We start from the raw sequence: 113,218 nt of genomic DNA on the forward strand, positions 1-113,218 counted from the left end.
AGAGTTTGGTCTGCTTTGATGGTGCTCTATGAGACATTTCTCCACTACACTAGACTGAATCAGCTTCTTCTGCCTTGGTTTGTGTGTCTGCTGGATTTAGCAGCTTGCTTATGTCAGCCTTGGCTGGGTTAGCTCATCTGTCTTCTGGGACCACCATTTGTCAGGGTGGGTTAATATCCCATCTCAAGCCATGTTGCCTATGATGACAAAGAGAGTTCTGAACAACATTCAATTATCTTTTTGTCCTGACTTTTGGGGTGCTTCAGTTCTTTATTGGTGAAAATTCTTGCAGAACACTGCAGCTTCATTATACCTGGAAAGAAACTTCCCCGGCAGCACCCCATTTCCCAAGAAGAGTCATGAAAGTGGGAGCAGGTGACAGCACTCCAGGTCACTTGTTTCAGGTTTCTAAGGCTTCTGTTCTGAACGAGCCCAAGGACAGAACCTTTCTCCAGAGACCTTTTCTGTGTGGTCACCAAAAATGGGTCTTTTCCATTAGTATCTTTTTCCATCCAACAGAGTTTTCTTTTGCACCTGAGAAACGTGCTAGGAAATAAAATCTGCAGCTTTTGTTCATGCACCTCTAGCAGAAGTCAACCTTCCCAGTCTGTGCTCAGGGGCTCTCTTCTGTCTGTCTCATTTTTAGTAATGCATGCTTCCTGTTTCTTCAAGCTCAGTTCATACATCTGATTTTATCTTCTGTTCAAGCTGTGTTGTTTTCAGAAATATCAGTATAAGGTGAGATTTCTTCCCTGGACTTTTCGTAACAGGCCAAAATTGTCAGAGCTTTACTTCTCCAAGAAAAGGAGGAAAATCCTGTTACTGTTTTTGTTTAATAACAAACCTGATACTTATAAGCCTAAAAACACTTGTGACAGATGCTGATGCACAGGCACTGCCGAGCGGTTCCTTTTGTTCCCACAAACAGCTGGCTCACTGTTACACCTGAAGAAGTAATTAGAAAGATAAGTTGGAACACTAATTTGCAACATTCAGACCTTCCCTGGGAAGGTATTGCCATGACAAAGGGAAATAAAGGGACTTGCAGTCAAGAACAGGGGCATTACCCACCATTTTTCATTCCTACTGGCAGCTCTAGGTAACCTTTAACCTCTTCCCACCAGCTCCTCAAAGAAGCTACAAGATGCAGGAGAGTGAAGGAAAAGGGCCTGGTCTCCTCATACAAAATGCCCCTCACATCTAGACTTCGAACAAGCGTCTTTTATTCCAGTTCCCTCGGGCTCTGTTTCTCTCAGGTACTCAAAAAGGAAAACAATAGAAGGAAAAAAACCTAAAAATACCACACATTCAAAGAGTGGGTTGCTTTATAATAACATGATTAGGCATCTGAAATCAGTTTTGTAGATTTCTAGTAGCTGGGATGATTTTGTTTGTTTATCTAACCACCTTGGATAGAACAGTGTTTGAATTTGAACCCACTTTGTGCAGATGAATTAATGAACTTTGCAGCACTGGCTATGGATGCAGTATGGCTTGCAGGGAGAGCTGCAGCACTGTGACGCCCACACAGAGCCGTGACAAGTTCCACGCTCAGCTTTAGAGCTGAAATCTCATCCTGTTAGGGAGCGGGGCTCCTCTGCTACTCATTTAATTCTGGGATCAAAGAAAGCTCGCCTTGTGCGCTCTCTGAGACCCCGTAGCGCTTTCACTGAAGCCGATTATTTCAGTGAGCAGAAGACGAGACCTTAGAAAAGGAAGCTCTATCAATAACCTGGAATCAACCAGTAGAAAATTTCTCCTTATCTGGAACTCTATTCTTGGGAGAAATGCTATCAGCAGCTGGGTGTTAGTTGGCAGGAAATTGTCTGCTCTGGGCTGCCTTAGCAGAGGCCTCCCACCTCTCCCTTCCCCATGCTGTACTGCCATCCATCCGACAGCGCTGACGGCAGAGATGAATTCCACGAACAGCAAAAACACAACTTTCTGCTCTGTCGCAAGGAGCCGGATGGCGGATACTATTTTCAAAGACTTCTTTGTCCATAAGATGGCGTTTGAATTAGGAACTTGTTTAGCCAGATTCTCTTGTTACAATTTACTGATTCATTGGGTGGAGAATGGGAGGACAGAATGACAGAGCCAGACAGATTCAATTAATGATTTTTTTTAAAAGATCTTTTTCAAGTACAAATGCATCTTAAAATACATCCAGAATTAGACAGCAGGAAGAATTATGAATTTTAATCTGCTTGTGCCTTTAAATGGCCTTCTGAGAGGAAATAAGCTATTTTATCAGTATTTTTCAGAGAAAAACCGCTAAGCTGTATCAGATGAAATCTGTGGCATTTTTTCTGAGAGAGCAGAGATGGAGGAGAAAGGCCTTTCTGAGAAGAAAAATCTCTAAATCCCTCCCGGTCTCTCAGTGCAACCAGAGTAAAAGTTAAGAGTCAGGATTAGTAACATGGAAATGAATTCATGTTTCAGCAATAAAAGAAGCAAAGAGAGGAATCAGATTCAGTTCTCACACCTGTTCTGTACAGATGCAGATCTTCTGACTTCTCTGAAGTTTTATCTCTGCATCACGTCAGCATGGATAAGTCTGGAACCAGATCCAAGGAGATTCTTCCAAGTTATAACCCAGCCTACTGCTTTCTGCAGCCTGACCCACACCACTCTGCAGCAGGGCCCATCTGTGCAGGGATACCCCAGGACCCACAGTGCCAACACTGCCCCACGTCTTTCTCTGTGCTTCTTTAGCCAGACCTGAGCAGTTTGTACCTGGCCCCGTGCACTCCTGGCTTCCTCTCTGAGATGCTGAATGCTGGTGGTTTTTGCAGCTTCTACTTTAATTTCTAAAGTTTCTTGGAAACATCTACATTTGTCTTATCTTTCCCTAGGGTGAAGGGGAAAGGTCTGGGCTGGTCTTGTGTGACCTCAGCTATTTAATTTGTCTATCATTACTTCATGGGTATAGGTTACCAGGAATGTAATTCTCAACTTTCTTGCTCACAAAAAGGGCAGCTGTCTAAGTTTTTGTTCATTTCTTTCTTTGACAAAAGAAAATTTAATATCTTTGGGGGCTTTTTCTCCTTGGGTCTTTCTTCTTTTGCATGCATACAGATATGATCATTAGAAACATCACACACATTAACACTGTTTTGTCTAGAATTTAAGTAGGAAGAATTACTTAATTCAGAATAGTGATATAAATAACATACACTTTTATTAAGTCCATTTTCACGTCAAAGGTTTATTTAGAAAATTTTTCAACTTTCAAATTCCCTTTTTTCCCCCATTTGCCCCTCTCAAGACAGCATTAGGAACAGGTAGCTGAGTGCAGGGAAGGGAGACTACTTCTGAATGAACTTTAGTCAGTTTAATAAAACTAGAACAAATCAATGAGCCACCCAGGTTTCTAATGCTCTCAGTATTCCCACTGATGGTTCCACAACATCAAACAGTATGGAAAACATTTTCAAAGTAAGTCCTCCGTATTCTGAAACACGTCCCTACAGGCAGAGAGATGGAGGTTTTCTTGGCCTACCTGCTTAAAATAGGTCGTGTTCTGCATTCACAATTGACTCAGAGTCAGACATACTTCTTCAAAGCCAAGCCCCAGCAAAGGCTACTGTGTGAGGGAGGCATGCACCACAGCCCAGCTCAGGGAAGTGGCCCGATAGGCACAGAGCCCTCCTCTTCTTGGACCTGTACAGAAGGGCTCAGCTCTCCCTTAGCCTTGGCTGGCACAGTGACACCACCTGCTCCTGACTCCATGCAAAGTCTACTCATGCTCCATGCCGTCCTGAGCCTAACCTCAACACTCAGGTTTCAGCAGCCACAGCTTTTTGATATAGCTGTGATACACAGCTATATGCAGCTTGTAGGAGACAGCCAAACTGAGCAGCATCTGCAGAGCTACTGTATAAACACCTGGACATGAGGCAATGCCTCCACCCCAACATGCTGCCAATGCAGCAGGGAGTCATCTCGCCATCTGCTTTGTCTGCACCACCAGAGCGGTTTTGCTGCCCCAGCAGTGGGAATGAGTCTCCTTGAGGTAGTGGATGTCCTGTGCCAAAGTGGCACGTTTCTGTTCCCAGGGAGCAAGAATTACACAAGTGAAACTGCTTCAGTCAGTACAGCTACCTCATGGTTCTGCCTCTGTAAAAGTGCTAACCCAGAATGTTTCCACTGGCAAAAGGTTCTGACTGAGCCTCATTTCAATAGAAGGATATTGCAATAACGCAGGGCCTTTAGGGCAGGGACAGCTCTGTGGGTGAGACAAGTAATTTCTCCCTTCTGTCTCTCTTTCCCTTCCTCCCACCCCCAGGTGAAGCTGGCTGTACCAATCCATTTAATGGCATTTACACATCTATCAAACAGTGAGGCTGTTCTGGGATCGCAGACATGCAGGCCTGGTGTGCCCCATGTTCTGCCAGCAGGGCAAAGCCAGTTCTCCAAGTGTAGCCCTTTTTGCCTTCTGTGACAGCTGGGTCATTCAAGGACCACCTGCTCTACTTTTTTTGGCCCATCAGAGCTCTTGTCCTATGGAGGTAGGAAGAAAAGCTGGAAGTTGAGGTGATGCTGTTAGCATCCAGCTGTGGTCAAAAGAACATACAGCTGTAGGCCGTTTGTGGTTAGCTCAGATCAATTTATTCAGCTGCATGAGCTCACTTGGCTCATTTTGTCTGGGAAGTGTAGGATGTTCCTGTGCACACTGTTGTGACTGGATTCTGTGGCTGTGGTTGCTGAAGTCTGGTTGTGCCAGGATGCTTTGTTTCACTCAGCGCAGAAGAAGATGTCAAGCAGTAATTTTTGTGGATGTCCCCACAGCTACTTTGGTTCTACCTTGCTATTAGAGGGGTATGAGCACAAAGATAGATTTACTGTTCCAGGTGAGTGCTGCAGCTCTTGAGGCTGCTTGTCTCTAAGGAATTAACAAATAACAGTTGGCTTTGCCAAATGAGTTTCTGTGTCCTTTGTTTATCCTTTTAGGAGAGGTTTTGGACATTAGCTATAATTGGCAGAAATCTGCCGTAGATACAGATGACAAGGTAGATGCTAGAAGGATGGAGGAAGTCAAAGGATGGGGGGGGGGAACGAACCATACTCTGTGCTTTTGAAAGCCAGAGTCACCCTGGCTTAGCAGCTGCATACAAAAAACTTTTCCTCAGTCATGCTTTTTTGATATGGCATCTTTAAGCTGGTATGAAATCACTGACTTCAGCTGCATTACCCCTTAATTTCTTAGTTTGAGTGCGAAGGAAGCAGTCTGCTTCTCATTGTGTCCCAGTGAATAGCAGCAGCATTTCCCACTGGCAAGGGAGTGTTAGCTGTGACTCTACGAACCAACCAAACAGGGAAATACATTCAATTGTGTTAGTGGTAGAGGGGATTTATAGCACATTGGGAGCTCTCCACTTAGGCCAGAATTTAATTGAGGGCAGGGGTGGGGGTAGAGAGCTGAGGAAAACACAGTTCCCTTGTTAAAATGAAATAATGAGTTTAATGTATACAGGCAGAAAGAGGAGGGAAGTCCTTTCCCTGTTAAATATTTACCATTTGAGCTCTGTTTAGGCTCCTCGTGTTCTGTATCTCTAAAGGTGGTGGCAATGGTGACAGTAGGATATGTTTCTTAATATATTCCTCCCTCTCAACCCACCTTGCATGGGAAACGGTGGCGGTAACAAAAAGCAGACTGTTCTCTCTTCATGAATATTAATCAGTAAACTCCCCCTGCTATTTTAAATCGAAGGCTGGTGCTAAAGCCCTTTTTTCCCCAACTCAAGCATCCCCCGAGGAAAACCCTGAAAGTCCTGGGAACGCAGTGCACAGAGGCTGCCGTGACTGGAGGCCTTCTCGGCAGTGACATATAAAACTCTGAGGTCAGAGGGCACAGTGAGAGGAGGAATCAGCTTTGTTTCCGCTATGCGTTGCTGAAAGCTAAACCTTTATGGAACTTTTCTAGCTGCATTTTTGGCTATTTAGCTTAGAAAACAAAAGATTTATTTATTTTTTCCTATTCATCGCAGTTTTTGTCCTAAGCTGACAGCAGTGACATAAGAAGGACCCTCCCTGCTCTGAACTGGAGCTGTGCGTGCTCCATCAACCATCACTGCTTTAGAACAAATATTATAAGATCTTTAAGGGGAAGGAGAAGAACAGAAAAATGATCGCTGAGAGCCAATGTAAACACTTGTGACATACATTCATTCTTCTAAATAAGAAAAGTAAAAGTCTCCCTGGCAAGTAAAATACATTGATCTGAACATACACATTACTAGATGATGTCCAGAAATCCAGCTGTGTGTCTTCACAATCCACTCAGCTTCAGATCAAACCACAGGAATATTCCCAAGGACATGGGGTGATACAGCCGGAGGTTGGCTTGCCTCCTAGATAACCCTGGGCAGTGCTGAATAATTCTTTGAACTCAAAGCAATTTGCGACTGTGTTCAGAAATAACACACAAACTTGCCAAAATCCAGGAGTGTATCAGCAACCAAAGTGTATTTTTCCAGTGCCTGTAATGATAAGCTGATGCAGAGTTCTGTTTTCTCTTTAGAGCAGAGCTAGCATTTGTGATGTGCTAGAGGATTTCCCATGCCAAAGATGCAATTCATGTCCTAAAGAGTGTGTAGTCAAGAATAATGTTTTAAAATCTTTGTCCTTTATCAAAGGATCTGGATAGACTTCAAAGAGTGTTTTAATCCATATCTTACAGCTGGAAAAGCTCAGGCAAGGAGGAATGACATGGCTTCCCCAAGGTGATCTGTTGAGTTGGTGTCAGATCGGGAGGAGGATCCGGTGTTTCCTGCCTGCTGTGTGGATGCTGTGTCTCATCGTGCTGGTAAGGTCAGTGCCGTGTACTGTGCAGAACAGACTGATATGCTGGTTGCAGACTTTAGGTCTGTGAGAGATGCTGAATACTGTTAACAAATGTGGGACTTGTTGTGGGACACAGGACACATTCAAGCTCAAGAGCCCAAACAGTCTTATTGTTGCTGCAAGCCTATGCAATTCTTCAAACATTTTAGAGTTTGAAAAGTGCCACCGCGTGAGATCAGCATCTTATGTCAGGCGGCTTATTTTGGTCTAGAGCCCTAAAACTAAATGTAGTTCCATGTACTGGAAGTAATTCTGAGATACACAGCTAACTGTGCACAAAGGAAAAGTTCTTCAGATAGAACCTGTCCTTGTACTTGTAAGATCTAGTATGTGTATTTCTGCAGCAAGGTCTCAAGTAAAAATCTTGGTAGATCACAGAAGGTTTAATAGGTTTCATCAAGCTGCGGTTGTCTTGTTCAGCCCTTCTCAGAGGAGATGGCAGCAGTACAATTTTTCCAGGACACAAGAATGAGAAGCAGCTATAACTAATAACTGCAGGTATAGACATGTATCTGTAATTAGAGGTAGTTTACAGTTTCCTGGCTTTAAGTGCTTGCAAACTGATATTTATTCTTGCTTTTCAACCTCCTTTGGAGGAACTGGACTACTGATGACTGGTCTAGATGGGTGGTGAGCAAGATGAAAATAGCAAAAATCAATTTTAGTGGAGTTTCTTAAACATGCAGATTGTGAAAATACAGCTGTTTGCTAAAAATCAGGTTACTCATTTCAAATGGAAGTGTTTGGCTATGAATGTATTTTGAATACCATGTTGCATGATGACAACTCTAGAAGAGATCAGAATTACTGTGCATTTGAAAAAAAATTATTCAAACTGTGTGGAAATAATTCAGTAATTGTCTGTTCAGGCAATTGCTCTTGAGGCGGTGTTTTATGAATATGTAAAATAGTTATGTTTTTATTTAATAAATGGGAGGCCCAAGTGCAAACTGTGAAATGTGTTTTGAAATGGACTTGCAGCAGAAATTGGGAGAGATCAGAAGCACATCTTGAGAACTAGTCATTTTCTCTCAGCTGAACACTTTTCAGGAATCCTTTTACCTTCATGCTAACAGGCCATATTTATTCTGCTAACAGTTCACCACTGTGTTGCCTGTTGTATGTAACCAATGTAACCAATGAAGGGGAATTTTCAGCAGGTGCAGATAGCATGACAGAGATCAGGTGATGGTGATTCTTGATCTCAAATTTGTCTCTTTTTTTCCTGAGAGCATTACCTTGACATGTTTCGTGTGAGCCAGCTGTACTCATCCATTGTACTTCACCTCCCCAGTTCTTGGGAACAGAAGTGGTGCTGAGTCGAGCAGTGAATGCTGTGGATGCAGTGCTCCTTTGCTTGGCAGCAGTTAGCTGTGACTTTTGATGCCACAGCCAAGGCTGGTCGTGTTTTGGAGATGCTTATTGTCTGAGGACTTTCTTATGGTGCGTGTGAGAATCATTCCTACTTTTTTTCCCTGCTTGTTCTCCAAAGTGTCTTGTTGACTTCTGAGCTCCACAGATTTATCAGGTAACATCTCTTTCTCTGTGGTCCTTTCTTTTAATCTATCTAAGAATTTGAATACCTCCCAGTTAGTGATTCCTGGCAGAACAAGGTAGGCCACTGATAGCACACCTTACAGCCTGCCTGGCTTTTCATTTTCCTGTTCAACCTTTACAATTCTGTTGTTTCACAAATATTCTGTCTTGAAATTTTATGCTCTTGGGATTCTTAAAGAAAATTCTCTCCTGGTTCAGTTGTCTAAACAAGCTAGCCAAACCTTGAAAGAATATAATTTCCCTTGAAAGTGCATCCGCGCAGATAATTGATAGCGTAGCCATCTTTTCAGCCAGATGGTTTCCTTTTGGATGCTTACACAGAAGAAAGTCTGAGGAGCAAAGTAGCCCTTGTACCCCCAAAACAGAGCCTACCACTGCTTCTTAGATTAAAATCAACACTCCAGAAGGGTATAAGCTAATAAAGAGAGTCTATGCATTTCACCCGATGATAATTAGCTTCATAGAAAGAGAAAAGTAATTTCTATGCGTTTATTAGTTCTTTCTCTAATATTTATCATAGGAAGATATAAAATATGGATTTGTATGTATACGTATATGTGCAAAGAATTTAGTGCTACATAAGACATAATGTTATACTGCAATGTATATCTGCATTTATTTCACACTCTTCTTCATAGAGATTTGTAGAGGAGTAAATCTAAAGTCTTCCATGGAAATGAAGCCACTCTGGGGAATGAACATGGTGTTTATAGTACTTCATAATCATGTCTAATGGCTAAGGTTGAGCTAGTTTCCCTTTCACTTTTGGGACCATCATACAACTTGTAGTAGTATCTGACTTCTATGTTGAATATAGAATGTGGCAGAAGCCTCTTCCTCCCAGGTGGAGAAGCTCTAGGCACTGATTTGTTCACAGTACAGGAAACGCTGCCATTTACTGCTGCAGTGTTTGCTGTATGCTGCCTGAGCAGACGTTCACCCTCTCCTCTGGAAAGAACATGTGGGAGTGTCTTAAAGGATGGGTGGTCTATGGGGTGGGTTGTGCTGGCTAGTGTAGAAGTAGAAAAAGAGATCATTGGCTTAAGACAGGAGGATTTGGGGGAGGCAGAGAGGAATCCAACCACATGGGAGCTTGAGTGCAACAATACATTTTTACAGTTCTTGCAGAAAAAAACATAACTTGCTGAGATTATTTGTGTATTAAGAAGGCAAAATACCATGCCATGAACCAATGGAAGACTAACTGGAAATTGACTCAGATGTTGCTTGCTCATGCTTTGATGTGGGCAGCCACAGGACTGTGCTATCTCTAACTGATGGGAATAGGAGATAGTAACAGGAAAGAGAGGATATTGGTGCCAAATAGGAAGGAAAACATGTATCTTCTTAGGAAATAGTACTTGTGTATCCAACAGTGGGAATCATGGTGGCCATACAGTTCTGCTTATTGTCACTCTTTGATATGAGCCTAGAGAGTCACAGAATCATTTAGGTTGTATAAAACCTTGGAGGTCATCAGCTCTTTCAAGATCAGCATGTCTGACCATTTCTGGCAGAAGGGACTGCAAGACCAGCAGTACAGAGATGGTAGGAATAGAAAAGCTTAAAGTTTGTGAAAACTTAACCATGTAAGAGATTGATCTACTGCTGAGGCAAGACTGGTGTTAGTATTGAACTGGAGGTTAATATATGTAAGCATCATACTTCCCTGTGATTAAATTCTTCATGATTGTATTCTTTTAATTTATTTATTTATTTTAATATTGTTTTTGCTTCTAAGAAACTGCTTCATCAGAACTAAGCAGTTGGGTAGGTGATTCATGTAACACTCATCTCTATGTCCAGCCTGAGTAATATTATCTGATTCCTGGAAGCCTTATCCTTCCCATCTACTTTCTGTTCTGCCCTTCTCTCATGTTGTGTTCAGCCTGGAAGCAGGCAGGGGACCAAACCTTGCTGGATCACATTTTTTGCAGTTTGTGCAGGAAAGCCCCTTTGAGGAACAGCCTTTGGGGAACAGTGTCAGTCAAAGCAATTGTAACCTATGGCTTGCTGGTGGAGTCTGAGAAGTTTGCGCTTGGATGAAGAATGCAGGAACAGCGCAGGCTCTTTTATGGCACAGTGTTCATGCAGGGACTGTACTCGGCCCAGGGGACCTGGCTATGCTGGCATTTACCTCCCCAGTTCCTACCAGGAATTCCCAAAATGCCAGCTGTACTGGTGAGGCTGAGGCCTCACTGTACCTTTGAGAGGGAACAGCTGCCTCTCTGTGCACCCTTTTGGGTCTTGGTGTAGCCAGGCCTTGAGAAGGGCAGAGAGGAGAAGGTCAGGATATGAAAGGAGCTTTAGAGTAAGGGAGATGCAAGGAAGAATGACTTTGTCACTCAATTAGCCTGGACTTTCAAAGCGCGGAATGAAGTGTCTGGTGCCGCAATGCAGCCCTTGTAAGCACAGTGTGTGGGAGGTAGCAGCAGAGGGTTTGTTCAGCAGCTGGCACAGCAGCTGGCCCTGCCCAGCTGCTCATGTACAAGTTGCTCCGGGTCTGTCAGTGACCACATTCTCTAGCCATGGCACTTGGCACTCTGCTTTGTCTGTTCCTAGTTCTTCCCTGACATGAGGCATGTTGGCAGGCATGTGCCCTGGGAAAGATAAGAACCCAGGGCCAGCACACGGTTGCTTTATGCAGAGGATTTTAAGGCCTGCTTCTATTAACAGAGGAATTAGTGGCTTCAAAGCCGTCCCTACGTAGTGACAAAACTACTTTGAAAAGCAAAATAGCCTTAAATTATACAGTTAATTTCCTATTAACTACTATCTCCTTGTTAGACATTTTTGCTTGAAGATTGTTTCATTTCATGCACCCTTCTCTCCTGCTCAGTGAGCACTGGACAAACTCTGTGAAGCTCAGAACCAGGACAAATAGCTCTCTGGCTAGGTTCAAAGGCCTCCATAGCTGTGCAGAATGGATGTAAATAGTTGTGTGGATCTTCCAAGGCTTTTCTGTCCCAGGCTGCCCAGTCCTCTTGGCTCAAATATACTCAGGCATCTTCTGTATATGTAGCTAAGTTGTCCATATAACTTGCTCTTTTCAGTGCTATCTTAACAATGAACATTGGAGACATGCGTGTGATGGCTGAGATTTTTAAGGTCATGAGAATTAAAGCTCTTGTAATGAAGTTGGTGCCCAAGTCCCTGAGACTGCCTGGCAAGGGATGCACAGACAGTGTTATGAGCATCACAGTGAGAACACCTGGAGGAAGGAACTCAGTGTTGTCCTGATTGGAAGCTGAAAGATTGTAGAGACACAGGGCATCTGTTCACAACATATTTCTGAATCCTAGTGTCATTTAACAATCTCAGGATAACTCTATAAACCACTCCTTTTCACAGCTATGTCCAAAAAGCTGTTTTGGGCAGCCAGGAATGGTTGGGCTTTATAGAAGTGATACAGCCTTAATCCATTTATATAAGGTGTTCTTCTTTCTCCGTAAACCCATTGCACATCTTGCTTTACAGCAACTACTATAGTGCACTATCCTAAAGATTTCTCACCCCAAAAATGGAAATGTGACTATGTTCCCAACTCTGTTGAAGGGAAGCTGGAGTATGGCAGAGCATTGCAAGTACTGTTTGAACTCAGACTCTGGTAGCAGGCATTTCTCTTAGCCTGGAAATCAAAAAGAGTTCAGAGGTTCTACTCCTTCCAGGCAGCCATCACGACATTGCTATGTTGTGACGACCCCGACAGTTCCATGATGTGGTGAAGAATGAAGACTGAATGGCTGTCACCTAAGTGTCCAGGAAAGGATGCTCACAACCAACCAGTTCTGGTGGGATGACCCGATGATAACAACCATACTACTGTAACTAGTGTTGTGTGGCAAAGGGAGCTGCACCCACTGCAGCTTCCTTACTGCCTGAAGTCCTGAGTCTCAGCAACTCATTTGTGAGTAATCACTGTGCAAAGCAAAACTATCTTTTGTCAACTTTTCCCACAGATTGGTTGCCACCTAAATACAGCTATCATACCAGCATCCACCAGAAGTTAAGAATGTATGTTAAAAAAGAGCATCAGCTGCTTTCAGGAATGGAGAACTGATAGCAATTTACAGTTTCCTGTCAAGGAGCCTGACAAGCATCTTAGAGAAACTGATGGAACGACTGGCATGGATTGCATTGAGATCTGCTTCAGCATGAAACTGAGAGCACTTTGCAGCACCTAACGATGGCTCTTTAAGTCGCTGCCTGGGAAGCCTGAACTGCCTTCTTTCCAGCCCCATTCCATCCAGGTTGTCCTTCCTTTCTTTGTTCACTACATCTCTTGTTGACTAAATCTGTTGGGACAAACACATAACTGGTGGCTAAATCTTCAGACAAAAGCAAGTGGAGATGCCTTTCCTGCTTTGAAATATGAGGTCTTTCTCTGCATACCAAGAATCTGTGCCCTGAATGGACTCCAGGAGGGCAGAAAGAGGCTTGCTGTCTGCAAGGCCGGGTTAACATGCCCTCTCTGGCAGCTTTGTGCCTTCCCTTCAGCTCCTTGTGAATGAGAATGGTGGGCTGGCAGGAAGCCTGAGGGTTAGATATGGCTTGCTGTGAAAGGATGAGCTGGGAAACAGAACCAGGAATAAGAGAAGGGTATAGAAGGCAAAGGGAACCCTTCTCACTGATGAGCACTTGACTACTGAGACTGCATCTGTGAATAGTGTAGCATTCTCTCTTTTTTTTCTGTAGCAGATCCCTACAGCGTCAGTTCTCCTTCTAATTGTTTCTCACCTTTTTGAGGAGTTGCTCAGAGCAATGTCTGAGAGCCCATCTTGCTTTGCTGAATATTTTCTCAGCTCCCTCAGCACACAAGGCTGAACCACAAGCTCTGTACCTGAAGGCAAGAGTTTCACATGCCATGTGAGAGTGGCACTGATTCTATTCCTTTGCTGATGTATTTTCTAGTAGTTGTTTCATTTGCAATACATGCTGTAGGCAGACCTTTATGCCCTGTTATTTGCTGCTTGACTCTTTTTTTTTTCAGTAAAACATGGGGGTTTCTGTCCTTTGGTGGATCAGTGGAGTCTTGTTCTCCTCTTCTGGGGGGAGCTCAGGCCCTTCAAAAAGCGCCTATGTCCAGGCCCTACTGCTATTCTTCAGTCCTATATCTGTAGGAAAAGGGCTATGTGGGAAGGGTGGGAAAAGTTCTTGGTCCTTCTTGTGCATTGCCATGATTCTTAGTCTGGGGGGCAGTCTCAAGCATATAATTTACATTAAGCATTTCAAGGAGAATTGTTGGTACTAACTGACATGCTTTTTACTACCAGGGATGCAGGATTTAGTATTTCATGCACTTTAAAACTGGTGGAGGGTGACAGGGTTTTAAGGTTTAATCTCTAGCAAGTGTCTCTTTTGATGGGGGTAGGTGAAATGCTACTATCATCTGTTCAAAGGTGGAATGACAGTTTTCTACCACAACCCAACTAACTGCATCTCAGAAAAATGCTGATACAATCACACATGAGTACTGGATGAGATGAGACACTTTTCTCTGGGTTTCTGCAGTGCACAGTGGAAGCTGCTGGTGTTTGATGAACAGTAACAAGCTGCCCTACTGTGAAACTGCACCAGGGCCAATTGTTTATGCCAAATCTGCTGAGCAACCAACACGCTGAAGAGACAGAGAGTCATGTTTAGTACAGTGAGATCTAGGAACTGGGATATATTACGGTGTTAATTCCTGATTATTGTTGCTGGTGAGAATTTTTCCACAGTTTCATGGGTGCAGAAAAGTGCAAAAAGATGGGGGAAGAATGGAAAGCTGTTGTTTCTGTATGAGTTGGTCCCATCAGGTCAGATCTCCGTTGCTGGGTGTGCAGATCCAGGATGCTAGGTTAACCTAATGTCAGTGTTGAAACTGTAAATTACACTCAATTCCCCCTCAACCTCATTAGTTTTATTATAGAGGAGTGCTTGCAGAGAGCACCTTCAAGATGCATTACCTTAATTTATGGTTTGCCTTACCTCCCTCCACTTCTCCCTCCTGTGTGCTCTGAAGTTTCACTGTTCTCTGCTGTGCTCCAACCTTGCCTGGATGCAATGCAGTTCCTGGTCTCTAGCACTGCTCTACCTGGCCCTCCCTTAGCACTGGGGCACTGAAGGGTCACTTTAAAGACTGGGCTTTGACTTGGCCCAGCTTTGAACCTGGGCACTGCTTGCTTCTTGTACAGGTTGGATGTACCTGCCCAGAGGGGTACCACAAGGATTGCAAATGTCTGCAGGACTCCAGGCTCTCCTCTCCCAAAGCTTCATGTTTGGCCAGGACCTAGCTGAAACTGTGGAGCTAGAAAAGTGGGTACCAAGGCCTATTATCCCTGAAACTGCCACAAAACCATCTGTACAACTCTGTTTTCCTCCAACAAATCCAGGAGCCCTTCACTACAAGCCTTGAAAAAGCAAATTGACAAATAGCGAGCTAGAAAATGGACTTCTCCTGAAAGGAGTCTGGATACAGTGCTAGAGGGGAGAGAAATTTGGAGTCAGTAAATAGGAAAGAACAAACTCATCATGTGCCCTGTACTTTTTAAACAAACACAGCAGGAGAATAGTGCAACTGTGCCTCTCCTTCCCCCACAGAAATGGCTGGAGTCCTTATTTCAGCAAGTACTGCTCGGCACACAGCTATGTGACTCATTTTCATTTTACAAGGCTTCTTGGTTTTAACTGTGACAAAATTCAGTGCCTGTAAATCTCCTGAAGTTTTATTGTTACCTTGAGAAAATGGCACACCTTCATTTTGCTGTGGCCTCATACACCCCCTTCAGAGCTTTCTTTCCTAGGACATGTTGGAGGATGTAAGGGATGGTCAAACAATTTTCAGATTCTGCTGTCTATACAGTTTATGAATTTTAATGGTGTAGGTACAAGGAATATGTTTTGCCACATCAACTTTTTGTGTCCTAAACACAGTCAGAAAGACTCTAGTTTTATCCTGTGTGCTTCTGCAAAAACCAACCCTGCCCTCAAAATACTTTCTTGCCTTAGGCTTTCTCAAGGGGTAGAGGAATACTCCTCCTCTGTGTTTTTTTAAACCTTTTCTGACCAATGGTGCTTTGTCCTCCAGCTCTGATCTGGCTTTTACCTTTCCCTAAACTGCAGGTGACCTTGTTTTAGTGTTTACATAGAGGCCCTTCCCACTCCCCATTCATACCCTGGGGAATCTGGTTTTCTTCACAGAATCTCAAGCTCTTTGTGTGCATATGAGTTAGGCACTCTTGAAGCCCAGTCTTAGCAACTGAAGTCTGAACTGGTCCATCCGTGTGAGACTCCTTGTATCTCAACAGGATAAATACATATGTCAGCCCTAGAGAACTGAGGGCAGGAGTAGCTTGCAGGGCTGGGATGAAAGAGCTTCCAGTATGTCCCTGCTGCTCTCTTCTGTTCAGGGATTGTGCCAGGGCAGCTGCGGCATCCAGTGTGGCCCAGCATTGCACAATCTGCCTTGTTGTGTTCAGCAGCAAGGGATTTATCCAGCACTGCTGTCCTTACACCACCACAGCCCTGGGATCAGAGCACCAGCATGAAACTCCCAAAATACCTAATGGGACCATCAGCTTCCTCATGCTGTCCATCACACTTGCTGTGAGAGGCTGCAGAAGAGCAGTGTTGTCAGCCCTACCACTGCCAACCAGACCACGGCTCCTTTCTGAAGTGCCCAGGAGAGGGGCAGCTAGACATGGTCATGGCACAGCAACTTCTGGGGCAGAGCCTGTTTGCTGTGTGACCTCACCTGATGAGAAGTGCTCAGCTGGTGTAACACTTCTGAATAGCTGTCTGGAGCTACATGAATAGTTTGTACAACGAAAATCATCACCACTGGGGTAACAGTGAATTTGAGCTGCATATATTTTAAGGGGCTACTATTCAATTCATAATAGGTTTGGGTGTAAGCAGATGTTGGGATCAGCTATCCAAGGATGGAATCCAGCTCTGTGGTCCCTACCCATAGAAGACTCCTTGACTAAACGTTTTCTGTTGACCTACTTGGCTCGCCTACTTTCCAGACACAAGAACGTTCTCAAATAAGTCAGTGTATTATTTTTCTTTCAGCTTCGTATTGTGGCAAGCTAACAACAGTATAGGGAAACTGTATTATTCCTGTAGGAAAAAGTTTCTTTCATCTTCTAGTACACAGTTCATTGTGCAAAAATAACTCAAAAAAAAAAAAAAAGTTATTTTTTTGCCCAGATCATTCAGTGCCTGATTTGCATCATGGCTTATGAATTCTTCTCTTCAGGCACAACTGAGGAGGCAGTGAGAAGTGACATGGCCTGGGAAGATACAGCAAGGGAATGGGACAGGAACTTTTTTAACCCATGTAACTGCCAAACCAGTCTATTATGTGAGTGTGTATTCAATTCTCTGATTTGCTGTCCTCTTGGGATGTGTCTGATCATACTGTGTGACAGCACAGAGAGGCAGAAACTGGTTTCATGAGATTTTAAGCAAGAGGTGGAGAGGGAGTTTCTAAACTGTTTATTTCAGTGCATAGTCCCTAGGAGCACGATGATTTCAGCATACTGGCACTGCAGAGGTTTTATTCTGTTGAATAGAAGAGGTATATTTAGGTGGCAGAAGCATAGCTCTTATTCAGGTGTTCCCAGAGTGCTAAAGCCAAGCAAGCCGTGGATGGGACACAGGTGCTACTGTCAGTAACAGAAGTATTGGTCTTTACTTTTGCCAAAGAGAATCATTTTCTGCAGCAGAGTTAAAGAAAAAATGTAATCCAAAGAGCAGAGAGTGATTTATTTTTTTTTTTTTAATTGCTGTTGTCTGCTAGGATGCAGCAGAATAACTGGCTTCTGGCTGCCATTTTAGAGACAAAAAAAACCCTTAGCCTCATCACCCCAGCAGAAGCTGCTGCATGGTGCTATTAGTGCTGGAGCCCACAGTAAGCTGCCTAGCAGTGACATGCTGGTTGCTCTCTGCAGCAGCATTCTGTGCTCCAGGCACTGTCCCTGGGCCTTTCTAAGTATGGACAAGCTCTGGGGAAGGGAGAAAGAGGCTGTGGGGAAATGTGGGTGTATGTGCCACTGTTATTAAATTTACACTGTTACCTTCAATACAAGCCCTTTTTCCAGCATCAAAAACATCTGCTAGGGTTTTCTCCTCTCCTCCTCCCCTGCCATTCTGATTCACCATTTTCCATACGGAATCTGTATCTCCCTATTAATAAAGTAATAAAAGTTCATCACTGCAGCTGTCTCACTGCTGCTCTGCTGCTCCACGCTAAATATTCAAGCTGGAAAGCCAGCAATTTTAATTTGGAAACAGGAGAAATATGACTAATGCTGCAGATTTGGTGAAACTTCTCTGCTCAACCTACCTCCTTTCCTCCTGTGCTGTGTGAATAAGGTCTCATATTTCACAGTGGTCATTTCTGCTCCTGGTGTCAAATCCTCAGGGCTCAGCTCCTGGAGTTGTCACCAAATCATCAGACACCCGCTGGAGATCTTGCTGAGACTTAGTTGTGCGGGCGAGAGGGAAAGAGGGGAGAGTGGATATGATAAGTAAATAATGACCTGGATGTGTGGACCGAGGGAATTCTCATTTGCATCCCATCAAATACTATTCATCTTCCTTAGAGACCGTGTCTGGCGCTGTCTTGTTTTACTGTGTTTTTTGGTGCCCAGATGTCATTAAAACTGGGAACATAGGGCAGAAAATTTGCATTGAAATCTCATAATCACACCTTCATTCAGCCACATAAATACCTCCCACTTCTGTGGTTTTTTCTCTGCAGTAGCGGCAAGTCCCAAGCTAAACCAAGGGGCAGGACGATGGTATTGCGGCTGTGTCCACCTTGGGCTCTGGATCCTATCCCTAGGTCAGCCACAACCCAGTTACCTTCAAATAAGGATTATGTTCCCCTGTGTCCCTGTAATATTTTTTTTGTTGATAGTACAATTATTTTGGTTAGAAACTCCAAGGAGAGGAACCACTTAAGCTGTAGCATATTGTTGAATGTGCAAGTTGTCCCTTAGGTTGTTTAAGGAGCCAATGCTATCAGGTTCTGCTAGCACAGTGTTGTGACAATAGCTGCATTTGTTCTGTAGGACAGAAGGAACATGGCAGCTGTAGCACAGATTGCAAGTATCCCACTCTGGTGTCACTCGGCCAGGAGCAAGTGAAGCCTTGGTGATGAGGGCATCTTGTCTTTAAAAATAACAGCAAAAATGGTGAGCAGGGTTAAGTGAAGACCTATATTAGTCCTACTCTATGGTGCCCTGCAGCTTTTAATTAATCAAGTCCAATTATTCGGCCTATATCCATTTGAATAGTGGATAATACTGGAAGGAATTCACTTTCAATGGGATTTATGGCCCCCTTCCCTCAAGTCATTTTCAGATAAGAGATTATAAATGTTATAAAGTCTGCACAGATCGGTTTGATCCAAGCAGCAATAATTCTTTGCTGTTAATGCTGCAATGAGTTTATTTAGGGAACAAATTGGCAATCAGGAGAGGAGACAGTTAGTCTTTTAATATGCAGAAAAACAATTGTTTATAATTATTCTGCCTTTAATTCAGAGAACAAACACAGCTGTTGTTTGAGGCTCCTAATCTGATTACAAAAGTGCCACCCTTTCAGATCAGAGTAAGCCAAGGGGACAGGCGCTGCCCTGAGCCAGCAGACAGCAGTTTTCTTTCGCATGGGAGATTCAGGTGAAAAAAAGGACTGGATTTGTTTCCAGCTTTTGATTAGACCCACGTGCTTCAGCTTGTTTCAAACATCCTAAATTCCACCTTCCATTTCATGTATTCTCAGCTTGGCTCATGCACCCAGGGTGGACTGGGAATCAGTCAGCTGTGGCTTAGTGCTGCTGGGTGACTATTTCTGATGTGCTGGGAAAGTTTCCAGTGGTTTTTCTCACCTCGCCTCCACCTCCTGCCTCCTCTGTCAACTGCCAAAACATCACACTTGTGGTAACAGCAAGGAAGCTGAAGTAGCATCCCATCTTACACAGCTGATGGTGGTGTCTGGAAGCTACAGTGAAGCACAGGACACTGTCATAAAGAAGGCTATGAGAACCAACCCCACTCACTGAAAACCTTATGCTGTGAGGGATGAGGCGCGCTGCAAGGGAGCAAACATTGCCGCCCCACCTTGCTCCATGCCTCCTCTTCCATTCTTCTCTTCTTGTAGAGATGAGTATGTAAAATTCTTTGACACCCATGAAGGAATTTGGGGACTGGGGCAGGACGTTTTAGCTCTTACAAATACATGAGCTACTGAAGAATAGTTTAAAAACTGTTAACAGCCTCTCTGAAATGAGATGGTATTATATTCCTTTTTATTCTTGTAATGGAAACATTAGTGACTGATCGGTTCAAATGAACTTCAATCTATAATGTATTAATATAATTATATCCCATGACAGCTGTTGCTTTGGAGAGAATGGAAACAGTCAAACTGTCATTTGGCTATTTGAGAAAGTTTGATAGGATTCAGAATTTTTCTGCTACCTCCTCCCCGCCCCCCCATCCTCTGTAGTAAACAATGGGGAACAGATGTCCTTGAGTGCTGGCGATAACTTGCAAGGAGCAGAGGTGATGAGCAGAAAAAGGGTATAATGAAAAGAGACTATAGGGAATGAATAAGAGCATATGTCCTGTCTTGCTGCAAGGATCTTCTGTTTAAAGCAAATGCTGGATTTTGGATGTAGCATTGTTCTACCTATGTGACTGGTGTAATGTGTAACTGTTGGTTTTTTTTTTGTTTTTTTTTGTCTCCGTGCTCAGTTTTCAGCAGCAGAGATCTCTCAGGTTTCAGAGTCTCTTTGTAATTAGAAAGAACAGCTTAAATCCTGACTTCAAACGAGAAGCCACCAATCTGCTGTGTAAACAGGGAGCTTGAGAGAGCTCCCGGGAAGATCTTTAAAATCTGTTCTCCTAAATCCCTGGGGGGCAGGAGCCAGATCACAGAGGGGATGAAGCCTGTTGCTGCTACCAAGCAATCGCATGTGAATGTTGCTGGGGGGGAAGAAGGGGAAACTGCCTGGTGCAGCATCATGGTGTGTAGGTGCCCAGTTGAAAAGCATGGCTCATCCTTCCTTAATGCCAGTTCTCTGCTCTTCTGGGTCCCCAAGTTGCACAGCGTATGTCTGCATCAGGGGGAATCCGGTGATTTCATACCAGGTAGCTGAACGGTGCAGTGCATAGTGCTGAATTCTGTCAGCTGCAGGGAAGGAGGACATTCGGAAAACGCTGTGCTACCTGATCCAGCATTGAGTCTGCAAGGATTTAGTTACCTCTTTCACTCTTTTTTTTTTTATTCCCGTAAAGTTGAACTGGCAGGTGACTTCTCAGGTCTTTCAGATGTATAATGCTTCAAACAAGCGGCACAAGGCTCCTTGCAGCCAGGCCTCTCTTTCTGGGAGCCACAGCCCATGCAGATTGAGCATGATGTGTCTGGGACCAGAAACAACACAGCAACCTGCAGGGCCTTCCCACCATGCTACAAGCTGAGCAAGAACACGATGTGATGCCTTTCTGGGGTACTGAGAGCATGCTGAATTGTAGGGTGAGGTGTGAAAGTTCATCTGCAGGGGATAAAGAAAATCTAAGGGGCAGATCTCTATTCCTCACTGCCCCCCTTATCTGTGCTAATTGTCATTAAGGGGATTTAAATGTTGCTATAAACAGGAATCTGTGGAATTCCCTGGTATGTGCATGCTGCTGACTTGCCCTGGAAATGGCAGTAGAGCAAATATAGCTGGGATGCTGCTCAGTTTATGAGAGCTCGTGGAGACTTTAGCAGGCCAGGAATGAATGAGGCCAATCCCCAGTAGCCTCAGCTCTCAGCAGAGAACAAGAAAGCTCCTGACAGCTTAAGAACCGATCAGGGAGCATGTGACTCTGTAAAGGCACCTTTATTTCCCCTTATGCTGCCTTATTCTAGCTTAAATTCTTCCTGAAGTGCCAGTCTCAGTGTTACAAACTTATCTGTACAGACTTCTCTACTTGCTTTTAAACCTGGACATTATGAAAATACAAGAATAAACCTGGAGAAGGGCATTTTGCCTCCCATGGGCCTTTCATTGCAAAGCCATTTGACATTCTCCTCAAAATCTGCAAGCAGCGAATGTGGTACATGCGACCTTCATTTTTAAGAAGGAAGCCTGTGGGCAACCTGCCCCAGCTCTCAGATCTTCCCTGTCATCCTGAGGGATTCAGGTTCTTCTGATTTCTTTGTATGCCCCACACTCTCAGAGCCTACAGGCTTTGTTACATCCTACACGGATGCAACATTCTGGAGCTCTTGGGAACAGGATGTTGCTTTAGCGTGGGTGACTAAAGCACACCTTTGTCTATTGACACAGGCTAGGAAAGACTCTTTGCTTCTGGCCCCCTCTGCCATCCTCCCCCATCCTTCCATACTCAGCAGCTCTCCAGCTGATTATCGTGTTCTGAGGCTTGGAGGCCCTACCTAACAGTTCTCTGCAGCTATGAATACCAGATCTCCAGGGAGTGAGTAAAAGACCCTCTGGACATCTCATCCTTTTGTGGAATGAATGGTGACAAAGAGGCAGTCAGCAGCAAAATTAGATGGGTCCCCTGGCCTTGTGACCACTTCCCTGAAGCATCCCATTCCTGGTAGGGACATGTAGGCTAAAATCAGCCTTATTATCCTAGTCTAAATCCTGATAACTCTTGAGCAACATTTGGTGCAGATGGGAAAAGATATGTGCACTGTAGGAGCTAGTTCTGGAAGGGCTCTGTAGGAATTTGCTCTGCAATATGGGACTGTATGAAATCCAAAACCCGGAAAGCCATGATGCAGACAACCCCAGCTCACAGATCTCAGCACAGCACTCCTGGGCCCTGCCTGCCTACAAGGGCTGCTGCCACTGTAACTAGAAGTAGGGAAGTGGAAAATCAGGCACAGTGTTGATGGAACTTCACGTTTACAGTCATTCTGGAAAGGAATTATCATACCTGGCCTGCTGACTGGAACATGGCATGTGTATACCACGTACACACTGTTGGAAATGAAAGGCAGTATTCTAGGGAATAAAGTGACCGAATGGGCAGAGTACTCAGTCATTTCATAGACTGCTGCTGGGAATGAGCAAGTAACAACAGAAAAGGAGTTACAAAAATCCTTTCAGGCGAAAGTCCCCTGAAGCTGCAGAGATCAGCAATATGAGCAGGAAGTGACGTGAAATTTGACCTGGTGTAAAGAAGGTTGGTGGGCCTAAAAAGGAGGCATTCCAAAGAGAAAGACACATCTTTCACTGGTGCAAGTCAGTGTGCCTCGTTAGATCGGCGGGGTCATAACAGGTTATTGGAAGAGGGAGATGGAAAGTGGAAAGGGATGGGAGTGTGATCATAGGCAGCAAACTGCATACCATGTGAGACTACAGTGTGTTATTGTAGCAAGAGAAAGCAGGTAATGAGATTCTTATCTACATTTGGAAAGGCATCAGATCACAGCTGAGGGAGGCACCCGTTCCCCTCAGTGCCTCTGATGAGAACCCAAGCAAAATATGCTGCTTTCAGTCCTCAGCTGCATCACACAAGAAGGCTTTAGATAAATTAGGGAGTATTCAAGCAAAGACACCAAGATGTACAGTGGGACTGGAGAGTCTGATTGGCAAGGAAAGAAGAAAAATAAATAAATGTAACATAGATAGCAAGGAGCCTGAGAAAGTGAGATGTGTGTGTCCATGTGCATGCCAGGTGTGAGTTCCACAGGGGAGGGGAATGTTTTAAGTAGCTGTAAGAGACTATAACTGGGAATAATGAGATAAAAATTACAAAGGAGAATTGACACTAATATTAGGTCATTCCTCCCTAGAGTACCATGCAGAAAAGTCTCATCCAGGAAAAGGGGCAGGGAAGTGCTTTTGCACAGCATACCCAGCTGGAGAAAAGATGCTTGAAGCTGCTGCTTGGCCCTGATCCTGTCCAAGATAATGGTCCAAGTGGCTGCTGCAATAATATTTTGGGTTTCCTTAGTCTGATGGGGTTTTTTTTGTTTGTTTGTTTGTTTGTTTTTGTTTTTTAACATCTTTACTTGTATTATGATAGATATTGATAGATTTGCCCAAAGCACTTCCCTTCTCTTGACTCTACTTGGATCCTTAGTGCAAGAGCTGTGCAGAAAAGGGCCTTGCTTCAGCTGTTCTCTATTGAGAAGTGGCAGTGCTGGGGACAAGTAGCTTTGGAGGGAAGTCCTGGGTAGATGACTGCCTTAGTAGTCTGTTGGGAGAAAGTTGCCAGGAGTAGGGAAATAATGGTGTGTTGTGCATGTGATCCTTTGCCCTTTTGGCTGATGAAGGAGCCTCAATCAGGCCTGCCCCTCTGGGTAGGGGAAGGGAGTGCACACTGGGCCCTCTGTTAATAGCTGGGAAGAAATTCAAGCAGTCAGCACTACCTCCAGTACAGGCAGCCCCTCAGTCAGTGGAATAAGGCATGAGTTTCTCAACTGTAATGAGCTTGTTTTTCCATGAGACTGCTGTAATAAGCTGTAATGAACAGAGAGCTGCAGGATACAGAGTGAGTGGGTGATAGAATGGCAGATGAAATTCTATGTTGATAAATGTAGAAATAGCGTGGAGAAAAACAATGATAAGGGGATGTGTACGTACATTAGCAATTACCACCCAGAAAGGAGATTCTGAGCCATCCTGGGGAGGAAAACTGTGCAGCATCAGTCAAATTGAAGGTGGGGGAGGAAATGGTTAGGAACAGAGCCGGCAGCAAAACAGAAAACATCATTATACTGCTGTATAAATCTATGGTGCATATGTGTCTTGAATGCTGCATGCAGTCCTGATCCCCCAGAGAGGATAGAGTGGAATGAGAAAAAGTGTGGCAGTGCTGGCAGGCAGATGGCTGTGGTGGGGGCTCTGGCTGGCAAGAGTGGCTGGGCAGAGCTGGGAGCAACCTCAGGGTAAAACACTGAAGAGCTGCGAATCAGGAGTGGCAAGCACGGAGACAACAGTATGGAATGACTCTCTTAGGATGGGCGGTGAAAGAGGTGAGGACTCTTCAGCTCGGAAAGGTGACAGCAAAGGGGGTTATGCTAAAGATCCATCAAACCACAAAGTGCATAGAGATGTGAATAAGGAATTATCGTGCGCTATTACTCACAGTGGAGGGACTAGGAGGCACCAAAGTTTCTAGGCAAATTTTTAAGGGAAAATGAAAAGAATTGCTTTCTCATCAATATGTAGCCACACCTGGAAATTACTGCCAGAGGTCTCAGACAGCGGCCTGATTATGAATGAATTCATAGTTGATAGTAAAGGGCTGCTAAGATCAAGGATGTAGATACAACCTCCAGCTCCGGAAGCTGCTGCTCTCCATACTACAGGAAGGTGGGAGAATCTCTGTTCTGTTCCTCTCCTGTGTTTTGTACCACACTGGCTGTTGCCCGATGGGATGCAGAAAGATTTGAAGTCCACACCAGGTATTGGCAGATGCACTTACAGGTCTGGTTGTGGGTAGATGAGTGTAGACTCAGCTTCCTCCAGGAAACAAGTCCACTCTTAGCAATTAACGTACCCGTCCTTGTGACGGATGCTCTTTCATCACAGCCCTACTCCAGGGAAGGGTTAGCTGTTGAGGAGCATGTGAGATTAATTCCTAACAAAGAATTGTTCAACCATTTCCTTTCGGGGAGCAGTCACAAGAAGACAGACCTTTGTTCTGCATCACTGGACTGCTTTAGGTCATCCCCAGAGATGGATTTAAAGCAAAACCTCTTGAACCCTCTTGAACTTTAAGGAAACTCGTTCCTGGATTTTCCATCTGGCTCAAAGGCTCCGCAAGGGGCTGAAATTCAAACACCTCTGAACTGAGGGGAAGTCTGGAGCCAGATCCACAGCTGTAGCTTGAGGCCATTCTGAGCTTTTCATGTCAACTTGCTTTGAGAGCGCCGGCTCCATTCTGCACGGTGCAGCTGGGCCACGGGCAGTGCAGCAGCAGCGAGGAATTCCTCTCACACTGCTTGCACAGAAATTTACCTTCAGGTAAACTGCGCTAAGAAGGCTTCATTATATTGGACAGCTGTTTACTCTGCTGAAGACTGTGAGGAGGCCTTCTTTTCTGCTTTTCCAGGACTTTCATCTCCCTCTCTTTCAGGAGGAGTAGGTGTAGTAAGATTTAAAGCTCTGCCATGAGATTGTCATGAAGTTTGTATCCCATGATTCCTGTTTGTGAGCAGAAATAAATTAAGCACCTGGACCAGCACTCTCACACTCCCCTCTTCCAAGCACCGAATGCAATGAGAAAACTGCTGAGAAACAACCACAATTAACGATGGGGTCACATTTAGTTCAGCACCATCGGCTGGTTAATTGGCTGATTCCATTACAGTTCCCTTATCTGCGTGCCAGCATTGCTTCTAACAAGCTGCTTGCTGGGTAATTAATTCTGCCCAGGGCTTAGATCCTGAGGCTGGATCTGCTTCAGGGGGCTGGGCCATTACACAGTGCAGGGCTGGAAATGCTGCTCCACTCTGGGCACCTCACAGAGCCCGGGGCCTGTCCAGAGAGGGGACATGCAGGGACTTTGCTGTCCTGGAGGAAAGTTGGCCTGCAGTTTTGTGAAAAGAACCCAGACCCTGTATTCAGCTTCTTGTGCTTGATGCTGCTTGACAAATCAGCATCCTTGAGAAGTCAGCCCCCCAGTATGAAAATGCAGAACATTTTAATGAGGAAAGCATTAATTTAATTTAATGAGATACAACAATCTTTACTAAATACTGAGAATGATAACTTTAGAAAGTAATTAAACAGAGATCTGATCAAGAGAAAGGAAAAAACAAGATGGAAATGGAGAATCATTCTCAGGTGTGCAGGCTAGACAGTGGCATAGTGGGCCAGGCTGGAGAGCTCAAGCAGAGACAACAAGTGGGAAGCTGCTGGCCTGGGAGGTCTTCTGTCACTGCTATGCCTCCTCCAGTTGCCCAGCTGGCTTTTTAAGGTGGTGTGTACCCTCATTTCTGCTGGTGAATGGATGAGACAGAAGTGCCAATTTTATGTACTCTGATCTAAAAAAGTCCTTTCTGGGATCTCAGATAAGCTGTAACCAAGGAAGCATTCACCTCAGCCTTACTTGGGCTGTTCTGGGGTGCATGTTAAACAGCCAACAGGAAATACACACAAGGTGATAAAAGGAAGAAAATCCCCATCTGGAGAAGGTGAATTATTGAAAACATTAATTTGTGTAGCCTCCATCTAGTCATGTCTCACATCATTACTCCTAAAAACGAGTATGTGAGAAAGTAGGCCACTTTAGAATAATGTCCTTAGAGATGGCCATTGGAAGTGCCCATTTGTGTCTTGGCTGGAGCAGGAGCACTGCGATCCTCCTGAGCTCAGGGACCTCTGCACAAGTGCTCTTAGCTGAGATGGGGTTTGCTCCAGACCAGCGAGCCTGAGGATGACCCTGAGCAGTGTGCAGGGCACAGGGTGCTCAGTTCAAAGCAAACTTTGCAGCAGGAAGAGAAGCCATCTACCTACCAGTCAAACAAGGCATGAAAGTCTTCTTAGCTGGGTTACTTGGGCTACCAGGAGACAGTAGAGACCTAACACAGCTTCCTGACTGGAAGGAGGTCTGTGGTGGTGCACATCCTGCTTATCCTCAGTAAAGCAGGCACACAGAAATCCTCGTTAATCAATCACTTCATAAATCAAAGTTGGACATTGACCTGCAAACTAGTCTTCCCCTAATCAAGACAGGTGAAACAAACACACCAGAGGTGTGAGATAACAGAGATACTCATGATGAGAACGGATTGCTTCCAGAAGTGGTGCCCCTGGAGGAGGTGGGGAAGGCTTTGTGGCTCAAAAGTGAGGAGAGATCAGCATGATAAAGGCTGGGGGCTGAAAAGACACAAAGGGAGCTAGGGAGCAAGAAGGGGAAGGCTGAGCAGGGCATGGGGTCAGCAGATGAAGTCCTGAAGTGACAGAAGATGTGACCCTTGTAATGAAGTGGGGGAAGGCAATCACAGGAGAGAGGTTTTGGTGAGCTAGAAAGTGGGGACAGGTGAGATTATGTGGCAGATGGCAGTAGGAAAAGGACACGATGGTCATGCCTGTTCAGTTCATTCTGCCCACAGTCATTAGGTGAGACGTCAGCTTTGGCCACCCTCAATGAAGAGTTACAAAGCAAAGAGGATGCCCTCAGACGTTTCTGACCATGAGAAGTGTGCCCGGTGTGTCTCTTTCTTTGTCAGACAGGATATCTGAGCAATTAGATGACTTTGTTCTGTGACAACTGGTGTGAGTAGGGAAAGGACTTAGGAATTTCTAGCCCTCACTGTCACTGTAGGCTGTCATTTTGTTTCTTTCCTGACTAAAGAGTAGCAATGCTGGATGTGACTCACTGCCCACCCTTGAAAATTGTGCCAATTTGACAAGTTCCCTTTTCACCTAGAGAGCTCTTCTTTTTTCCTGTCCTGACACAGGGTACCCAACCACCACGCAGGGAGCAGAGCTCCCTGATGTGGCCCAGCCTTTAGGCATAGGGCTCCCAACCCCACAATATTCCTCAAGTTACTGCATGGATGTGAGGGAGGTTAGTTGCATTTCTGGCTGTTCAGCTGCGCCACTTCACAGCTTCAGTTATGCCTGCACTGGGATTATTCCCATTTCATACAACTTTGGAGCTCAGAATCAGTGAGAGCTGAACAGATTTGATGAAAATTATCTTCAGAAGGCAAGAGGCACTCCAATATGTCAAAGAACAGACTGGAACTGTTGATGTATTTGGTGCCCTGTTTTCAAACTGCTGCCTGCTGGAAACATATCCATCTGTCTTTTGTTTTTAATTCCTCCAGAAGTATGAGCTAAGTACTGCCAGATTTACTTAGAAATTAGGAAGCAACCACTGTTCAAGGGAAAATGTTAATGCAATTCAGGTCATCCTAACTTCAACACCTGATCTCTTTGATACCATTACTGAGAATACTAAAATTGATGAAGCTTTAAATACTGCATTTAGAGTCTCAGGAAGCTGTTCACTTTGACTGCTAATGGGGCTGATGCAAGAAAATCTCGAGAATGTCAAGACAAAAGCTAAGAGTTTGTTGCTGTTGTTGTTACTATTATGATTGTCTAATGCGTGCTGCCTGTACAAAAGTACCACTGAGAAATAACAATGGTTTTCCTCTGCAGCTGCACAGCCCACAATCATCTTTAATAACACAATCTATAGTCCTCATATTCTGACAGAAGGGAATATATGGATATCTTATAGAAAAAAAAAAAACCTTTCTGTTTATTTATTTTTATTTTTTTGGAAGCTCGGTGTTACTCAATGCAATTCTCATGGAGAGGCAAGAAATTTAAAGGGCCAGGCCCACATATTTCTATTACCATTGACGGAAATTCGCACTGCTAATGGCTCCATGCTCCAGTCTGTTACTACTACCTATGGGTGCATTGTGGCTTTCAATTAGTTGTTGTTTTGTTGCTCTGGTTTTCCAGTAAGCTCAGCTAAGGTGCGGTTTCTGTCCATTTGCTGATACTGCCGAAAACTGAATTCTGTTGATTTGCCCACACATTCTAAATGACGTGCACCCATTTTAACCAGATACCGTGCTGCCCTCTGAATGTAGTAGAAACCCCTTACTATCTCAGATGAAGTCATTTGTGTCCCGTGGAATGCAGCATGTAAATTCAGCCAGCAGGAAGATGCATCAGGCCTCTTTTGATGCATCCTTGCCTTTTCCCATAGGTTTGGTCTGTGCATCCCCTCTGAGGCCACCTGAGCTCACTTACAGATGTGATGTTTTGCTACCAAAACAGTAATGCTAGCACTAGCTCTGTTACATGTGGCGATAACAATATGACTCACATCAGCAAAAGCATATTTTCTTCCAAGAAGGAAGGATTTGTCTAAATAAATGTGCTTTGTAGCAGTGCTTGTGCAGGGAAGGGGGAAGGGATAGAGAGGGCAGAGATGTGATGCTTTAGCTACCTGGCCTAATAAAAGTAGCACCGTTTTTGTGTGTAGACAAGAGCTGAGGAAATGTGCAGGCCCTAGTCTAGGGGACGGGACTTTAAAGCAGTCACTGAAGCCTAGTGTCAGTTTTCAAGGCTGAAGAATATTATTTTATTTAGGCTTCCAGACCAGCCTTGCTTCAGGAATGCACTTAGGTTGTTTTTAAAGCAAACACACAATCAATAGCCTGGTGTTCTGCTCTGCTGTTTCTTGCCAGAGCCCGAGGACCACACATGGGCTTTCCCTCCTCTCCGTCACACTGCCAGCCATGCTGCCGGTAGCAGTGGGCAGGTCTGGGGGATGAACGCAGAGAGCTTCCAAATGGCCAAACAGGCGTCGGACATCTGGGCATTTTTTGCTGTAAAGTATTTTCCGTCAGGCTTCCCTCCAGGTACCGCTGTGAAAGGACCAACTCACACCGCCCCGTCACAAATGTTATTCAGCCTCTGGCTTCAGTGGGAGTTTTATCTGAGCAAAGCCCAGGCGGGAGCTGCCAGCTTACCTCACCATCAATAATATTCCTGGTGGGGCCGAACGCTGCGGTTTGCATCCTGTCCCCGGCAAATACCAGCGCTGGGAGCAATGGGGCACTGTGCCTCCTGCTCATCGCTGCGGAGATGGGCCCCGGCGCGCACTCGTACGCGCACTTCCTAGGTGCAAGAAAAAGCCCATTTACACCCCTCCCGTACCGGGCTGGGAACAAGGCCCTCAGTTATAGCAGCGGATTCTGAAAGCTCGGCTGGGACGGATCGCCTTGCGGCCGGTACTGACTGCGAGCAGCCACCTCGGGAGGTAGAAGAGCCCCCTGGCAGCTGCAGCTCCCCGCAGCACGCAGCCCCGCACAGACACCACGGGCTCTCGAGGACTCTGCCCGGGGCTTGAAGGCGGCGCTGCGGGGCCCTGGCGGCCTCCAGCTGCAAACGGAAACCCGCATTAGAGGAGAGGAGAGAAACAGGCTGAAATTGGAAGTGACCATTCCATGTTTGATGTTATTCAGAGGAGCCTGTTCTTCATTTAGGACATTAACAGTTGTAACAGAAGCTGTAATATTTCAACAACAGCGGTGATTAGGAGCAAAGAGGCAGCTAATCTCCATCTAAAAAGAGCTAACTAGCCCGTCCTTTAGCCCCTACCGCACCGCCACATTTAAATACCATGAATATTCACCGCTTGGCACCCAGCTGGCAGCTGAGCTGTTTTGACACAAAAACCTTCAAACTCAAAGAGTTTTTAATCAGTCTGCAAGAGAGAGAAGAAGAAAGTGAGAGAAAGAAATAGGAACAGAGAAAATGAATCAATGAGTTCAACGGAGGAGGGGGGTAACCCGAATCCGGTTAACCCCTTCCCTCCTCTATGTCCACGAGTGCTCTCTGTAGCTGCACAATCCTCCCCAGGGTATCAGGGATGGAAAAGGGGCACCCCATGCCCCTGGCACCCCCTGAGTGCCCCTTCCCCTGGCCCACCATCCCATCCCATTGACTCTCCATGCTTGGGATTAAGTGCCTCATGCTGCTTTTCCTTGTTTCCACGTGCAGGAAACATTTGAACTCTTAGGCTGGGTTGTGACTGGTTACCAGTCACTTTTATTGCAGGCAGTACAGTTTTACTCACAGTATGGGATGCGCTTTAGTGCAGATAATATTTGCCTGCAAGAGTGTTCATCTCAGAAGGATGGCTGGCAGTGCTATCTGCTGCCCTCTCTAATGCCCTTATGGGAGTCTTGGAGTTGCCTGCTGTCCATACAACACCTCTTGCTTCAGGTTTGATGAAATCTTTGCAGCAGAATTAACCACATAGCTGCAAACACAGACAATTTTGCTGTGTCCAAGAGGAAAGTGTTCTCCAGCTCTTTGAAGGCCCATGTTTCACCAGCAATGTGGGTCTGGGCACTAACAGAGCACCTGGCAGCCTCCATTTCACCTGGGTTGGTTGTGGACACACAACGGCATCTCTGTCAGAGCAGCTCGAGCACACAGTGTGTAGTGTGTGCTACACTGTGCTGTTACGTCAGCTCTGGACTAGTTGTGGTAGGCAGCCCGTACCTGAGCTGGCAGGAAGAGTGGGCTGCCATAGGCGGGTGTACATGGCCTGCTGCAGTGCCCTGCCTTGTGAAACTGTTTGGTCTGAATTTTTTAAGAGTATTCAGAATAATGTGTCTAGATATTCTAAATGTGTTTTCTAAATGCACTCAGCGGAGCAAGCTCAGGCTGGATCTATGTTCCATGTCATAAGGCTGTGGCATTTTTTATATAATGTGGGGAATCACTATGTTAGATTTATTTCATACTCAGACCCCAGCCTAAATGTCAAAGCTCTGTGGTCCAGACTGCATACCTATAAAGCATGTGGCTAATCCATGTTTGTACCTCAGCTGACAGTGTGTCCAGAGGACAGTGGGGCATCTCTCAAACCTGCTCCTGCTGTGTGCTCCTACACAGAACGTTGTCTCACCTGTTACACTGAGATGCTCCTCAGAAACCACTGTCCTTGTCCCTCCCAGAGAAAAACATGGAGATGTGAAGTACAGAGGCCAGGGACTGATTTGGGCAGAGTGTTATGTCCACTGCAAAGAGTGTTTGTACTGAGGAAGGGTCTAGCCAAGGCAGTACTGTTCAGAGCCTCACAGACAGGCCTGTTCTTAGGGGTGAAGAAAGCAAGAAGGTAGTTGTGGGGAATGTAAGCAAATGAGGCAAACAGGCAGCTAGCCTTGGAGGAGTGTACTACTGGCAGTGGAGAAAAAAAACCACAAGAGGTAAATAAGAAGAATTGGGATGACAGAGAAGCTTGAAAGCTGTGTGCCGTGGTGTGATGCACAGGGTGCTGCAGTGGAAGGATGTAGAGAGAGCAATGTCATGGCAATGCTGTGTGAGTCAGATCTGAGCCGCTCTGATCTATCTGGGCTGGAGGTGGAACATTTTGGCTGTCAAGAAATGACCACAAGGAGAAATTAATGTAACCAAGATGGGAGATGAGAGTCTGGGAGCAGGTTTTTCCTGTGTGGGATCCCCAAATCTTGAGCTTCTGTAATATTAATTAGGAGTTACTGAAGCTGTGGTGACTTTTCCCAAGTAGAGACTGGGACTCCTCTGAAAGGAAGAAGAAAAAATGATTTGGGTTCCACTTTTCATTAGTGCTCTCCAGATCCTCTGATGCTCTCCAGACTCGGATTCTCACCCAGCACTTTAAAATTTACAAGGATGCACACAATAGCCAAATGTGCTTTGTAATCTATTCCCAGGCAGCAGCCAAAGTGGCTTTTGCATAGATCGGTACTTATACTCTATTCAAGTTGATAATTATTTTGAATGGAATACTCCCCATGAAGCGCGCCTGGAACAGCATCAAACCCTGCGAGCTGCGGGAGGCACATACATCAGCTGTACTCCAGGATGTATTCTGGAAAGGCTCACAGCTGGGTAGGAGGATCCATTTTCCTATATACTTAAATGAAAAAATAGTACACGCTTTTCTTCACTTTCTGCTTGCCAACATCTGGCCATTACTTACAGTGAATGTGCGTGGTTGCTATGAACTGTACCTGGGCATGCTTCCTTTGCCTGTGGAAAAAATGCGGGAATCTAATCTTCCAGTACAAAACCAAAGTGTTCCAGCTAATGTGTGTCTTTGAGACCCTGAGGACACATATTTAGAATGTTTTGAAGGAGGTGGATCGCATTATTCTCTGCATTCACCTACAGAGTTTCCTGCTGCCTGTATTTACATGCAGTTACTGTGGTCTCTGTTGGTAGGGAAACCCAGGTGGAGCAGAAGCAGCACTGGGGGCACACTGCCCTGTCCCAGCATGTTGGGAGGGGACTGTGGTGGTGGTGTGGGGGTGACTTGGGGGTGGGGGCTCAGATAGACATAGAACAGAATGTGGCCATCTGTGGTCATTAAAATTCCATTACACCTTTTGGTACCACAGTGGTGGGTGCTAAAGCTAACCCATGTACAGCAGAGCAGCCCAGGCTACCTCCTGAGGTTTGCTGGGTGTGTTCTTAGCCCACAGTGGAGCATGGGGTGCAGACCTGCACTGCCAGTCTGGAAGTTGGCGTTGCTAGAGCCAGGATGTGGCCATAAGGGTGCTGCAACCCTGTGAACCTTACTGGTGTGGCATCCTGGCACTGAAAAACAACAGCAGCAGCACTTTATGTCCATCCAAGTTATCTTCCAGGGTCATTTATTTTCTGTCCTTCTCCTGCGGAAGAGGACGGAAATCCAGCATTTCTCTTTGCCTCTTCTTTGGCATATCCCATTTTCCCAGGAACTTGCCCGGCACCCCTCTGTAGCGCCCTCTGTTAGGAAGCTACTGTGTCTGCCCCCTGAGGGAAGAGCTCCTTGGGCTGGCATCATCTACGGCATCCCACGGCACCATCCCACCCTCACATTTACACCGGATGCACATTGACCATTCCTGTCAATGGCTGCTGAATTTCATCTCTCTGTGCTGCTGCCTCCAAGGCAGCATGGGTTGCTCTGTGTTAAGCTCTGGCTGTACAGTGAATGGGTTAACAGTGCAAAATGGTCTTTTTATGGAACCTCTTGGCAACACAGAAAACTTTCCCATTGCCAGGGTGTTCTTTTGATTCAACAATTTGTTCCCAGAAAACAACCCATTTAACCAGATTGTCTCTATTAAGGGGTTTCAGCTGCCTTTCTTTTGTGTGTGTGTGTGTGTGTGTGTGTGTGTATGTGCTTATTTGGTGTGCTGTAAACTGCAAAGCGTTGTCCTACAATAGATTTGTCTGAGGGAACTGAAGTGTGTACTGCTGTGATTCTGCCTGCTGTGGGAGCTCCTTCAAAGCCAGATGTCACATTCAGAGAGCAATCTGTGTTTACAAACACATATAGGAAACACTTTCAACAGCCACCGAACCAACATTCAGATCCTGTAGTGTTTCTTCTTTACCTGCCCACCTGCTCTGCATCCAGACGGAGCAAGAGAATCAAGTTTGCAGAACTTGGACAGTCACATCTCTTTTATTCAGATGAGGGAAAAACCATTATTGTTTTCAGAGGGCTGAATTTAACTTCCCAACTGGGGCCTCTCATCTGTAAGTTCTCGGAGACAGAAAAACACCAACTGCTAGCAAGATAATCCAATTTCCTTCCCTCTCTCTCTGAGGAAGGCTGCCTACCCCCATGCCACGCTGGGTTTCAGTCTAGCGAGAACTCCTCCCGTCCACTCTACCCCCGGCAAGATCCATATCAAAGCTTGAGCCCCCCAGGGTTCATTAGAAGGCATTTATTTCTGCATATTCCCGGGGGCGGAGGAGCCAGATAACTTTATTCACAATGCAAATAGGCTGCCCTTACTTTCAACCCTTCCTTCAAACTGGGAGACATTAAAAAAACATGAGTTCTTCTAAAATAATAAATACATTAATTCTGGGTGTTATATTGCCGATACCTGCAGAAAAGTGCCCTGGCACCGTTTGACAGGAAAGCCAAGGAAATTTGTTAGCTCTGCTCTTGCCCTTGCTCCCTGAAATACTGTTAAAAGTTCATTCAAGTGGGCTGAACCTGGATCAGAGCACTTGGCTCATTTTAAAGTGATTGTTAGCCAGGAGTTTTGAACAACAGGACTGAGATGCTTCAAGGGATGAGGGAAAGTCAACCCAATTCTCTCTGCAAATCTGAAGTGCTGGTCTGTGATTTACTAATGGGGAGCAGTGAGTTGTTAAGCTCATCACAATGCAGCATCCTGCTCCCCCGGTCCGGAGGGAGCCAGCTATTAATAAATCAGAACCCAGCGCTAAGCTACAGGGATAAAAGGATCTACATTAATATGAAAATATTAATATCTGGAAGAGCAGATTATCATCTAAATGTGTTAGAATGAGGTAGTGCCATTGTTTAGAAGAAATGGCTCGCTTCAAATCTCATTAGAGCTGTAGTTAGACTGGCAGTGAAGGATACATTCAGACTCCTGAAAGTGCTTTGGATGCTTGGCAAACGCAGCGACTGTGCTGTGGGTTTACACATCTGCCTGAGGCTCATCTTTCCTCCTCAGTGCCAGCAGCAGAGACTGTGGGCACCACTGGAGGAAGAGCTGAGTGTTTCTTGTTGTCAGGTGCTCTAAGCACCACACTCCTCCCTGCATGGGCATTGCCCATAAAGACACCAGTGATGGGCTTCTCTGACCCACAGTACTTCCACCTTCATCCAGAGCCATGGGAGAGGTGGGCAGCATGTGGATGATGAGGCCATGTTCCCCCTCCCTTGCTGGTGAAAACTGAAGGGAGATACATCCATCTACACTTGCTGTGTGGGGAAGGGGCAGAACAAGTGGGGCTGCATTCAGGGGATGTTTTCAGCTGGCCACGACCTCAGGAAATCCCTTTCGGGTCACCTGCTCCCCAGCTGCTGAAGGCACCATCTGCTTACAGTGTGCTGCCCTCCAGGCCGAGTGTTCTCCCCAGGTGGTACCAACCAGAGCAGAACCTTCCCCTCCCACTGGCTGTGCTGCACCCCAGCACAGGCAGACAGCTCTCTGAGGTCATACTGGGGCTCATAGCCTGCCTGCATTCATTCCTTGCACCCAGACAGTGATGGTCCATTCTCTGCAGTCTGGGCTGCTGCTTTTCTGGGGCCTCAGCTTGCCTTGATGCCCGGCCCCACAGCAATCTCCTTGTTCTGCCTGCAGGAGCTTCAGACACAGCCCTGAGCATGGTGCCTCGCCACTGCCCTCAGGCTTTCCTCCTGGCTCTTTCTGCATAGAATCTGCAGTGGGAACAGCATCTCTGCTTACAGGCCTCTTGCAGACCATGTGCTTTCAGCTGAACAAAATCTTTCAAGACTGTGTCCAGCCAAATGGCTTTTGAGGTGGTTTTGTGTATGGCAGGCAGTCGGGTGAGAAGTCCTCTGCAGCACCGAGAGCAGGGTGGTGTAGTTTGCCTCATGGCATTTCAGTGCTTGCAGAATGCAGGCTCATGCTGCTCATCCATGGCTCACCAACATCCACACAGGCTTTACTTAGAGACAGATGGAACAGCATCGCATTTATCTCACAAGGATTGTTCCTGGATTCATTAAGGGGAGAGCTGGCCTTGGGAGTACTGCCACATGGCAGTGAACTCATTCACTCTTTTCAGTAGCCATAGAATCTCTTCATCCTCTTGATTTTAATTCCAGTCAAAATGATGTAAAATAGCCTCAGATTTCATTAGTAGGGAAGGTTCCACAAAAAAAAACCAAAACAAAAACATCAGCTCCCAGTGAAAGGGCTGAAATCAAAGTTAGACCACATTGCTCAAAGCTGTTATTTTCCTTTTGCACCTGTGGTTACCAAACAACGAAACTTTCCAGCACATCCTTCAGGAAATTGCCCAGTCAGGCCATCTTTCCAGCTCTCACTTGCTTACATACAGATGCAGGAGAACCCATATATTGTAAACAAATGGCGGCCCAGCTGCCTAGGGAAGTGTGTGATGTTTAATCTTCACAAGACATGAAGAACCTTTCATAACGCATGGTTTTGATTTTCAAAAATATTGAGACTGTTCTCTACATTAATGATGGATTGGATTAAACGTGCCCCATTTCCTAGGTAATGCCCCTCCGGAGTTCCACTGGGACCTCAGCGGATCTGGCATTTAAACTGAAGAAATCCCTGTTTAGACTGTGTGAGTCCCCAGAGAGGCCACAGATCTGCATTGCAGCTGCAAAATGCGGCGTCTTCTCTGTCGCTTATCAGAGATCTGTTCTTCTCCTGGGAAAATTCATCCCAAAGGGTTCAGCCCTTGCCAAATTTTCAACTGGATTTTGTTTATTTTAAATTTCTTTTCAAACATTTGAAACCATCAAAATTAAGAAAAAAACAAAAACAACAAATAGACTATATCTAACTTGAATGAATCCCTCTCTTTATATATATATATATATATATATATATATAAATTAATTCCTTCAGCCTGCCAGCTTGTATTCCAGTACTTAGTTTAAAATGGATTTAAATGACTGAAATTCTGAAAGAACGGAGTTTAATTTAAAAGTATTTCAATGTTTTCCTTCTCTCCTGTGATATCACACTGTCACCTCTCTGATTTCCATGGTGGCTGATTTGTCTGAATTTTAAAACAATTCATATCAAGGGCTCAGTCATGTGCAAGATGCTGCTTTTCTGGCCCCAGTGCCACTCTGCAGTGACAGAAAGGTAGTACCCGAGGGCAGGGACCCGAGGTCAAGCTGCCCACCACAGCCCTGCCTTGTCTCTTCCTATCATCTTCTCACAGAGCTTTTCCCCACATCTTCCTCCTTCACATCTATACTGATATATCATGCAGAATATCTAGGTTGGCATGAGGCCAGATATTGTGGGTCCAGAACAACTTCTTACATTTTTTTTCCCCAAGGTTTTTGCTGTGCTGCAAGGCAGAATTTTAATATGATGCTACATGATCCCTGGAGGCTGTGTCAGGCTACAAATGCAGCTTCATCTCCCTCAGCTTCAGGGATTCTCTGAGCAAGTGGGAGGGCTGCACTCTATAAATAGAGTATACCAATCCATGCTTCATTTTATGGAAAGGGGTGGTACAAAACACACAGCTACAGTCTATTCAGGGAATTGGTTAGAACCTTGGGGACCAGCTCTGCTTACTTCATAGACGTCTGTTTGTTGGAAATATCAGTTTAATTGACAATTTTCTCAGCCTCAGTATCTTAAAAGTACAGGCATTACAGATGAGAACAACTTAGCAGACTTTTCCAGTCCTCATGTAGGGTTGTCCTCCTCATTACCAAGGTGTAGTCCATATTTTCCCTCACAGACATCTCCAGCATGTGAAAGATTTGCTTGGTCATTGCCAATTATAACAAAGCCCAGAAATAGTAACCTCAGAAGAGCATGCTCCTCAAGGACCCTTGATTCCTCTGGATAAGGCTGATTTTCAAGTATATTTCAGCAACAAATATGCCTGCCCTGGGAACAGCTTCAGAGTGTGAATGAACTCTCTTTGCTTTGGAGAGAGCTAGTAATTACATATCTGTATGTCTCATACCATTGTCAAGAATGGTGGTAACATATAACTGTCCTGTGGAATGTATCTGGAAAATCCCAAATTTCTGCCTGTTTCTCATGGCTGTCCAGGCAGTATTGTATTAATTGAGGAGAACAGTGAATAGGAGCAACCCTCCAACATAACGTGGATTCTATGTTTGTATTCCAGCTATTGCAGACTGCACACTGCCTGTTGTCTTAGAACAACTTGGCGACCCACCCTATTACTCTGGAAGAGACATTGTGGTATTAATAGAGGGCAAACAGCCCCCCTGTCAGCAAATATCCCCCTAAGAAGTAAATACAGTAGAAGAGTTATACCCGACCTAGCAGATGTTGCTTGTTAATATGATCTCAAATTCAGAGGTTATTGCATTTGACGTTTTTCTGGGACTACTTGGGGAACATGGCTGTGATGGAGAAAAGACTGGAATGTGATTTAGCTTTTAAAGATCTGCCCTTGTAACAGTTCATATCTCTAAAAGATGTACTTTATTGTAAGACCAGCAGGGCCAATGTTGTGCCCTGATATGGCAGCATCACTGTACTTTAAGTCCTAAAGGCAGTGCTGCATTCAGAAGCTGGCTGCAGCTGATGTTTGAGTTGTCGTAAGGCACTGTTTGAGGCCAGCTGCTGCAGAGCTGGGCAACAGGAGCAAAGTGAAATGCAAGACTGGATCCTGGCTCAGAGTCCCCATTCTTCCGCTGCTACAAGTCTTACTAGGAATGAATGGAACCGCTTTGGTTTTCTTCCAGGCTGGTTGTACTTTGCCTCATTATAAACTTCCACATGTCCTGTCCTCTCCCTGCGCTATCTCCCAGTCTCCTTCAAGGGCAACACTGGAATGCAAGAGAGGTGCTTTTGTTGAGAGTTGTTCTGAGACGAGAGGACAGGCAAAAATTAACCTTCCTCCTGTCTGGTGTTTCAAAGAGCTTCCGCCTGCAGGGAGGGGATGTGTTGAGAATGTGTGAGAGAAAACACTGAAATGGGAGAAAGCGCACAGAAAAGGAGAAAAAAAAAAGTACAGCGAGGAAGCTAGAGACAAACTTCAAGTTGTGGATTATTTCTCACCCAGGCTCTAATTAGGAAGCCTCTTATGGAACTGTGAAGCTGTCAGGCTGCCAAATGTCAGTGTGTTTATCAGAGATCAGGCGAGTCTCCTGTCTGCAGCACTTACAGTTTGGTGCCATGATCCTCTGGGTTCCTTCTGCCTGTGTGAGTCACACTCAGCACTGGCTCCTTTTGGGGTGTGCAGGCAGAGCAGAAAGCTTTTCCTTTTCCCTTAGGAAGCCAAAAATGAACCCTTTCCTGAGACCTGGCCCCTTCATCTGGTTCAGTGTGGAGAGGGTTAATCATACGGTTTGGAGCAGCTTCAGCATTATGTGCCATAGTGACTCAGATTCCCAGGGAAATCCCCCGCTTATCTGATGGAGCCTGTTAGTCTGCTAATTGAATAAGCTCCTATTAAAAGCGCTATGTTTTTTAATGAGCGCTAACAAAGGGCCAGATTCGGATCTGATCTTTTTGCTTGGGATCATTTTTGCTGATTATCCCACCCTGCCTAAGCTGGGGGATCAGGCTCCACAGACCTGAGGCCCAGAGCTACGCACAGTGTAGAGCTGGAAGCAGAGCACCAGCTCAGGGTGGGACCAGTGAGATGGCAATAGGGCATCAAGCCTTCTGCTCTAATGAGGCAAATCTTCCTGACAGGTAATGTGCAGGAAGCTCTTAATGGGGAGCTTCACAAAGAGGGAGAACACACCTGTGGGACTCTGCGGCACAGCCCTCAGAGGGAAGCGTTGGTTGGGAGACTACCAAGGCTCCACGTAACGTAATTGCTGCAAATACCTAATTCGTGATCCAAGCCATGCTCTGAGTAATTAACTTTCCCAGTGTTGAAATCAGGTTGATTTGTTGATTCTGCATTTGAGATGTTGTCTATGTCTGCATAGGAAAAATGCTTTGTATGCCTCTGCATATGCACATTCAAACCTTAATTTAAATTAAAATTATGTGCATTATATCCATATCTCCAGTTCTTTGTGAGAATGACTTTGAGAAGATGTTTGTCTGATAGGAAACAAAATCAAAGTGGTTAACCTGTGAAGCGCACGTAGCTGGGTCCCAGCTGCTTGGGAAGAAGAGTGCAATGTGCACTGTGCCTGCAGCTGGGCCTGGCCAGCCCCAGGGCTGCTGACATCATCCTGGGACCGCATTTCCCTTCCTCATCTCACCTGAAACCTCCACTGATTTCCCTGAGCTTGCGTGACATCAGACAGAAACGCTTTGTAATAGAAGGGGATTTTATCATTTTTCCTTGCCCGTGGAGGGGGAGATCTGGCCACCTTCACCACCACGTGTCCCCACGCCTGCTCACTTCTTTGTGCATCCCGTTTGCTTTTCTCCTCCGCAAGTTTTTATTAAAATGCAGGAGCTTCTTTTAGAAGGTCCCACTTATTCATGCTGACGCAGTGCCGCTGCTTCAGAAGTTTCAGAAGCAATCCATAAATGATGGGGTTTTTTTCCACACAATAACAACAGGGAAGTGTCAGAAATCTCAGGCTGCTGTTATCAGAGGCAGAGTCTAAAAAACATTTTCCAGGCTCTTCTCTATTCCCTGCTCCCGAGCTGTCAGACGCAGTGACACGGCTCCATCACTCTGCCACTCGCAGGCCCAACAAACAGAAAATGATTTCCAACTGGCAAACACGCTGTTTACTTTCCAGAAAAATTGCACTTTCCAATCTGACAGCTGATCAAGGGATCTCCTGCTGCTGTCAGCATGAAGGAGTGTTTAAACACAGGGATGGAAGTTTAAACATTTTCTCATTATCACAGAATAAAAAAAAAAATAAAAAAATTAAAAAATAATAAAAAAATAAAAGCATTGAGACTCTCCGACCACCTGCTGTGAGAGTAATGAAGCGCTGTCACATGACCAGCCGGCAAAGACTTTTATCTCTGCCCCAATATCATTACCGAAGTGACACCTGTCACATGACCCACATCAGGGCTTTCATCTGTGCTCCCCAAATGCAATTCTGGGTTTGTGCAGGAGATTTTCTTGGTGCTTATTTTTCCCCTTTAAAGAGCATTGCCCACTTGTGCCTCTACAGACAGGCTTCTCCCAGCGTTAAAGCCCTCTGTTTTTTTTCCTTGGGGATATGATATTTGGCCAACAGAGCTGCTCTGACCTGAGGGAAAACGGAATCTTGGCCTAGGAGTGAAGTTATTGCATTTAGTTCAGGATGTTTTTAAAGCAAATATTTAAGTCTGCTGTTAAGCTCTCTTTACAGAAAAGATGATGTTCTCTGAATTAGAGGATTTCTCCAAAATCTCACATTTGTTTTCACTTTTTTATTAGGTGATGAGAAGAAGCAGCTTGATGAGCCCCAAGAACAAAAATCTCCATTTACTTGCACTTATAAACTCTTACCTGCTTTACCAAGGCATCCTGCATCTGCCAAGAAAAGTTTGTTCTGGAAAAAGGAAAGGTCAGTCTTTACCACTGTCTGGGATTTTTTGTGAGGTCTTCACCAGCAGACACGAAGATTTGAGACAAGCACACATACATCATAGCAGTACTGAGCACTAACTCACCAGCAACTGTTCAATCATTACCTCAAATAGAACGTGAAACATCCAGATGTGTCAATGGGTGACCAGCTACATCCCAGCTGGCTGTGGGCAGGTTGGAGATAAGGTTCAGAACTTCGTGGTCTTTCATTGCCACTCCTTTCCCACTCCACGTTTAGCTGTGCGTGAGCCACAGTACGTGTTTGACTCCTTTGTAATCTGATTCAGTTCACTAAAGCAATGAAAAACTAACCCAGCAAAAGAGTGAATTATTTTCCACCTCTTTAGTAAGTAAAGTCTTGACTTAAGTAAGTCAGCTCCTCTAGGGTTTAGGAAAGCATGAAAGAGCAAAAGAGAAAGACTGTGGCAGTACAAGCAGGTAGAAAAATGGGGAATAATGACCACATTTTGATTGGCACTAACTTGGTCCATGGATCCAGGCATGTTTTTTGTTCACTCTTCCTGACTTGTTACAACACAACATCCATTTTCTCCGAGAGCTGTTGTGCCTGAGATTGAGCAGGCCAGGGGATGGAGAATCTGCTGAAATGAACGCTCTTGATGTAAACAGTATCTGCTAGTGTGTGAGGCGGGTGGTTCTGGGGCAGTCATCTCTCTGGTCTGATGTATTTAAGGCACCGGGCCTCAGATGTTGGGTTAATGGACAGATGAAGAGTGCTGGGTTGCAGCATCTCCTTTTGCTAGGGTCTCCCTGGCTTTCCTGCCCTCCAGATACAAAGGTATCAGGCATTATTTGGCCTTTCGGCAATTTAGCATAAGAGCTTTGTCCACTATGGGAGTAGCTGCAACGTGAAAACACAGCCATTCTAGACACTATGGGGAAAAGTGCATCAGTTCCCATCATTAGATCATTTGCTGCCCTTGCAAAACAAAAATGTTTCATTTAACATTTATTGAACTGTTATTCTTCCAATTTGAAGTAGATATCCAGCCATAATCATACAGGCATTAATTATATAGGTGTTGCATCTTCACTGCTTTTCTCTGCCATCCCCAACAGAGAAAAAGGAATGCAGATCTTCCTGCCCCAAGCTGGGCATCATTTATAGACTCTCTGAACATGCATATTACAGTGCAATGTAACTCAGTATTGGAGAGCTATTTCTTACCAACACAGATTCACTTTTAAAAGACATCTTATTTGTAGCATTTTTAGAAGTTTTTGTGCTTAAGAACTGTTGCTTTGCTTTGAAAGAGATTCCAGTTGCTCTTCTCTCCACAAATAAACCTGAGTGTGGGAAGCTGACACAGAGATATGTGCCCAAGTAGAACTCTACAGGCTCCAGTTGGATTTTGTTTATACTGCTGTGAGGTCACTGTAATATTAATTTCAAAACAAATAAAATGCATAAGGTCCTGATATTGACACAAAATTCTCTTCAGTGTTGCAAAGTGGGGTCAGGCATCTGTACTCACTTTGAGTGCTTGGTGTTTGGTAGATCTGGGTCCACACATTGCAGAGTTGGAAGAATTTTGGAACATAGCTGGCTTTTTTATCGAGGCACAGAATATGACTTTTTCCTCTGCAATTATGTATACAGCGAAGGCGAAGGGGAACATAAACAGCTGTGCTGCTGTCTACTTATATCTGCAGTGCTTAGTCAGCACTCAGTGGAACTGTAGCTCATTTAACCCATAATGACCTCTTCCATCTCTTTCTGTGGCTGCCACCCACTTCTCCAGTGCCTTGTCATTCCTTCATAAAGGTTTAGTCTTAACACCTCAATGCCCTGCACAATTCTTGATCAGAAAAGTTGCCCCAGTCCTGCCAGTGACACTACTCAGATGAAAACGAAATATTCAAGAAAGTCTGCATGCCTACACCACAATCATTTGTCTTTGATTTTTCTTTTTCTCCCAGATCTGCTGTGAGATTACACTGAGGCACCTGCTTTCTAAGGACCCAGAAATAAGAGAAGGTATCCCAGATAACTGAGACAAGCACCCTAATACACGAACACAGTGAGTTGTGTTTCTGATTCTTCCAATGCAGATTATATGAGGAATTTCACAGTAACTGTAGCTGGGAAAGAGCTCCTGCTCATTTCCCCATGTATCTTGATCAGCACTCACCTCAAATTAGTTTTCCTTCTCATAGCCTGTCAGCAGCCCTTGAGATCAAGGAGATTAAAACACCCTGGTAACTCATTAATGAGCCAGGACTCTGCAACAGCTGGACCAAAAATGGCCTTCATCTTAATTCTTCACTGTCTCCCCTCTGCTCACCAACACCTGCAAACACTTGGGACCCCCAAATTCAGCTCTAAGCAGCCAGTCTGCAAGGCATGTGTGTAATGCTCTGCTGGTGTGGAACCAGTATGCTGGTAATCCTGTTAGCAATGGCAGAAGCTCCCTCTAGGAAATTATAACAAATAGTCTTAAACAATTCCTTTTGTTGACAACTTTATCCAAGAAGCCATCTTCCCTGGAGACTTCACTCAACTTTTGACTAATCCCCTCCTTCCCTCAGGAGCTCTTTTGTTGAAGTAGATTGCAGGCAAACCCAAAGAATGACAGGATTCTGTAAGCCTTGGATCAGCCTCTACATTCTTTCAATTGTCAGTTCCCATCTGTCCTGTTTGTACAACGATCTTCTGGTCCAGGGATCTCTCTATTAAGTGACACATGGCTGCGTTTATTCTGCAAGTCCAGTGTCCAGACTATGTGGTTACATCTTTGTTGCCAAGTCAATCTTTCTGATGCTGCTTTCGGAAAAAGAACAGGCAGGGCATCTGTGATCTTTTGTTCTGTTCTGCTGAAAGATGATCTTAAAAAATAAGCCACTCTGGACCATACTCTGCCCTTGTTTTACACCTGGAAAGATTCAGCTTCATTTCATCAATATGAAAATTTATTTCCAAGGTCTTTGTTGTAATGGGGTATAGAATCTGTTCCTGTTGCAGAGGAATTCTGTTAGCATAAAAATACAGGGCCAGAGTTCTGAATCAAAAGGACAAATAAATCCTAATGCCAAATATTCAGCAGGGATAGTGACTTCAGTTACTTTCCTTTCTTTTTGCATGAGAAAGCAAGCAGATTCCAACAATCCATACGTTTCTTCTCAGCAGATAGAGGGTAAAAAGTGGAACAGAGTAGAAGATAGATGATGTATTGGCATGGAGCGTATATCACCCTGGGATAGATGCCTGGCACTATTTCGTCCCTTCCTGAAACCAGAAGGAGAACAAGGAGGAAACTGTGATGATGCTTTGCCTCTTGCTGTGTGGCTCAGGGCCCATGGATTCACGACTGAGCCTGGTATGTTTAATTATTTGGTTTTCTCTATTTTTATAACTTAACTCAGGTTAGCCAGTGAAAGAAGGCTGGCCAGTTTCATTATGTTCCCAGGAAATTCCATTCTCTCATGCACCAGCATGAGGCTGTTGAGCCTTAGATGCCTATCTACCTCTGATTAGATTTGAAAAAGCACACAGAACCCCTGCTTTCCATTGGTAGCCTATTAAAATGACAGAAAAATTACCGTTTCATTCTTAACCTTGCTTGCATGTCTAAATCCAGATGCCTTTTTCTTTTTTAAAAAACAAAAGTTTAATAATCTGAAAACCATCACTTACAGGATGTCTTCTTGTAGTTAACAGCTCAAGAAAACTTGAGCTGACATTTAAGTTTGTTTAATATGTTCTGTAAGCAGCTTAAAAAAGGGGACATTATCACTTTGAAAACAGGTTAATATTAAAAAACAACAAAACTCATAAACAAACAAAATCAAACAAAATCACTGAAGAGAATCTCCTACTTTTTCATAGTTTCACTATTTTAAATCTTGTGTCTGTGAAGTGTCATCAAAATCAGGTTAAATTAGCCAAAGCTAAGTCAGTAAACACTGAAGCATACATGCCCTCCTAAAGTGAGTTGTCCGAGAAGCCTTACCAGAACTGACAGCCATGTATATGGCAGGATTAGTTCTTCTCTGATGACACAGAGGGAACAGCCGCCCTGCCGGCCCTCAGTCAAGCAGGTGAGCAGGGAATGAATTTAGGATGCCTCCAAAATCCAGTCTGGCCATAAGGCTGGCTATGTTGGCTCCTTCTCGAAAGGACGCAAGGCTGTCCTGTCTGCTGTTGTCCACATGATGAGGACAGACGGGGCTGAGCATGGCCGTAAGACCAGGCGCTGGGTGCTGGGACCTGACCTCACAGCAGTAAACACCATCTTACATGCATTTAGAAACACAGGAGTATAGCTGACTTTTGTCCTGCTATCACAGCCAGGCTGCCAACAGTAAGTCAAATTAATTTGGTCTCAATGCCAGCTTCCATGTCTGCCCTGCAAGCACAGACTCAGCTGGTGACACTAATTGGACACTCGCTGCTAGCAAATGCACAAAATATACAAAGAGTCAGGATATATGAAAAGGGTATTTTTCTGAAATTTATTTCAGTAACAATGATTTTAAGTGATCTTTTGTTAATAGAAGTTTTCTGTAACAAAAAGGAGGTAAATGTTGGTGCTGGAACAACATCCTGGGTGTCCAAGCTTTTATTTTTTGCCTGAGCTGTTGTTCTGAGTGAACAGGAATTACCTTGGGTTTATATGAAATATATAATAGAGTTAATGTATATAAATAACAGAACTTCTTTTATTTTTTAATATTTTTTATTAAAACATAAGAAGAAGTGGGCAACAAAACCATAATGTTCTAAGGTGATTCCTACTGAAGTACAGATAAATTAAAATAATGAATATTACAAACTGGAAGGATTTTTCCTTGCTCAGCTCAGGTTCTGGCACATGCATAGGAAGCACAAGTATGACTTGTAGCAGAGGAACCAAATCACATCAGAAATACCCACATGTGGCTTCAAGCCACAGCCTTGCATGGAGTTCTGAGGGAAAATATGACTCCAGTGACAAACTCCAGTTTGCTGATCAGTGCCTCGCTGTGGCAGGATGTTATGACACAGGATGAACCCAAGAAATGAGGAGCTATGGCTTCATCACTCCAATGGAAGAATACACATTGCCATAGCATCCATTGCGACACTGCTCTTTTCCCCCCTGGGGAGAGCTCTTTGTCATTTCTGGTACTTCAGTGAGCAAATTCCATTGTGTGTTAAATCATAACAAGTAAGCTATAAAATGTGAATTCAGTAGACATAGACAAAGGCAAACAAAGCAATTTGGTCAGTTTAAGCAATGTGGAAATGAAACCATATTTTGACTGGGGAGGCATCAGAGGAAAGGGCACTGGTCTGAGATTCGGGAATATGACAAAACAAACCCAGACCTCCCACGATACCACTGTGCATTGTGCACTGGGGGCCATTGGCTTGCTGACCTCTTCTCTCTGAATGTGAGAAGATTTCCCATTTTGTCCTCAGCCTGGGATGTGGTGGTCCAGCTGTGGGTATTGGTTCTGTTTTCCAACCTTCAGTGCATAAAAGGATTTGTATGCTAAAGGATGATGGCAGCAGCTTTCGTAGTGGCAACCACATATTTATCCAAGAAGTAGCCAGTCATTTCTGCTTTCTACCAAAACTTGCTTGAACTTTCTGAGAGATGTCCTTTATGATAAGAAGTAAACAGGTCGCAGATTTCAGGTCGCAGTCTCGCTGCTGGAACTGTGAGCACTGATTGTTCTGTGGGAAAAAAAACAAACAACAAAACACCAACAACAAAAAAACAGGTTAAGGAGAAAGTTGCAAAATGGTCCTTTTCCTACACTGAGCTACCTTCCTAATAATCTCCTGCAACATTACCCATGGTATAAACTAATTCAGGATCCTATTTTCCACATCTCCTTTCCTCCTGATTTTTTATTTTTTTATTTTTTGGAAAAGGATTTCTTTAATCTAGGTTCCCTTCTCTAGAAATCTCATCTATGGTTTCTTTTCTTTTTTCTTTTTCTTGGAGCATCCAGCAAAATATTACTTGGTAGAACAGTGGTGGGAATGCAATCCACTAATCAAAAGGATTCAAATGGATCTACGTGCTGCCAAGCTCTCTCCTTCCCACCCAGCAGAGGAGGAAAAAAAAAGAAAAAGAAAAAAGAGATAGAGCAAAGGCACGGAGCTTCTCTCCTTCAGCAATCTCACAAATGCAAAACCTTCCACTCCAGTGACTCCTCATTAACTTACCAAATCTGACAGTCTAATTATCGTAGCTGCTTCACGCTTAGAATAAATAAATACTAAAGTGGGTGTTTAAAGAAATTGAGCAGTGAAATTCAGTCATCTAGACAGTCAATAGAGAGTGAGTTTATTTTAAATTTTTATATTCTTATGTATTTATATCATTTTAGGAAAGATAATGAGATAGTTGTCTTTCAGGCTAATTGAGTTCCTAGGCTCATGGCTGCTTGCTGTCACAATCTCAAACTTAGCTTTAACTTTTGTGCCTTAGAAATCTGATCGCTGCATCCCCATTTGCTCTTTTCTGCTGATAACTGGCTGAAGGCAGAAGTGCACCTGAGGATGGGAAATAAGTACATGGAACTTCCAGTCTGCACGTCTTTCACAAAAAACAACTAAATCTTCTCAGATTTGCATTTAAGAGCATTAAGAGGAAAGTGGAAATTAAAGAAACCTTAGGTATAGCTTTACAATTAGACAAATAACAGAAAAATGTCTGCCAACCTCTGATACAATAGCGTCTGCCTCTGTGAAGGGTATTAGCAGTGCTCCCTCCCAGAGCAGTTCATCACCACGAACAATAGGACCTTTGTAGAGATTCTCTGGCTACAGATCAATGGGAGTCAGAGCATTTGATCCATGTCTGTAGGACTTTGTTTCCCCAAGTCATGTGGGCCAAACTTGGTGCCAGTTATCCTTTTGCAAAAGCATGAGCTGAGGAGTGAGCAAAGGAAACTCTCCTTGTCCTCTCCATCACCCTGTGCTCCTGAACCTGCAAGCATTATGGCTGCTCCAGGACAATTCTCAGGGAAGAGCTTAAGCAGGAAAGTATGTCCAGGGGCTCGTGTCCTTGGCATGCTGCTGCCTGGAAACATCTGTGAGGTTGTAGTGTCTCTTTCTGAGAATGGTGACATAATGACATAGTATAAAACCTCAGAGTCCTGCCAGTATTTTCACAAGCCACTACTGTGGAGATCAGGCCACAGGAGCTGAGGGATATTTTGCCTGAGTTAAGTGAAGATTGGCTTTATCAGCTCACAGAAAAAGACTGCTTCTGGTTCAGAAGTGACAGCTGACTTACTACTCAACACCAGTTTTGGCTTATTCCCTTATAGACATGCTATAAACCAGATTCATACACCTGGTGGAAATGTCCATTTCTAGGTGTATGTATCTGATTTTCAGTGAAGGATGTCCATTTTCTGTATACAGAGGTGGCAAAGTGCACAAGCCAAAAAATGTGAGTGAGTGTAAAAACCTTTCAGCTATGTAGAACACAGGGAAAGCAGCCAACCCAAACAAGCTGTCTGTGAAAGCCAGCTCTTCTTTATGTATGTCCTGTGTTAACAGCTACCAGAGTTAGCTGATCCCAATGGAAATGGGATTTTTGGTAGGCAGTGCTTGCATCCTTAATATCCCCATTGCCTAAACTTGCTTTGTGCAAGTTTAGATACAACAAACATTAAAATAATAGTTCTCTGTAAAAATCAAAACTCCTTTCCTCTCCTTGTCTCTAAAGGCATAAATATGGGGAAGTTTTAGGACAAACAGGAAAGTGTTACCATTACCTGGCACAATGATCTTGAATTGCTTCAGGGAGCCTGCCTGTACCCAAAAGGAGCAAGCCTAGTTTGATCAGCAGCTTCGTGGCTGGAGCTCTTCTCACAATACATTTTGCTGGCAACCCACTGGTGCTAACTCCAATTTCCACTGTTCACCCTCCCTGCCTACCAGCCTGCTTTAGAGCATTAGTGGCCAAAACAGATGGAAATAAACCATCAGTGGCCAAAACAGATGGAAATAAACCAAGTTTGTGATTAAGAATATTAAACTGTAATTGTTATTGTGTCTGACCTGACAGCAGAGTAAAATACCTCCTCAGAAAGCTTTCTGCACTTCAGGACTGACACTGGGTTGAGAGCACAGCTCATGCTTTCTTGATTCAAGAATCTCATCTTTCTTCCAGGAGTGATTAATTGGACAGAAAACATTCTGCTTTAGCAGGTGGCAAAGGTTAGGCTGAAGTTTTATCAGAGATGCTGTAGTACAGGGCTATACTGCACAGATAATTGTCTCAGGATTGGCTTAGGCCAGAAAAAGGACAATAAATGCTCTCAGGGGACAGAGTCTTCTCTTGCAGCATGAGTTACTCATTTTTTCCTAGCACTTTGCATCCAAATGAGCATAAGCAGCAGCAACTTGTTCCCCACTCTGTGAGCTGACCAGGAAGCACAGAGCCCCCTGCTCCCCTCCCCATTCCCAGGGCAGCAGCCAGGGTCTGGCCGTTCGTATTCTCCTCAGTAATGAGAAAGATGCTATTCGGAAGGGTTCTTTGAAACTCTGATTTCTCCAATTATTTCTTCCCAGGAACTGACCTTTGAAAAATATCCTCTGGCTTCCAGCTTGTCATAGCAACTTATAAAAAGGACAGTTATGTCTACAATTACTTCATAATAATAGAAAATAATTTCTTATGGGAACATTATTTTTTTCTAATGTTGTTTCCTGCTTACTCTCACACACCTTGGATCAACCTCCTCCTCCTCTCACCTTTCATCTCCAACTCATTCTTTGCCCTTCTGCTTTAACTTTCTCCTTCAGAGGATGAGAACTAATAGCCAGCATCCTTCAGAACAAAGTAGGAACAGAATATATTTAAAACCTGCACTGTTATCATAGCAACCAGAATTTTAAAATGATACAGTTAAATTCTGAAATGGTGCAATACTAAAATGACACAAGAGAACAAGTGTCTTATGGCAATAGGGATGGCTACGTGGGAAATCATTCAGAATTGCCTAATTTTTACAGGCTTAATGAGTCACTCATGAATATGGTCTTGCATGACCATACTGCACTGGTTTCTGCCCCGCACACTTTGATTCTGCCCTCAGTACACTGGTTGCTAAGTTATTGCCATGCAGTTGCCTGTCCAAAAGGTATTTCTAGCTGCAATATGGAGGATAATAAATATAGGATTGTGTAGAAACCCAGGTGAAATGTATCTCTGGAAATGTGTCTGAGAGACTGACACATTATGCCAATCTGTTCTCTCATTCCTTCTATTTCTCCTCACTCTCTCCCTTACTCTCACACTGTCTGTCTCTGTACCTGTTTTTTTCCACACTCTCTCTCTCTCGTGGCACTGACACTTTCATCTTCTCCCTTGGGGATTGGAGATGTCACTGCGGGAAGTGCTTGTCCGCCTCTCCGGCAGCAGCAGAGCCCTGTGGCTTTGACAAACCTCATTTAATTGGGAGGAAGCCAGGAGGGTTTGAAAGAACTGAAACATCCACGAAACTCCTTTTATCAGGCATAATTTAAACTCTGCATGGAAAAAACCCTATATGTATAAAGAAAAGTCAACTTCCCTCCTGCTGTGCGTGCTCCCCTCCTCCCCCCCCCACCCCCGGCACAGGCAGGCTCCTGCGAGATTCCATCTTTTCATTTTTCTAAAAGTGTCAAAGTAGATTTGTGCTCTGTGGCTGGGTGAACAGAAAAGGAATGCAGATGTCTCTCACTCCTGCTCACGCACACACAGCACCTTCAGAAGGGCAGCAGTTTGGGAGAGATGCCGGCTGGCTGTTCCTTCACTTGGGATATGTCACAGAAACCAGAAATTAAGTTTTCAAATAGCTTGACAACACAGTCTAAGAAGGTTTCTTCTTAATTGCCCCTATCTTTAAAAGAAAAACACTGGAAAACAAACCAGCATAGCTGGTGCCTGGGAGACAGCAGAGAATGCCGGGGCTTTCTGGCCTGTCTCCCAGTGGAAGGGAGCTCTTCCCACTGAGAAGCAGAACCTATAGCTTCTGAGACCTTATATATATTTATCGTCAGCTCAGGGAAGAAAAGGCAGATGTGTGTGACGTGTATATGCAGCTGCGTGCTTAAGAAGAGGCAGCAAGGGGATAAGAAAATAAGGCAGGTAAAACTGAGGGAGAACTGGTGTGACAGGGTATGAGGAACAGCTGTTGCTTCCAAACATCAAAGGGAGCAGGAGGAGCAGACCAAGGGAACTAGGGCTAGCACATCATGCTGAGCAGCTGGGAATTCAGGACATCAGGAGGGACCAGCATGCCAGTTACACTGAATACACAGCATGAGCCAGCCTGAGGAAAAGCTTGGGGCCCCTAGGGTTATAGAATGGGGGACAAACAGCCCATCAAAGCACATAGACCTCAGCTTTGAAAGCGCAGCATGGGTACCTCCCATCCAGGTCCACTTCTGTTGTTAACTCTGTGGTCGAGTGGAAGAAAATGGAAAAACAAGCTATGGAATTTGCACTGGCATTTAAATTTTGCAGCATACAGGAGTAGGGGGGGGAGGGAGGGCAGGAAGAAACAAGATGTCCAGGTCCAAAGTACTGAAGCAACTTGTAGTGAATGGCCATTTGAAGTAGGTCTTTGTTGGTGAGGTGGAATCAAGGGTCAGCTTACCAGCAGGCACTTGATAAAGCTGAGGAGGCAGAGGGCTGAAGAAGCCATGAAGAAGGGCATCTTGTGCAGAGATTCGCCCCAAAGGGAAGGCTGTGAGCATTCTGGAGGCCAAGTCCTCTGCAGCTGGCACCCTGCTCAGCCTGGCAAAACAGGGGGAAAAGTAGTGCAGGAGATGAGCACAGGCCAGACGGACAGAACAAAATTAGACCCAGCCCTTCTCAGAGCTTGATGCAGGGATAGTGACCCACAGGAGCTGGATACTACAGATACATGGTTTCCTAGGACATTTACTTTGCCACGTGAGCTTGGTTACATTGAGGAATATATCTGGGATCTCAGCTCAGGCTTATCTTTTCAAGGGAGTTTTGAAAATTAATCGGTATTTTTTTTAAAGCTGTTTGTGAGTAAAAGGGAAAATGCTGCTGGGTGAATTGCATCTTACATGGCATAACTGGAATGTCAAAGGTTAACATTAACAATTTACATGGAGAAGTGCGAGTGCACAGAATTACCTGAGTGGTCCACCGAACAGATCGGAGGTCAAAACTGGAAAACTAAAGGAAATAGCTATACCTATCTCCTACCCTAGCACCAGTCATGTATCTGATTCTAAAATGTGTTAAGGATTCAGGGAGCTGAGTCTGCTTTACAGGGTGAGAGATTAAAGTAGATGCAAAACACACATGCTCCAAGCCCAGCAGATGCCAGTGCCAAGCAGCTGCTTCCTAGAGGAGCACGCAGCTGGGGACAAGGAAGCGGAGGAGAGAAAACAAACCAACAAGCAAACAAATAAAAACAGTCATTTAGTTTTACAGCTTCTACTTTGTTTGTTTGCTCTGATCACGTTTCAGCATAGAGCCCACTCCTCTGGGCTTCATCCCTCTGCCTCCAGTGCCCCATTCCCATGAGACCACGGCCACCCCTCTGCTTCCCCTCCCTGCACAAGGCATCTGACACAGCACCAATTTCGTTCTGAGGGTATTAAATGTCTAAGAAGCATTTGTAAAAGGTATCCATCCTACTGTGGTACTGTGGTATTTAAGGGCTGAATTCTCACCTCCTGCAGAACAGTTTGAGTTTGAGCAGTCAGGGGTGTAGGGGCAGACAGGAAGCTGAAGCATCCAGAGGTGCTCACTAGATCCATGCCACCCAGGATATGGTGGGGTCTTACCTGAGCCCTGCTGCCCCATAACCCAGTTGCTGCAAGCTGCCACCCTGGCAGCCTCCCACCACTGCTCAGGCTTCCCGGTGACAGGCAAGCTCTGCACAGAGCCCCCCTTTGATTTCCTAATTGGCCATGGAGAGTCATGGCTGAGCAGTCTGCATGAAGCAGCTCTTTCCTTCTCAAGAGCCAAGAGTGCTAATATGGCCTTAGGATGCCTCACAGGTCTGGGGCCAGCCCACACGCAGCCAGAGCTCTGCCATGGCCCGTCAGCATGCAGCAGTGAGGGAGCCTGTCAAGGGCCCACGGCCAAAAAGCAGAAGTGCAGTACAGCAGAGTTTCGAGGAATATAGTTATTTCTTTGTTCAGTCTGAGAGAGGGTCTCTTCTGTTCTAGGACGTGTGTTATCGGGGCTTGGGATGTACTTTGTGTCTTACTGAAGATGTGTGTGACAGTGGCTGGCATCTCAGCAACCTGTGCTTTGCTGAAAACTTCAGCAAGTTTGTTTAGCAACTCAGAACAGCAGGAAAAACCCAGCTCTAAAGGACAGCATTTTTCCTTTGAGCAGGGATGAATCCAAAGAATAAGCTGAACAGATAATGAACATCGATGATGAAAAATATGGCTACATCCACAAAGAACAGTTGATTCTTGACCTGAGTCCTGAGGACAAATCCTATCTATACTTTTCTGCGTATCTGTGAAGCTTGTTGTGTGTGAGAGACCTGTCAAAATCAGTATGGGGAGTGCTATGTTAATGGCTCTGAGTTGTTAGGCACTTTGCCTGCTGGTACATTTATTTTGCTAATATTTATATGTATGCTTGCATCTATGTTTGTGTGTGCATGCACATTATATGTGCTTGAAAAATGCTCCTCTCCTTTACAAGCTCAGGAGTGTTTGGTGGTGTAGGTGACTGTTCAAGCTGAGGTATGTAACCAAGGCCCCAGTAGTGCAGATTTTGACTCCTGAAGAACGTGAATTTTCCTCTCCTAACTAATCAGGGGATTGTTTCATTGTGTTGTGTAAATGCTACCTTGGTATGTCTTCCTTACATCTGCTGAGCAATGTTCCTACAGCATGTTTCTAGAAATGAAAATTGAGACAGTGCAAAGCCTGTCTTTGGTCTGGACAAGAGGGCCTGGGAAAGCAGGACCTTCTGAATCAAACTGTGCCCCACAAAAAGCTGCACATAATGTCCTCGAATCGCTGCTTATCTGAGAACAATCCCTCCTCCTCAGAGAATAATAACCCTACTATGTGCCTACCTCTACTGAGATCTCTCAAAACCAGTTGCATAACTGATGTTAGATTTACTTTTTACTAAAGAGCCACCCTGCTCTTCCTCAGCTTGCCAAAAGAGCTCATTTCAAGTTAAATGATTGCATAAAGAAACAAATAAACCCAGAGGCCATTTTGACATTGCCGTTACAGGTAGCTTACCTGTCACAGATCACTCGAAGTCTCTGAGGTCTCCTGGAAGCAACGAGTTCTAGAAAATGTAATATGCAATCACAGGATGAAACAAAAATCAAGCCAAAACTCATTCTTTGAGCCCTTACAAAAACATGTGCTCAGAATTTCAAAGGGCCCCATAGAATCTGTCATTTTAATATTTATAAATATACATTATTCCTATAGGATTTGGGTACCAGCACTGATGTTAATAAGACTGTTCCAATTCTGCAACCCTTTCCTTACGTGCACTGTGAATGCAGGCCTTGGGCCTCCATCTGTTACAGTTACAGTCTTTGCTTTGACTTCAATAAATGCAGCATCAGTCCCCAAAGCCTTCACAGTGAGGAAGCAGAAAGAGGTCTGCAGGTCTGCATCCCCAGCTATTACTTACAAGGGCTACTGAGGATCCATGTGTTCCCATATGGCCACATGGGGCTTCCCTTCGTGGATATGGGAGAAGGACTGTGGACATGCACTTGGATTCCACCCTGTTTTTGCCCACTGCTCTTGCTGTCAGTTCCTCACTAAGTTCATCATTCATCGTGTTAACCGTTTTCATGCATGCTTTGTGCTTACTGATTCAAGCATCTCTATCAGACAGGAACATTGCAGAGTTTGCAGCTTTGGAAAGCTGTGTTGTTGTTGCCATTCTTTAAGGACCATTTCTAAACAGAATGGAACATGTGGAGAAACACATTCTTCAGATGTTTTCTTACAACACATGAATTTTCTCAAGCTTAGATATGAATAAATGGCTTGCATGTGGAAGATTCTCCTTGCAGCTGATTAATGAAGACATTTTCTTGCATCAGAAAAGCTGTAACTTATACTCAGCTACATTTTCCTGAGCACCATTGCTGACAGCAAAGATGAAAGGTGCCCTAGTCATGACAAAGGGAGCAAGAGTGGCATAGCCCTCTCTTCCAGCTGGGGACTGAATAAGCATACCCCACAGCAAGGCCACCTGGAGGCAAGCACCACTGCTCTCTTGCCAGTTTACTGGCGTATAATGGCCTCTAATTTTGACCAGGCCTTATCCTGCAAAGTCCTAGAGCATCTGCCCTTCTTTGTGCCAGGGAGCACACCAAGCTGCTCAGCCACACTGTTCAGGGACAGAAGTGTCCAGCTGCAGATGAAGCAGGAGGCCCCTTTGCCTTCAACCTGTGCAGCCATTTTGAGAGCAGCAGGCCCTGGGGCTGGGTCACTCTGTCTAACTTGATGCACAGACAATTTGAAAAAGTGCAAATGGCTGAACTTTCAGCACTTAACCTTTCCAGCAGCAATCTTTCACCATTAAGCAATGCAAGCAGGTTGTTAAACCTGTCTGTCACGGAGTAAGTAACAGGTCACAGCTGAAGCACTCTCTTACACCCTAATAGTAAGGTAATTTGTAAAGCGGTAAATGGCAATAGAATCTGGGGTAGGATTCATGACTGCTTAGGTGCCAGAGCTCTGGAATTATCACAGTTATAAAGACATTATGTATCTTTAGTAGCCTCTTCCCTGGTCAGCCACTGAGATTAACTCTGGCAGAATGCTCCTCTTGGATCACTATTAACATATTCTCTAGGTCCTCTTTCCTTCTCCTTTCCCCTTCAACTGTAATAAAAGTGTAGAAATAAAGTGTCTGTACCAAGTAGAGATGTAAAGTTCCCAGGAAAAAGAGAAGAGAATTGAGTTAAAAGGTTTTTAGTTGTTGTTTTTTGTGAGGCAAGTTTTGCCTCTTCACTGAGCTGGCCTAAAACTTTCAGATGCTGCAACAATGTGCCAGAAAGTTTTGACTCACTGAGATGGAAACATTTCATGGAAATATATCAAATCCCTTCAGTATTTAACAAAAATGTGGAAATTACTTAAATATTGTACTTTACTGAAATCTTTTAATGTTAATATTCTTTAAGGAGTTTAATATAGAAGTCAAAAAATGCCAGTTCAGTTGCTAATGGCAGGGCAAAAGGTCTCAGTGAAATATAACTGGAACATTACTTTGTCTGTGTGAAATAAAGAGGAACCTGGATTTTCCTTACCTTACAGATAGTAATACCAGCTCACTTGCAGGGAACTGTGAGTAGTACTCAAATTGCTACATCTTGAACAAGATTCTTGACAATAATTTAACATTTATATAACTCAGAGATTGACAATTGTCTATAAGGGGAAGTATAAGAGTCAGTAAGGCAACTACTGCTGTCCCAGCAAACAAATCTCTCAGTGCAGAATTCTGCTTGAGTGAGGACAGCCAAACTTGCCACTTTGAGTAGACAGAGCTTTGATTATAACTGGAAGATATGGGTAAGAAAACACTGCGTCTCTACTCAAGATTTAATGCAGTTAACTAATCCACTTTAAATCAGTTCAGATTAATCTCCTGACTGACCCCATATAGACAAACTGGCAGAGAATTCTGGGACCCCATTGTGTTGAGCAGGGTGAGAGCAGAGCAGTAAATATTTTCCCTACTGTAAAGATTAAGACCAATCAAAAACTGTAAAACAGTGTAAACAGCTATTTCTTAAAGGCGAGAGATACCACTTAAAAAAGTGGATGAACTACTGATTTAATCATCTTACAGTGATGATAGATACACACATGAAATGATGGGATCCTGTAGGGCTGATTGGCTTTTTTAACGGTATGAGTAGATCTGAAAGGTAGTGCTTGGGTTTGTTATTTTCTATCAGTATGCAGTGCAGTGTGTGCTAATGAGGAAATACCTCCCTACATGAAAACCCAGGTGGAAGTGGCTAATGAACTGATAATGAGGCAAGCAAGCCAGAGGACAAAAGTTAAACTTTCCTAATTGATGAAGAGAAATAGGATGCCTAATGCTGTTGGATGAAGGCGCTGAGGTTGCAGGCTCTCAGAGAAAATTTCTCTCATTAGTGAAATCTCCGTGGCTGCGGGACAGGATGAGCTCTGCCCGTGTGGCAGGCTGCAAAGTGCAGCCTGTGCCCAGTGCCAGGCAGATAGGGAGTTTCCCTCCAGCCTGGCCAGCGTATACTGCGCCTTAGCTGCAGCACAGCTTTTCCTTTTGGGATCAAAGCAGTATGCAGTTTATAATGGCAGTAAGGATTTCATCATTTTAGAATTCAGTTTCCAACCAGCCAATTTATTAAATGAAGCATCAGCATAAAAAAGTGAGATTAAAAAAGCAGCATTCTGAGTTCAGACTTCATCTGCATTTTCAAAAATGCCATTTGATGTTTGTGTTTCATTGCCTGCTGCTTGTTGCCTCCATCTGCCGGTAGCATTTTGGTAAAGCAGGAGATGCTAAACGTTCTCAGGAGGAAGAGTTCACTTTGGAAAGCTTTTAAATCTCATTTGGCATAGCAAAGCTTGCAGACATCTGAAAAACGAGGATTAATATGAAAACGATTAATGTAGCTCAAAAAGCCAAGTGAGCACCATGAGCCTGCAAAGGGAGGAGATATTACCTGGCATAGGAAACTTAATAGTAAGTCTGTGTGATAAATGGAGGAGCAGAGCTCGCTCACAGCAAGTTACAGCTCACAGTGAGCTAGTTGCATTATAAACAAATAAGCACTGCTCACTCTCTTTGCAATCCAGATGTCAGAAAAATGAGGCATAAAACAATGCATTGGGTGCTCCAGTATTCCCAGTTTGGCAAAAGTACTAGCTTAATGTCATGGGCTGTGATTCTTAATCCTTTCCTGCCCTTGACCCCTGCTGTCTAGATTCAAACTTGTAACCATTAATGGGGCTGGATCAAAACACTGGCCTTCTGGTGTCACCAATGGTGTTTAGAGGGGATTTAAACTCCCTGCTTTTCAGTGCAGTGAAATGAACACAGCAGTAGATTAATGCAAGGATTTGAGCTCACACAGCATGAGAGCTTTCAAAAATAGTGTTAACAGAGCTACAACTGCCTCTTTCAGGGAAAGCAAAATGAGGAGAACAGAACAAATGAACAAACACAGGGCAAAGCCTTGTCGCTACGGGCTAGGCTCCTAAGCACAGAGAACTGGGGAGAGGGCCAGTGAGTGCACTGGGACATGGGGCTGGAGCTCTCCCAGCCCTGCACATTCTGCAGGAGCCAGATCTGAAGCCAGGGTTGGGAGAATGTCATGCTTTGAGGCTCTACGGCTGTGCTTAATTCACTGCCCCAGATCTCTGGTGGACAGAGAAGCGGGAGATCAGAAGCTACGGGGCTGGCCAAGGAGTAGTTTCTTGCCTGTCTCCCTTCTCACCTGGGTTTGGGTGTGGGCTGAGATTTCAACAAACTTCAGGCAATGGGCATGGGGACCATTTCTGAATTTCTCTGTGCAAGAGGGCACGGGCACAGGTGGACAAGTATTGCCTTGCACAGTTCTTCCCCTGCCAATTTTCCATAGTGGAGCTAGGGGAGCTGCTCTTCCTGCAGCTGCCCTATATGTGCCTGATTCTCACACTCTCTGTCTCCTCTTCAGGGTTTGCAGAAGGATGTGCTCAAGCCCACAGTAGCGACAGGAAAACATCTGAAGGTTTCCAGCTTTCATTTCAAAGATTCCTACTAATCCACCTGGCCCAGGAACCCTTCCAGTAACAACCTTAGTTTGGGGCTGAGCCTACACTGTTGAATCCAGTGGGAGTTTTGCCATCAACTTCAATGAGAATAGGATCACACCTCAGAGCTTTGTTTTGCGCGTGTTCGTGCTTTGCCTCAGGCAGGAACCTGTTTGTTTGTTTGCTGCCTGTGCTCACTGCAAACATCAATAGGACTAGCTAAAAGCATCCAAGCCATCAGATCTGGGGAAGCTTCCCAAGTTTGTTTGCTTATCTGAACAGTCCCAGGCACTGGGATTCACTCCACTGGGCTGGGAACAACCTCAAGAGGGAAGGTTTCCTAAAGCAGCTCCAGAGCTTCCACTTGGTGAGTGTGTCCTGGGGGGACAGCAGCGCTTGTGCCTCAAGGAAGAAGGGGGAAGTACTCAGGGCATGTTTAAAGCAAATAGCTTTAAACGAAGAGACTGATTTGCCTTTTTACTGGCAGTCTCATCAGAAACTGACTTGGTTTAGTTCATGACTAGAGCATAGTCTAACCACATATGCACAGCCTTATTCTAAGCAGGCTGGTTTCTACATCCCAGGTTTGCCATCTGCTTGGCTCCTCTGTGTGGCTGGAGCAGCTCGGAGCTCCTTCAGCAAGCTCTGAGGAAGGGAAAGGATGCTGGCTGTCCAGCTGGCAGAGGTAATGACCCAAACAGTGGTTCGGCACCCCTCTTCCATATTCTTGCTAACATGGTGGGATGTTTCCACACAAGAGCATCCTCTCCTGCACTGACTCCTGCACTTCTGTCTGCTCCAGCCACAAATGCCACCAGCATCATAGCATCACGGCACAGGGCACTTCTGGCCCACTGTAGTCCATTAACAAAGCACTCTATCCAGTCTGAAAGCAATTCAGGATTGAAAACTGCTTGTACTGACTGGAGCTATTTCCATGCTGCCTAGGTGCATGTCTGCCCCTCCCAGCCTTGTCACTGGCATCTTCTGCAGCGAAGGAGGACAGTGCTGCTGCTCAGGCAAAACAGTGTTAGGAGGAATTATTGCTCAAGACAACCCAAATATTCTATGTTGTCCCTACTAATTTTTTCATTAGTTTACCATTGGTGCTCCCACTTTTCAAGTATTCCTCAATACAGTATTGGGAGAGTTTTTGGCCTTGTAGGCAGAGATGACTGCTGTCAAAAAAAATTGTCATCAGTTTGTTGCACACTTGAGCAGGTCTTTCTTCCCTTCAGAACTTGTAGAGTACCCAACCAAGCCTTCAGCAAGTCAGAGAAGAATGTGCTTCCTCCGGCTGCCTGCTCTGTGCTCACTCCCTATCCAAATTAAACTTGCTGTGGACAGCGACACATTCCCATTTCACGCTGGTTTGATTAATGTGTCTCAGCTAATTGTGTGAAGGATTCCAGCCCTTTCGACTGTGAGACCAGGTTATTGTTCAGCCAGTCGTGGCTACCATGTGAAAATGGGGGCTGTTTAGTGTTCATGCACCAGAATCAAAGGAGGGGCATCTTGGACTGGGTCACAGAGCAACACCCACTTCTTTGAAAAGATGTTACTATGCTCTACTAAACCTGTAAACCTCTTGCTCAAAGCACGTCTTCTCCCTCCTCCTCTTCCCCCTGCTCTCTTTTTTTCCCCTCCAGAGAGACAGACTCCCCCCACCACTCTCTTAGGGTACAAGAGAGAGAGAATGGCTAGACTGCAGATGGGTGGATTTCACATTCTAGGGTTTTTAATATTTCACTTTTATATTTCTCTTAGAGAATGATCCTGCTGAGAGGCTGAGAATCAGTGCTCATCATTTCCCCCTCACTGACACTTGAATATATTTTCCCAAGAGAAAACATTAAACAAAAAGAGAGAGAAAGACAGAAAGGGGGGGAGAGAGAGAGGGAGAGGGAGAGTGACTGAGCTAGCTTTTCAAAGCATACTTCTCAACCTGCCCACATCAAAATAAGAGACAACTGGCCCTTTGAAGTCCAGGACACAGACTTCTCTACCAGCCCATGTGGAAATAAAAGAAGCCAGCTTTATAAATCACACAGATTTCTCACCTTGCCCACATCAGAATCAGGGACAGTGACCTTTAAAACTGAGGCTTAAGGCCCCCAAACTAATTTCCATAAAAATGAGAAGAGTTCAGATAAACTGTGTCCCCTGGTACCTGTCAGCTTTTCCAGTGTAAAACAGGAGACATTGGTCCTTTGCACTGAGGACTGGGGACTAACTAGATTGTTAGCACTGGGGACAATGAAGTCTTCCATCAGCCTAACGTGTATCTCAGTGAGGCAGCTTTGCCATGCAAGCACTTTTGTCTGTATCTTAGGGCACTGTCTTAAAACAACACTGTTGTTAAGTAGTTTGAGGGATTTAGTAACTGTCTTTTTCCTAATATGAATTAATGATCCAAAAATTATTAAGTGGTCGGCGGCTCAGACCGAAAGCTCCATATTCCTGTGAGTTAAATCCTACCTGGCTTATACTTGGGGAGCTTGGAAAGTCCTGGCCAGGTGTCTTCAGTTGGGACCCCTAATACCTGTGCAAAACAAACAAAGAGGGTGAGAAGAGCAATAGCCTCAGTATGTTGTACCCTGCATTGGTGCGGAACTGGACAACTTGGTCTCAATTCAGAGAGATTATGGCCTTTTCTGTGACCCAGCACAGATTCACACTGCCTTAGGTGGTACTGTATTTACCTCTGCACATAAATGACATTCACATTTTAGCACTTGATATTACAACAGAAGGGTTCCTGCTGAGATTTAATGTTGTCACTCCTGGGAACATCGCTGAAGGTGTATGCAGCTTCACTGCTAGGTGCCACTCACGCATATATTCACCAGCCCAAGGGTCACACTGTTCACAGAATCACAGAATGGCCTGGGTTGGTAGGGATCTCAAGGATCATGAATCTCTAACCTCCCTGCCAGGCAGGGTCACCAACCTCCCCATTTACTAGACCAGGTTGCCCAGGGCCCCATCCAACCTGGGCTTGAATACCTCCAGGGATGGGGCAGTCTGTTCCAACACCTCCCCACTCTCACAGTAGAGTCCAGCTGCTGTCACTGCTGGAGGTGTCCTCCTGTGCCAGCACTGCACTGAAGACTGCCCACTGGCATTGCTACCCACTGATACTTTCAGTGGCAACTTGGGCTGCAAGCTGTGATAGAAGCTCCTCTAAGTGAGGGGTAACACAGGCAGGAAAGACAGCCAGGAACAGAGAGGAGTGGTATTTGCCTCTAGAAGAAATGTTGATGAATTCACAGTCAGACTGTCCAACGGTTTGACAGGATGAACATATTTCACAGCATGGAGATTTTCCAGCTCCACCATATCTATATGGTGTTTGAAACAACAATACTGCATGGAGATAAGCATTCTAGATGACATAGAGTCGTGCACACAAATGCAAACGGACTCTAAACCAGTGCCTGGTGCCTCTATTATTAGTACATGAAAGGAGCTGACTATTAAAAAACAGTAGGAATCCCCATTCTGAACCTCCGACTATGCAAAATATCTCAAGCTAGGCATTGAAAGCCTCTAAGGAGCTTTGAAATCTTGGCCTAACACAGAGTCTCATTCCAGGCTGTATAATAACATAAAACCTACTGTGAAAGGCACTAATTATTTCATGGCTCTTAAAGCTTTCTCATGATTTTTAAATAAGTTTTTGCCTTCTGTAGCACAAATCCTATTAATCACGGTATCAGTTCTAATACCAGAGAAATGACGATAGGGCTATAACCCTCCAACTGTAAAACCACAGGAAATGCATCCAGAGATTTCAGCCATGTGTGGAAGGATAGCCTTCATTCACACTACAAAACTGAGTCCTGCCCTGATTTTGAACTTGTTAATTGGCCAAGTATGGATTTTTTTTTTTCCCTCAATAACTCTCTCTATTCACTTTCTATGAAAGAGAAATTCAGCATTTATTTGAGTGAACTGAACTCGAGTCTAATAACTAGACTTGCTCGTAAGTCTTTGTAACAAATTCTAGCTAGAAGCAGAGAGGAAAACCCAACTTGACAGGAGTGTTTCTGGATGAAGGAATTAAAAAGTAAAACCTTGACTTCAACAAACTTGAGATTATAAAGTCTTCTGGTCTTTCTGCTTTGAAACCCCATCTTTGGAAAACTGTGCAGAAGAATAAATCCCTGAGAGATGTGAAGAGGCAGCTACCTATAGCAAAACCCAGTGGGAACCTCTGGGTTGACCTTTCTGGAGAGCCAGTAGTGGGGTCAGCAGTAAGCAGTCAGGAACATACAGAATCCACCAGGGCCAGGAACTGTCTCAATTTTGCCAATAACTACTGAGGGTGTAGTAATTGGTTTTGTTTCCCCAGCAGAAAAGTCATCTTAAGAGACTTTAAAATCTCTCTGCTTTTATTCACTGGCACCTTTGTAAAGTATCTTTCACACTTTTCATTATGCCAAAGCAGTCTCTAGGGCTGCACCATAATCTGGTTGATAGAAAATGTTCCAAGTCAATATAATAAAGGTCAAAAAAAACCCTGGGCCTTGCCATTTTCCAAGGTAGTTTACTAGCAGCATTAGTGCTTCTTTGTGAAATTGTAGTGTTCTGTATCCTACAATAAGTAAATGAATTAATGAGAGGAATAGAATTTGCAGTACCTGCACACCTTTTATGCCTACTTCAATTTGATGTCACTTTAATTGGCTTTAAATTTTTGATGAGATGACAAACATCAAAGGAAAGTCATTTGATTTACTCCCATGTCTGTAAGAAAGTTGCCAAATATAAAACGGGTTACAAAGTCTGCTATGAACTTGGCAGACCGAACCAAATTATTTCTGCTATTCTCAGGACCTATGCTCCAGACTTCACAATTAAGTAGGGAGCTGGAACAACGGATTCCTTTCTCTCCCATTTCAGGATGTATTTTACTCACTGTCCAGATCTTCTCCAGCTGTTCAGGAACAGTAGAAGTGCCTGCAAACACTGGCTGCCCCTGGATCATTTCAACAAAGACACAGCCTGCGCTCCTGCAAGAAACCCAAGGTATTAACTCATTCATGTGCTTCACATGCATAGTATGAGTGTGGGGTGGGCAAGGGAGAAACTGTAGGTGTTGGAATGGAAATGTATAAATCTTGATTTGTAAATTCTGAAATCCTGACCAAAGTTGTAAATACTTCAAGTTTTGCATCTCGTGCAAAAAATGCAAGTCTGATGTGTAGATACTGCACATCCACCTGCTTTTCACCTAGTATATGTGTATAGGAAGCAAGGCAGGACATGAGGTGCCTGTATACATGTACCTAAGCTTCAGCAAAGGCTGATCTACCTCCATGGTATGGTATTAGGCAGGTAACTTCATTATCAAAAAACTCCACTTCCTATGGGAAGGACCATGCTATACAGCCTTGGGCTTCCAGCACTGTCCTAAGCGCTTGCATCTGGCCCTTGTTCCCAGTTGTTTGCAGTAATCAGCAACTTCATCCAAGTCCTACACATTGAAACATTTGACCTAAAAACCCAACAACTAAAATAAGACTGAAGGAGACTAGAGATTCATCACACTCGCATCCGTCCAGGATAAATGTTTTAGAATAACATAGAGCAGTCAAAGTTGCCTGTGAGTTATGGTTCCATCTGCTTTTCTCATCAACACGGCCAACTAAAAAAACAATTCCCTTCACCAGTAAAACAAGACAGGTGATATCCTTGGAAAAGAAACTCACTAAATACCATCTTTTTTAAAATCTTTTTTTTTTTTTCTTTTTCTTTTTTTTTTTTTCAGCAGCAAACTGTTTATTTCAGGTCTCTTTCAACCTATCCTATTAAAAACTCACCTTAAAAAAGATAGTCAGGGCAGATGCCTGCACAGCAGGTTTTGTTCTATGAGAAAAAGGTGCAAAATCTGTGTGATGAGAGTAGGAAAAATAAATGGGGAACTACTGGACAGTTTATGGGCTAGAAGGATGTACTGGATGCAGATAAAACACAGAAGCACTAACCAGCAGAATGATTCCCCTTTAGAAGCAATTAGCCTTCCTTTGGAAAACTGAAAGCAAGATTTCACAGCATAAAAAAATCAGTGGCAAAGGCCAGTTAAAGTGATCCTATTTTAATGTTGTCCTCTGCTCTACACTTTTGCTAAAGCAAACCAGCCAGCTTAGAAAACAAAACAAAACAAAACAAAACAAAACAAAACAAAAACAAACCCACCAAAGCCTGCAAAAAATGCTTGATTTTACTGGGGTGGATTAGTCCTGCTGGGAATAACGATTAGATAGTTGTGGTCAGGATAGATTTATCTATTTGCAGGTGTTTCAGTCTTTTATTATGTGTTGTAAAACTCTGTTCTCTTACTTTTTATCTTTACCTTCCAAATATTTTCTAGGTTTTCTGCCTTTTCACTAACCCCCCAGCCCACCTTTTCAAGTTTCATCTTCCTGTTACACCAGATTTGAGTCTTTCAAGTATAAATGTTGAAACCCCAGGTCTGTCTAACTGACTCTGACAGTATTATTCTCACTTGTGGATCTACAGCTAGTAATCTCCTCTGGTCATCTGCACTGCTCTCTTACCACTTATGTCTTATTTTTCCAGAGCTGCAGATGCTTTTCCCATGTGGCTGTGGTCAGTTGAAAGGCTGACATGCAGTTCATCTCTGGTATTAATTTGGTCATCCTAGGGTAATGTCAAGCCTGTTTGCAGATCCATATCTAATAATGTTTTCACAAACTCTGATGCACTTTGGGTTTTGTGAGCTTAGCTCCTTATTCGTCAAATGTGCTTTCACACAACCCAGGCTTATCATGAAACTTAACCCACAGCTTTTGCAACACAGATGTTTGTGTTTCACAGTACTACCACATCACTAGATATTATTTTGGAGCCCGCTCTGATGAGACCAGTGCCATAACAACCCTCTGTTTTCACAGCTGATATATGTACTCAGATGGCTCGCCCTATTTTGCAACCACAGGGGCTGCTGCAATCTACTAATGCCATTGCACAAGTCTAACCACATATGGTCAGTTCAATTTAAGATTTGTGCCACAAATAGAATCAACTCCGTGTGTTTTTGGAGCAAGCAATCCTGACATTTATCCACAGTTTGGGTTCTGATATCCTAGATAGAAATGGCCATTAGACTAGCAACAATAGAAACTTCATATCGATTCAATATAGCCTTCAAATGTCAGAGATACCACTGGAGCTTCTGCAGAGATTACTTCTGATGAACAGTGCTGTGCGATTTTCTGAACTGAATCTAGACATATACACAACACTAAGGAAAAGGGCTGGTAACAGTGAAAGTATTCTGTAAATGTCATCTTCATGACTTAAATTGCTTTGATGAAAGACTTGAGGCAACAGAGTTCATGGCAGGCAGACCAGATCTGCAGTGGTTTCTGTTATTGCTGAGAAGGCATGCAGTCCAGGCAGAGCAATACATGGAAGTAAGAACTAGAAGGCTCTTTTTTTCCCCTAGATTTATTCCCTAGATTTTTTTTCTAGATTCTCTCTAGCTCTTGTTAATAATTTCTTAAGAGCAAATTGTTCAAAAATTCAAATCTAATGAAACAGTCCTTTTGCTAATGGGTGAGCTGTCAGTTTGAGGAGAGGAACAACTTCTGAGTTCTTACAAATTTGCCTTCTGGTAGAGCTCTCATTTGTATTCCTGGTTTATTCCTGTAATATTTGGATGCCTTTCAACTCCAGTGTCTCTTAAAAAGACAAAGCTATCAGAGCAACCACAACAGCTGGAAAGGAAGAACTGTTTCCTGTAGTGTGACTCAGTTGATGAGCTTCATTTAATGCTTGCTTGATACTGCACTGATTCACCAGTGGCAATTGTAACTTGCTACCTCTGTGTGCTTCCAGGCTGAAATATGCTTTTCCTTACAGAAAGTCCAGAAATAGCTGGAACTAGTATCACAGTGACATGTGGGCACCCACCTCTTTTCCCAGGTAGATTTTTCTATGGGTTAAGGAAAAAAAGACCTCTTCGGTACTAGCCATCTGATTAACCTCTCCAGAAGCCTCAGTCTTCCAGTATATGATGGCTACAGGCACTGCCCTTCCAGCATTATGAAAATTTTTTTCTTAATGAGAATGGTTCAAAAAACAACCTTTACTTTTAAATGTTTTTTAAGATTTAGGCCTGTTTTGTTTTTCTCCTTCTTCCCCTTAGCCTTCTGGTGCTCATTCCTGAGTCCTCTCACCTCTGAAAGCCCAAAAGCTTCTCAAAACACATCAGTTCCACAGAGCAGTCTGGGAAGTGCAAGAAGCAAGAAGTGCATCATAAACTGCAGAGGAGTTAGATAGAGTCTCACAGCAAATTCTGTCAGGAGGAGGAAGTGCAGAGCAGCCCTTCACTGCCTGCTTTGTAGCTGTTCAGTAGTCACAGCTACCTTCTTAAACTTGCTGTATCCCTCTGAGACTGATGTATTTTTGTGAATGGGTTCTTAGCAGTGAGAGGGGAAGACAGAAGTGCTGTGCTCGGGCTGGTCTCCCTTGCAGTGGTGTCAGACAGAAGTAGCCTGCTGAGATCAGTAGAATTACATCACTGCAAATAAAACCAAGGATTTTGTGGTACCTCCTAGATCAGTTTGTTTTCTCTTTTGCCTACATTAAGCAGACATTGTACCATCCTGCATGAGAAAACAGCAGGCAGTGGTACCATCTGCAGGCCCTCAAAATGTCTTTCAGAAAGGAGCCTAGGCACGATGTTTCAGCATTCACCAGACATGTATGTGAAGCAATACACTGACAGCTAAAGTAACAGGAGAGTTATAACTGGTTATTTAAGTGAACATAAATTGAGTTGGTTCAGACAGCCCCATCACATCTTCCTGCAGTTCCCGGGGCAGGTTTGGATTCTTCAGTTACTCCTTAGCCTCCAGTACTGCATCACACAATGGAGAAACATCTTCATTAGGATTAAGATCTACGGTATCTCTGTGGTATCCTGCGGTTTCCTCTCCACAGATTCTCTGTCATTGGGAAATTGCAATTTGGCACTTAGCTGCAAGCGTATCTTTCACCTTCTGCCTTGCCAGGCAGTGCTGCACATTGGAGCCCCTTGCCTAAGTCTCCCAGTTTAACAAAATAGGGCAACACGATCCAGACTTGGCAGAAGGCTGTAGTGGGCCTGGCAGGTCTGTGTCAAATGACTACATCAGAATTCTTTTTCTGGGTGAATCCATCTGGGGAGATTCCTGCAACTATAATAGAAGAAATTACATGGAAAGCTTGTCTGAAAAGAATACGTGACTGCAGGTACTCATGATGTTGAAAGCTGAATTTTGAAAACCAGCCCTGAACATGCATAAAACCTTTAGTGTTTAAAAAAAAAAGTCTCCCTGATATGCAGTGTAATCTCGCTGAAACTCTGTCAGTCTCCCTGAAATCCCTTAATTGAATTTTCTAAAGTCTTGAAGAGATAGCGAGGGAGAAAGAGAATAAAAAGATACATAGAGATTAAAGCAGCTTTTCTAGTTAGTCCAAGAGCTAGCGAGACTCCTTCTGTATCTCTTTCTTCATCTATTCAAGGCCTCATTCACTTCCTGTGTGCCTCCCACTGACAGTATTGCTGCTTAAGCACACTATGCATGAATTGCCATAATGTTTTATTTTGTTGTAATTGGTTTCTTTAAACCGAGGCTTTAACACCCACTGTCTCATGCCATTAGCAAGGGCATTCTGACCTGCCTTCATGTAAATTGCAGTATCCAAAAGAAATAGTTTTTTTTTTCTTTCTTCCCAATGGACAAGTAACATCTGTGTGAATTCACATTATTTCCTAATAGACAAAAATTGAACTTAAATGCAGTGTACATCAAGATAATAAATGACCCTTGTTAGAGGAAGTTACTGAATAGAGCTCACTGAAGAACTCTCTATTCTCTCAGCATGACATCTTTCTTTAAGGCCAACACTTGGAATGTTGTTATTATAAGGAGGCGTTATAACAAAGGTGCCTATAGTGTGAATGTAGTTCAGCAGGACTGAGTAGTCTGCTGTTAGAGCTGGACGGAGTGCTGGATGGGATCTTTGTCTTCCAACCCTCTGTTGCCATTCACTGCACTAGATCAGAGCTATGTAGCGGGGATGCTGGGTTTGCACAGGCAGAAATGCCAGGCCTTCTGTGTGCAGCCAGGGCTTTGGACAGCCCCAGCTTTCAGGAAAAAAAAAACAACAGGTTCCTACCAGCATCTACCTAATGCAAACCCTCCAGTCTGTTAGGCAGGCATCTTCCTCAAACACAGCAGACATTCCTGAGAGACTGTCTGGAGAGCAGAGGTGGCAAGGAATGGGAGGGAAAAGTCAGGACTTTTGGACTGGCTTAGCAGCTGGAAGCCATTAGAATTTAGCAAGGTTTTCCTCCTCAGAGAGAAATCTTTAAGCAATTAAATTAGCATCAGCCCTAGGGAAGTTAACAAACAAATCTCCTGTTTCTCTGAACTGCCCTCCAGACTTAGTTCATCAGAGTCTCCAATAAGCCACAGATCTCTGGCAGGGGATACTGGCTGGAGCTTTGCAAACTTACCAAACCCTCTTCTTATGCATACTTCAGCCTGCTGTGCTCCCACCCTTTCACAGCCTTCAACTCTGCACAGCAGTAAAGTCTCAGTGTGACATGAACAGGCAGAGGATCAACTGGTCAGAAAGAAGGTCAGAGCTACAGCACTATCTACAGAGGTAAAATTGCCAGGAATAAAGATACCCTGCTGCTCCATCATTAGATTCATATTGTCCATGAGAAAGTCAGGACTGTGTTGCTGGGAGCAGAGTCAGAAAGTGGATGCACACTCAGACCCAGCTTCACATCCAGGCCAGCTCAAAAGGTCCAGTGAGACCCCTGTGAAACACTCATTCTCTCCTGCATTTTACCTGCTCTCAGAAGCTTCTCTCCCTTCAGTTTTGCTGTTGCATAGCTTGCTTTCTGTGATTCCCAGGCATTGTTGGGTTTTGTGATAGAGCTCATAAGATAAGAAGCCTTAACTGAGGACAGTTCTTGTATGAAGTATAGAGTGCAACTAAGATGTTATTTAAGATGAATGACAAAGTATTTCAGAAGTAATGAACATCGCAGACACTTTTATATCTCCAGATCCATTCAGAAGCCCTTTACTGCCATCTTTTGTTGTGAAGGCCAGTCATCATTTGTGTATTCATGGCTGCATTCACTGTTTCTTCACAAAGCCATAGCTGTAGCCATGAGCTACCACTGTCTTAGCCAACCACATATATACAAAGCTGTAAGTGCTTTAAGGAAACAAGACCTGAAAGCTCTTCACAAATGTCACCAAATGAGATTTACATACTCTATAAATATTGTCAGATCAGATTTATTTAACTCCATAGCTGATACGTACTGACATCCTTCCCCAAAATGTCTATGAGCCCTGCTAGTAAAAAACTCCCCCATGCTCACTTGTTTTCTACAACTGTAACTACTGTAACTTGGTTGAGTTAATTTAATTCAGATAAAGAATTTTTTTTTCCCCCAAAAGACCCCAGACGATTTGACATAGGTCTGTACCAGATATCTAGATCAGAAGAATAATCTGTAGCTCCAAGCAAAACATCAGGAGGACGATACCAGAGTGTCACCACTTCAGAGGAGTATGTCTGACTGGGGATGGACTTGGCACGAGCAAGGCCTGCCAGGATAAAAAATACTGAGTGCTGTGACAGTACAGTCTTTTTATACAGAAATGATAATAATAATCGGAAACAGAACATTATTTTCTCTCAGTTTAATAAACACAAGCAGTCCCAATGCAGATTACAATCAATTGACAAAAAAAATTGTGTATAGAAGATACCTCTGGGGCAGATCAGATCAAGAAATATGCTATGTTGTGCTGGGCTTTACCATTTGTGACTGAAGCAGCCATCACAAACTGATGTCGAGAAAGCCCTTGTGTTCAGCACATTGCTGTGGACTTCACATGTCACATGATTTTCTGACAAGAGAGGGGTTGATTCTCAGTTCTCTTGAACCAGTTTTATGTGGCAGTAATTGCCCTGCCTTAAATGAGGTTACTCCCTGCAACTAGTAGTGCAAATACAAGAAAGGTTGGACTGACTGACCACAGAAATACTTTCCTGAAGTTCAGTAAGAGGTTATGCTTCTGTGCTGTAACTGGCTGTGGATACAGATCTATATGCATGCTAAAGCTTCGGTCTGAGTGGATATATTAGCAGTATACAAGCTGGAACTCACCAAAGTCAGCTAATTTGAGCTCACCAAGACAGCTGATGAGCAAGTTCTGAGGTTTCAGATCACGGTGAAGAATATGTTGTTGGTGGATGTATGCCAGGCCTCGCAACAGCTGGAACATGAAGAGCTTGAAAAAGCCAAAAAACAAAAAACAAAAAAACTGAGATGATTTGGTGTGAATTTGCATTGATACTTGAGCTCTGAACTTTATAAGTCCTGGAACAAAGCAGAGACAGAGCAACTGAGAAATGAGTAAAAATCTGAAAAAAATGAATAGAGTTGTCTGAAAAGTAGAAAACAATGGCAGGGTGTGATTACCCCTATGCTTTAAGGAAGAATATTTCTCCACAAGGACAATTATAATGCTGTCCCTAAGTGCACATTTTGGAAATACAGCTTTTCTCTAGAAGTGGAGCGTTGACTGCAGGAGCTACATTGCAAAACACAGCCTAGGCTTTCAGAACAGCAGATATTCTGACGAGTGTTGATAACGAAGACATAAAGCTAAGCACGGTAAAGGTTTAAAGAGCTGGAAGGTTTTCCCAGTTGAGCCAGTTAAACCAGCAGAGGGAGTTGTGGGGCTGCTTCTAACACCTACACTGCCCCTCCCCAGCTCAAGCTTGACCAGCGAACTGACTCGTTTGGCAATGTGAGCTGTTATCTTCAAGTTTGGAGAATCGAGAAAAGAGAAAGACGAGTAAGAAAACAAGCTAGAAAGAAATCTCTAACTCCTACCGCTATGGTGGTATAAATAAGCCCCAAGTAAAGTAAGTTCGTTAGAAACAAGGTATGAAATTGGATAGTACACAACAGAAGTATATAAAGTCTATCAGAGAAAAGATATTTTTCACAAGAAGTTTAACCTGAAGCAGAAGATAAACAGTGACACCCATAGGTCATTTTCTGTAGCAGAAAAGCATCCCTGTGATATTCTGCACACTTGCATCATATTCAATAGGAACCACTCAGAGAAAAAAAGAAAACATTTGCCAGCAAAAGCAAAACAAACTACACAAACTACATCAACCCCCTAAAGGAACAGTAAATCATTTCTGTGATTTGATTTCTGCTGACAGTGAGGGCTTGAGACAGGAAAGGAGAGGCTGGCTGGTTTTTACTCACACAAATACCAAGCAGTACATGTTGCAGCCATGTACTCCATGTGCTTGACAAGCCTGCCCGGTAGCAGAGCCCTGGAGATCCGTGCCAGACAGCACCACATCTAGGACATATCTGAGCTTTAAGGATGTTAAATATCAGGGCCCCAAGAAACTACATTAGAATTGGTGTTGCTTAACAACTATCTGAAAAAAGATGTGAACAAGGTGGCAGCATTTGAAGATGACAGAAGTATTTAGATTAGCCAAGATAAGAAGTGACAGTGAAAAACTTCAGAGAGATCTGACAAAGTCAGATGAATAGGCAGTTTGATAAGGTACAAAGTTACTGTTGACAGCTGTAAGATAAATTAACTGACACTACTCAGGAAAAGGACCCAGGCATTCAACGAGGACATCTGCAGTGAAACTGTAAGTCAGTGTGCAGCAAAAAGACTGAAAGTTAATTAAATGTGAAGATGTATACGAAGGAGAGTCAGAGACTATTATAGCATCAGTCTACAAAGTAACTGCTCATCTTCAGTTCTGCTCAGTTCCAGCCAACCTAACCAAAATAGCTGTGGCAGAAACAGAAGAGGTTTAAATGACTGTAAACATGAAGACATTATCAGATGAAGAGTGACACTTGAGAGCTTTTAACTAGAAAGATTAATATTCTAATTATAAGAAGATACAAATCTATATAAAGACAAGTTTGCTTGCCACAAGAAGTAATTGTCCACAAAAGCTGAACTGGGCTTATGAAATAGGAAGAACTAACTGCAGAAAGGCTTTGGAGACCAAGAGGTGGTCTGTTACATCTTTGCCAGAGTCAGCTTTTCTCCAAAGTGCTTGTCAAATGTGGGACAAATAGATATTAGTAAGAGTTTAAAGATGTTTGAAGCACTGCAGCAATTTACAGTCAACATATATAGAGGAAAATAACATTCTTGTTCATACTTTAAGGCATATGAGTCTTTTAAGGAACTCACCATAACATTGCAAGGATGAAGTCCTCCAGGATGCTGGGCCATGTACTGTGCCAGATCTGTGTGCTAAATAACAGCAGATAACTTGAGGCAAAGCTATGAGAGTAAAGTGCTTTTACCAACCATGTCTCTTCTGTACATAGAAAAAAGTACACAACCATTATGAAGAAGATATCACTTGGACTTTGGAGAACATCTTATTTGATGCAGCACATAAGGATATGCTAAGTGCTTGGTCACATTGGTGGGGCTGGCTGATCTGTTATCTCCCTAGCAGTTTATGGCCTGAAGATGATAGTTAACAGAATTCATACTTGTAACAGAATTAAACATAAAACTGGAGGATGGATAAAACATTCTCATAATTGTGTTGATAGCTGTTAGCAAAAGCAACAGAAGTAGTAAAGTGTTGCAGAGAACTCATTTATTGGCATCCTGCCCTACCTATAATAGTATCATGCAGCTTGGTCTTGGTGATCCACATGAGGTCATGGACAAATTTAATACCAGGATGTGAGCTGGCATCATTATTCCCTGTCCTTGCTGTGGCTCAAGAACAGTACTGTTATTATATTGTCAAGGCAGAAATGGACATAAATAGTTTCTACCACCCTCGTGGAGACGAGATGTGGAATCATTTTTGCATACAGCTGCTGCATACACTGAAAGAAAAAAGTAAAATTGTGTGTGGTAAGAAGGAGATCAAGAAGGGAAAACAGTCACTGTAGTAAAGGATTGCAATTTGTTTTTTTGCTGATGTCTTACAATGCAGCAAATTCATTATGCAGCCACTGGTTTTCCCAGTACTTCCCAGTACTAGCTTTACAGAAAGCCAGAAAAAAAGAATAACTCACCATGTACTCAAGGACAAATGTTAGGGTCTCCTTGGTCTGGATAATGTCATGGAGCAGCACAACGTTGGCATGTTTCAAATGCTTGAGAAGAGAAGCTGGAGAGACATAAAAGTAAGATCAGCTTCACTACTGCTTCTGCAGCTCCAGGAGACCGAACACTCAATAATAACCTAATAATTAAACTTTGTCTGTACCCCAGCCAGACCCTATCTGCTATCACAAGGGACTGCTAACCTGGCTGTGTGACACCTTAAATCCCTTGTGGCAAGACTGATCTGTTGCTCCAGAGGAGCAGTACAGAGGGTCCACAGTGAAATTAAGAATTCAGCCCCTGTGCCTGAATCAGACCCCTGGGAACTGCTCCTCACTTGGTTGCTTCTACAGCCTCCTGCTGCGGTGTCAGGTGCTACAGCTAGAACTGGGCTTAAAATGCATTCTAGCTCTGTGGGGCTTCCAGGGATGAACTGGTTCTTTGTCAGTGGTGTGCCCATTCCTCCAAGGTAGCTGAGACTGCACCACATGAATAAATATTGTGCTTTTTTTGCACTACTGACTTACATTGTAAATTTGAGGTGTCAGATGCTGCAAAGCTGAGCAGTACATATAAGATCCATTTAAAGTGGACCCTGCATGAGATCACCCTGGTTTTCTCTCATGCTGGATGAAGTCAAGACTCTTAGCCTATCCTACTGTAGAGCATACTAGAGGGGTGCTGATCTTTAGAACATCATTAGTTCTACATAGATAAAGCTTCTAAGGCTTATTTCACTGGTGGACTACAAGTGTAAACAGAGCAAAAACACCACAGCAAATGAGCATATGCAAACTGTATAGCACAAACTGTTCTGTAAAGAGCTGTATTTTGGTATCTCTCTGCTTTCACTCATAAATCAGCTAAGGAGTTTGTTAACTTTCTTATCTTAATTATACTGGTATGAGCCTGGAGCAAGTCCACTGACATCTCTATGTTCTCTGTGTTTCAAATGGAGTTGTCTGATGTGAGAGTCCCTCTGTGCTCGGGCTGCTCTGAATGCTGGCACATCTGGCCTCTGACACTCCATCTCAGCAGCAACAAAGTCTAACCTAGTTTTGAACTGCAGTAAGAAGTAGAAAACAAAATACGTGTGGCCTCTTACATGCATAGTTCTCACTGACACGAGACAACAGACTAGTGCAAAGGTTACATACTTCTGCGAAAGGAAGAAACTGGATTATGGTCCTCTTGGGATAGTCGCACAGATGAAAATAGAAGCTTAATCAAGCAGACAGTTTGTGAACTTGTGTCTGTAGGGACATATAAATGCTTTCAACCAAAATCAAGCAAAGATCTCCTTCATGAGGGGATAAGGACACAGAGCTTTGTGAGAAGCATACCCTTGTACATTCAGCCAGCAAGAAAGGAGTTAGGAAGCTGTCACATGAAGTTTTACTCAGATTAAAACAAGTACTCTTCAAGAATGATTTCCTTCACTCTACACCAGCGTTTGAAAAGGCTCTTAATTTCTTACCTTCCCTAATGGCTGTAAAGGGCACTCCCTCCTCTGTCACCAGGCTGATAACTTTCAGTGCCACCAACTGACCATTGATCCTGTCAGGCCAGAGCAGAAGGTCACACAAAGCACCTCAGTGCTTGGCATGATGACATTACCAGGCTTCTGAGGTGCTTCACTTTCATCCAAGCAAAAGCATTTAGGGGTCACTCTCCCTCCCAGGCCAGACTTAGAAATGAGTTGCAAATCTCTTGTCTTCTTAAGCAGCAGAATGGAACTAGCCCACCCAGACAGAGCAGGTATTGCTAGAGTGTGGTTTATTAGTGCTCCCACTCTTGCCTCTTACAGCTTTCCTGCCCCCATGTGACGGCAGTGTGCCCTCAGCCTCCATTTTGCTGTCATCCAGGAATTCCTCACTCCAAGGATAAACCCTTGCTTCATCTCTGGTCTCCCTGGCATGCTGCCATGCAGCAAAGCGCACTGGCAGCGACTCCATTGCTGAAGAGGAAGAGGGGCTTTGCAAATATCCCACTTAAAAGCAAAGCCAGACATTTGATTAGTCTTTACCTTCCTGCAGGTACTCAAAATTGCCCAGCTTCAAGCTTATTCTTCTGATTTCTATAACTGATAGTCACTGGGAATGCACTTAACAGCACTAATGGTCCAGGCTCACCTGCTGATCCCCTTGTAAACTGTTGCAGAGGACCCCTCACACAGCTTCTCCAGATGTACATAGGATGTGGCAGCTCCAAATGGGATGCCTTGCCTCTGCTTCATGAAGAAAAGTGGCCGTGAAGAACTAGAAACTACCAGCATGTCATTCAGCAATTAAATACAGATTCATGGTTGGAATAATCATAGGATGAAAATCTTCTGTCATTATGGATGCTGCGCACTCACCCATTTAAAAGTCTGCACAACATCCTGCCTTTGGAAAGGGTTGGTGTAAGTCCAGGGTCTCCACATCCTGCACCTTCGACTCTGGAGTGTGTGGAAACGCTGTGGCTGCTGTGGGAGTGCAGGAAGGGCTGTTCTGGTTACATCCCTCAGCTGGCACAAGAACAGAAGGCAGACCATATCAGTGGCAAACAACCCCACTGGCTTTAAGCACTTCATTTTTGGCTCCCTCCCCATCATTCATGTTTTACAGTGATGATTTCTGAGATATCCGGAAGAGAAACAACTGTCTGTATGTTTCTGTCTTGGTAGACGTTAGCGCTCGCTCTGACAGCACACAGAGATAAAGCTGCTGCAGCTATCGAAGAAACTTCAATCTGTATCATTCTAAATACATGATATTTCATCTTACCCTTGATTTATTCCTTCCCAGACAGTAATCTATTAGGGCAGGGGATAAAAAACAAACGCAGGAGTAAAATCTAAAGAAGTTTAAATTTATGCCATCTTCTTCTCCTCCTCCCTGCCACATTAAGCCTTTCTCACCACTTACGCTTTAGAAAGTCCAGTAATTTGGCCCATCATAGAATTATAGAATCACAAAGTTGGAAAGGACTACAAGATCATCAGTCCAACCATTCTCCCATTACCATTGCTACCACAAGCCACTGAACTGTATCTTGGATCTCCTCATCCAGACATCAATACTGCATAACAGGAGTGCAACCTCTTCCCAGATCATCACATCAAAGGAACTTACTTGCAATCTAAGGCATTAAGAGCTCTCTCAGTGGCTTCACAAGCCTGAAGCTGCAAAGTTTGATGCTGTGTAGTTAGAAGTTTATGGGAACAGCTGTACTTCCACAACAAGGGGAGGAGCCCAGGCACAATCTCTCACAGTGCAGAATTATTGCATAGTGATATTAAATACCTCTTCTGTAGATGCCACTTCCACGTGCTGAAGGCCTCGGCTGTGCTGGGAGCCCCTTCTCTCAGAGCAGCAATGGCAGCACCATGCCCTGATGGCACTGGCACACAGCATGTCCGCCTTGTTGTCCTGAGTCCTGCCATAGCACTGTTTTCTCATTTGCTCCCTCCTCTAGCTGGTCCTGTGACTTGCATGAGACCTCTGCCTCAAGCGTTCTTATGATTCCTGCATTTTTTCTTTGTAAGTGGGATATGTGCTGATCCAAACTCATGCTTGCAGTAGCTCCATTGGCTTAAGCTCATTGGGTACATCCTCTAAAAAACACCCAACATTTTTTCATTTAAAAAAAAAAAAAAGACAGAAGAACAGACAATAAATCCCAACCTGCTTGTACAAAACTCTTTTAATAAGTAACTGTCAGTGTGACAGATAAGTAATTAATAGATGAGGTGATTGGTGTGTTTCTCACAGGGACAGGCTGACTTTCCTCGTGTCCGTAGCAACTACAGTTCTGCAAGCCATTAGGTTTAAGCTGAGCTACCTGAGCAGCGTTGGTGAGCAGAGCACAGAGCACAGAGCACAGAGCACAGAGCACAGAGCACAGAGCACAGGGCATAGCGCAGAGCATAGCGCAGAGCACAACACAGAGCACAACACAGAGCACAACACAGAGCACAACACAGAGCACAACACAGAGCACGGCGGTGTTTGTCCCTGGTAAGGACCCGTCGGCGCTGCCGCCTGATCCCGCCCCGGCTGCGGCTCGCCCGCCCCGCCCGCTGCGTGCAGGCCCCGCCCGCGTCCCCCAGCTGATCTGCGCCCTGGCGGCGTGGGCGGCCGGTCGGAGCGGTGTGTGGTGCGGTGCGCGGCTGTTGCTTGTTTGTGTTCTTCCCACCAACGGTCTCGCGGCTCTGGCCGTGCCCCTGAGGGGCCTCGTCCCTCCGGCAGCCGCTGTGGTGGCGAGCGGGTAACAGGTGCGGGAAGTTCAGGGAGGTGCGGGACGCGGTGGCCTCTGTCGGAGAAGGGCTGGAGCGTGGCGCCGGTCGGAACCGCTGCTGAGGTGCCGTGCTCGAGCTCCGTGTGTAGAACGGGAGGCAGCGAGGGGCTGCGCTGCGCAGGTGAGCCCGGAGCAGCAGGGCAGCGGGCCTCCGCCGGGCCGCGCTGGTGGGGGGGCGGCTCGTAGGGCTCTGCGGCGGGATGTGTTCCTGCGGGTTCATGAGAGCCTTTTCCTTTCGGTATGAGGAGCTCACCTGAAGTCACCGCTTTATCTCCTTCCACTTTCGCTTTGCGTGACTGTTTCTTAGGGCTGAGTACGCTTTCACCTTTCAGAGTCCCTTAGCGGCAGTCCGGTCCGTGCTGGCATTACAGGTGGCATAACGCAACTGGAGTAATTGCAGAGGGACCGGTCCTCTCTGCAGTGAAGGCCTTGCTGCCTCTGTCACACTGTGTTGCTTAATGAAAGCGACCGTGGTCACCAGCTGTCTGGTTCAGGAGGGAAAGCATCTGTACGTGTGCTGAGTGAAGAAGGTGTGGTTTCAGAAGAGAGGGCTGAAGGATGCTCACAAGTCTTAGAGCCTCAGTAGATCTTAAGTTATCTATTAGCTGGTACAGCAGGTAATTTTCATCCTAGTTCTTTTGGCTAATGCTCAGTGTGCCTAAATGTAGGCAGTACTGCTGCTGACAGCTCCTAACTTTGAACTAGGGAACTTGGAGGTAACCTATTTCAGCAGCTGTGTAAGAAACTTGCAGTAGTCTTAGTTACGTGCTTACCAGCTCTACAGCTCTGTAGCTGTAAGCCAACCTATGGGGAAGTTTTAGACCTATTTGTTATTATCTGTTAACTGTAGCAGGTGAATAAATCACCAGATGGCAATACGTTTTTGAGGCTGAGGGGAGTTCGTTTATTTTTGCAAGTCAGAGGTGTATGGGTTGCTTCTGTTTAGCCTTGAGTATGAGATTACTTTTATGTCTGTGTTACTTAGTACTCAGTGTCCAGTGAGGGCTGTAGTCCTGTAGTAATCAGATGATTGTTTACACCAGGTCATTCCTTGCAGTAGCAGTTGTTACAGCACGGCAGTGTTTGATTTCTGCAGTACTGGAATTAGCAATCTGCTCTGCTAGTGGAAACGGTGACATCAGTGTCACAGTAGTGACCATCTGTTTGTAACAAAAATCCATTTCATAACTTGGCTCCGTTTGGCAGTGTTTGCAGTTTTTTTCTTGCGGTGTTGAAGTGAAAATGTACAAAGTGAGCACGTGGGCAGAGCGCTGCAGGTGCTGATAACTTTGCAGTCTTTCATACCATGAGAATGATACGTGGTATCTGTTTTTTTTCAGCTTCTGTGAATATTAAACTTTGCCGCTTGTAGCAGTTAGGTGAAATAATGCATTTATAAAGCTAGAACATCATTTATATATAAATGAAATTAGGTGATAGGCTCAATAAAAAATAGCATATTCTGATCATGAGAAAACAACTTTCAACTTATAATCAGCCCTTGTTACTAGAAGTAATGTAGTAAATATTTGTGCAGTTGAACCTCATGAGAAAGACACGTCTTTGAGCCATTAAAAATAAATTCCTCAGTGACAGAAGCCAAGTGTATTAACAATTAATTTCTTTGATCTTAAGTATTTATTTATGATGTAAGTGATACAACTGTGGATACTCTATCGAAGCTTCATATAATCCATTAGGAAGTTGTATGTTGAGCTAGTCCTTCGCAGAGAAGTGCCAGTATCTTCAATAGAAGAAATCCTAAGAACTGTGTCTAAATTGACTTGTTCCAAGCAAGAACACAGCACAAAACAGAACTTCTAGGAATGATTCTATTTTTTTCTGATGTTTCATCAGCACCTGCGTTACTGAGATGTTGCATGACTATTTCTTTATCTTTGTGAGACTTCCTCTGTTAAGGTAAAAATTGACAGTCATGGTTTGGTTGGTTGTTCTTGAAAGCAGTATTTTTTTGACGGTAAATGCAAGTCTTTCTGTTCCTAGAAAGTCTGGTCTGAATTAGTGTTTTAAGAGCAAAGTACACGTGGCTCACTGCAGTGCTATTGTGTCATATTTATTTGATTTAAAAAAACAATAAATATATTTTGTTTTATATTTTTGTGACTCTTATCTGCTCTTAGCCAATCATGAAGCCCAAATCACTATTTTGGCATCCTGTATCTGGTGTTTCAGTAAATGTGGTCACATGTGTTCCTTAATGTAATTAACATTTTGAGTACTGCATTTAGTCAGGTAGCGCACTGAGGGGGAGATACAGTACTCTCCCTATCCAACAGATTATAAGAAACAAGTATTCTCTGTAATGTTCCTTTTCTTACAAGACGAGTAATGCAAAGGAATCTTTGGGAAGGTGGAAAGGTGTGAGTGTAAACTTCCAAAATTCAAAATGGAAAAGGATAAAAGCATTAAATAGAGCAACTGCTTTTTCCTCATTGGCTTCTGTGGTCTCATCATATAGCTGGTCTGCTACCAGGCTCTGTGAAGAAATGTCTTGAATTCTTCCATTGGTTTTCTGCATTCCTGCGCAGGCTTTAATAGAATTGCACTCTGTTACATATGGTAATGTGATTGATTCAGGATTAAGAATGGAATTCCTAACTGTTATCTGTTCATATAAATGTATTTCCCTTACACGTTTTGTTTAAGCATAGGATCCTTAAACTGAAAACAAATCAATTATTCTGCTTTAATATTTTTTTGAATGTGCACAGAGAATTAGAGAGTTTTCCTACCTTTGAGCTAGATTTTAGTCAGTCTGCCCTTACAATGGGCCTACTGTGAGCAGAGTAGGTAGAACAAGTCTGACTGCTTAGCTTTGTGTGCCAGCTCTGTGTGAGTGAACCAAACCGTCCTTGTGTTGTGGAATTGATACTGATTTTACATGTGGTATCTAACACTTTGCTTCTTGTTTTTTGAGGTTCTGGGGCTAATATTACTATCTCAGCTTAAAATTCTTTGCAATTAAATACCAGTGTATTTTTTTGTTTTGTTTTACAGTTTGTGGAGAGACTGCTCCTTTTGAAAGAGATGATTTGATGGTGATGGAGTGCTGCCACTGACAGATGGACTCACAGGAAAGAAGGTGAGAATGAGCGAGCAGCTACGTAGAGCCACAGAGGCTCCCAGAAATGTGCCAGCCAATGACTGCTCTGTGAAACTACTGAGTAATGTCGGCATACTCCGTGTGTAACCTAAGGTGAAGAAGCAAAGAGTAACATAGCTTTAAGTTTTAGTTATGTCTGGAAGAGTCAACTTATTACAGCACCTAATTCTTTTGTCAGTTGTTTATTGAACCTGATGGAAACTTAAAAGTAACATTGCCAGGTGAACAGTAAAATCATCTCTGTTGCCTGAGGTGGAAAATTAGCATCTTGTAATAAATTCTGGGATATAAGTATCCACCCAATGATCTAAGTGTTATCAATCAAATAAAATCTGAGGTATAAGGCTGTACACTAAATTGAATGCACGGTATGCTGACAAAAGCTCTCTTATCAAAGAATACAATACTAAAATATGTGCTTTGTTCTCAGTAGAATCTGTGGTCTTATTTCTAACCAGGTACCCTAACAGTGATGTTAGATTTTTCACAGAATCACACAATGACAGAATCGTGGGGTTTAGAAGGGAGCTCTGGGGATCATCAAATCCCTAACCTCTTTTTTTAGCCTGTATGTTACTTAGTTCTTTTTAAATGTATTTTTCCTCTAAACACAAGTTCTCTGCATCTAAAATGCAGAATGGACTCTGCATTTTAATATTACATGTGTCATTTATGCTACATTACACAACTGAATCATAGAATAGTTCTTTTTCAACATTAGTGAGGTTTTTTTTCTTTATATGGAAGAAGAGATTGAGGATAGGCACTTAAGCTGAGAGATGTAATTCAGTCTTGTGCTAGTTACTCTCAGTTTAAACATCCCAAAGGCAGACTGCACGCTTCAAAGGTGTTGTTTGGCTGATGCACCACAATGAGCGAGTCTTAGTTTAGAAAAAATCTTCATGAATAGCGCTTATGGCTTTTGAATGTGCTTCTTGGGTGTTAGAAGTTGTCCACAGTGTTGCCTCTCAGACTGACTTCCTCTGAGTTTGCTTCAGCAATGGAGTATGTGTTATTTTTTGCCTTTTATTTTACACAAACATTGCTATTCTACCAAAGCTCTTTCGTTACCTTTTTGTATTTAACTTCAGGTTCATGCAAAGCTGCAAGAACTGTTTTACGTAGGCAGTAACTGACTTGACAGTTGCCAAAGAAAGAGCTAAGCCTACATCTCCTGCAGGATGGAGAAGCATCTATTGTATATGAATTTGGAAATCTGAAAAAAAACAATTTAATTTGGGAATATCTACTGATGTTTGAAAAAGCTTTTATTAAGAATGCCAAGTGACTTAGTAATTTACTAAAAGTACTTGCTGTCAAAGTTCAGAGAATTTTTTTGCTGAATGGGAAAAGTTGCTGGCTGAGCATTTAAACTGGAGTGTAAGTGTTAAAAAAAAAACCCTTTTGGTAGCTGCAGTCATATCTGTGAGCCCAGATATTCCATGTTTCAGGTTTGTTCCTGATGACTGGTTCGTATGAACCTGAGAAGTCACTAAGAATTGACAGATCTAGAATGTCTTTTTCTTCTACATCTAAATTTCCCCAAATTAAATAGTACAAAATATGAATAAAACCTAACAATCCAGAAGTATGCTTTCTGGTTTCTAATGTAGGAAGTGTTCATGTAAATCTCACTGTAGACAGGAACAGAGTTGCTCAGAAGAACTGACATAACTACTTCCCCCAGCATACCCACAGTGTCAAAGTTGTGCATGGATTTTGTGTCCGTGCTGTGAGCAACAAGTACAAGATGTAGCTAGTTGTACTGTTTGCTAATAAATGACTTTAAGGTTGCTAGTAAGTAGTCTTTGAGGGCAGTAAAGGAAAAATGAAGAACTAATGAACTCAAAAGATTTTTGTTTTAAATTTAAGTAGCATTCAATTTAAGATTACCACATTGTAAATGAGATCTGTTGATGTCCTGAATTTAAAACTAATATATATGAACTTGTAAGTTTTTCCTACATACATGAGAAGCAAGCTTGGTGATAATTTCAAGCCAATTCTGTGCTTCCTTCTATCTTTTTGTAGCTCAGAAGAGGCAGAAGGAGCCAAAGAGAGAGGCCTGGTCTATACCTGGAGGGCTGGTTCCTGCTCTATAACTCCAGAAAGGCTTCCAGGCCTCTGTGGAAAGACTGTACTGCAGGCAGCCCTTGGTACAAATCACGGCTTACTTCTAACAGAAGGTAATAATTATGTTTAAGATTTGTATCTGTAACAAACTTGAACTATCACCAGCCTTTCTTTTAGAATGTTTCATTGATTACATATACAACTCTCATGTACGACTTTGAAACTGTTTTTTGATGTTGCCAGTATTTCCTTTTTAGTTATAAATGCCTTAAATTTGTTTTGGAGTAGAGCTTAGTGTTTTCTTTCCTATTTGTTTTGTGATGGCTCTGGATTTCCCGTTTGAAAGTGGTAACATAGGCTGAACTGCCATAACTCAAAAATTATGTTTATGCAGTATATTTCATTGAGAAAAGACATTACAGTAAGAAGTTGTCTGGATTTCTAGCAGCCTTGTTTTCCCATTAAAAGGAGCATAGAACTTAGTAGTGGGGAGCAAACAGCTGTTTTCCTATATCAGTAACAGCAGTTTTGCTGAGATGGGATTAAGCTAAAAATTGATATTTAGCATAATGCTTTCTCAAGTTGCTGTATTGATTTAACTTCATCAGAATTGTGACTCTTCTTTTTTTTTTTTTTTTTTTTTTTTTCTTTTTAATAGGTGGTGAGGTCTACAGTTTTGGAAAACTGCCCTGGAGATCAGGCCCTGAGGAGTTCTGTGCTAAAATTCCCATTTTAGAAAATACCTTGCTGGGGCAGCATGTTATTACAGTGGCAGCTGGCAGCTTTCATAATGGAGCTGTGACAGAAGGTGGTGTGGTGTACATGTGGGGGAACAATTCTTCTGGGCAGTGTGCAGTTGCTAATCAACTGTATGTGCCAGAACCACAACCTATCAGTATTTCTGATTCTGAAACCAGTCCTCTGCTATCAGTAAGGATTTTGCAGCTGGCATGCGGAGAAGAACATACACTAGCACTTTCACTAAGCAGAGAGATATGGGCTTGGGGGAGCGGCTGCCAGCTAGGTCTTATAACAACAACTTTCCCCGTGACAAAGCCACAGAAGGTAGAGCACCTGGCAGGACGTGTTGTGCTCCAGATTGCTTGTGGAGCCTACCACAGCCTGGCACTGGTACAATGTCTCCCTGTGCAGGAGATGAAGCCTATTCCAGAGAGGTGCAATCATTGCAGTCAACTCCTGATTACCATGACAGACAAGGAAGATCATGTAATCATTTCTGATAGTCACTGTTGCCCACTGGGTGTGGCGTTGGCTGATAAACAAACAGAAAACCATGCCTTCTGTTCTTCGTTGGAAAACCTGGAAGGAAAGAGTGTAACAAGTAGCCAGAGTGAAGACTGTAAGAAACCTCTTGTGGAAGAACATACGCTGGTTGCTTTAGAATCTGATGGAGCGAGTTTACTTTCTAGCAACAATGGACAGGAAGAAAGTGGAATTTCTAGCCCTGGAAATATTCTGTGTACTGACAAAAAAGAAGTGAAAGAATACTTAATCAGCTCATCTGGTCACGTGTTAAATGAGAGCCTGGAGAAAAATGTCTGCACAGAATCTGAGCAGGTTGGTAGCCAGCAGCTTGCTCTAAATGCGCTGCAACTCCTGTTGTATGCGTTGCACTTAATGTTGCTCTTATCACAAATGAGATAGTTTAATGGGACTGTGGTTCATCACTCAGTGGCTCTCAGCTTTGAAGTGGAAGAGTTTTTGTCCCCCGTCCTTGTTGAGTTGTAACCCTTTGATGCAACTAGTGGTGACAGTGCTATAGTCTTAAGTCTTCATGCTCCACAGTATCAAAAGCAAGCGAGCTTATTTGCCATTTTCTACTCTAGCCCTTCTGTGTTGAATGGGCTTCACACTTGTGTGGAAATTGTCAAATTTACCTTCAAATTTTCCTTCGCTTTGCATGGAATAGATTCTTCACAAATCTGTTTAATAGCTTGATGTTAAATCAATGAATAAAAAGCTATTGATAATTACAGAAGTACTATTCTGTTTTGAGTGATACAGAAAATAATTGAAGTGTACTATATTGATGCTATAGCAGAATGGTTAATGTGGCAAGTCCAGAAGACACTTGGGGGTGGTTTTGGTTGTGTCCATAGAAGTGGTGTTCAGTCTTAATCTGTGATTCCAAGGATCAGTATTAGTTTATACCAAAGTATTTAAAAAGAAAAACCTTTCTTGCAATGTCTTGTTCAGTATAGCTCTTAGTTTGATTAGTAAATCAGCCCGCTGTTACATGCTGTCTTTATAATATCCAACTGTTGTTTTTATTTTGTTTTAGCCTTCTCAAGGAGAACAAACTGGTGCTTGTATCCCTGGTCCTCCAGGTACAAGTGCTTCTGCCTTAAACAGCCTGGTGGCCTCTTGTGCATCAGCAGTTGGTGTGAGAGTAGCTGCTACATATGAAGCTGGAGCGTTATCTCTGAAGAAAGTGATGAACTTCTATGGCACAACTTCAAATGAACCAAGCCCTCAGACTGGCAGTGCTTCCATGGGGCCTGAAGCTCTGAAAGACAGTCGAGAAGAGCAGGTCAAACTGGAATCAATGCAGGGGAAGAAGAGTTCCAGTTTAGTAGATATTAGAGAGGAGGAATCAGAAGGAGGAAGTCGAAGGCTTTCCCTGCCTGGCCTGTTATCACAAGGTAAAAAAAGGGAAAAATGACTTAAGGTCATAGTAACATGAGTGATTATGACTGAAAATATGAGGTATTTATTGAACATACAGTTATTTATCAGATGGGCCCATTGTGTTAGTCTAGGCATCTTCTTGCAAAGTGACTCTATGCAGATTGTGTAGCAGATGAAATATCTGTGGTCTCTGATCCCTGCTGTGCTGAGATGGTTTTGAGCAATGGTTTTTGAGGTATTCCTGTTTTCACCACCAGGATTTGAAACTGGTGATAATTTTCCACCACAGGCTTCTGTGGTATTAATTACTCTAAATGTAATTCTGATGTGGTTATGCAGCTTACTCCTGTATCAGTCTTGTATCTGTGAAGAAATTTCAGGGATTAGAATATTTCTGTTTGCTGCAAGTGTATACTTTCCTTAAAAGTATGCTTATTTTACATAAAGTTTGTTTTGGCACCTTTGCTTCAGTGTCACTGTGTTGTTCTCATATGCCTGTTAACTTTACTAGCTGGTGAAAATTACTTGGGATCCATCTGCGTTTAACCCAAATGCTTATATCTTGTCAGTAGCCTATCTTCTTGCACATCTGCCTTTGCTCTTAATCTTAATTAAGACTTCTTGAAAAAGCCTTAATTTTTGCATAATACTGAGTAACACATCTGTGAAATTGATGTATTTAAAATTATGAGCTTTTTTTTTTTTTCTCTTGGCATGTTTTCAGTTTCTCCTAGGCTCTTACGGAAGGTAGGACGGGCAAAAATGAGGACTGTAGCTCTGACTCCAACCTACAGTGGTGAGGCAGATGCTCTTTTACCATCTCTAAGAACAGAGGTATGGAGCTGGGGAAGAGGGAAGGATGGACAGCTGGGACATGGTGATGTTCTACCAAGGTGAGATTTTGGATAAATGTTTCTTTATTCAGACACTAGGAAAATCTTAAGTATCCAATTTAATTTTGGTTACCTGCCTTGCATTGTTCTTGTTGTTTGAGGTGTTCTGACTTAAGTTCTTCCACGAAACATGTCTCATGCTGTGTTGTTACTGAGCTTCAGCTAGTTAGAATTTTTCCCATGCAATTACTGGGAGTTCTGGTGATATTTTGACTGTGTTGCCCACATGAGGGTGACATTTGTCTACTTTTGCATCTTATGGCTGTTGTGCCTAAGCTGGTTCATTGCCAAAAGATTTAATATATATTTGCTTATTCTAATCTTCTGTGGGAGTGGGGTAAGGGGAAGAAAGGATTTTTTTTGTTTTTAACCTCTTTTTTTATGGGTTCTGGAAACTGACAGGCTTCAGCCACTATGTGTGAAGAGCTTAGATGGTAAAGAAGTGATTCAGCTCTCTGCTGGCGGTCATCATTCCTTAGCACTCACTGCCAAATCCCAGGTACTTGTTACTGGATCATTTATTGCTCATCTATCACATTACTTTCATGTTGAATGTTTTCTAGGTTTGTGTTTCTTGTAAGCTCTGGTTTCTGTTTGTGGAAGGAGACTTGGAAACGGTGTGCCTCATGAAATTGTGGTTGTATTTAAGTTCTCTATGGGCCATTAGTATTATGTCTGGAGACTGTAATGACCTGTTGCCTTTATTTTTTTTTCTCAAAATGTCTTCTTACGTTCAGAAAGACACCTCAAGTTAGTGAAGAGCTTCTTAGTACGTGCACTGTATACCTTTGGTTTATATTTGCACACTCAATGCATTGTGTGAATACAATTCAGATTTCATCTATGTATACCGGCTGTTAAATACTGATATTGAGCTGTTTCTTACAGGTGTATTCATGGGGCAGCAATACCTTTGGTCAGCTTGGTCACTCAAGCTCCCCAACAACGGTCCCTCGACTTGCGAAGGTATTTTGTTTTCTGTTTTTTTTTCTCTTCCTACAAAAGTGAATGCAAAGTAATTTCTAAAAAACAATCTTCTTCATAGATCTGCATGCTATATAGTAGCAGGGTCTTTGATTCCTTTGGTTTACACAGTGATTGTTATGCTTAGATAATCTTCTGAAAAAAGTATCCAAGAAATCTTTCATATTTGTAATTCCACTCTTTTTGGCTGCTTTGAAGTTCTAAATCATTTTCAGTGAAGGGTGGAAAATGCACTTGTTACAAAATGCTGATGTTAAAAAATTACCAGTTATTGTAATACGCTAACTTGTTATCAGGTGTATTACTTGCATATGTGTCCAGAAGCTGTACATACTCTCCTTCCAGTTGGAGATGACTTCTGGTTCTTCTTTGTGAATTTCAGGTGTGTGGTGATGGTGTTTGGAGTACAGCAGCAGGATCAGATTATTCTCTCTTCTTAGCAGATGAGCAAGACTTCCAACCTGGATTATATTACTGTGGTCAAGAGACAACAACAGATAAAAATTTGAGTGAAAATAATTGTAGTAAGAGTCCAGTTTTGTTACTATCCTGTAGTAAGGTGAGTGATATTTCCTTTAAGGTAGTACAAATCACACTGATTCAAACTGAAACTTACTGTGGCTACCAAGAAGTTGGCATGAGGCGAGGGAGTGTGTACTCTGATTCCATGTCTTTGCAGTCTCTTTGTATTGTTCAGGCTTATTTAAGGTAGCAAAAAGGAGATGCTTTGGGAAGAAGGCTGCTCTTTTATCTCAGCTAATCTGGGTTTCAATCCTTCATCCCTTGATCTAGCAGAAAAGCAGTAGGAGAGAGGTTTTGAAGTGGGATGGATTTATACATACAAACAAACCCAATATGTGTACATGTGTATTCCTAAGAAACCCTCTTTTTAACAAAAAAAAAAGGGAGGTGGAGATCAAACACTGAATTGCGATATAGTATTGTGTATGAATTAGAACTAGTGAGGAACCACAGTGCATTAGATTAGTGTCACATGTGCTGACCTTATAGAATTTTTTTCCCAAAAACTGGGTTGCAATTGGTATTGGTGCAGATAGTAGTATTAGTCCACTTTGTTAATACTGTCATATTGCTCTTATCAATAAATTTGTCTTTCAGATTGAGAATGCACTGTAGTTCAGAGCACAATTACGTTAAAATTGTGTTATCCTCTGTTCCTAATTAATAGGGAAAAATAGCTGATGTGGTATTACGTTGGTGTCAACATTGTGTGCATAGGCATATTCTAAAAGTGGCTAAACTTAAAGTCACTGTCTCTTAAATAAAAAGTGATTGTTGCCTGAAAAGTTTATTTTTAATAGTAGTATGATGAACTAATTTGACTATAAATGTTTCTCCTACATTATTTTGTATCAAGCCATTGAATGGACTTCTTGACCTTAATTATTAACTGCCTGCAGTGACACTTGACACTAATGATGATAGCCTTTATTCTGTATCATCCTAGTTTTTGTTTATTTTTACTTTCAAATGTTAGCTGTGTTTTCTTTTTGTTGTTGTTTTGTCTTTCAGATAGGATATATAAGCAATGTGATAGCTGGTGGAGACAACTGTTTGGCCTTGGTAGACAAAAACATAATGGGATACATTGCCAGTTTGCATGAGTTGGCTTCTACTGAGAGAAGGTTTTATTTCAGACTGAGTGAGATCAAATCTCAGGTTCTTAGACCCCTTCTAGGTTTAGGTAAAAACTTAATATTTTCTTTGATATTATTTACAATGTGTTCTACAGTAAAGTACTTTATGCAAGATTTACATTGCTATATAATTTTAAATTAGAGCCAAGATTGTTTTCCTCTCCCTCGTTTGATTCAACTATTGAAACACAGCTGTAGTTTGATATCTGCACAATGTTACTGGTATTTATTTTATTTATTATTTGAAATAATTGTTTGAACCATTATGTAATGTAAAATCATTGAATTCCTGATTATGGATGATGTTGCCAGGAAGCGAAATGGGCTGATATAACATCCAAACAGCATACTGGGGTAATTCTCTTTTATTAATGGGTGTTCTAATATTGTAATGTAAGCTAAATTTCTTTCTGATTTATTGCAGATAATTTGGGCAGTGCAAATACAATCCAGTTATTGCAAGAAATGGCAAGCAGGTTCAGCAAGCTATGCTATCTCATTGGTCAACATGGAGCTTCTTTAAGTAGCTTTCTTCATGGAGTTAAAGAAGCCAGGAGTTTGGCCATCTTGAAGCATTCCAGTCTCTTTTTGGATAGTTACACTGAGTAAGTGTCTGATTGTTTCATCTTGAGTGTCTGCAGGCTTAACCTACTGACCACAGCAAGCTGTGTATCAGTAGAAAATAAATCATAAGGGACGTTACATAAGAAACTATAATTCAACTTACATTCTTGTGATTTAAATTTCATGTGGAGTTTTTTGCAAGCTAGTTCGTTTTGTACTGAGCTTTGTATTTCAAACAAACTTTGCTAGTGTGCACGCTGGACAATTTTGGTGTTAGGAATGCCTTAGGAATGTAAAACTGTACAAACACTTAATTCACTGCAGCATGTAGAACAGTACTGCCTTATTTTAGGGTATCTTTAACAGCGAAGTAACAAATATGTCATGATTTAGAGTTGCTGTTACTTGACCACTAGGTAAAAATACCTTTGAAATTTACTGTGGTTACCAAATGTCTTTTGAGAAGTCATTAACTAAAAAATGTTTCCCAGAAGACCAGTTCTTTTGTCTTATATCTGCTAATAGCTGACCTTACACCTAGAAGGCAGAGCTGCGTTAGTGCTCAAGCTTTGGTCTGAATTATCTTTATCACTATTGTTTTCTTAATTATTCTGGGAGGGGAAGTCTATGCAGTTGATTTGTTTGGTGTCTTTCTCCTTAATAAGTTTTGCATTTGTTGGATAACTTCATCCAGATGTGTTGCGGGAATCTCAAACTTAGGATCTACAGGCTTTGTGAAAAATATTGGCTTAAGAGAAGAGTCTAAAAATATCCTATCTGAATGTATTCTGTCTTACTAGATATCTAAAAATCCCTGAAGGAACAAAATTTTGTGGATGTAAACTCAAAAGCTTCTCATGTTACGCAGTAGCGTTCTGAATGCACATTTTGTTGCCCATGCTCTTAAATACAAGTTGTCATTTCTATTGGGTCTGCGATAAAATTAAGCCATGTCACCCTGAAACAAACTTTCCATTTCTGCGTATCAAATGAGTGACCAAGGATTTTCTCTACTTCGTCCCTATTCTGACTGCGGTTTTTCTTTCAACCTGGATATCTAGAAGTAGAAGAAATTCTAGTAATAATGAGAACTTCTTTCCTTTCAAACACTGCATTGTCTAATATCTGTTCTTTGCTATTTGCACAGCTTCTGCTCTTCCCCTTTATTTTCTTAGTTCTTTAAATATTCATCTGTGTATGGTATCAAACTTATGCAAATCCTGTCCTTCACGTGGAAAGTGAATGCTCACTATTCTGCTAACGGTGTTTTGGTGTTTGATATTATCTCAAGTCCGTAGACTTTTGATTACTTGTGTAGCAGGTAATACAAATCTTGCTGATATGCTGTTGGAAACTGTAACAGATGCTATTTCCAGGATTGTTCTTAATTTGAAACTAAAGGTTTTCTTTTCTTCACCATTTTAGATATTGTACTTCAATAACAAATTTCCTGGTAATGGGAGGATTTTCTCTTCTCGCAAAGCCTGCAATGTAAGCAAACTTTTACCGTTACGTGGAGCTTTTGGTCAGCTTGTAAAGAACATTCTAAAGTATGTGTGTGCCTTTGTGTGTATGGTAAGGAGCATGTGGTGATATTGCCTCAGCATACTTGAGTACATTAATGCGTCTTCCATTAGATGAAGAAAAGTTTTCTTCCTTTCAACTAACATAATAATTCATGTTAAAATACTGCTTAATTAGCTCAATTGATGTAACATCAAGGTGTGGAGAAAAGAGGAAAAAGATAATAAATGAATGCAAATTCTTTGGAAGAAGCTTAAGTGGATTTCAAGTAATTCCTGAAAGCTTAGGAGTGAGGTTAAGTTTTCATTATCTATTCAGTGTTTGTCAGTATTCGATGCTTTCAGATGTTATTCCCTAGAATACACAGAACAGTAAATGTTTCTTTAAGAGTTAATGAGATATTGTGAATTCAGTTTAGTTGAAATTCTTTTATGTTTATATTCTTCTCAGTTTATGGAAGCTCTCTAAACCGATGGGAAAATAGCCCACTACTTCTGCAACAGAGATGTTTTATTTATTGTAGAGATGCTTTTAAGGAGTTGTGCTTTTAGATCTTAGAATTCAGTCTTTTCTTGGTTAAATGATATTTTTGTCTAGGAACGAAGTAATGATGCTGTCCAGCTTTCATTCTAGCGTTGTGAGGGAATCGTTGTAATGAGGGAGGTGTTCTCAGAAGAATTGCCAGTTTTCATTCCTTCCTAAAGTCTCTTATCTGGACATGATTTTGTTACAGCTGATTATGATACACTTTGAATGTAGCAATGCAGCATAAGCAATGGTACCAGAAGTTCTTTTGAAATATTGAGGTATCTAACACAGGGAATTTGCTATGCTTGAGGACCAGTGGAAATGACTGAATACAAAATTGCACATTGAGAATTTTTCCACAATGGTCAGGATTCTTAAGGTGACTTGCAGGAAATCCAAGTACAAGTATAAGCTTATTTATTATTAGCAGCGACAGGTTCTGGATGCTGAAATTATGTGTACCAGATTCTTCACACTGGTTGGTGTTGTTCGGTATCACAGCTTTGCCTACTGCAACCAGGTGAACAACAATTTTTAAGGGTTCTGAGACTTCAGGGAGCAGACGTCATAGAAGTTTTGGCCCGTACCTGTAAAGGAAAGTCAAGAATATCTTTATTGATAATGATTTTGTTTTTGCAGGGAATACTGTCTCAGTGAATGGTTAATGATGTCAGTGTCTTTTCTGGGTATTCCAGAAGATAAACAGCAGTAGTAGTCTTAGCTTTTAGGCTAGCTGGCTTCAGAGGGAAGTTTAGTTATATACATATGTAGTATATAGGTAATAATATGTATGTACTTACCATTGTTATTTCCTATTGAGAGGAAATCCATGTGAGGATCTCAAAGCATTTCAGAAATGTAAGACATCTATTGAAGTGTTTGACTTAGTTTAAATTAACAGCTAAGTTAAATAATTAAATTTACAATTAAAAATACAATCTTCTCTAAAGAGGCCTCTCCTTAATGCTTATTGAACAAGAGAGTTCTTAAATATCATTAGCAGACTTGGACAAGGTATATAAGATACCATTTCACACATCAAATTAATAATGTAGAATTCTAGGGAGCCTGCTGTGCAATTCTTTGATCTGGTTCTTTGTCCCTGGGGCTTGCTTTCTCAGCCTCACCTGATTCTTGCACCTTGTGGTCTAAATGCTTCCCAGCTGGATGTGTATTAATGCAGATATGTCATTTGCCAGCATGTGTGCACACAGATGCTGTGAAGGAGAGGGAAACACAGGTTTGTTTTCATTTTGATGAAGAAATCCTGGTCTTCTGTGCTAATGCATTGTCTTCAGAATCATTTCCCTCTTCTTCTCTGAACTAGATTAGTTCTCCCTCTTGGAAGTCAGACTGAGGATTGAACAGATTTCCTGCCTTTCTTTGAGGTAGGATGTAATTTTTCTAGTTAGGGGGAAAACTGTTTAGCTTTCTTGAATAACAGGGGTGGGGAAGAGATTATTTGGCTATATTTAGGAAAGTGTACTGGAGCAAAGTTAAGATTCATTCAGTCCTTCTTGTATTAGTCAACACTGGTAGAAACTCACCACCTTAACAATAATCATGACAAGGCTAAAACGTTCCACCTGTTTTCTCTTTTACTGATCATGTGTGAGAGGGGAAAAAGGCAATTAGTTACTCACCAAGTGGGGCAACTTAGTCAGCTTTCTTCAGTCAGCATGACTGATCTTGTGAGAGCAGAACTGGAGTCCTGTGTTGCGGTTGGTAGAGTGCTACGTGATTTTATTGCAATACTTGTTTAAGTTAAATTGGGAATGGATTAATAAGTAGCATGCATTTGCCTTTGTTATTTTTGTTTTATGAAAATCTGAAGAGGTGCATTCTGTGCTACTACAGTGCTCACTGATGCAAAATATCACTGATGTCTTACTGTTATTCTTCTTTCCTCTGTTCCCCAACGGTCCTATTGTTTAGAGACTTCTTGAGTAAAAGTCAGGAGCTGTTACAAAAACTGTCTGAGTACAATGAGGAAAGCCTGCAGCTAGTGGATGTTCTGAATGCTCTGTTTTTCATGCCATTTGGACGACTTCATGATTATGCCAGAACCTTGCTAAAGCTTGCCACATGCTTTGAAGTGGTAAGGTGTCTTTATCTATATCTCAAAAAATATGCACACAAAACCTTTTTTGCTTGGAAGTAGCAGTGAGAAGCAGATGCCAGGTAATTAGAAGTAGCTTTAGCCCTCAGTGAGGCTACCTGAGATTCAGATTTGCTACTGGGGAAGATTGTGCCCATATACTTTTCAGATTCATAAGCCACGCTTGCATAGATCACGTAAGTAGAATCTTGTTACTCTGCTGGAGCTTGTTAGAGCTTGAGTGCTTAAGTGAAAATTTGTATTGTATTATTTTGCTGTTTGCATGTTGCTTTTCACTTCCATCTGGCGTAGTTAGTGTAGCAGTCCTTGGCTTTAGCACTCCACTGAAAGTAACATATGAAATTAGATAGACATGTACTGTGTATTTAGATGTATACAACTGCATGCTTTTGAAAGAATAGATGACTACCCAGGAATAAAAATTACTTGTACAATCACATGTACATCCCCATGTGATTATTAGAAGGATTACTCTTGGGGTAATTAGCATTTTTTTTTCTGCTAATTCTTAAGCTGTGAGAAAGTAAATCGTGTAATTGTATGTATTAATCATTCTGCTTATAGCATTCATGGAACTTCTGTGGTCTAAAAATTCCTGGCACACCAGGAGAATGTGTGGCCAGGGAAACTACCTGGCTTCTGTTGACTGTGTTATTAACCAGATCAGCTGCCATACTTGGTGCTAATTTAACAAAATGGGATAGATGTCTTGCAGCTTGGTTAGTGTTACTCGTACAGGCCCTCAGCAACTTTGTCAGATCTGTCTTGCTTTGTGCCCTAGGCATCTCCAGAATACCAGAAGCTACAAGATTGTAGCTCTTGTTATGAGAGTCTTGCTGTCCATCTTGGCAGAAAAAGGAAAGAAGCAGAATACACACTTAGCTTCTGGAAGACATTTCCTGGGAAAATGACGGTATGATGGCAAGTGTCAGTCTGTTGGTAGCTGGTATGTCTTGCTGTGAACTTTATATTCTGTCTGTTATCTATGCTACTCTTGGTTGCAAATTGCTTTTTTCTGGCTTGTGTTGCTCAAGTAACCTAATTTTAGAGAATTTTGGCTTATGAAAGTATGGTATGAAAAATAAATAGCAATGATGTTAAATCACAATTGGTGAGAAGTAAACTTCTGTGGCTTTTTCTAATCTCTGCCTGTAGGATTCTTTGCGGAAGCCAGACCGTCGTTTAATCTGTGAAAGCAGCAATAGGGGGTTGTCCCTACAGCATGCTGGAAGATTCTCTGTGAACTGGTTTATCCTCTTTAATGATGCTCTGGTGCATGCTCAGGTAAGTTATCTTGCATCCAGGAACAAAGCTTTCTTTCAAACAATGTGACTCATTTTTCTTCCAGTGGAAGTAACTTTTTGCACTATTCACTACAATATTTCTTAACACAAAGTGATATTTTTTCATGCTGACTAAGGAATTTGAAATGACCTACTAATGTTTTCTCTAAATGTATGTTTGGTGTTGCCCTGTGGCTGGCATGGTTTCTGTTGGCTTTTTTTAAGAGAGGAAAGTGTTCATGAGGAGCCTGTAATACCATTTTCCTTAGACCGTAGGGGAAGAAAATAAATGTTCAGAAAAAGCATGGGGCTGGGGTAATGAATCAGTTAGTACTCAGTGCATTTTCCCTTTTCTTTGCCTTTAGTTTTCAACGCACCATATTTTTGCTTTGTCCACACTGTGGGTAGAAGCTCTTTCAGAAGAAGCTGGTAATGTGTGAGTATGAGTATTTATTGTGTTGTGATGCTTAAATAGTCAGAGGTCTTGGCTGGAAGGATTAGAGCTCTGTAAACAGTTTCTGTAAACTAGGAGAGGAATGAGATGTAATCTTATCTTGCCCCTTCTCTTTCAGATGATTTTCTTGTATTTCTGTCTTAAAAATAATAATAATAATAGTTGTATAAAAATTAAGAATAACAAGATAAAATCAAGAGATTAGCCAGTAGTCTCAAAGTCTGACATGCTCTAAGAAACTTTGCTCTTTTTTTTTTTTTTGGATGAAATTTCATTGGATTAAAATACTTCTCCTGCCTTCCTTGTAGGAATGGATTGAAGATTACAACACCAGAAGAGCAGTTTGTTCTGCTTTCTTCAACACCACAGGAAAAGGTAGGCATATCTACAAATTCTTCATGGCTTCATTGGTACAAAGGAGACTTTTCCCTCCTACTGTAAAAGCTATCAGGGAGAAGTAGCAGTACTGTACTGCAGAGCACAAAGGAGATGGCTTTAGTTGCTGTAAAGGAGAGAGATTCTATGCAAAATCAGATGCTAGCTAAATTCTGTGATTAAAACTCTGTTTCAGACTAAGTGGCTGAGGGCAATAAGTCAAGCAGTGGATCAGGCCCTTAAAGGGACTTCTGATTTAATTCTATATGGAGCTGGTGGGAATGTTCCAAGACAGGAACCTCCTATTTCTCGCAGTGCCAAATACGCCTTCTATAAGGACCCTCGATTTAAAGATGCTGTTTATGATGGGAGATGGCTCTCAGGAAAACCCCATGGCAGGTAAAAGCATTTGAACATAACAATTGAAAACAAAATGAAGTAGTTACTGAATTGGTAAGTAGGCTTCACAGAAGCTATTTGGGAAGTGCTAAGTGAACTGATTATCTGGTACACATCTTTGTATACAAAGTATGACTTTGTACATTTTCCAGAGGGATCCTAAAGTGGGCTGATGGAAGAATGTACTCAGGGACCTTCCGAACTGGACTGGAGGATGGGTAAGATCTCCCACTACTTGTGGAGGGAGAGGGCAAGGAGTAGCTTTTGGTATAAATTATAGCAAGGATTATAAGAAGATTGTAAATCTTTTAATTAAAAGGTTTTGCAGTGAATCTCATTGACTCAGGGTTATGAATGTTAAGATATCCATGTGCATCGATTCTTGAGTAATTGAGAGGTATGTTAATTGTATTCTGAGCAGACTCTGTAACTGCAATTAAAAACTCGCTGTTTAATAAAACTGGAGACAATTGGTGTAGTCATCTGCAGGATGTAGAGAAAGAGTGGTGAAACTGTTGAGAAAGAGTAAGTGGCATGAATTTCTAAGCAGAGGATCTAAGTTAAAAACTCTACAGTCAGGTTTTCTTTATATAGGTATCTAACATTCTTTGTTGCAGTGTTCTTTCAAAATGTCCAGTTGGTGTTTTATTTTTCCTCCGAGGAAAGGGAATGATTTTCCTACAGGGTAGTGATGCAATTTCTCTCACTTTTTTTCTTGCAATGTTCCTTGTGGAGTGGGGGGTGTAAAACTTTTGGAGGGAGATCAAGATTTGAAATAAGCCTTTTCACTTAAAATAAATGAGCGTATGATCCTGTTGATAAAGACAGTAAGGTCAGAGGAGTTTGAAAGTAGGATGAACTGGAGTGAGTCATGGATATTAACAATTTATCTCATGAAACAAGTGAGACCACTTGAAAGTTAACTTGTAGTTGATTATACAGCTTTGAGTTAATCCATTGCTAAGAGTCTGCATATGGCATTATTGAGGCTACAAGGTTAATTTCTTTCCAAACTCATTCTTATACAAATCTTGTGAGCAGACATGTCTGTACAGGAGAGTGATAAAATATCTAAGGAGTCCTCTTGAATTTCAGTTGTGTTTTTAAAGTCTGGAATCAGAGGATAAACTGAAATGTGATCAGGCTTCAGGCAGATTGTTAATATCAGCCTTAGTTATTGGTGTATGTTAAAGCTCTAGTCTGGTTTTGTTTTCCCACATGTGACTTGTGAACATAACCATGATTATTTTGGCTTTCTTGGAGATACAAATTCCCAACACATATAAGTAGATTGGTATTTAGCATTCTTTACTGTGACAATCAAATGCATATACTTGCATTTCAGCATGTTATCAGCACTGTTATCAACATTCAACAGTAGTATTAGGTTGTGGGGCTAGATTTGCTCACAGGAAAATCTTTATCACAGAATTTTAATCTCTTCATAAGATCAAGTCCTACAACTAAGCTGTCTTAGGCAGAGTGATAATATGAACAATCCTGTGCATCTGCTTGAGCACAGTTTGAAGCTAGTTCTTGCCTTGGAGTAATGGCGCATTTGAGTTATCGAGACTTGAGGACAACCGAGGTAGACACAAGATGTGAGAAGCCTTGTGTGCTTTAGAAAGTTGAGAAGAATGCTGCAGTGTACTAGGGAGGGGAAAGCTTAGAGCAGTGTCAAAATCCAACACCAGAAGAAGCAGTACTGACTAAATTGACCTAATGATGCTGAATTTTTTGCTTTCTCTCTTTACATCAATAAATCTGTAACTGTTCTAGCTTGGGATGCACAAAAACGTAGAGTGTTCTGATTTTTAGAATGGGTGTTACATCTTTTTATTGATGAAGTGCATTAGTATTACAGCTGCTTGAGTTTGATGTTTGTGCCCTGACAGGTATGGTGAATACAGAGTGCCAAATAAAGCCTTGAATAAAGATGACCACTACGTGGGGTACTGGAAGGAAGGCAAAATGTGTGGGCATGGAGTCTACAGGTAATTTGGCATTTGTGTTGCCATCACTGCAGAAGGGAGAGCAGGTCTGATATTCTGGTTCACTGTTCCATTACCAACCAGCCCCATATCTGTAGGTGTGTTGTTAGCTTATTTTCTGCTTTTACTTTGAATTGCTTGCAGTTACACTTGTTTTCTGTTCTGTCATTAACATCTGTTCTACAGTTGTTACCACCTTTCAATAATTCATGATATTCTTTTCTTTAGAGACAGTAAAATATAACAATTTAACAATATAACATTTAAAACAATGAAGCTCACTTATGTCCTGAATATACTTGAACTGTAGTTTTTACTTGGTATGACTGCAGTGTCAGTCTTATAAGAAAAAACAGGGATGGCAAATTATAGGAATCTTACCTATTCCTTTCTTTTTTTCTTCATAGCTATGCTACTGGTGAAGTATATGAAGGATGCTTTCAGGATAACATGCGTCACGGCCATGGCCTGCTGCGCAGTGGGAAGCTTACCTCTTCCTCTCCCAGTATGTTCATTGGACAGTGGATAATGGATAAGAAGAGTGGTTATGGTGTTTTTGATGATATTACAAGGTAATGTTTGAGTTGCTTGAATTCTTAAGCGCTGATCCAACATGTGTGTATGCTAGTACTGTTACTACTACCAGGTCAAATTCTTTCCTACCCTTTTAGCAAGTGTCTTGTTTTCTTGCACTTTACTTGCACTTGATTTTCAGTATTGATAATTTTAAGAATGAGTCTAGTGATTTCTTTTTCTTGCTGTATCTGGAGTCATTTTGTTTTTTGCCTTTCTTTCCTGTCATACTCCTGCCTGAAAGCTAGCGCTGAATATATTGCCTCAGTAAGGGATACTGTGTTAGCGTTGGAAGCTTTGTGAATGTTATGAGAGGAGTGTTCTTCGTTTTCAGATCTGTAAGATTGAGTTGTTCAGTGACCTGCTAAACAAGACTAAGTTAAATTTCAGCTCAGATTCAGATATTCCCTAGACTAATTCTGTCAGCGCTATGAAGGGAAGATATTTCCTTTAAGAGAGCAGGTTGGTAAATTGACAGGTTCAGAAATAGAATTGTTTCTGGATTGCACTAAATAAATACACTAAGTAAATGCTTTCTGAGCACAGATCAATATAGTTTTGTCTTTCCAGTCACCAAATCAATTCTGTTTCATTCCTGAAAAAAGGGGTTTTTGTTTAACTGGACTGAAAGCCTGCTTACAAAGCAGAATAGTAAGAAGACTGAAGGTGAAAGTAGTAAGTAGTAAGCGTAAAGCATCTGTTCTAACTAACTGTCAAATATGTCAGGTAGATGCCTAATGAAGCTGAAGATCTCTTTTCATGCATAATTTGTTTGCTGAACTGGATCAGGTTCAAGATTCTGTGTTTCTTATTTGCTGTAACTTCAGCTTGGGTTCCTTTAGGGAGAAATAGGTCTTAAGTGGACTTCAGATATTTCAGGCAGTCAGGAACAGTTCACTTGGATATAGCCAATCTGTACTGTCACTTGTTAATGGAAGTTCTTTGGGGTTCTTCTCTATCAAAAAGTCTTATTCTCTTTAATTTAGTGAAACTGGATTAACATACTTTGTAGCAAGTGATGTATAACTCATAATGTTTTTTAATGTTTGTGATGGTGAAATTCTGGAATAAATCCTTAGAAAGAGAAGGTATATATTAATTAAGCTGCACTATTTCTACTTCTTTTTTTTTAGAGGAGAAAAGTATATGGGAATGTGGCAAGATGATCTTTGCCAAGGAAATGGTGTTGTGGTTACTCAGTTTGGATTGTATTATGAAGGAGCCTTCAGCACTAACAAAATGATGGTGAGTTGAGCGCTAGGATTTGTGCTACAGTAACTTGTCCTCCAGATGTGGTGCCTTTCTGGGGTAGATGGCTGGTCATATATATAATCTGTTAGGCTGTGTAAACCTTCTGTTGGGCGATCTGTTTTATTTTTTAAATGTCTATATTCCTGTTTTGTTTTACTTAAGACTGCTGTGGAAGTTGCTCAAAAAGAATAATAATTAGTTAAGAATTAGCAAGTGTTTCAGTGTATTTTTTAGATCTGAAGTCTGGCCTTCTATTATAATAACAGCTTTGTTTTTTATGATTGTAGGGCACTGGCATTCTGCTTTCTGAGGATGATACAGTTTATGAAGGGGAATTTTCAGATAACTGGACTCTGAGCGGAAAGGTTGATATTACAGTAATTTGTAAACTGTTACCTTTAACATGATGACAGTCTTGTACTTTGAATCCTAATGGATTTCCATTCAATTTTTGTTGCCTTTTCCTAAGGGAACACTGACATTGCCAAATGGAGATTATATTGAAGGCCTCTTCAGTGGAGAATGGGGATCTGGAATAAAAATCACAGGAACCTACTTTAAACCTAGCTTATATGAGAGTGAGAAGGATAAGCCTAAAGCATTGTGAGTGTTGAATATGAAATAATTTCTGGTGTGGTTCAGTAATGCTGTCAAATGTGTAACCCTTGGCTTTTTTCAGAGGCTGGTTTTTGTTTTTCTGAAGGAGAAAATGAGATTTTGAAAAGATGCTTCTTCCTTTTTGATTCCTTTTCTCTGCTCTCTAAAAAATAAGGGAAAACCCTATTTCATAGCTGTTGTATTCATTACTACTTGAGTAATGCTATAAAATTACAGGTTACTTGACACGTAGCTACTGAGCTACAGCAGGCCCTGTATTTTTATTTATGTCTGGACTGGCTGTTAGAACCTAAGTTTATGTCTAATGATTTATGATTATATTTGTGAGAGAGACTAAGTTGCATTTGCTAGGGATTAAATCATTCACAGCATTTTCTACCTTCTGCTAACGACTCTGATGGTAACTTAATAATGCCAGTAAGGGTACATTAGGATGGAATTAGTTAAATGCTACAACTCTTCCAAACAGGGCAGAAATTCAAAGTGCTGGAGTTGCTGAATTGCCAAAAGTAAAACAAGACTTTTTAACAAATTATTTTGCAAAGCATATGTAATACTGCTTGTAGCAGTATCATCTCTGGAAAGAAACAGCACGATTGTTCCATTGAAGTCATGATTGACATCTTTAAGTAGAATAAGTGCTTTTTAAGAAAAGCAGCAGATGAAAGTTCAGCATTTAGTAGCACTGTGTACTGGTCTGCAGTACTAGTATTGGTTGTACAGAACTCAATGTCTTTGAAGCTTACTCAGAAATTTCAGATTAAAATGGGAGACAACTGTTTACCTAGATTACATCTTGGTTTGCTTCCTGAAGCATTCACTGGTGATTTCTTTTGACAGTACTGACACCCACAATGGGATGTGATGGTACACAGGCCTCCCTGCTGTACTGAGCATTTACAACCTTAGCAATTGCCTGTTTTTACCTCAGTAGGGAGTCTTTGAATAAATGTATGTACATATTTGTGTAGATAGCTTGTGAAATGAGGGTTTCGCCAGCCCATTTCTGTCTCTCTTGAGACTGAAAATCTTCTGACATCATTTATGAGAAAGCTTGAAAGTCTTCCTTTTCTGCTTTGTGAAACTGGAAGCATGGAGAAATGTCAGTGTTTCTAGTCAACATCTAAATTTTGTGGGAAAAAGCATTTATGAAAGATCTGTCAGATTCTGAAACTCAAATGAAATCGAGGAAAAACACTACCAGACTTAATAGTTCTATTTGCTTTCTGAAAGCTGTTTGAAGCCCTGAATTCAATTTTATTTCTTATGAATATGGATTGGCCACAGCTCCTGGCTTTTGTGTATAGAGAATTCCTTGAGCAATGGCTGTCAAGGAAAAGATGCCTGCACTTGTTTTACATTCTGCCACCTCATACCTACTAGTATGATGCAGCGCTATCTGTAGATGATACTTCTAGGATGGAGTCCATACATGGATTTCTGTTTTTGTCTGTGTAGGCAGGCTATTTATACGTTCCAAGATCATGAGATGTTAGGGATATCTTTGTAGGATGTTATTATTGTGCAAATGTATCCGATCTTCTGAATAAAAACCAGTGATGTAGATAAGCTCATCAATCACACTATGTCCTGTTTTATTGGAAAATATCACTGCTTTTTGTGTTTAAACAAGATGTTTCTTGGAAAAATAAAAGAAAGATTAAGACTGATATGCATAAAGTAGTAACATTCATAGTTGCTCCCACACATAGGCATTGAAAGCATTTTAATCCTGTGACTTTATAATCTGTTGCATGGATTAATGTGTATTTTTCTTGCTGAGTAACAGCTTTGAAAGAATGTTAAGTATGAATACAAGTTTCTTTAACCTCTTTAAGTCATTATTTTAAGTACTGGGTTTATTCTTAGTGATAAACAGTAAGAAACTATTAAGTATATGAGGTTTTGGTAAAGTTCTTTGAGACATTAGATTGATGTTAGCTATGAAAAACACATCTGAATGTGTTATTTCAAGAGCATTTGATTTTTTTTAACAAACTAACTGATCATTTTATTAGGCGGAAACTTGGGATCCTGGCAGTGCCTCCTGATGAGAAATGGAAGGCTGTATTTGAAGAATGCTGGAACCAGCTTGGCTGTGAGAGCCCAGGCCAGGGTGATAGATGGAAGGCTTGGGACAACATTGCAGTGGCTCTGACCACCAACCGACGGCAACACAAGGACAGGTTGGTTCCTAGAGAATGTAGTTTGCAAGATAAAGTATTGAAAGAAACTGGAATTGTACTCTGCTCTAGAAACAAAAAATCAAAACGGAATTCCTAATACAAACACCTCTTTAAGGAACATGATGTTTAGGATTAGTTCTGATGTTACTGTCTGTTAGATTATTCAGTATGCGTAAACATGATGCTAGGTAATTACTACCGGAAGGCCTTTAAATTGTACAGGTAGCCTGATAAGGGATTGTTCAGCTGTCACATATGAAATCAGTGCAGAAAAATCAGGAAAATACAGTGAACAGATTCAAACGGTTGGGAAGAAAAGGTTTCTTGGATAAGAATCTTCTCCATGAGATTTAAAAAAAAAAAACAAAAAAAACAAGAACAAACAAAATCAAAACAGCAATATAATCCACAAAAAAAAACAACAAAACAAAACAAAAAACCCACAAAAGCACAAAACCACCCAAATAAACACAATAAAAAAAGGATAAATTTTTCAGTATATTGCAGTAGAGTCTCATTTAGTAGACTTGACTATGCTAAGAGAAAAATAGCAGTAAGTGAGCTCAGAAGGTTAATTCAGGAAGCTGGCTTGTAGTGTAAAAGAGCTTACTGTAAAAACAGTAGTGTGACTCAAGTAAATACTGCTGGTGTCCAGGAAGTGTGTAGTGACAAGTTTCTGGTGATTCCTGAATGTCTGTCAGAGTGGGAGGTGGCATCTTCCATTTTCCTGATCTTACAGATTTGGGGTTTTGTAGTAAAACGAATCTGTGGGTGTGTATTTCCACAATGTTAGTTAAAATTATTTTTGCTTGAGTGAAGTTTCAGGTTTTTTGTGCAACAGGTGTGGGGGATGAAGTTCAGGCTGAAGGACTCCTAAAGACTTTTAAGTTCAAGGGAACAGGCAATTGACTAGTTTGTGTGATAGTGTGTACTTCTATCTTTTTCTTTAAGGTTCATTACTTTCTTGTGGTGACTTCCATGTTTTGCTTTAGTTTTTATTCCTGCTTTGTCTCCAGTAATCTGTTCTTATTTGTCCTTTTTACAACTGTAGTCCAGAATTACTGAGCCGCTCTCATACTCAGACACTGGAAAGTCTGGAATTCATTCCGCAACACACTGGTGCCTTCACCTTGGAAAAATATGAAAACATCAAAAAATATTTGATAAAGGTATTGTGACTATCGAGTGCTCATGTAGCTTGTTTGCAAGGCATTATGTTAAATGCATCGGAACTATAATTTGTGTAAGGGGTTCTTTGAACTTCTTTAATATTTGCATGTTTATAGTCAGTGTTGAATTCATTCATAGTTACTTATAACTTTAAGTCATTGAGTTCAACAACCATTAGGTAAGACTAAAATCACTGTATGTAATTAGCATTTCCTTAGTCATCTTCAGTTGCTGTTTTTTTTTTGTTTGTTTGTTTTTTTATGCAGTGGATCCCAGCAGAGCGTTCTGGAGTATTTGCTGATTATATCATATTAAGTTTAGTACTTATCCAAGCAGTGGTACATTTTTGTACTGTCTTGATCACTGTATGAGCCTCTATTCAGCTAATACATAAATTTCATAATTCAAATGGTCATTTGTTGATGTGTCTGTAATATTTTGTTTTAAATTGTGTTGTTGGTTTTCTGATCCATCTCTAGTTCTGCATTTTTTTTTCTTCAACCTGCCTAGCAGGGTGATCTATTTGACCAGGCAATTGGTATCTTTCACATCAGGCATGTGATACTCCTCTCCACCCGTTGGGCAAGCTTGTGGAAACACTGGTAGCTGTCTACAGAATGACGTATGTTGGAGTAGGAGCTAATCGGCGATTACTGCAGGAGGCAGTAAGAGAGATCAAGTCCTACCTCAAACGCATCTTCCAATTGGTTAGGTAATGAGATTCCAATGTTCAAGTCCAACTACTGCTGATGTACTTAAAAACACCACCAGTACTGATACAGTCTAGTGTTTATGTAGTCCAAGCTATTTTGGGCATTGATTATATTTCCTTGCATATACTTATGTACATATATTATCTGTGCTGCCTTAGTTATGCCCTGTTGTTATTAAGAAGCTTTTTATTTCTTCTTCACTCAACTCTTTTGTTTTGTGTATATTTCTACGAATTTTCATACTGTACTGTATGTTACCACTTAGGTTCCTGTTCCCTGATCTTCCGGAAGAGGGCAGCACAATTCCATTTCAGCCGACGGAAATAAAGGGAAGACGTTCATTCTGCAGTGGGAAATCTGACTCCAGATCAGAATCTCCTGAGCCAGGGTACGTAAAACAAAAAAAAACCAACAACCTTTTGTGAACTAATGAAGGCTTTGCTTTATTTTCTGTTAACAGTTTTACCTTGAGAAAGGGGGGAAACAAACAAAAAAAAACAAAACAAAAAACAAACAGGAAAATCCCTTTATAACTGGTGGATGTAAGCAGATATTTTTTTCCATTGGTTTTTATGACAGATTTAGAAGCAAATTCAAACTTAGGCCTAGATTTCAGAACAATGTTTGTTAAATGAGTATTGGGCTAATGCATGTCAAGTGCAAATGTCATGTGGAGCTCAGCCTTGATTCCACCATTGTTCTGTTTGTAGCCACTTCTAGTGGGGGCAACAGAAGGAAGGAGGGATCAGCAGAGAGAACTTTGTGAGAAAGGCCCCAGTTATCTGTGTAGCTGGTATTAGTAGGTTCCCTACATCCAGCTTTCCCTGTTAAGATTATGGCTCAATGCAGAGAAACTCATGAATTCACGATGTGTGAGTGTGTGGAGCTAGGTCAACTAACTTGCTGGTTTTTTAGATTGTGTTTTAAAGGTAAAGTTAAGCTATCAGTGGAGTGGCTCGGAATGGGAGCCAAATAATTTCCTTGAATATGCAGGTAAAACTGATCTACAATATAGTATACAGCTCCCCAGTGAGTGTTCTGTGGGTGGACTGTTAAAGAAAGTTACTGCTAAGTATTTCTTAGCACAGATTTTTTTTTGTGCGCTTTCTATATTGTTTGTTCCTCATAGAGTAAATTCATACTAGATTAAAAATTTGTTTTTCAATCAGGATTTCTTTTTGTTTTATCTTTATGATTATCTCTCTTTTTCAAATATCTTTCCCTTCACCCCATCTTCTTCTTCTTTTGTTATAGCTATGTGGTAACCAGTTTTGGCTTGCTACTCCCTGTTCTACTGCCACGACTCTATCCACCTCTATTTATGTTATATGCCTTAGACAATGAGCGTGAGGAAGATGTTTACTGGGAGTGCGTCTTACGTCTAAACAAACAAACTGATATGGCTCTTCTGAGTTTTCTTGGAGTGCAAGCGTAAGTGTGCTGCAACACTAAAAACTGACAGGTTATGGCATGTAATAAGACAAAGCATGTGAAAGATTGTCTGGAGTGCATTTCTCTGGTTAATATACGTGTAAATCCATCTTCAAAGTAATTACTGTGGTTGAGAGAATGATACAAAGCTTTTCTTTATTAAAAAAAAAGAAGTTGGGGGGAGGGAAGGGAAAGGAAGATTGGTATTGCTATAGAACCAGGGGGAGGGATTTTAAATCTGAGCATTTTTCACTTGGCTGTGCTAGATATAGCTCTGCCTGTTGGAAGAGATGCTCTGACTCAGAAAAGAAAATAATTTTGTTTTCATAAGGTAAATAATGCTTTAAACTAATAGGCTCTGCTATCTGAATAGATTATTTTGGGTTTCTTGCAGGAAATTTTGGCCAGCAACTGTATCCGTCCTTGGTGAGAGTAGAAAGGTATGTTCATTGGGCCTTGGCTTACAGCATACTTTGTTCAGTTTTCTTTAAAGAAGTCAAAGTCATAAAGAATAGGTTGAAGAGCTTTTGATAAACCCTTTTGTGGAAGAGATGCTGCATTATCTTGATCCCTAAAAATATTTTGCTACTTAAAAGCTAAATCAGTGATTTTTTTAGCATTGCTCTTTGTCCAGCTTTGTCACTTACTGTTTTACTCTGTAGGAAGCTCTAGTTCAGGAAGAAATTTGAAACCCTTTTACTTGGTCTACAGTTATGAAAACATGAGGGAAAAAACATCCACCGAATAAATTTTCAAGCTGTTTGAAAGCTGCACTGCTGTGAATGCATTCTGATTAGAAGAACTGAATTATTTTAATTCTTACTGATAATATTGACAGAGGCTGAACGCTGGTCTTGAGTAGTGGTAATATAGTGCTCAGTTTCTGTGTTCCAGTAATAATTATTTCAGTAATCATGATTTTGAACAATTTCAACTCTTACAATATATTTTACATCACATCTGTTTATGAGCCAGTGTATTTTTATTTGGAACTTTTGATTTCTTGCAGTCTTTTAGATCTCTCTGCTTTCAAGATTAACTTTTCTGTATTTATAACTGTGGCTTGTCCAAAATTCAGTACTAATATGTTAAGTTGCTGCAAATCTTTTGTATTTTTAGGTACTAACCAAAATTCTTGTTAGCTGCCTGAAATTTTTACCCATCTGTTTATTTAGAGTTGCTTTTTTTTTCTGCTGTAGAGCAGAACCCCTCCACTATGTACATGTACTACACAATGTGTATTTGAATTGCACAGTGTTTGATGCTATCTGCAACTGTTTACCATATTTGCTGTGGTCTCCAATCTATTAAACAGGATGTGTTCAGTGAGCTGTTGTGTTTATCTGCTTCTCTCATCAAGTTTCCTTATTTCTTTGAATTTCTCTGGGTCTTTCTGCATCCGTCTATTCTTTCTCTTCTTCATTCAGGAAGCTGTAGGCTCAGCTGCTTATGAAGAGCTCACAATTATGCAAGTTCTTTTGTTTGCTTCACGCCTATGGATCTGTGTCTCTTATCAGTCTTCCTTGACCTGGAAGATCCAGAAAATCTCTGATTCTTGTAATTTAGCCAATTGTTCAGTGTAGGCTTTTCTGAGTTTTAAAGAAACTCAGTAATACATGGACAGCTTCCTGAATGACTTTATCTTCTGGCCACCTTCCCTTCTCTTTGCACTGGAAATCTGAAAGTCTTTTATGATAATGTTGCATGATATGCTGCTTCTTTCCCTGAGTAGCGTGTTGCTGGACTTGAATGACAAATTTTCTCATGGTTACACAGGTATCATCAAATACAAAAGATGCCTGCTTTGCCTCTGCGGTTGAATGTTTACAGCAAATCAGGTAATTCCTTGAAGCTTTTAGTTTTTTACTGTTTCTGATTTAATGGCATCTATTTAACTGTGTTTCTTTATTTCTTGCCTTATCTTTGTTCACCTTGATAGGAAAGGTCTATTTCCAGGCAAGCTTGAAGTTTGAGTTCCTACTACAAATGTTAAAAATTCTCCTGATGGGGAATAACATAAAGCTTTGTAAAGGTGTCTATTGTGAAATGTCTTTGTAGACAATTAAATTCCAAAGCAAAAGGATATCTAATCAAATGTGTGTGAAGTTTTCTTTTTTTCCCCACCCTTCCACAATGTTTAACCATCTTTAAGCTGTGAGGATAGTCTTGTTTGTAGCAGTATGCTTTGAACCAGTGATTATAGACCAGGATGTACTGCAGTGAATGATCTAGCTTCTGGCATGGGGGGAAGGCCAGTTAATTACTGTCTTCCAAATTTATATGTAGATACACTGCTTTTTACTGTTAGCATGTTTTGCTTTTGCTCTCCAAACAGTACCACGTTTACTCCAGCTGACAAACTGAAGGTAATCCAGCAGACTTTTGAAGAGATATCTCAGAATGTACTTGAGAGTCTTCAGGAAGATTTTCTGTGGTCCATGGATGACCTTTTTCCTGTTTTTCTCTATGTGGTGCTACGAGCCAGGTAGGTGCTAGCATTGGCATCAGGCATAAGTTAAGTATTGGCCATGCCTATATTAACCTCTCAAGCTTCTCATTATTTGACTAATTCTAAGCTTTTTGTAGGTGAGCAAAATTTTTGGCTTAGTTGTTTGCTTTGAGCTGAATAAATATTGGGAGAGTCAAAATTGAGATGACTGTGTCCTCAGGATGGGGTTAGGAAAATGACTATTTCTTGCCCAGTGTATCATGTACCATTGCTTCTTCACTTGTCCTCTTTTGTCACCCCTCATGTGATAGGATAAGGAATCTGGGGTCTGAGGTGCACTTAATTGAAGACCTGATGGATCCTTACCTGCAACATGGGGAACAAGGCATCATGTTTACCACACTGAAGGTATGAAATTATTCAACATCATAAAATAAATGTACTTTAAGCAGTGATGAATGGCTTAGGTTAATTGTGTGAATGTTAGGGTTTAACTTTAAGTTTGTCTCATTTTTATTTAGGATGAGCAAGTAAGCTTAAAGCTTAGGATAGCTTAACAACTATAGAAACTGCCAAGGAAATGGTGCAGTGTGCAACTGTACTTTATTGAAATGTAAAACAAGTTGCTCTTGACTATTCTGTACTCTCAGATGTACCATGTCTTTCTCCTGCACCTGAAGAAACCTTATTCCTTTTATAAAAATTGTAAAGAGGTGCTTTTATTTTTTGTGAGACTAAAAATTCTGATAATGCTTAAATCAACGATTCCATCAAGAATTCAATTTTGTGAAATAACACATGCTAGTTAGTAACCATCTCTGTAAGTATGGAAGGTCTTTCCTTGCAATAACCTACTGTACAGCTAGGACCTGCATAACAAAAGTAAGAAAAAACCAAAAACAAACAAAATAAAACAAACAACAAAAAAACTTGTGAGCAAAAAAATGTACTTAATTTTTACAAAGTGGAGAAACAACTTTATTCGGAGGCCCAAATCCTGTACCATATTTTATGTGTTAACAAAGAATTGAATATAATTGGTAATTAGAAAGCTCCTGTTCTTTTTTGTTCTTTTTGGTTGTTTGCTGAATCAGAGTGTTGTTGTGTGTTGCAGTTTTCCTGTATTGTACCTGCTTGCTGAAAGCTTAGTCCTGTGTTCTGGGACAGGAAAGAAGGGTTGGGGCAGGCTGCAGGAAATCAACCTTTTTGTTTATTTATCAGCTTGCTGAGATGGTACATAATGGTACATATGCTAAAATGACCTTTGTTTTAATTTAGGCATGCTACTACCAGATTCAACATGAAAAGCTTACCTAGACCACCATTTATGACGTGTCTGGGATTACCTGCTGAGTGGAACTTCAGCGATACCACTTTTTTTTCCTGACGTGACACTTAAAATTGTGAATACTCTGATGTTTCAGTCCTATTGTTACAGATGAAAACATTCAGCTACACCTGAACTTTCAATTTTAATATTGAAAAACTGGAGCCAGAGGCTATCTGTGAAGTGGTGATGAAGATCAGTACTTGATTTGCTGAGTACTTGCCAAGAGGAAATAATTTCCTATTCTAACAGATCATTTACTCATTTTAAATTAAAAAATACTACAAAAAGGCATGGCATCTATGTAGAGTACATGTAAAAGTCTGGATCGCATGGCTTCTGAAGCAGTAGGTTTCTTTTTTTATTCCTGGTTTTTCAGCAGAGGTGTTTAAACAGGGTGAGTTGCACCATAGAACCATTCAGTCTTCTTGAATTAATCTATTAGATTTGTTTGTTTAAGAATAGAAATGCTAGTATTTATAATGGATATCCCATAGTGTGTTTTGGCTGTAAGTTCTGAGACATCTTTATAAAAGAGTTACTGAATGCAGTATTAATGTACTATTTTAGAACTAATAACACTATTATGGACTTGCCTGTTTACCAGAATTATGTACGGGCATTCACCATGCTTTCTGATTCTGAAATGATTGAAGAGGCACTGACCAGTTCAAACTATGGCACTGAATTAATTACTATATCCGAAGAGTGTTAAGTTTAATTAACCAGGGGTCTAAGGACAAACTTTCTTTAGAAGCCCATGTGATAAGATGATGAAAACATGCTCTTGAGCAACCTGACAGTGAATTAAGTTTGAGACTTCTGCTTGTTAACTTATTTGGTCACTTACATATCAGGATGCAAAAAAAAAAAAAAAAAAAAAAAGACCACCTTGGTGCATTTTAATTATATACTTTCCCTGGGGGGGTTGTGTGAGCGTTTTCTTCTGTCGCTTATGGTTAACTTAATTTATATGAATAACACTGATGGATAATTTGGGTATTGTAGGAGCTGTTCTTCACCGTGCCTGGTACAAAAAATAAGTGTGTGTGGGGGGAAAACTGATAATAGAATGTTATAATGGTTTGACATATGTTGAACTACCATAGATAATGCTATTAATATTTTTGAAATAGTCATCAAGGCTTCTGTATTGGCACTTAAATAGAAAGAAATGCCATGTCAAAGAACTGTTTTGAACAGTGACTGTAATGTAGCAGTTTTTGTAATAAAGTAAAAAAAATAAAAAAATAATTAAATTGGTCTTTCTGAAATTATTTTTAGCATTATCAGCAAAAGGTAGAGAGTCGTTTTGGAGGGTAGTGCTTAAAAGTATGGTTGTACTTGCTCTTCTTGCAGCCAATAGAGATAATAGACCTCTTCGTGTTCATGAACAAACTCTTTCAATTTTCTGTTTAAATTATACTGAATAATATGATGAGAGATAAACAAAAACATGTTTAAAAGGCAAGCTATCAAATGTTTGGAGTTTTTGGGGAAAAAAGGATGTGCAATGAAGGGTAAAGAGTGTACTGTAGTATAACCCACAAGTTTTAATGCTTTATCTTTTGTGCAAAGTGTCTTTCTGTTCAGTCATGTCTGAGAACTCAATGTACAAAAATGTTTAAATGGAAACTACAGGAGCAGAATGGTTTCTTGAACAGGAGTTGTACTGAACAACCAGGCAAGGTAATTTTCAAAGGTAAACTCATTACTTATTTCGCTTTATGTAGGAGTGCCAATCATTAAAAGCATTTGTTTTTTTTTCCTTGTAACTGTTCAGCATTATGATCCTTGTCTT

General features: G+C 42.2%; 2 protein-coding genes and 1 long non-coding RNA gene across 12 annotated transcripts; 2 read left to right on the plus strand and 1 right to left on the minus strand.

The window, feature by feature from the left end:
* Positions 1–4,726: 4,726 nt before the first annotated feature.
* Positions 4,727–45,151, plus strand: LOC107316512 (uncharacterized). 2 transcript variants are annotated; one of them, XR_014948087.1, is made up of 5 exons: positions 4,727–4,853; positions 6,683–6,808; positions 41,729–41,858; positions 43,823–43,880; positions 45,027–45,151. It is a non-coding gene; the product is annotated as an uncharacterized LOC107316512 (long non-coding RNA). The 2 variants fall into 2 exon arrangements; XR_001556407.3 differs by lacking the exons at positions 4,727–4,853; positions 45,027–45,151 and having other exon boundaries at positions 6,681–6,813; positions 43,823–43,923.
* ALS2 (alsin Rho guanine nucleotide exchange factor ALS2) lies at positions 45,027–112,671 on the plus strand. 8 transcript variants are annotated; one of them, XM_015868109.2, is made up of 35 exons: positions 45,027–45,219; positions 64,521–64,646; positions 82,100–82,184; positions 84,237–84,391; positions 84,937–85,856; positions 86,581–86,941; positions 87,652–87,820; positions 88,223–88,319; positions 88,709–88,786; positions 89,187–89,363; positions 90,338–90,509; positions 90,887–91,067; positions 92,452–92,517; positions 95,014–95,176; positions 95,979–96,110; positions 96,353–96,481; positions 96,846–96,916; positions 97,243–97,309; positions 97,506–97,708; positions 97,861–97,926; positions 99,604–99,702; positions 100,107–100,271; positions 101,406–101,517; positions 101,811–101,888; positions 101,993–102,126; positions 104,160–104,327; positions 105,379–105,496; positions 106,052–106,209; positions 106,476–106,598; positions 107,465–107,641; positions 108,036–108,081; positions 109,418–109,479; positions 109,977–110,126; positions 110,402–110,498; positions 111,369–112,671. In XM_015868109.2, exons 3-35 carry the CDS (start codon positions 82,165–82,167, stop codon positions 111,405–111,407), a joined length of 4,953 nt encoding a protein of 1,650 aa, XP_015723595.2. In that variant the 5' UTR covers positions 45,027–45,219; positions 64,521–64,646; positions 82,100–82,164; the 3' UTR covers positions 111,408–112,671. The 8 variants fall into 8 exon arrangements, 5 of the variants coding, with proteins under 5 accessions (XP_015723595.2, XP_015723594.2, XP_085408831.1 ...); XM_015868108.3 differs by lacking the exons at positions 45,027–45,219; positions 64,521–64,646 and adding an exon at positions 78,852–79,202; XM_085552705.1 differs by lacking the exons at positions 45,027–45,219; positions 64,521–64,646 and adding an exon at positions 78,854–79,202 and having other exon boundaries at positions 84,242–84,391.
* CDK15 (cyclin dependent kinase 15) lies at positions 46,560–78,367 on the minus strand. Of its 2 annotated transcripts, XM_015868118.3 has the most exons (13): positions 78,088–78,367; positions 77,160–77,309; positions 76,933–77,030; positions 76,278–76,357; positions 74,770–74,864; positions 73,919–73,981; positions 71,833–71,956; positions 71,146–71,266; positions 64,537–64,630; positions 62,094–62,157; positions 55,098–55,146; positions 52,493–52,632; positions 46,560–47,561 (listed from the first exon to the last, which is right to left on the minus strand). In XM_015868118.3, the coding sequence occupies exons 1-13, from the start codon at positions 78,241–78,243 to the stop codon at positions 47,452–47,454; spliced, it is 1,344 nt and encodes a 447-aa protein (XP_015723604.3). In that variant the 5' UTR covers positions 78,244–78,367; the 3' UTR covers positions 46,560–47,451. The 2 variants fall into 2 exon arrangements, with proteins under 2 accessions (XP_015723604.3, XP_085408872.1); XM_085552746.1 differs by lacking the exon at positions 73,919–73,981.
* Positions 112,672–113,218: the final 547 nt, after the last annotated feature.

This window comes from Coturnix japonica, chromosome 7, assembly GCF_054131305.1.
Source record: "Coturnix japonica strain WE chromosome 7, WE-NBRP24, whole genome shotgun sequence".
In the NCBI taxonomy this organism is placed as follows: Eukaryota; Metazoa; Chordata; class Aves; order Galliformes; family Phasianidae; genus Coturnix; species Coturnix japonica.

What these genes read in the sequence shown, in the direction of transcription:
- CDK15 (XM_015868118.3), bottom strand. Translation starts at nt 78,243, where the DNA reads ATGAGAAAACAGTGCTATGGCAGGACTCAGGACAACAAGGCGGACATG. An exon ending in GTTTACAAGGGGATCAGCAG is followed by an intron (nt 76,358 to 76,932) that starts GTGAGCCTGGAC and finishes CTGGCCTGACAG; the next exon opens with GATCAATGGTCAGTTGGTGG. An exon ending in GCTCCCCAAGTATAAGCCAG is followed by an intron (nt 55,147 to 62,093) that starts GTAGGATTTAAC and finishes TACATTTTCTAG; the next exon opens with AACTCGTTGCTTCCAGGAGA.
- ALS2 (XM_015868109.2), top strand. Translation starts at nt 82,165, where the DNA reads ATGGACTCACAGGAAAGAAG. An exon ending in CTTCTCGCAAAGCCTGCAAT is followed by an intron (nt 92,518 to 95,013) that starts GTAAGCAAACTT and finishes CCTATTGTTTAG; the next exon opens with AGACTTCTTGAGTAAAAGTC. An exon ending in CTTCAACACCACAGGAAAAG is followed by an intron (nt 97,310 to 97,505) that starts GTAGGCATATCT and finishes ACTCTGTTTCAG; the next exon opens with ACTAAGTGGCTGAGGGCAAT.